The following is a 143,406-nucleotide window of genomic DNA, read 5'->3' on the forward strand; positions in this document are numbered from 1 at the left end:
GCTGATATTATCCAAATTATGTTATCGTGTATAAACTTTGAAGTGAAGTTTGTTAGGAGACAAGTGAATATGATTGCTCATTCACTTGCTCGGGCGGCCAATTCTTGGGCTAGTTTCTGTAGATTTGAGATTATTCTTTTATGTATTGAACATTTACTAGTTAATGGAAGGCGTTAAGTTTGTTTGATTAAAAAATAAAAAAAAAAATTGAAGGAATATTTTTAGTAAAGGGTAATTTTGGTAGAAACTCTCAAATATTGTACAAAAAAAATATTTGAGAGTTTCTACAATATATATATATATATATATATATATATATATATATATATTTGAGAGTTTTCCAAAAAAAAAAGGTACCGTATATATAATATTTGAGAGAGTTTTTTTAAAAATATATAACATTTGAGATATTTGAGAGTTTCTACCAAAATTACCCTTTATTGCAAATATTTCCTCACCTCCCCTTCACTCCATCTACTTCGAAACAAACATATCCTAAATGAAAATGTTACTCCATCCGATCCTATATATAAGAAAAAGTTTATTTTTTAGATTCATTGTAAAATTGATGTATCTAGATAACATTATAGTCTAGATACATCAACTTTACATTGAATTTAAAAATAATCTTTTTCTTATATATAGGATCGGAGGGGGTATTTAGTAAGAATTTTTTGATGCAAGAAAGAGAAGAATGATACCCACAACCTAAAACAAAAAAAAAATCAACTGCCGGAAATTGAAAAACCTCGAAATTGCATATATGAAACAAAAATATGAACTTTACGAGAAATTGAAAGAAATGCTTCAAAACGAGTGGTGCTATAAGTATAAAAAATAATAGAAATTGATGAAAAGCAAAAAAAAAAACACACATATTAAAACCCTATTGTCAATTTCACAAAAAAAAAAAACCCTTTTGTAAAAAAAAAAAACCATTTTGAACTTTTTGTAAATTAAAAATCTCATTTCATCTCTTTTTATTTTATTTTATTTTTACAAAACATCTCTATTTATTTTGACAAAAGGCAATTTAGGAAATTTCTTTAATTTCCATTTTAAAATTTTTGTAAATTAAAAGTGTAATTTAGGAAATTTCTATTTAAAGAAGTCTTGAAATGACATGTTAAATTATTATTACATGTGGACCAATTAAAATTATACACCTTAACAGTGTACCGGTACACGTCCACATAAGATGTGTACCGAAGTGCTCACCTAAAAAAATACTCATTCCGTTTCAAAATATAAACAAAAATTAGTCAATAAAAGTAAATATATTTATGTACCAAAAAAAAGTAAATGTATTTGGTCCAAATTTTAAACCAAATACATCAAATTTTTTGACTCATTTTTGTTTATATTTTAGGATGAATGAATACTCCATATTATAGTTAACAGAGTATTTTAACATGTTAAATGAACGATTTTGAATATTAATAGTTTTAGTTATTTGTTATTAAAAATTATAAACACTTGAAATGTTAAAAATATTCATCCGAAAATATCATCTTATATGACAATATTTATTTTATATATTTGTAGTAAAAAATTATGGTAAGAGTATCACATCATTAATTCATTATAATTCAATTGATAAAAATATTATATTTATATATAAAAATTGAAGTCCAAACTTTGATAGACATCCATTATTATTTTTTTTTTATTTTACAAATGATAGAAATCCATTTACTTATTTGAAAATGTGCAATTCTAATTACTCCACTAAACAACTAGACAAAAATAATTACCGTCAAAACATGTTATGTGATTACTATATATATAATTCTAGTTAGGGTTATGTTAATGTGTGCCCTAAGGGCACATGATAAAGTATCCTAATATAGAAATACTGTATTTAATAATGTAAGAAATTTAATGTATAAAAGTAAAAATACACAAATTCCCAAAAATAATTTCTATATTTGCTTCCTTAACATGTGCCCTTAAGGACACAAGTTAACATTCTCCTTCCAGTTATTAAGCTAGTTGATAAAAAAAATCAATTTGTTAGCCGCCGCTGCTTTCAATTTTTCATACCAAACCGCCTTTAATATGAGTAGCTGTAAATTTCTGCTGGAAGGAATATATTCCTGTCAACGTCCTAAAAAACTGTACTATTAATCTAATTTTCCTTATAGTCAACGTCATCTGAATGAAGAAGGTCAAACATTATACTAACCGAGAGAAACATATTTCCTACTGTTATAGCATGACGGTCAGATGGTGTAATCAATCTCATCTCAGCCATCTGATCTAAAATCAAAGGTTGAGATTATTTTAATAAAAGAATACAATTTTAAATCTTGTCCATCTAGTCTGATATCAACGATCTAAAACTGCGTGTGACTATGTTGATCTATTATTGTTAGGAATCTACATACATCCATAACCGACTTAGGTTGGCTAAGTGGTATAATGTGCTCCTTTTAAGGTCTTAAGTTTGATTCTTTCGGATGTCAATTTCTGTGAACTAGTTCATACAAAATAAAAAACTCTGCCTTTAATTAGGATCCTACAAGTAAACGGTGTGATTAATCTCCTCAGATTAATCGGTCACTAAGCCTGGAAGTCTATTTTAATACTATACTATATTATACAATGACAGAAATTAAAAATTAAAAATAATAATCTAAATGCACATACTAAAAATCCTCGCACCAAACACTCTATATATTTGGCTCCACTTTAGACAAATTCTTAATTATACTACAATGACTTCTCCCCTTATTTCAGCTGTCTCTAATAATATTTTAGAGATTGAAGCAAGTAGCAGAGAGAAGGTATCAAGCAATAAAGGAGGAGAAGAAGAGAATGGAATTAGTTTGACATGGAAGGATCTATGGGTGACTGTTGCTGCTTCTTCTTCAAAAGGAAAGATGAAAGAAAACAAATCAATTCTTGATGGTCTAACTGGTTATGCAAAACCAGGTCAACTTTTGGCCATAATGGGTCCTTCTGGTTGTGGAAAATCTACACTTCTTGATGCTTTAGCAGGTAAACATACATAGTTACATACTACATCATCTTGATTCTTGACCCTTTATTTTTTGTGGAAAATCTACACTCCTTGACTCTTGAGTCTTGATGCTTTTAACTCCAAATAACTAATTCCCAACTACTCACTCCGTCCCTAATTATAAGTACTCTTTCAAACATAAAATTTGTCCCCAAATATAAGTCATTTTCAATTTCATAAATATATTTATTATTACTTTTTCAAACATAACCCTACTTTGTATTGGAATCCGTAAAGTCAACTACAAATACATCTTTTCACCAAAGACAATTTAGTAATTGTAACATCTAAAAAGTTCGCATTAATTACGCTACCGACTTTTCTTTTTACATTTTTGCCAGATATAATCGTTTTTCTTTGATTAACCGGTATGTTTAGGTGAATTCGGAAAATTTAATAAAAACAAATATTTTTTTTTGACTTATTAGCTACATAATATTAAGTAATTTGGTTGAATCAACATATGAAATGAAGGACCAAAAGTCAATATATCAAAACTACTTCCATGATTTTTAATTCTTAATTAAGGAGGTGGCGTGTACGTATGTGTTATTTTATTTCATCTTACTACGTAATTCTACACAATCTACACACATATTATACTCCCTCCGGTCCTTTTTATAAGAAACAATGTGGAAAAAAATTTTGGTCCTTTTTATAAGAAACAATCATTAAATTTATTCTTACAATTCCATTTTTACCCTTATTAAATTGTATCCATTCCAAAGTTATGCATTAATTAGAGTGATATATTCCCTAAGGATAAATTAATACACCAAGGTTAATTTTGGAATAGATTGTAAAATTTTAGAATTTTTATTAAGAAAGATAAGGTTTCTTGGTATGTGTGTTTTTTCCAAATTGTTTCTTATAATAAGGACCAGAGGGAGTATATGCATTAGAAAACAAGTTTAGATATTTATATATCAAAGTCTAAAATGATTTTTTGAAATGGTTAAAGTCTAATATGTTAACAAGGTATGTTATTCCAACACAAATTTGAGACACAAAATTGACACATCTCTCTTTCCACTCACAAAGCACGCAAAACGAGGAATGTAAAAAATATTAAAAAAACAAAAAAAATATATTTGTTGTATTTTTGTCAAATAAATGTGTTTACCTAACATTTTCCTATGTTAACCGTTCATATATAAATTTCCTTGAGTGGGAACTAAGGAAACAGAACACAATTTGCTGTAGCAGCATGGTTTTTCTTTATAATATTGTGATGTGATGTGGTTCAATTCTTCATTATATTCCGTTAAGAAATCTCACACCGGTTGCGAGATGATCTGTGTTTTATAAGTGACGACAATTTTCACCTCTGTCACAAGTCAGTTTTATAGGGTTGAGTTAGACTCAACTCCCAATTTTAAGAGGTTGCAATGCATGCAATCTTTGAACAATTTGACATATATTTCAGGGAGATTAGATTCTAACACAAGACAATCAGGGGAGATTTTGATCAATGGCAACAAACAAGCATTGGCTTATGGAACCTCGGTAAAATTCTTTAACAAAAACAAATAGTAATTAAACTACTCATTATGTAACAAAATATAAGTTAAATGATTTAAAAAGTCCAGTGTTTTTTATCTGAATTTTGGACCGAATACATTTTGACTTTTTAAATCTTGTTTATATTTTGTAGTACTAAGTTAGTCCATTAACCAATATTCTTTCAAATTGATTTGTTTATAGGCATATGTGACACAAGATGATACATTATTAACAACCTTAACCGTTAAAGAAGCAGTATACTACTCAGCTCAACTTCAATTGCCTGACACAATGTCAAAGCAAGAGAAGAAAGAAAGAGCAGACTTTACAATCAAAGAAATGGGTCTACAAGATGCAATTAACACAAGAATTGGAGGGTGGGGTGTTAAAGGAATAAGTGGAGGTCAAAAAAGGAGAGTCAGCATTAGCATTGAGATTCTAACACGTCCTAGACTTCTGTTTCTTGATGAACCAACAAGTGGACTTGATAGTGCTGCTTCTTACTATGTTATGAAAAGAATAGCTTCTTTGGATAAAAAAGATGGAATTCAAAGGACTATTATTGCCTCAATCCATCAACCTAGTACTGAAGTTTTTCAACTTTTCCATAATCTTTGTCTTTTGTCTTCAGGTAAAACTGTTTATTTTGGACCTGCTTCTGCTGCTTCTGAGGTTAGAAACTAAGCCTTTTTTATATCCATTATTATCATAAAGTTTTACTTTTATGTTAGTTTTCAATTTATCATTGTTAACCACTTGATGATTAATTCTGTTTTTGTTTCAATGTAGTTTTTTGCTTTGAATGGATTTCCTTGTCCTCCTCTCCAAAATCCATCTGATCATTTACTTAAAACTATAAACAAGGATTTTGATCAGGTAAGTTGATTAAGCAATACTAACATTGATTCCTTATTTTATAGATGATTTCTTCATCATTAGTATCATAGTAGTTTGCATAACTCAAATAATTTTGAAATATGTTTCTATGTTAGGATATTGAGATGGATTTAGCAGAGATCAACAAAACAATTTCCACAGAGCAAGCAATTGGTATCCTTGTAAGCTCCTATAAATCATCTGAAAGAAACCAAGAAGTTAAAAATGAAGTAGCAGTACTATCTAATAAGGTATCTTCTAAATTTGATCTGAAGTTAATTATTATAAGGGTTAAATAATGTTTACCCCTCCATAATGTTAGCGAATTTTAGTTTACCTCTGTGTTATATTTTTTTTTTCCGATTACTCCATGTAATGTCAAGATTCGGTCATTTTAGTCTCTTATTGAATATGTTGGGTTAATATATGTTGGCATGCTTAGTGAGGGGGTAAACCAAAATTCGTTAACATTACAGAAAGCCAAAAGACAAAATCTTAAGCCAACATATTCCATGAGGGGCTAAAAAGATAGAATCTTGATATTATAGAGGAGTAATCGGAAAAAAAATATTAAAGGGAGTAAACCGTAAACTAAAATTCGCTGACATTACTTGAGATAAACACTATTTTACCCTTATTATAATAAACAAAATATTGACATGAAACTTTGATGGATGTTTTAGGATAACAATTCAACATACAAGATGAAAAAACATGCTGGCTTTCTTAATCAATGCTTAGTTCTTACAAGAAGATCTTTTGTGAACATGTTTCGTGATCTTGGCTATTACTGGTTACGCCTTGGCATATATATAGCATTGTGTATAAGTTCAGCCACTATCTTTAATGGTTTGGATAAAAGTTATGGCTCAATTCAGGTAATTAACAATGTCAAAGTATACTATATGGCTAACCTAATATTGCATTAATTGACCTGAAGTTTTGCTAATATCTTCTAATTTTGCATATTTCTTTTGACTTTTTTATTTTTCAGGATAGAAGTTCATTTCTTATGTTTGTGTTTTCATTCCTTACTTTCATGACCATTGGTGGATTCCCTTCTTATGTGGAGGATATGAAGGTATAATTCAAAGTTTCATTTTTTTTTTTATTTAAAATTTTGCAAATATATATTAAATGAATAGTTACATTTGTCCTGATAAATTTTATAGTTTAAACTGTTTAATTATATGCTATTAATTTGTTTAGGTATTTGAACGTGAAAGACTAAATGGACATTATGGTGTTACTGCATATGTGATTGGGAACACATTTTCATCTATTCCATATTTGTTGATGATTTCACTGATTCCTGGAGCTATAGCATATTTCCCTCCTGGACTTCAAAACGGATTTGAACACTTTCTATATTTTTTTTGTGCTCTATTTTGTTGTCTAATGTTAGTAGAGAGTCTTATGATGATAGTTGCAAGCATTGTTCCTGATTTTCTAATGGGAATCATAACTGGTGCTGGAATTCAAGGAATGATGATGTTGGCTGGTGGATTCTTTAGATTGCCAAATGATCTTCCAAAGCCATTTTGGAGATATCCTATGTACTATATTTCATTCCATAGATATGCTTTTCAAGGATCTTATAAAAATGAGTTTGAAGGCCTAAAATTTAATAGAGGTGATGGAATTGGTGGTTACATTAGTGGTGAAGAGATTTTGAGAAATACATTTCATGTAGATATGAGTTACTCAAAGTGGGTTGATCTTGGAATATTGTTGGGTATGATTGTTTTGTATAGAGTTTTGTTTTTGATTATTATCAAAACTATTGAGAAGCTTAAACCTTTTGTTGTATCACTTATGTCAGTGTCTCCTAGGAAAAAATTACAAGTATTGGAGAAACCTAGTGACACTCCTTTACATGGAGAAATTGTATAATTTAATGGGGTCTTCTTTAGGGGAGAGAGCTTAATGTTTTTTCAAGTTTAATTGATAGCATTATCCTTATCTCTTGATTATAGTTTAGTGGTTGCCTGGTTGGGTGGGGGCAAACATTTTTTTTTCTTCTTCTGATCGGTGTAATACTCTTTGTACATCATTGGTGTAATAATCTTCTTATTTGTTTACACAGCATATAAGATTTTGTTTTAAATCGTAAGGGATTAAATACCCGATACACTCCTTTATAATTTTAATTTCCTGATTAAAAAAAGTTATGTAAAAATTGTATAACTAATTTTAAGCAAATAAATAAAATAGATTCTACTCAACATGCTGCAAAAATAGGTAATTATCCAATAAAGTGGCGCACTCTACTTTTTATGTTATTTTTGATACTAACCATCTACTTCTTGGATAAAGAGAGCCCCTGTAATTTAAAGTTTGGTTGCAAAATAAGTAAAGCTCGACCAAACTCGAGTTCTTTTAAATAATTCGTCCGAGGAGAAGCTCATTAACCACTTGGTGTTTTACGCTATGACTTTTTTTTTACTAAATTGCATTTTTGGTCCCTGACTTTTACAAATTTACAATTTTGACCCCTTAACTTAAAAAATAGCAGTTATAACCCATAACTTTAGTCAATTTTGCAAAAAGACGGTCCCACTAATTTTGACCAAGTCAATATAGCAAGTCATCAGCCACGAATTCACATGCCACATAGCATGAATTACCACTTAATAATGCTTTCTTGATGATTATCTTGGATAGGATTCATTTGTGGTATCATCTAATAATAACTGATCTAAGTTTTTAACTAGTTTTGAGCACAAGATTAGGAGATTAAACACGATGATCATCACAAAACCCAGCAGAACACGATGATGGATTCCTCCTCCTCATCAAAACACTTATTATTTGAAAACACTTATTTCATGACTATGTATATATAGCAACCATTTCATATCTCGTCACGGTTCTGATGATTATCATACATTTATTCTCACAAATCATCTCGAGGATGATAAAGATCATCGTTTTTACCAACCTGAATTCTATTTGCTCGAGAACAGGTACAAATTAAATTTGCCACATCCACTTCAACTATATGGCCAAATTACTTGTATTATGGGCTCCACAAGTGTTAACGGCATTTTTTGTCTTGGGAAAGACTTACGAAATATGCAGAGGGCCCAATATGTAATGTGGAATCCCCTTACCGAGGAATTCAATGTCGTCCCTCCTAGCCCTGCTGAACTTACACCAAAACACCGTCGAGACGGCTACGTTCTGGAACATATGTTACACCAAAACAAGCTCTCTTATATTCATGCAATTTTCTCTTATTTAATGCCTTAAAAATCATCCAATCTTCCTCTAAAATCTCTTGAATTATGTCACTTTTAGTGTGTAATAACGGAGTTATCAATGCTCCATGGCCACCACATAGTTAGTAACCATTTCTTTTACAAAACTGCAAATGAATTGAAGCTGCTGAATTTGTCTGAATTTGTCTGAATTTGATACCCAAGGAGATTGATAATGGATTCTTGTGAATTATTTCTTATAGTAATTGTATATAATGTAAGATAATTGTCAGCTTTTTATCCTTGACATTGCACATTGCTTATTGACTTGTAAAACTAATATTTGAACATCCGACATAATAGTTCAATATATGCATTTTGACAACATGAAAAAACAACAGTTCTCTGATACAACATGTGGTATATATTGTAGTCATTCAATATGTATAGTTTCAATTTCATTTTTGGCAAAATGTAAAGCATCACAGTTAGATCATCATTTCCTTGTAAGCAGAAAAAATCAACACATCAACAACAATTTTGGATTACACAGTATCAAATTCCATTACAACAGACCAAATTCCAACTGAAGACTACATCCTTTTGGGACTATTGTTCATGTTACCATTTTTTGGATCTATTGTTTATGTTACCATTCACAAGTCCCACATTGGTTAGAACATGATACAAATGAGTGTTTATAAACTTCTAACACACCTATCAGTTTGCCGAGTTGGGTAGCGCCAACTTGTGACCCAAGCGGAGGCACCAAGGTGATGGAACACATCTTTGGCTTGTCAGGTTGAGCTGGTGCTGCACCATGCTGGCCTGCCCACTCCAAGTTGAGAGTTGAGATGTGGGACTTAAGTGAAGGCTTGGGTCTCTTGTCTCCTAGACAGGAGGGTACAGCGTGAGGCTGGACTCACAGAGCGGCGAGCACCTCTGGCTCTTGACAGTGGAGGGATCACAGGCTGCCGTACTACCAGCTCATACAAAGCCTGGTGAGCCATTCATGTTGGACCATTATTTTTAGGATCTATTAGTTACCCCCACTATCTCTGCTAAACAGTGTAACACATTTTATATGCCTGGTAAGAAAAAATTTATAGGCCAAATTTCCAAACACCGCCAAAAAAGTGATCTGATCTACTGGAAATAACAATTTTGACACCTTTTGATTCACCGGAGCCATAGAAGGAGTAAATGCAATAGTGACGGGCGACCTTATAAGCCTTTTTTTGTTTTGACAAAACCTTATAAGCCTTTCAAAACAAGAACTTGTATAGATTGTGATACTACTAATATGCTCTTTGGAAATCAATTTCTACATATTTATATTAGAAGTTAAATCAATTCATCATGTTAACGAGAAGTTTTATCGATGGAGGAGTTGTTGGTCTTTTTTTTTTTTTTGGTTTACAATGAGCTGCGGATCGAACCTAGGACCTATAACATATTACCCAAACCTCTCACCACTAGACCAAACCTAGTGACTTTGTTGGTCTTTACTTCACATCAACCTTACGAGAATTCAAGGGGTACGTACGAATATTTACTATTCATTGCATTTGGTTTGGTCCAAACAATTCATTCATTGCACTAGTTTTTATATCTCAATTGTGTAATTTAAGAGAAACTATCGTATGAAGGATAACATAAATCATAAATCAATGTCCTTAGGGACAAAATAGTCCTTTATCTTATTTTTTCCATACCGGTCTTTTATTTTTATAAACGTGCACGAGTTAATCTTTTATCTTTTTAAACGTGCACGAGTTAATCATTTATCTTATTCATTTGTAACATACTCCATCTATCCCAAAATATAAGCAAAAATTGGTCAATAAAAGTGAATGTATTTGGTCCAAATCTTTAACCAAATATATCAACTTTCTTTGACTCATTTTTGCTTATATTTTAGGACGGAGGAGTAATAATTGGTTTGAGACATGGACATACGTGAAGGATTTAAAACATTTATTGTTGGGTCACGAGGGGCAGCTGAAGTATCATCCATCGGTTCTGATATCATTGTTAGGTCATGAGAGGGTCTGAGAATCATCACATTGGATTTTGAACGACTACGTGAGTTTGACACCACATCTTAACCCAAAACGTTAAGACATTAGTTTCATGGGTCCTCTCACTTATAAAGTGTTCAACATCCACTTTTCTTTCCAATGTAAGACTCAACTAACACTTGAAATACCAACTTTTATTATGTCCAACCATAAAAATGTGAAGTTGACACTATTTACCATTTCTTACGCATAGTACTAAAGTACAATAACCAGTAGTTAGAACAATGAGTTTATATATTACACTTACATACCCATAGGTTGATATTTCATTACTTCTTACACCTACCAAACTACAATCAACTATATGACTTCTTGATACGAAGGAGTGGCATTAGGATTTTCCACGACATGTATTGTTGTTTTGGGAGACACAAACGTGCAAGATAATAATGATCCAACAATAGGCTTCATTTTCTCTGTAATCTTGATGATCATAAGAAACAAAACACGATACAAAACAATCATTCCTAGCAAAATTGCAAGATCAACCCATTTTGAGTAACTCATGTTACTTTGCCAAGTATCTCTCAAAATCACTTCACCAGTAATGTAACTATTTGTGCCTTGTGGTCCATTTTTATTAGGAAATTTTAGTCCTTCATACTCATTCTTGAATAATCCTTCAAACACATATGTATGAAATGCAACATAGTGTAATGGATATCTCCAAAATATCTTAGGAAGATCATGTGGCAATTTGAAGAATCCACCAATTAAAATCATGATTCCTTGAATTCCAGCACCAGTTATGATTCCCATTAGATAGTTAGGAACAATGCTTGCAACTATCATCATAAGACTTTCCACTAACATTAGACTAGAAAATAGAACACTAGCAAAGTATAAAAAGTGTTCATATCCTTTTTGAAGACCAGAGAGGTAATAGGTTATAACTGCAGGAATTATTGTAACCAATAAAACAAATGGAATTGATGAAAATGTGTTCCCAATCACATATGCAATCACACCATAATGCCCATTTTGTCTTTCTCTTTGAAATACCTAGAAAACAAATTGTTGAATTCAAATTAGAAAAAAAGGTGTTCCAGTTATCTTGTCAATCAAGATAAAATAGGCGCAAGTGATTTATTCTAATACTTAAAAATTTAAATAAGGGGCCAAAATTCTAGACAGGAGAACATAATCCTTCATTAATTCTATATCGCGGCTTAGACTTAGAGAATAAATTAGAGAGGAATTTTGTATTTTTATCGGATTTAGATTGTTTGTTGTCACCAATCTCGTGCATTCACACAATCAACGTATTGAGATTCGTTAGATCAAGATCAGATTCAGATAGTCCGGATTTCATTATAAATTTTAATTTATTAACAATTCTAAATATAAAATATTGAAATCTGGAATGTCTGATATTGATCCAACAATTACGCTGATGTGCTTACGGCATAAATGTGTGGAGTGTGGGATTATCGACTCTATACAACCAAATTCATTTTCCGCCTCTCTAGAACAGGTTTTGGAGCTACCTTCATATCTTCCACAAAGGAAGGGAATCCACCAATGCTCATGAAAGTTAAGAATCCAGAAACAAATGAAAGAAGTGAACCTCGATCCTGAAATAAATGAAAACCAAAATGAACAATTACACAATAATATATCTAAACTTAATAAAGCCGTATTCATAAGTTCTAGCAAGTTATTATTCACTCTTAGTATCATACCTTAATTGAGCCATAACTTGTACCCAAATCATAGTAAACAGTGCCTAAACTTATAGCCAATGCAACATATATTCCCAGACGTAACCAGTAATAGCCGAGATCACGAAACATGTTCACCGATGACCGTTCGGTAAGAACTAAACATTGATTGAGAAACCCTGCATGCCCTTTCTTCTTATGATCCACTGAGCTTGTGTCCTTGCAAATACACATTGAAAATTTAATTAAGGAAAATGCTAAACGGTGTCCCAAGTGTTTAATCTTAATGTTGGACTAATTAACTATGATCTAGTAAGCCACAATGTGTACCTTTTTAGATAATACTGCTACTTCATTATGAACATCTTGATTTCTTTCAGATGATTTATATGAACTCACAAGGACACAAATTGCTTCTTCTGTGGTCATTGTTCCGGTCTGCGCCTCAATATCCTAAATTGGTTTCAGTATGTATTTTCAAATGATATTTTTAACTATTTTGTATAAGAATGTTGCATTGAGCAGGAATATGAAATCATGAAAAGAAAAAAAAAACACAAATGTGTTTGATTAACAAATTAATTACCTGATCAAAATCCTTGTTTATAGCTTTAAGTAAATGATCAGATGGATTTTGGAGAGGAGGACAAGGAAATCCATTCAAAGCAAAAAACTACATGAAACAAAAGTAAAATCAATCATAAATAATGTAAACTAAATTTCTGTCTGGTTTCATCACCAATCGTTAGGTGGTCCAGTGGTGATTGACGCTAGACTTGGTAGGAGGATTACGGTTCGATCCCCCGTAATGCGATCAGGAGGGGGCTGCAACCACTTGATCCCCGAACCAGATTAGGCTGTCCAGTAGACCGAATACTGATGGTAATCAAAAACAAAAATAAAAATTCTTGTTTCGTCCCTGATGAGTTCCGTAGTCCTTACCTCACATGCAGCTGAGGCAGGTCCAAAGTAAACAGTTCTTCCTGAAGACAGAAGACAAAGATTATGAAAAAGTTGAAAAACTTCATTACTAGGTTGATGGATTGAAGTGATAATAGTCCTCTGAATTCCATCTCTAAGATCCAAAGTAGCAATTCTTTTCATGACATAATAAGAAGCAGCACTATCAAGTCCACTAGTTGGTTCATCAAGAAACAGAAGCCTTGGACGTGTTATGATCTCTATGCAAATGCTCACTCTTCTTTTTTGACCCCCACTTATTCCTTTTACACCCCACCCTCCAATTCTTGTGTTAATTGCATCTTGTAGACCCATTTCTTTGATTGTAAAGTCTGCTCTTTCTTTCTTCTCTTCCTTTGACATTGTGTCAGGCAATTGAAGTTGAGCTGAGTAGTATACTGCTTCTTTAACCGTTAAGGTTGTTAATAATGTATCATCTTGTGTCACATAAGCCTACATAGAATATTAATGAAAGAATTACTAATAGATAGTTCATGTACATAATCCATTTTGTTTTTGGGAGAATTAAAATTAATTAATTTTTTTTGAAGAAACTAAATTAGTCTATCCAAATTGGCATAGAGAATCGAACCTGAGACCTTAAGGAAGAACACACTCCCAAGTCCCAAGCCAATATCACTAGACCAATCAAAATGGGTTTCAAAATTAATTAATTAACTTTGTGTCGAGGTTCCATAAAACAGTCCGTTCTTGTTTAATTAATTATCTTTGTACCGAGGTTCCATAAGACAGTTCTTGTTTGTGACCATTGATTAAAATTTCTCCTGTTTGTCTTGTGTTTGAGCTCAATCTCCCTGAAAAATAAATAAATTTGTATTATCATCATCAACATTTTATTTGTTCAAAACTTCAATTTGATTATGTCTGTCCACTCTTCTAGTTCTCTCATTTCTCTTTTATTGGATAAAGAAGAACAACATTGTAAGCAAAATAACTTGAATAGATGGTAAAATTGAAAGAAAAAAAAAAAAAGTATTACACCAAAAGTTGATATTCCTTCTATATATAGATATTAAAAATATTCAATTATATAATTAAGTAAATATATAGTGACAAAATGATACATAAAATAATTTAAATAATGATGCAATATTTAAAAGGAAAAAGATACCAATTTTTATTATCACCTTAATATTTTCCTTGATCAAGGTTTAATTCTCGGTCTCTTTAAAATTGAATATAAACTTTGTATTTTTTTAAGGTCTCTGAAGATTTTGCTTTAATTAATTTTGTTTATATTAGAAATAGAATCCAAATTATGTAACATCGTCATTTCGAAACTAAATTGTTAAGAAGTCTCACATCGATTGCGAGATAATCTGAATGTATCATCACTTTATAACCGGTTTTGTAAAGATGAATTAGATTAAATATCCTATTCTAAGATAAATGGATAATTCTCAGTTGTCTCAGTATGCATATGTGCATAATGAAACACACGTATTTTTTTATTTATTTTTTCTTTTTGATGAAACACATATATGGTTCCCTATAGTCAATAGAAACATATAGTATCTGTATAAATGTCAAAGGTCAACAAGAATGTGGTTATTTTCGTTGCACTGTTCATTACGTAGTAGAATGTTACGTGTATGTCTAACTTATGTTTTTAATGGTAAGGTAAAAGGAGGATATGGTGGCTGCGATAGATGAGTTAAGAGTATTGGAGTGTTAAAGGGTTCGATTTTTATATATCATCAGCAAAAATTTAAAATACCAGTTACTAATATTGACCGTTTCATAAAAAACCTTATGTTTTTAATTTTCTGATTTGAATTGCTAATCAAGTATTGATTTTCACTTAAAAACGATTGTTCGAAACAGGGACGAATCTATGATTTGTTTTTTGGTGTGGCCAAAATTTATTACTATCAAAAGTTTTAAATGACAATGTTAAATTCAATCATGAAACATATATTCTATATTTGTCTCAAATTTTTGCTCATTTTAGAGTTTTGCACATAGATAAATATTGAAATGTTATGTTATTTTACGACTCTAAATAATTTTTTGACATTAAATATGACTTTTTAAAATGACAACAATTCAAGATAAAAGTAATGAAAATTATGAGCTATAAATCAAATATCTTGTGTTTTTTTTTTCTAGATGAATTTTTTTTAAACATATCTACGAAATATTCGTTCAAAAATACAAATTTTTTTAACAGTAGAGATCAAAATTGAGTGCATGACAATTTTTTAGGTATTAAAAATTTAATAAAAATTAAGTAAAGACTAAACTTAAAATGTCACTATTTTATAGAGACCAAAAACATATTTAACTTTTTTTTGGGTCTATAGTAGCCTAGTGAATAAGTGAAGTGTCCGGAATTCGAACCCAACTCATGCATAATATATGTGATGTCTCAACCAACTAAATATAAACTCCCGAAAACAAAACATATTTAACTCCATATATATCTATATGTATATGTATAAAATAAATTTTGAAAATTTTGGTGTGGCCATGGCCACACTAAAGCCTCTACATGGATCCGTCACCGGTTCAAAAGAACTTATGTCATGTTGAGTTTCAGATTACCATAGTCTCTTCCCAAGACACTAGGGATATTGATCAAGGGTGGATCTTTATTGGGGCGGACATGAACCACAACGCCCCTCAAATATTTTATATATGCTATATATAATATATTAACAATTAACATTATGGAATGGCAAATAAAATATGTTTGAAATATTTGAAAACAGAAAAGAAAAAAAAAGATTAAATTACACTAATAAATAATATATTGAAAAAATTAAAGATCAACCAAATAAAATATTAATACATTTAGCGGCGCAGCTTGTTGCCAATTTACTTTTCAATCATATGTAATTACTCTATATTTATTAATATATAATATTATCCTACAATTAATATAGGGTACAAATAAAAAAATTCTTCAAAACATGTATGTATGCATGCATGCATATGCGGTTTTATTTGGTTTAATTCGTTTTTGAAAGATAAATTCAAAATATGATCCAAATTTACAAATGAACATAAAAATTCGTCAAAAAAAAAACATTTCGTACTATTTTCATTTTTTCATCAGTTTACGATGTTAATTTAGATCAATTTAAATTTGAACACTCTACTGAAAAGAGAGTTAACAAATAAAAAACTGATTTGATTGTTGATAAAAAAAAAAAACTGATTTGATTTGTAGGTTTAACTGAACCAAGTAAGATCCATAAAGAAAAGAATATCAATATATGAAATTTTAAATAAAAATTTCAAAATGATCTATATATATATATATAATAGGAAAATGTTCGATAGCTTGTTTGGTTTGCATATATGCACTCTTATTACAAACTCACGATTAAAGGGCCTTTTGTCGTGAATTTCAGATAAAATTCTAATTAACTTTTGCGTCAATATAAAAAGACATTATTTTTAATCAACGTGACACAAAATTGACAGTACATACCGGCTAAAGTATCGAGTAACGTAGACTTGCCACAGCCGGAAGGACCCATTATGGCCAAGAGTTGGCCAGGCTTAGCATAACCAGTTAATCCTTGAAGAATTGATTTGCTTCCATTCTTTCCATTTGATGAAATTGTATTTACCCATATATCCTTCCATGTTAAGCATATACCATCAACTTCATCTAATGTGGTTGTAGTTTCAATGTCTAGAACACTTTGTTTGAATGATTCTGAACTACTGGCTTTAATTTCACAACTAGATGAGGGAAGAGATAGGGAAGAAGTCATTATGAGAAGTTGTAGTTAAGAAGAGATATGTGAATTTTTGAGAAAATTCATCCCACATATATAGAGCTTTTTATGCGTACTTTAGATTACGATGTAAAATTATGTGTTATATAATAATGATTATATTTTGTTGAAAAAATGTATGAAAATATTTATATTAGTAATTTTAATATTGAATTAACATGAATGATTAGTTCTAAAAATATATCATTTAGTTCATAAAAATAAAAATACCATTTAGTCTCAAATTGTGTATTATTTTAATCCATTTCATTGACCTTAACAATGTTGTGATTGTGGTACGTACTTATCATAATTTGATTAAAATAAGTCATACTTTTAGGTCATTATTATAAGTTAAAAAAAATTAATTTCAGTCCCCGTAACTTAGTTCAATTGGTAGGAATATATCGCACCATATGTGTAGGTGTCGAGGTTCAAATCCCGGATATCCCCACTTATTCACTTTTAAGGTAAAATTTCTGACCGCTAGATTATTTGAAAGAAAAAAATTCATTTCAAGATTATAAGGACAAAGTGCTTTAACACTATTCCTAGACCTATGACTGTCCACTAACCTCTAAGCATAAAGTTTGTAAGGGAGAGGTGATTAAAAAGTTGAGATTTACATTTGTCATCCTATTCGTTAATAGCTAGCGTTAAATGTTTTCCATTTTATTCTTCCGCTATTTAAGTAGCGGACGTTATAAAAATGATTATTTTTTTAAAAAAAAATTCACCTGCACATTATAATGGCATGATGTTTCGCAACCTAAGTAACGGTCGGTGGCATTTTGAAATTTGTAGGACGTGTGAGAAAATGAGTAGGGTGACAAAAATAAATCACTAAAAAGTTATTACTACAGTCTACATCGCCAACAGGTCCTGCCCAACACATGGGAGTAAATGAATTTTGCTACAAATTTACAGCAACTAAAGTTCGTAAAAATATTTTAGTATAGCAACTAAATTTTATTGTTGATCGTGCAGACCAGAAAGATGCGACTTCGCCGGCGTTTGACGGTGGTTGAGAGCGTTTGAGACCCCTGTTGGAGCGGAGGGGGGTTGTGTACCTGCAGGCACTCCGACGCTCAAGTCAGTATGTGTGTAAGGTTTTCTTAGCTATAAAAATGCGTACCTTTGCAAATGAAGTGAGATGCATATATATAGCCCCCAGCGCTGGGCTAAGGCCCTTGATGGCATTAATGGCCATCAAGTGGCTGCCGGAAAACGGCTTGGAGGCCTTGATGTGCAGTAAATGCTCATCATTCCGGTTTACGGCCGTTACAATACGCAAGGGTATTTGACCGTTAGGACGTGCTCGGATGGTATATGTGTTCGACACCTTCTGATGCTCGAGCTATAAGCTCGGCCCAGAATAGGAGCCCCCCAAGTCGTTATGCTCGTAGGCGAGGGTAATGACTTGAAGCTTTATCGATTCATCTCGATTTACCGAACGTACCAAATCCGAGTCGGGCAGCTGAATTTTCGCAGTGTCCCTGTGGTCAAAGTCAAGCTTTGGAAAGGGACAATCGTTTATTCCAAGTGGTCAATCCTAGGTTTCTGCAGCCGCCTCTCGCATTTATGGGATGTCAGGTGTGGTGACTGGTCCTTTGGGTGGCAAGCTTTGCTATAAATACTTGCTTATCCTTTGGCTTCCCATATCTTGAGTTTGAAGGCTAGCGATGGATAATAGGGATTCCAAGAAGGTTGTTGCTGATGGCTCTGAGTCTCGAAGAGGGAAAAAGAGAGCGGAAGTTCCTAAGCCTGCACCGGCTCGTTCTCAAAAGGGGAAAGAAGCTAAGGTGATGTTCCCTTCCTCGGATACTTCTGATACCTCCAGTTCCGACGAATCGGCGGATTTCATTGGGGCAGTCGAGGAGTTCCTGAGGGCTCATCAATCTCCCCACCTCTATCCTCCTGGCCCTGCCTCTGGTGAAGGAGGGTCCCAGGTTGGGAAAGAAGCTAAGATATGGCCAGAGGAGGTGCTGTGGACTGATTCGGATTCCGCGATTAGCTCAGGTTCCGAGCGCGAGGATTAGGTGCTCGGATCCATTTGTAATCCTCTTTCCTTTGTAATGGATTATCATTAATAAAATAATTCTCTTTTGATTTCCCCGAGCACGATTTATTTGCACTTATGCTTTATGTATGCTCTTAATTTAATAATATTGCGGATTTTCCGAATGATTCCGAGCGGACTTTTCGGTCGAAAACTGGACTTCTTTTTCGAGCAAGTTTTCGACTTTACGAATTCGCCGAGGAGCGTGGTGCTCTTATTCGGTTGTTGCGGTCTTCCCCGTATTTTTAGCAAAGAAATAAGGGGAGTGGATTCCGAGGATCTTGCATTTCCTTATTTGTCGCAATTTTCTCGGGATGTGGTGTCTTGGATTTCGCGAGATTTGCGCGAGCAGATGGATGTGACTTGAAAGGACGAGTCGCTTCGTTTCCTTTCGCCACGTGTAAAGACTGTTCACATAGCACTTGAGTGGCTATAGCTGAGATTTGAATCTCGAGGTCGTCTTGAACCGTTGGATTTTCGCGCCTTTTCGTTTCTCCTGAGATCACATCTGGGCCACTTGATCGTGATTGATCCGGACCGTTAGATCGATCCTGTGGTTCAGATGGAAGCGGCGCGAATTTTCCTGTACGGATGCGTTGGCCTATATATAGGAGGGAGGTTTTTCATTTGAAACTTTACAGTTTCTCACTTACTTTCTCTATCATTTTGCCTTTCCGGTCCAAGCTTTCTCTGGTGGTTTTCTACTACAAACTCCTCATTCCTATCTTCATTTGATCAACAAGTAAGTGTTTTATCCTTTTAATCTTTGAAGATTTTGTTCGGATTTTACTTTGGATTGTTGTGGGTAGTTCACGCGGTGTAGGGCTGTAGTATGTTTCCTGTGTAGTCTGGGTAGTCTCTTTGAAGGTTGTAGGTGGTGATTAGCACCCTTTTCCCCCCAAAAGAGGGGTTTTTCGCGGTTTTCCGGCGAGAAATCGCTTGTTTTCACCAACTGACGGTTGGGTTTTAACTTAGAACAGTGTCGAGCACCATATGCATTTCGTGCTCGATTGTTTACATGAATTTCGTGTTCGGAGAGATGATTTGTCACCTTTAGTTTTCGCGTAGTCTTTTTGTTTGAGATCCTCGCCCTTTCGCTTGATTTGGCGGTGGAAGGGTGGATTTGAATGTCGAATTCATTTTTCCTTCCTCTGCTTTTTCAGGTTTTCTAGATGGCTGAGGGATCTCAAGGTGACTTCACGTTCATAGATCAACAGCCTTCCTCATCAATTCGCATCCGAGCCGACGTTTCGTGGGTAGCGGATGAACCCCGAGAGACGGAGTCAGTTTATCAGGATTGCGAGAGTGACATCCCAGAGACGATGTGCACGGATATTCAGACTCCTCCTACCGAGGACTTCGAGGTGCGGATCCCCACTGCTCGCCACCGGATCTGCGGTAATTGGGCTTGGGGAACGATCCCCATGTACGAGATTGCCTTCAAGCATCTGGGAATTCGGCTGCCCTTCACAGATCTGGAGGTGTCCATCTTTCGTCATCTCCGGTTGGCTCCCTCTCAACTTCACCCGAACTCATTGGCCTTTATCAAGGCTTTTGAAAAAACTGCCGAGTATTTGGGTTTGGGCCCCACCTTGCCTTTATTTTTCTACCATTTTGGCCTTCAACGGAGCTGTCCTCGGGGGGAACGGGCGAAAGGGAAGCTCGTTAAGGGAGCCCCGGTACCGGATGCCAAGCATGGATGGGTTTCTTTGAGGCAACGGAAACGCCTCTTTGATATGTTCGACGAGTCGGTACGAGGGTTCAAGTCCGTGTTTTATGGAGTTAGGCCAATCACGACGAAAGGTTGGAACAATTTCGTTCGTAGGGGGCATCGCATTGATGAGCTTGGGCAGGAAGTTCTTGATGAGCAAGGTCTCCCTATAGAGGAGGATTTTGCTAGATTTCCGTTCTATTGGCGCAGGGATCATTATTCCATGTCGACCAAAGAATTTGTTTTTACGCTGGGAGCGTTGTCAGCTGAGGAGAGAGCTGATTATAAAAAATTATTAGAGTTTGTGGAGGGCTTGCCTCCATTCCTTCTGAGTGACTCGAATGGCGAGCCTTTGCTTGGGGAAGATGGTCGAAGATTGACCTGCCCGAAGGTGATCGCTACGAAAGAGCTGCTCGCTTGCGACACCTCGGAGGAATTGACCGTTTTTTGGAGTATGCTCGTAGCTTTCTTTATTTATTTTCTACCAACTGTTTATTGCTTTCTCTATTTGCTCGCCTTCTGTTTTGCTAACTGATGCTCTGATTTGTGTAGGTACAATGACTAGTGGATCTGCTGCTCTCCGCAAAGCTCGTGCCGCCAAGAACAAAAGGGAGGCGAGCAGTGCTGCTACAACTTCTTCTGCCCCTCAGTCTCCCACAGCTTCCAACGTGGATCGCTCGAAGAGGACTCGACTGGAGGAGGAAACCTCTTCTCGACAGGATCATGTGGTCGTGGATCTTTCTGGCCAGGATGATCCTCCTCTTCCCGGTCCCCACAAGTTGACTGCTGGGCTTCCTGCTGACGATTTTGTCCTCCCTCCACTTTACGCTCATGGCGAGCTACTGACCGGAGCTACCAAAGTGAAGATTAATCCCGCGGATGAAGCCATCCTATCGGATATGGGTCCTGAGGTTCTTCGTGCCGAGATAGCTGCCCAATCCATGGCTCTACTCAAATTGGTCGAAATGGCGACTTTTTTGAATGGTCGGGAGTGCAAGTATTTGGAGGAAAGGGATGAAGCTCGGAAGGAGTTGCCTTTGCTGCAGCGGAAGTTGGCAGAATCCGAGGCCTCCTGCATGGTGTTCAGGGAGGAGCGCAAGACCCTCTCGGCCAATCTCAAGGAAGCGGAGGATAGGCTCAAGACAGTGTCCGAGGAGAGGGATAGTGCCGTGCAGAAGGTTGATGAGCAAAAGGGTTTGATTAACGAGCTGGAAGGGAAGTTGGAGAGGCTCCAAGTCACCGGGGTTGTTGAAGATCGGGAGAAGGAGCTCGATCCTCAAGGGGAGTATGCTTCCTCCTCTCGTGCTGATCTGCTCACCAAGATCCAGGAGCTTGAGTCCAACATGGTGGCTGCTGCAGCTTTTAGTTTCAACAACGCAGTGGCTCAGCTTAGGATTCTCAACCCCGGTTTGAACGAGGAGGGTTTGGATGAGGAGAAGGAGGTGAGAGATGGAGCTATCGTCACCCCTCCCGAGGATGAGATGTAATCTTATTTTTCTTTTTTCTTGTAATTAATTTGCTTTCTTTTGGGCGCTTCGTTCGCCCTTTTGATGTATTTGACAGCTATGGCCCCTCGTGGTCTTTATATTTCAGTACTCTTATTTATCCACCTGCTCTTTTACCTTTGTCTCATCTAGATTTAGGCTTTGTATGGCGATGTTTTTAATTTCCTCCGAATGTTGAATCGATCGTTCGCATGCTCAATGCTTTTAGGTTCGCGCTTTTGATTATATTTTCGTTATGACGACCTGTATGCTTGATGCTTTTGTTTGTTTGCGCTCGACCAATCTTGAGGTTTTTGACTTGGTAATTTTCCAAACATTCTATACGCCGAACTATTCGTTTCTTCGCGCTAGTGTGTGTTTGGATGGTGGTCATCGTTGTGGTAGCTGGTACCATTAGATGCCGGGCTTAGAAGGTGCGGGGAACCATTCTAAGTGTTTGGAGATGTTAATCCAAACTAACAACGAGGAGAGGGGCTGTTGTTAAGCTTTCCTCCTCGGGGTGTGAACATCCCATCGCGAGCTGGGGTTCTACCGGGCGTGTACTAAGACGATGGTGCTCCGTGGTCTAGAGCTTTCCTCGTCAACATCATCGAGCTCAAAAACGTCTCGACTTTGTTTTATATTTTAAGATTCATGCCCGTACCTAAGCACTCCTCCGTTGTATAGGCGTGTTTCTCATGGGCGAAGACACAGCCTTCGTTGAGGGATGGTTTTGACCTTCTCTCAACTGTAGTATTGTTTGAGCTTCTCGGCATTCCAAGGTCGGGGAATTTCTTTTCCGTAAAGATCTTCCAAATAATAGGCACCGTTTTCGGTTTTGGCTCAAACATGATAAGGTCCCTCCCAATTTGCCGCGAGTTTACCTTCACGAGAATCTTTTTGGTTGCGTCGGAGTACTAGTGTCCCAACGTCAAATTCTCGCTTGATGACCTTTTTGTCGTGCCGCTTTGCTATTTTTTGTTTCAAAGTAGCTTCTCGGAGGGCTGCGCCGTCTCGGAGTTCTTCCAAGAGGTCGAGCTCCTCTCTGAGCATTTCATGGTTGTCTTCCCCTTCGAGGGGTATTTCTGTTCGGAAGGAGGATGCTCCGGTTTCTACTGGAATTACGGCCTCTGTTCCGTACGTCAGTCGGAAAGGCGTTTCTCCCGTTGTAGAATGTGGAGTGGTTCGGTAAGACCAGAGTACGCTGTGTAGTTCCTCTGTCCATTTTCCTTTTGCTTCATCCAACCTTCTTTTGAGTCCTCGTAGTATAACCCTGTTCGCAGCTTCGGCTTGTCCGTTCGTTTGAGGGTGTTCGACAGAGGTGAAATGTTGGGTTGTACCTATTTTTGCCATAAATTCTCGCACTTTCTTGTCCGTGAATTGAGTCCCGTTATCTGTAATGACAACTTGAGGGATCCCAAATCTCGCAAGTATATTGCGTTTGAAAAATCGCAACACGTTGAATGTTGTGATGTGGGCGAGAGGTTCGGCTTCGATCCACTTCGTGAAGTAGTCGACAGCTACTATTAGGTATTTATTTTGTCCTGCTGCTGTTGGAAACGGTCCTAAGAGGTCCATCCCCCACCAAGAAAACGGCCACGGGGACGATAGCGTTCTTAGCTCGTTTGGAGGGGCCAAGTGCATATCCCCGTGACGTTGGCATTTGTCACATTTTTTGACATGCTCTTTTGCGTCTGCTTGCATGGTAGGCCAATAGAATCCTGCTCGCAAGGCCTTTCTGGCCAAGGAGCGTCCACCGATGTGTTGACCGTTTATTCCTTCGTGGATCTCGCCGAGGATCGAGGCTACCTCGCTTTCCTCGACACACCTTAGCAGAGGGATGGAAAATCCTCGGCGGTACATTTTTCCATTTAGGATTACATATGCGCAGGCTCTCCTTTTTATCTTAGCCGCCTCCTTCTTATCAAGTGGGAGGTTTCCAGTGTTCAGAAATTCGAACACGGGTGTCATCCAGCTGTTGGCGTCGATCTCGCATATCAGGAATACCTCGGTGGGTTTTACTATGCTTGGTTTGGACAGCGTTTCCTGAATAAGTGATTGATTTCCGCCCTTCTTTTTCTTAGTGCTTGCGAGCTTTGATAAGATATCTGCTCTTGCATTGTGTTCGCGAGGAACGTGCTTGATTTCGGTTTGTCTGAATTTGGTTAATTTTTCTTTGATCAAGTTTAAATATTCCGTGAGTCGCTCGTCTTTTGTTTGGTATTCCCCGGTTATTTGTGATGCGACGAGCTGTGAGTCCGTGAATATTTTAATTTCCTCAGCTTCCATATCCTGAGCCAACCTTAATCCTGCCAAGAAAGCTTCGTATTCGGCTTGGTTGTTTGTGGTTGGAAAGGCGAGCTCGAGTGAAACTTCTATGAGCGCTCCTTCACCGCTTTCGAGTATGATACCCGCACCACTCCCTTGTGGATTCGAGGATCCATCTACGAAGATGGTCCATTTGTTTTTGTTCGGGGTAGATGATGTGGTCATCTCGGCTATGAAGTCTGCTAGCACTTGGGCTTTTAAAGCCTTTCTGCTTTCGAAAAAGATTTCGAATTCGGACAACTCGAGCGACCATTTTAGCATTCGTCCTGTCATATCCGGCCTCGCAAGGAGTTGCTTGATCGGTTGATCAGTTCGAACCACGATGGAGTGAGCTAAGAAATAGTGTCTTAGCTTCCTCGCGGCCATGACTACTGCTAAGGCCGTTTTTTCAATCTGTAAGTACCGGAGTTCTGGTCCTTGCAGAGCCTTACTCACGAAATAGACGGGTTTTTGCCCTTGCTCGGTTTCTCTTATGAGAACGGCGCTGATGGCCTCCGATGCTACGGCGAGATAAAGATATAAGGTTTCCCCCTCGTTGGGTCGCGTTAGGACTGGGGGTTCGGATAATGCTCGTTTTAAGTGTTGTAGCGCATCCTCGCATTCCTTTGTCCATTCGAATGCGGATTCTTTTCTAAGTAATTTGAATAAAGGTAGCGCGTGTTGAGCGGATTTTGCGACAAAACGAGATAAGGCTGTGAGCATCCCGTTTAATGATTGGATTGATTTCTTTGAGTCCGGCGTAGGGAATTCAAAGAATGCTCTGCATTTATCGGGGTTAGCTTCGATTCCTCTTTCGGTTAAGTAAAACCCGAGGAACTTCCCAGCTTTTACACCGAACGTGCATTTTTCAGGATTGAATCTCATGTTATACTTTCTCGCTTGGTCGAACACTCTTTTTAGATGGGCTGTATGATCGACTTCCTCTTCGGATTTGACGATCATATCATCCATGTAGACTTCGAGCATGTCACCGATTTCATTATTGAAGACTTTGTTCATCATCCTTTGGTATGTGGCGCCTGCGTTTTTAAGCCCGAAAGGCATTACGTTGTAATAATAATTACCGGATTCGGTCATAAACGCTGTTTTCTTTTTATCGATTTCAGCCATTTTTATTTGATTATAACCCGAGTACGCGTCCATAAACGATAGTAATTTAAATCCTGATGAATTATCTACTAATTTGTCTATGTTAGGTAAAGGGTAAGCGTCTTTAGGGCAAGCCCTATTAAGATCGGTATAGTCAACACATATGCGCCATTTTCCATTCGATTTCTTAACAAGTACAACATTGGATAGCCAGGTGGTATACCTAGCTTCCGAAATGAAATTTGCCTCGAGGAGGTCTTTTACAGCTTTTTCGGCAGCCTCCGCTTTTTCGGGAGACTGCTTCCTACGCCGCTGAACAACGGCACTAGCCCTAGGATCTAAAGTCAGCTGGTGACAAGCGACCTCAGGGTCGATACCAGGCATCTCTGCAGCGCTCCAGGCGAACAGTTCAGCATTGTCCTTAAGGCAGGCGATCAGCTGCTTTTTGACCAAGTCGGGGAGTCCAGTTCCAATCTTGATCCCTTTGAGGGGGTCTTCGCCCAAGGGCACCAGCTCGAAATCTCCGTCCGGGATGGGGCGGTAGATTTTCTTTTCAGCATCGGCGAGGTCCTTCTGTTTTTCTTCTTGATGCTCCTTTTTTGTGAGTCGAGCATCGATGTCGACGGAACCTCCAATAGTGTTTACCCCCGGATTTTTCTTTTCAGTTTTCTTGGGGGTTGCCACGGTGCTCAGATTCTTTGCCGCGGCCTCGAAGCATCTCCTCGCAGCAGCTATGTCGCCGTTGATGGTGGCGACCTGGCCGTCCGGTGTGTAGTATTTCAGCTTCAAGTGAACAGTGGACGATACAGCAAATAGCTCCGCTAAAGTAGTTCTGCCGATGATGCAGTTGTACAGCGAGGGACAGTCGACGACCATGAATTGCGTCCTCACGGATTTCATAGCCTTTTCCTCGCCGAAGGTGACGATGAGGTCCACATATCCCCAAGGCTTGGTAGTCGACCCATTGAACCCCTGAAGGTCGGGTCCTACGTAAGGGACCAAGTTTTTCTCCGACAGCTGTAAAGTTTTGAATAGCCCCGAGTACATCACGTCACACGAGCTTCCCTGATCAACGAGGATGCGGTGGACGTCGAAGTTCGCCATGCGAGCCCTCACCAACAGTGGTATCTGATAGTTTGGCGAGCCCCCAGGGACTTCTGATTTGTAGAAGGCCAGCGGGTCGGAGTCTCCCTCGGGTTTGGTGACGGTGATGGGAGTTACCGAGCACACGTTCTCCAGCTCATCAAACTTTCTTTTCACCGATCCGAGAGTGATTTTGTTCAGCCCTCCACCTGTTATCACCAGTGCTTTTGGGAAATTTTCCCATGAGCCGTTCAGGTGGGCGTTGAAATGCCTTAGGAGCGCTCCCTCGTCTGACCCCGGGGATGGGAGTGGAATTTCAGGTGCTGAGATGGCAAGCGCCTGAGGGACGATGCCTCTGCTTTCCTGCTCGGGAACATCAATGGCCATTGCGACCTCTTGAGGCTCCCGCCTTTGTTGTTGTTGTTGTTGTTGTGCTTGTTCGTCGTTCTGAACATATCTTCGGGCATAACCCTTTTGTATCAGAATCTCGATGGCATCTTTTAAGTGGACACAGTCCTCAGTGACGTGTCCATGGCTTTTATGATAGCGACAAAATTTCGTCCTATCAGTATTTGCCTTCATGGGCTGCTGTCTCGGGAAGTGGATCCCAGCCTTTTTGAAGTCCGCAGCGGAGACTTCGGCGAAAATGCGATCTCTTGACGCATTCAGTGGAGTATATGTTGTGAATTTTCCTCGAGGAGGTTTGGAATCTTTTATCCTTTCCTCCCTTTGCTTTTCGTTACCTCTTCGCGAGGTCCCAGCTTCGTCCTTTTCATGGTTCCTGGTTTTTTCTTGACTTTTCGGCCTTCTTATATCTTTGGCCCTTTGTTTCTCCTCGTAGGTAATGTACTTCTTCGCTTTTTCGAAGAATGCATCTAGCGTTTTCGGCTCTTCGATACCGACGGCTTTAGCAAAGTCGCTGTCTGGATGTAATCCCCTGTCGAGGAGATACAGCTTCATGCTCTCATCGACCTTCACTTCAACGGCTGCCTTGTTGAACCGTTCGAGGTAGGCCCTTAGAGGCTCGTTCTCGCCTTGGATGATGGCCTCGAGGGTTGCTTCAGTTTTTGGGTGACGCCTCGAGGAAGTGAAGTGAGCCCGGAAGCGGGCGCACAGGTCCGACCAAGAGTCTATGGATCCTGGCGCCAAGCTCTTGTACCAAGCCATAGCGCCTTTCCTCAGAGTTGTGGGAAAGAGCTTACACTTGATAGAGCCTCGTACATTTCTGTACTCGAGGAGAGCTTCAAGATTTTCGATGTGCTCGTCAGGGTCTGTCGAGCCATCGTAGGTCTCCATTGCCGGTGGTTTTTCGAGTCCGACCGGTAGGGGGAGTTCTCGGATCCTTCGGGAGAGGGGGCCTTGGTGATTGTCCCTTTCTTCCGGGGATCGGTTCCTTTGGCGGCGAGGAGGATTGTCCCTTCTAGGGGAATGTCTCCTCGGTGGGGTGGAGTTTCGAGATATTGCCTCGTTTCTCCTTGGGCTCGACCTCCTTTCGCTTCTGTGGCGAGGTGGTGAGCGTGACCTGGAGTAGGTTCTGCTCCTCACAGGTGTGGGTGAACGGCGAGCTGGGCGAGCTTGCGCCGTGACCCTTGACTCAGCAATTGTGTCGATGCGACGGCTTTGTTGCTCGAGCCTTTGATTCTGCTGCTCGTATCGCTGGTTCTGCTGCAGCAGTAGGTCCGATTGGCGGTTGATTGCATTGACCAACGCAGCCATCATTTCTTGCATTGGAACGCCCGGAGGGATAGCCACTGCCGGAGTCGCCTGTGGCGGGGTAGCCACAGGGATCTGCGGTTCTTCTGGGTTGTAGGGCTCGTAATGCGCGTCTTGCCCTCCCTGGCCATCTTCCGTTACGGAGGCGAACTGGCCGTCCAGCGGGTGGTACGGTGCGTAGTCCATCGGTTGAACGTTGTTCTCCGCCACGTGCTCCGGGATTTGGTGGTTGTTAACGCCAGCCATTGGTCGTGAAAGGGTGTTTTAAGGAAGTTTTTTAGTTTTTGGTTTGAATAAACAGGGAAACTACTTTCCCACAGACGGCGCCACTGATCGTGCAGACCAGAAAGATGCGACTTCGCCGGCGTTTGACGGTGGTTGAGAGCGTTTGAGACCCCTGTTGGAGCGGAGGGGGGTTGTGTACCTGCAGGCACTCCGACGCTCAAGTCAGTATGTGTGTAAGGTTTTCTTAGCTATAAAAATGCGTACCTTTGCAAATGAAGTGAGATGCATATATATAGCCCCCAGCGCTGGGCTAAGGCCCTTGATGGCATTAATGGCCATCAAGTGGCTGCCGGAAAACGGCTTGGAGGCCTTGATGTGCAGTAAATGCTCATCATTCCGGTTTACGGCCGTTACAATACGCAAGGGTATTTGACCGTTAGGACGTGCTCGGATGGTATATGTGTTCGACACCTTCTGATGCTCGAGCTATAAGCTCGGCCCAGAACAATTGTAAATGTTATTTTGGATACGTTTTAAAATACAAAATTATTTGTTACATTAATATAATGAATTTTGTTCCATATTTTCTTAGTTGATGATAATGAAGTAAATGAATTTTTGTAGAGAGAAAAATAATTCTAATAATATTCTATTAGTAGAACATTAGTTTTTTTTTTATTGCAAAAAAAGATTTACCTTGTAGAACATTAGTTTTGAGAATAGTAATTTTTAAAATATTATTGGAGGTCTGAGGCGATTACCTTGTTCCAACTAAATTATTTTCTTAAAATAATTTGTTGTTTTGATCTATCACCTACATTTTTCATTTATATGAATTTGTCGAGCTCATTTAAGAAATAACATAAAAAAAGTTTGTCCACACCAACATTTTTCATTTATTGATCGTCATATTGAGTTCTCCTTTGAGATAAAAAATATAGGCACATCGATAACAACATATTTTTGGTTTAGTGGTAAGAGGTTTGAATAGCATGTTAGAGGTCCTAAATTCGATGTTCAACAAAAATAATTATGTTAAATGATGTTTTCCGCGGGATAAAATAAATTTATAAGATTATTGAGTGAATTAATAAGATGTTGTGATGATTAATAAGATATTGTGTAGTAATGCATATCTTAAAGGATTTACTGTTTTGAATTTTTTCCACATGATTGATTAAGAGCTACTCGCTCTATCATAATATAAGGAAAAAAAAATATTTACACATTAAGAAAAATAAAATATGATAATTTTAAGAATGAATTTTTATGTTTTTGTTGAAATAAGTTTCATAGGAAGAGTATTTGATATATAGTTCAAATATTTACTTTGGAGAGTGTGGGGTGTATTGAGGTAATGGGGTGGTTGAGAGTGAAGTCTTTGTGTTATAACAATTTTCACATAGTGTTTATTCTCTGGTTGTCGGTTTAGACAACGACTGTGGTTTTTTCTCCGGTTTGGAGTTTCCACGTTATATTCTTGTGTTGTTGATTGCATTCTTTTATTTTCTCTATGCCTATTTTTTCCAACAACTGGTATCGGAGCTCTTGGTTTGATTCAGGAGGAGGAAGTTCCGCTGTGAAGTTTAGGCTAGAGAAAACTGATGGAAGAATCACGTTTGACTTGTGGAAAATCAAGTAAAGGATGTGTTGATGCAATCAGGGTTACCCTAAACTTAAAGTGTTTACAAGTGCTACTGACTGGTGTATTGAAACAAGAAACTTAGGGTCTCTTTTCTAAGCAATGTGAAACTTCTCAAATATAATTTTCTTGACTTTCTTTTCCTTCATTAGTAATGTGGGACTTACATTACAATAAACCCGAATACTCAAAATTATAACATAAACCTTCTCCAAATGAGGTATGCTTTTATTTTTATTTTTCTTCATATTGATCGGAGACTCTTCTTCTAAAGGTGAAAAGTGAAGAGATTAGATCTACAACTATGATATAAATCCAATCATCGTACACTAACACGTGATATAAATCACAACTCCCACGTATTCAATTCAAACACATTCTCACACTGTTTATTCAATTGAGACAAACTGAAACACAAATTAATCCATTCACGTGTACGTTATTTTCTTTTATTTTTCTTTAGGGTTTAGGTAGAGTATACGCATATAATGTGACAAAAAAAAAAGAGTATACGTATATAAAATTTGAACAGTAATCTTGACCAAAAAAATATAATAAAAAATTCTGAACAATGCTATTCTATTTTAAATAATTTTTTATAGTATATTATCTTTTTGTTAAAATTTATATAGATAACACCAATTTTATTTATTTTAATATTTGATTTTTGAAGATTAATTTAAACTATTATTTTAATGTAAAGATAAAATAACTCAAATTTATCTAATACAATATTTATAATTTGTACTATGTTATAACAGTATGAATTATTGTAAACAATAAAAAAATAGCATTGCTATACATAGCGAAAAATGCTTTCGAAGAATTCATAAAGCCACAGAAAGCAAAAAATAAAATTGACTTTGTTGACACTAGCAAGTCTGACATGGAGAGGATCCAAGTTCCTATTTATTGTTAAGTTATAAAGGAGATAGTTAGTTGATGAATCATCATCGGATCTGATATCATTGTTAGGTTATAAGGGAGTCCGAAAATTATTACATTAGGCCTTGAACATATTGCATACGTGAGTTGGACACCACATCTTGAAAAATTTTCATCCCACCCACCCACTTTCTCGCCTACCCACCAAACTTCCGAATTTGCCCCTGCTATGTTGACTTCGAAAACTACGAACCGAACTTTTAATAGTTCGGAAAACGTTTTCCGCTCGCTATTTTTTCGGAAAACGTTTTCCAAATTACTGTGATATATACCAGAACGTTACTCTTTTCTCTCATTCACCTATACACTCAATCTAAAACTCTCCTCCAATGGGAATGAATTCTCTCAAGTGTAATTTACACTTGAGAGAATAAAGTGTGGTTTGTTACCATTGATCAAGAGAGAGAAACATATAAAAATTTAGAGAAAGTGAATTTAGATGGTGTTAGATTACACTTTATTCTCTCAAGTGTAAATTACACTTGAGAGAATCCAATCCCTCCTCCAATAAATATAGTTTTTGCTTGGTTTGTGTTTTCAAAGTCAACACAGCAGGGGCAAATTCGGAAGTTTGGGGGGTAGGCGAGAAAGTGGGTGAGTGAGATGAGAAATTTTCCCACATCTTAACTCAACCTTAAGGTTTGAGGTTCATCAGTCCACTTACTTATAAAGTGTTCAACATCCAATTTTTTATCAAATCTAAAACTCAAATCACGTTTAAAATTCCAACATTTATTATGTCCAACCATAAAATTATGAAGTTGACACTATTTACCATTTCTTATGCATAGTACCAAAGTACAATAACTAGTAGTAAGAACAATCAACACTAGAGTTCATATCTTACACTTGCACACCTATAAAATGTGAAGTTGATATTTCATTACTTCTTACACCTACCAAACTACAATCAACTATATGACTTCTTGATACGAAGGAGTGGCATTAGGATTTTCCACGACATGTATTGTTGTTTTGGGAGACACAAACGTGCAAGATAATAATGATCCAACAATAGGCTTCACTTTCTCTGTAATCTTGATGATCATAAGAAACAAAACACGATACAAAACAATCATTCCTAGCAAAATTGCAAGATCAACCCATTTTGAGTAACTCATGTTACTTTGCCAAATATCTCTCAAAATCACTTCACCAGTAAGGTAACTATTTGTGCCTTGTGGTCCATTTTTATTAGGAAATTTTAGTCCTTCATACTCATTCTTGAATAATCCTTCAAACACATATGTATGAAATGCAACATAGTGTAATGGATATCTCCAAAATATCTTAGGAAGATCATGTGGCAATTTGAAGAATCCACCAATTAAAATCATGATTCCTTGAATTCCAGCACCAGTTATGATTCCCATTAGATAGTTAGGAACAATGCTTGCAACTATCATCATAAGACTTTCCACTAACATTAGACTAGAAAATAGAACACTAGCAAAGTATAAAAAGTGTTCATATCCTTTTTGAAGACCAGAGAGGTAATAGGTTATAACTGCAGGAATTATTGTAACCAATAAAACAAATGGAATTGATGAAAATGTGTTCCCAATCACATATGCAATCACACCATAATGCCCATTTTGTCTTTCTCTTTGAAATACCTAATAAACAAATTGTTGAATTCAAATTAGGAAAAAAAAAAATCTAGTTATCTTGTCAATCAAGATAAAATAGGCGCAAGTGATTTATTCTAATACTTAAAAATTTAAATAAGTGATCAAAATTATAGACAGGAGAACAAAAGCCTTCTATAATTATATCGCCACTTAGAGAATAAATTAGAGAAGAATTTTGTATTTTTTATCGGATTTAGATTGTCTGTTGTCAGCAATCTCGTGAATTCACACAATCAACGTATTGAGATTCATTAGATCAAGATCAGATTTCAGATAGTCCAAATTTCAGATAGTTACCTTCATGTCTTCCACAAACGAAGGGAATCCGCCAATGCTCATGAAAGTTAAGAATCCAGAGACGAATGAAAGAAGTGAACCTCGATCCTGAAATAAATTAAAACCAAGATGCACAATTACACAATCTATAATATTGCTAAACGTAATAGAGCCATATTAATAGGTTCTAGCATGTTACCTTAATTGAGTCATAACTTGTACCCAAATCATAGTAAACAGTGCCTAAACTTATAGCCAATGCAATATATATTCCTAAACGTAACCAGTAATAGCCTAGATCACGAAACATGTTCACTGATGACCTTTTAGTAAGAACTAAGCATTGATTGAGGAACCCTGCATGCCCTTTCTTCTTATGATCCATTGAGCTTGTGTCCTTGCAAATACACATTAAAATTTAATTAATTATGTTTAATCTTAATGTTGGACTAATTAACTATGATCTAGTAAGTCACAATGTGTACCTTTTTAGATAATACTGCTACTTCATTATGAACATCTTGATTTCTTTCGGATGATTTATATGAACTCACAAGGACACAAATTGCTTCTTCTGCGGTCATTGTTCCGGTCTGTGCCTCAATATCCTAAAATTGGTTTCAATATGTATTTTCAGATACTTTTTACTATTTTGTATAAGAATGTTGCAATGAATAAAGAATGAAATCATGATGAAAAAAAAAAAGACAAACGTGTTATTAATGATTGATTAAAAAATTAATTACCTGGTCAAAATCCTTGTTTATAGTTTTAAGTAAATGATCAGATGGATTTTGGAGAGGAGGACAAGGAAAGCCATTTGAAGCAAAAAACTACATTGAAACAAAAGCAAAATCAATCATAAGTAATGAAAACTAAATTTCTGTCTTGTTTCGTCACCAATCGTCAGAGGATCCAGTTGTAATCAACGTTAGACTTGGAAGGGATGACCATGATCCAATAGGCCGGATACTGATGGTGATCGAAAACAAAAATAAAAATAGAAATTCTTGTTTCGTCCCTGATGAGTTTCATAGTCCTTACCTCACATGCAGCCGAGGCAGGTCCAAAGTAAACCGTTCTACCTGAAGATAGAAGACAAAGATTATGAAAAAGTTGAAAAACTTCAGTACTAGGTTGATGGATTGAAGTGATAATAGTTCTCTCAATGCCATCTTTATGATCCAAAGTAGCAATTCTTTTCATGACATAATAAGAAGCAGCACTATCAAGTCCACTAGTTGGTTCATCAAGAAACAGAAGTCTAGGACGTGTTATGATCTCAATGCAAATGCTCACTCTTCTTTTTTGACCTCCACTTATTCCTTTTACACCCCACCCTCCAATTCTTGTGTTAATTGCATCTTGTAGACCCATTTCTTTGATTGTAAAATCAGCTCTTTCTTTCTTCTCTTCTTTAGACATTGTATTAGGTAATTGAAGTTGAGCTGAATAGTACACTGCTTCTCTGACGGTTAAAGTTGTCAATAATGTATCATCTTGTGTGACATAGGCCTACATAGAATATTAATGAAAGAATTAATAGTTGAGCATAATCCCTTTTTTTTAGAGTTAAAAATTAATTAACTTCTTACCGAAGTTCCATAAGATAGTTCTTGTTTGTGACCATTGATCAAAATTTCCCCTGTTTGTCTTGTGTTTGAGCTCAATCTCCCTAAAAAATATATAAATTTGTATCGATATATTATCTATGAAGCATGGACACCGACATTCATACTTGACATGACACAAACATTAACACGTTGATATTGTTAATGTAAAAAACACAGGACACCGATATATATATACATATATGAGCAATTTATTTTATCCATCTATTTTAGCGTCGAAATGTCTGCCGATTCTAACTTGCGCGTCTGAGTTTCTGCAGTAAAGCCCCCTTCTTCATCATTAGCATCAACAAAGTCATTTATGATTTTCAATAATAATAATAATAATAATAATAATAATATAATATAATATAATACTCCCTCCGTTCTTTTAGTGTCGTTTTAGAATAGTAACACCAAATTAAGAAAGTGAATTTTTTCACCTTATCTTCCTATTTTACCCTTATTTTAATATTCCTATTTTTTTGCACACACTTTCACTTTCCAATAAATTTAATATATTATGTAAAAAAAAACAAAAATTTAATACGTTAAGTACGAAAATAAATTAAAAAAAATTGAATTTTTCAAATATATAGCATTAATTATTTTTATTAAAAAATATAAAAGTATTTGATAAAGAATATAATTGACAAATCGTACTCTAAAAATACAAAATCGATAGTTATTTTAAAACGCTAAATATGACAAAAAAAATGACACTTTAAAAAACGGAGGGAGTATAAGGTAAACACTGCATTATTTTAGACTTGCAAGTTTATATAAAATTAGATATTGTGTGAGTATAATTGTTTTTTTTGTATAATATAATAATTAAAATTAATCAAGATATTGAGTTCAAATCGTTAATGAGTTTCACCAAAAGAACAAATTATTTGGAAGAATTCGAGTTCTATTCCTAGGTAGAACAATTTATTGGTCAAACTTTACCTACCTCATGGTCGAACTCTGGATTACTAAGTTTCCTTCTCCTAAAAATCAGATGGTTAACACCAAAAAAACAAATCGATTATAATTATTAACTAAAGTTAATATTTTGAAGGATAATATTTTTTGTAACAATTTTTTTTTGAAATTTTGCATCCCTGATCCAAGATCCTGGCTCCGCCACGGATCAAACACTGATCTAAAGAATCTTGAATCATTTGTTTCCTTTTAAATTTTGTTTTTAATTTTTTATCTTCTTGACTTAAAAGGAACGCTTTTGTACCAAAAAAAATTAAAAATAAATAAATAAAGGAACGCTTTAGAATAAAAGTGAAACAATTGCCAAGTTATTTAAAATAATATTTTTTTTTGTTGAGAAAATAGACTCTTTTTTTTTTTGACGTGCCTCCTCATTTTCTTGTTTTTTTTTGGTCAAGTAGAAAAAAAAAACTTGACAGTTTAAAAAAAATTGGTCAATATGGACAAAAAACTAAACGAAAAATTTTATAGGAGACAAAAATATTCCTAAATCCTAATATAATATGTGCTGGGATGTGACCAAAGAATTACTCACTTTTTTTTTTTATTAAAGAGAATTACTCACTTGTTTTTGTTTTTTTTTTTAAACAAGAATTACTCACTTGTATGTTTGTGAAGGGATTATTTTGTTTGTGTTAACGCTCCTAAATCAAGGGAAAGAGTAAATAATCTGAAATTTGGTCGGAAAAAAATATCAATAATTGTTATTAGGAAAATGCTAAACAGTGCCCCCGGGGCACTGGTTAAGCATCTTAAAATAGAAATTCTGTCTCGAAATGCGTGCATTCAATGCCTCAAAAGTACAAAAAGTTGTTTTTTCAATATAAATTTTATTTTTCATTTCCTTTTTAGGTATGCTTAACAAGTGCCCCGGGGGCACTGTTTAGCATGACCCTTGTTATTATTACAATAAAATTTATGTACACAAATAAAACATGAAAGAAAATCTTGAGTGTTAATTTTTAATCAATAATAACAATTATATATTTTACTTTTTTAAACTTTTCTTCTATAAGAATAAGAACTAAGAAGAATAAAATTTTATTAAAAAAAGAGTAAAAAATCCAAAATTTTATGTTTGTCTTCGCTGCACATGTGGAAGGCCGAGGCCAGATACGAGGTTTACTCTATTTCTATTTTTGTCGGATTTTATTTTATTTTTTACTAAAGTGTCGGCTTGGAATAACGCTAATTTTTGGTATTTAATTTATTATTAATAGCACATTTCCTTTTCAATTTTTATATGTATATGTATGGAAACTTTTGTGATAAAAAACATACTACATATCTCCTTATCTTTAAGGAAATTTTTATTGAGTGAGATTTGTTTGGACCATGTTTTTTTGGAGACGTTTAAGAAAATAAAGACCATTTGTTGAGATCCCACCATACTGTGCTCTGTGTCTTTCTTTATCTCTGAGATTGAGTGCTTTCATTAGTTTGCAACCGCATGTAGTTAATGAGATCAAAATTATTTGATTGAGATCGGACGATTTAAATTTAAAGGTCAAAATATTTATATTTTAAAAAATTAAAAGTGCATTTAAATATGAATGGTCTGATGCACCAACTTCAACTTAATCGATTGCTTAATCTATTTTTCTCGCAAGAGTTTGATATTTTAAATAAAAATATAAAATATCTTTTTGGATTGAAAACGGTTTGAAATTTTCAGTTCATACATTATAATCCATAGGTTTGACACTACTAGCAAAATGAATAATAGCATATTTGGTTACATGTTTTTCACAACAAACTACGTAAAAACCTTTTAGCCGCGATTTTCAGAAGCGGCAAATCCTATAGCTTTCGAGTCAACGTGAAACGACGTTAAATTTTTAATCAACCTGACGTAAAATCAAACAGACGCTAAATATAAACTTAGTTTTTAATCAACATGATGAAAAGACATACCGGCTAAAGTATCGAGTAACGTAGACTTGCCACAGCCGGAAGGACCCATTATGGCCAAGAGTTGGCCAGGTTTAGCATAACCAGTTAATCCTTGAAGAATTGATTTGCTGCCATTCTTTCCATTTGATGAAATTGTATTTACCCATATATCCTTCCATGTTAAGCATATACCATTAGACGAAACTTCATCTAATGTGGTTGTAGTTTCAATGTCTAGAACACTTCGTTGGAGTGATTTTTCTGAACTACTGATTTTAATTTCACAACTAGATGGGAGAGATAGGGAAGAAGCCATTAAGAGTGGTTGTAGTTTAGAGCAGAGAGATATGTGAATTCGTGAGAAAATTCATCACACATATATAGAGCTTTTAATGTTTTAATGCTTGCATATGTTTCACATTTTTTTCATTTATATGGATGTACTTCACTCTCTTTGATAAATGATCGGTGTCAACCGTCAAAATAACTAAGTTAGGAAGGATATTATTATATGAGTAATGTTAAGTAGTGATCACATAGTCTCGTTTGACTCAGTTGATAGAACATTTAAGGTTGAAATATTTAATCACTAGACTACTTGACAAAAAAAAAAATTGTGATCACGGAATATTTGTTACACATATTGAAAAAAGTAATTTTTTTTTTGAGCCTTTAAAGACAAGAAACCAGTATATTAATTAGAAGGTAAAAGAGTTACATAACCCATATCTTTTTGGATATGAGTTAGAATGCACATAGGAAAACAAGTGGTCCAAGACCTATTGGGCTCCACTAAGGCCCATCTAGCCAACTCATGTGTCGTTTCATTTCCTTTTCTATTTACCCAAGTTACAGAAACATCGTTCAATCGAAAAAGAATCCTAGCACCGGTGCGAGCGAACTGACCCCAATCAGTTCTGGGAAAAACGCGTTGATTCAAAGCGTGGACGATATTAGCTGCATCAATCTCATTTATCGTGTTGCTGAGGTGATTTCGATCCACCCAATAGAGTGCTTCAAGTAGCCCTGTTGCTTCCGCCATTGCTGCATCATGAGTACCAAAGCAGATTCGCGTTTCCGCCCCAACGCAGCGGCCATCGTCCCTCCGCAGGATCATTCCAAAAGCCCAATGGCCATCATCCGAAAGATGAGCATCCACGTTGAGCTTGAGGAAGTTTGAGGGAGGGGGACTCCAACAAATGTTGTAAAAAAGTAATTATTTATATTTTAAGGTATTAAATTTAACTTGTAAAAAAAAAGAAAGTATTAAATATACAATGTTTAAAATAAAATTTCTTTATTAATATGGTTAATTAGTATCCGGGAGCACTGTTTAATTTTTTTCCTTATTATATATACTCGTCTTTTTTTTTACTAAAAAAACAACGATATTTGAGTACATCAAACACAAGTACAAATTCAACATCGCTAAAAACAAAAAAGATGAATATGCGAACAAACTCACAACATCCATGTTAATATATAGCATATAACGGAAAAATGTCTACAAATAATATGATAACCTTAAAGTCACCGGAATGTTCATGCTTCCGGATCTGTAACGATGATGCTCAAATCATTGATCGAATCTGCAATTGATAGAAGTTGATATTTCAATATGAACTAAACGAACACCGCAATAAGACGAAAAATCAAACGTCGTACCAAATACCAATGACGACCAACAACACAGCGTCGCACTCAGACGACGAAATCACAATAAAAGAAAGAAACAAAAAGACTTAATCTAGAATAGCAAAAAAAAAAAAAAAAACTTAATTTATGTGAAAAATCAGTTATTTAAATTAAAAACGAAGAAGGAAAGATGCATAGAGAAAATTAATATACTCAATTTTATTAAATTATATATACTCATTTTAAAATACAATATTATTTATTAAATTAATAAAATCAATTTTGTTTCTTATTTTCTTAATTGATAATGAAGTAAATGAAACTTTGTAGAGAGAAAATTTATTATTATTATTTTTTTGAAGAAGAGAGAAAATTTATTTTAGATAATTTTCTATTAATTTAGTTTTGAAAATAGTAGAACATGAGACCTTTTATTAAGTAATTTCTAAAATATTTTTGGAGGCATAAGACGATTGCCTTTTTTATCTTACTCTTAGACTGGCCCAAACTATTTATTATTATTATTATTTTATATATATATATATGGGGAGGGATCAAATTACACCGGTGTAACATTTGAGTAATGTTACACCGCTCAATAACGCTTCAACGAATACAAATTTTACAAAATTCACCGTTGGATTAAAAGTTTATATCACATAGATCATTCATGTTCAATTCTATAAAAATCTAAAATCATTTGATATGTTATTGAGATTGATCAAGCTTAACGGTATTCAATAAAAACACATAAAGCGTTAATCTTGATCGGTCTCAATAACATATATATATATATATATATATATATATAGTGATATCAATAAATTATTATTTTTTAAACAATTAATATTAGTGATTAGTAATTAATAGTATTAATTTTTGTCGTGCATAGGAATTAAATCCTTAACCTTCTTATTATTCCACTCGTTATTTGTTCAAAAAAACTATTCCACTCGTTATCGATACATTTTTTTTTATGTAAAATTAATCTAATTAAATTTGTAGATTACCAATTTTAATTTGTGTTAAAGGTTAAACTTCAATACCATATTCGTCCATAAACCCTTACTCAACTGGCTGAAATACCGAAATTAATAGTGTTGGACGTCATGATCAGGGTTCGAACCCCGATCACTCCACTTTGTGTGCATGAATTATTAATTGCTTTGTCATTTCGTCTATCAAGAAAAAAAATCATATTCAAGTTGATTCTTTATATTTATATTTTGATTCTAATTGGATGCGAAATTAAAGCCATAGAACTTAAAGGGAAATTAAACCATCTCCTGGATCATGTGTTCAGCCATTTTTGTTGTGTTTCATCTTTTTATTTTTGAAGAAACCAATAATGATATATTAATAAATGTTGCCCTCAAGCACAAGGTGCCAAGAGAGAAAGTCAAAATAGAATCCCCAATACAAATGGAAGGGTTATTCCACCAATAATGCAAATTGAAAGAGAAATTAATGGTCTTAAACTTTTAACCACTTGACTTAAATTTTTTATTTTTTTTGTCAGATAGTCTAGTGTATAAAAATTTTACCTTAAGATAAATAAGTGAGATATCCAAAATTCGAACCTTAATTCCTGTATATAAAATGTGATATCCCAGCTCATGGACACACCACTGGACAAAATTTAGTAGCTTAATTTGTATCCAACTTAGAGCAGCCCACATTTGGCACATGATTTCAAATTCAATTTGTTGATAAGATTTGAAAAAAGTGTAGGGTCGATTAATTTATTTTTAATCCAAAATGCGAATATCAAGTTAAAATCAATAAATCATATTAAACTACGGAAATACTTTCTTTTTTTTTTGAAGCAAGAAATACTATGTTTTAATAATATTTATTATAAAAATATTTTGAATTTTAAGAAATTTTAAATATTTTGGTGTTATTATTATTTCATTATTTTTAATTTTAAATAAAGCAATAATATGCCTATAATTTGAATGAATATTGGGAGTACTTATTTGAACTAGTCATCAAGCCCGTGCGAACGGGTCATTAATTATAGATCAATTATATTATAGAAAATGCTAAACACTGCCCCCGGAGCACTGTTTAAGGAACCAAATATAGTAATATCACATTGAAGTTTGTGCAGTCAACGCCTCGAAAGTGTAAACAGTGTTATTTTTAATTTTAAAATTTCCTTTTTTGATTTCCTTAACCAGAGCCCCGGGGGCACCGGTTAGCATGACCCTTATATTATATATCTCTTTTGCCTAATAAACAAAGTAATTCATACTTGTAGAAACCGAAGATATTTATTGTCTAATTTATTTCCACCAACTTACTTAAACATGAAAGTACAAACAATCCTATAAATTACGGAAAATTTCTCTATAAACTACATTTGAAGTGGTATTTGTAAGGTTATCATTATCATCAACGATTAAAATCTTCAAACCATTTTTCGATGTGACTCTTGACACAACAACGTATAATTGACCATGTGAAAATAATGATTGCGAAAGATACATTCCAACATTTTTCAGTGACTGACCCCGACTCCTGTTAATAGCCATGGCAAATGAAACAGCGATAGGAAACTGCCGACGTTGAAATTTGAAAGGGATTCTGACGTCAGATGGTGTTAAGGATAATCTGGGAATAAAAACTTTGTCGCTATATTGCTTCCTGATATTACCTTTCCTTCTATAATAAATTGTCTCATCTTTATAATAATCAATCGAGTTCCATTGCACAATCCATATGAGCTGGATCAATATTTCTCAATAACATAACTGGAACTCCAACTTTCAATATTAACTTGTGATTTGGAAGGCCCGAACAGACAATTGTATTTAAAAACTCAGGAGTGTGTATATCATCCAGCCTGACAACAAATATACTTTCTCATCACCATCTATCAATGACAACATGTACTCATTAATCAAGTCAACAATTGAATTTTTTGGAGTCAATATGACTCTATTCTAAAAAAATGAAGGATCTTTCATATTATTAAATATAGATGGATATATGGCAGTAACAATTTAGGCAATAGGATCATCCGAGCTTGAAATCATAAGATCATCTGGAATACACAACATGATGTCAACATCATCTCTGTCTCCAATACTTCCATCACCAATTCCCAAAACCCAATACTTTCAAGATTTGTGTTTTTTCTTAGTGGCTGATAAAAAAAAAATCTACATAGGTTTAATAAATACGGGTCTGCGAATATTTTCAAATTAATTAAGCACCATCCTACACGATTTTGTTTAATAATCTGACTCTTTCAATTCATTTTTTTAATACTAATAATTTCATGTTAAAAAAAATTATAATAATTCTTTTTCTTTTTATTTTTTACGATAAAACTATAATAAGTCTAATAGCTAAGAATTCACATTTTTTTATTATCATAAGAAAATTGACCCACTTAATATATAACTTCTTTTTCTTTGCACTCTTTGTAACATAATGGAGGTTCTTTAATATATAATTTTGTACGGTGTTTAAAAAAAAAAGAAATAATTTTGTCAAAAAAAAAAAAAGAAAAAGAAATAATAGTAATATATTTTTTTTTTTTTGGATACAAAAGGGGCCTAAACCCAAGGGAAGAAACTAAACAGAGATGACTCTAGGGGTAGTAACCCCCATTACATCCATAAGCAGCAAACTACTCAAACTAGCCGGACATTGTTCATAAATACGTAGTCCAGGTCCATGGTCGCATCCCATGTTGGCAAGAGCATCCGCACATGCATTTGCTTCACGGTATGTGTGACAAATTCTAATCTCCCAATCCAATGCTAACAGCTGACGGATTTCCTGAATAAGCCTCCATCCGGCAATTAGGGGTGGCAAAGTGGGCATGCCCGCCCCGTTTAGGCCCGCCCCGTTTAAGCCCGTCCAAAAGTGGGGCGGGGCGGGGCGGGGCAACTTAGGTGTCCGGGCTCAACAACTCAAGCCCGCCCGTTTATTGGCGAGTTGGCGGGTTGGCGGGCCGGCCCGCCAAATACTTTTTTTTTTTTTTTTTAACTATTTGAATTATAACTTCACAATTCTTACCTCCTAGTTGATGTTAAAAAAAATACTACAAGAAACATTAATTAAGTTAATAAGTAATTTCTTACAATTACCCTTAATTAAACTAATACTTACAATTACCCTTAATTAAACTAATAAAAACATCAACTAAGTTAATAAATAATTCATTACAATATAAGATAAAAGGATAAATACTAGCAAGTGATAATTCCCATTTGAAACAAGCAAACAGCCTGTGATGCATCCAGTTCCACCAAAACATGGCTCAAAAAATTACAACTATGTCAATACCAAAAAGCCAAAGATCACAACATAGTTAAGGAAATCCAGGGACACAAAACATCAAAAAACTAGCAGCAATTAATCAATCTCAAAAAACAAAAGCGGTGGCTTGATGGAATAGAACGACGGTGGAGTGGATTGAGTATCACAGGGGCGAAGTGGAAGAAGGAGCAAATGGCGGATGAAATGAAACCCTAATTTTGGAAGAAGGGAGCAGATGGTGAAGTGAAGGTTTATGAGAGAAAATTGGATTGAGATATTTGGGCTTTCATTCCAAGCCCAATTTTCAATAAAAGAAAAAAAATTATAAAAAAATTAAAAAGCCTGCGGGCTAACCCGCCCCGCCCCACCCCGCCCCGTTTTTTAGGCGGGTTAGGCGGGGGCGGGCCACCTTAAGGTAGCGAGCCGAAAACCTCAGCCCGGCCCGCCAAAAATAGCGGGTCAAACGGGTCGGCCCGGCGGGCCTGACCCGTTTTGCCACCCTACCGGCAATACTACCAGTATTAGCACTGTTTAGCGTCTGGACCACAACTCTAGAATCCACTTGCACCTTCAATTTGGTGATGTCGTATAATAATAAATTGTCCATGTGATCAGCCGCATAATGCTTTAATACGTATGGTTATGTACGTCGGCCTGATTGGTGAAAGATTATTGTCGTGTAATAATAGTAATATATTTTGAGAAGATAATTCATTGCAAATATTGTCGTGTAATAATAAATTGTCCATGTGATCAGCCGCATAATGCTTTAATACGTATGGTTATGTACGTCGGCCTGATTGGTGATCAGCCGCATAATGCTAGAAGCCACAATAATAATATTTTCAAAAAACAATAATATGTGGCTACTGTCTATTAGCATGCATTCCACATGAACAATATGTTTTTGGGGAGAATAAGTCCAAAATTGATTAATACTATTGAAATTATTCAATGAAATGTGACTCAATATTATATCATTAATTTATAAGATGATAATTATATATTCTCCCACACTCTGAATCTTGACCTTATATATTTATGCTATTTTTCAATCGATATATGATTTATTTATTTATAATCTTCAATATAGGATTCTTAACACAACTCTCTTACACTTTAGCTAATGATTAAATTTAGTGCGTGAATTAATATAAATAGTGGATGGTCTTTTTGTAAAAATCTGAGAGTAAATATTGAGGAAGCTATAATCTCATAATTTTGGAATGAGCTAACTCAACTCTAAAAATCTGACTTGTAGGTAAGATAAAAATTGTTTTCATGTATAAACAATAGCTCTCAATCAATAGGAAACTCTTAACACATTCCTTACGCCTTGAATTATTGGGCTTAGTGTGGAAATATACATGGTGGGTGACACGATAGCAGAAACCTGATAGTCAGTGGCGGAACTAGGGGGTGGCTGGGGTGGGCCGCGGCCACCCCCGAAAAAATGAGAAATTACTTTAATACCCTTTGTATTTTTCTACTTTGAAACCTATATATATTTGTTGTTGCACACAAATGTTGATAAGTAACGCGTAGCCTGGTGGTTCTGAAGCGAGATGTCCTTCTTTTGCTCTTGATGGTCACAAGTTCAACCGTCACCTATGCCAGTCTTCATTTTTGTTCTTTTTTCTTTTGAAAATGCACAATGTTCACTACCCAAGATTCTAACCCACACACTTGAACACCAAAACATTTTCTCAAGCCACTTAATCAATAAAACTATTTCTTAAAAAGTTGATTTTTTTTCTATTTTTTTCTTCAAAAAACAAGCCAATTATTTTCAAATAAAAACAATAATTCTTTTTTAAGTACACATGTAATATGATAAAATATATAGTTCTATAAAATTAAACTTGTGCAAGTATTAATTTAAAATAAATCATTGATAATTTCAAGTCATTTGACACACGTAGAATATTATTTACGGTATGCAATTTAAACTTTTTATTACTTAAATTTTTATATGAAATCTAATTTTTTGTTTAATTTATATATTATTAATTTTCTAGCGGCCCCCCCTAATTTTATTTCCTGGTTCCGCCACTGCTGATAGTAGAAGGCTCAACAAATCTTGGTACAAAACAAGCAGGGCCATCTGAAAGAATATAGGAAAAAGAGGCGCAGGATAAAACCAATTACGCCAGTGAAAATTTCCTCCACGTAGCATCTTAGAATTTTATGTTTGGGTCTCAACTTTACAAATCCGGCTTGGTAAAGTGAAAATTGTCCTCACTAATAAACAATATCATCTCTCACCCATTAACACACTTTCACCCGGCTTGGCCATTAACACACTTTCACGTTAGCATTATTAAACTTGGTGCATGAATATAAATGGTGGGTTGTCCTCACTAATAAACAATGTCATTTCTCACCCAATGGAAGACTCTTAACACACACTTTCACGTCTAGCATTATTAAAATTGGTGCATGAATATAAATGGCTCTTAACACAGTTTAACGATTACTTCATGTCTTTCATTTACTTGTGTTTTCATTAATTTCTTAGGTTAGTTTACAATTTTGTAGGAAAAAGATATAGAGGATTTTATTTAAAACGAAGGAAAAATATGTGAAAGAAATCAGACAAAATGTATTCAGAAGTCCTCTAAATTTTGCGTTTGTAATAGATAGGTCATTTAAATTTTTAGGTAACAAATATGACCGTTACGCTCCCGTTCCAAAAATGATGATGTGGCCGTTGACATGACATGTCCAACTCAGAAAAAAATTATTTTAACTAATTTTTATTTAAAAAAACTCCAACAAAAAAAAAATCATTTTTAATGGTGGTTTGTTGTGTTTCATTTTAGCTGCACTGCATTTTGACCACCAAATTGAAGTAAAAAGTGCATTTTTTTAATAAAAAAAAACTGCATCTTAGCTATGACCGAATTCGTAATAAATTGAGAGTTCCTTTAGCTACAATGTAATTGTGAAATCAGACTAGGGTCTTCGTTTACCTTAACCACGAATTAGCCGTGGCTAAAAGAATAATATTGTGGTTAACTAAATGTCACAACGGCTACTTTAACAATGGCAAAATGCTAAAATAGTCGTGGCTATATTTTAGTGACACCCTTCATAGCCACTGCTCTACTTAACGTGGCAAGAGTTGCTGGCCGCGGCTATTATTGTTATTAGCTATGATTTTGACCGTGACTAATCATTGATTTTTTTATAGTGACTCCCCGTTCAATTTTTGCTCTATATTGACATCTTTAATATTGTTAGTGAGTAGTAGGGGTGGAGCCACCGAGAGTATGCACTTGCACACCCTAGATTTTTTTTTATATTTATTCATAATACTCTTATATATTTTGCATTCACACCCCTTGATTATTTTAAGAAAAAAATCAACATGTGCAGCCATTTGTAGTGTATCGTAGTCCGTAGATACTAATTTTATATTACAAATTATATGTTTAATCTTTTTTGAAAATATCTTTAACACGTGTCATAAAAACACATATTAGTATTGGACCGGGTGTGGATAGAAAAATTTTACCAAGGCCCAATAAGAAGTGGCACAATAATGATCCAATCCACAATTTCGAATAATGTAAGGCGGGATAAATTGTTAAGGCGCCAATAGCTGAAAATCGTGGTGCCAAGTTAGGAAAAATATCTCCTCCATGATCTCCCACTCTGATGATCCTTAAGGAAGAAGATAACAACCACCCCCATGATCCACCGGAATAGGTGATAAGGAGGAGAATAACCACCCCTAGCAGCGCCATTCGCGGAAGAAGAAGGAGGTGGCCAAAAAACAGGGTAATGGAGCTTGGAGAAGAAGGAAGGAGACTCTATAAATAGCACCGATCATTCATTGTCGTACATATTCAATTTTTCCTAGAAAAAAAGCATATGGACCTGTTTTGGGTCTAAGCTTACTAAATTTTATTCAATCCAATATCAATAATACAACCCCTTTGAGTGTTCACCAGAACAAGTATATCTATATTTTAATTTGCATTCAGACCTATCGATATCCTTATCTGACATGGTAGGCAGACTAGCCCATTTGAACGCAACTTGCCTTTCTTCTTTTTATTTCTTTTTTGACGGGCTTAATTGCACTTTCTATTTTAAAATCAAACATTCTTGCCCCTATTTTGATTTATTTCAGAATGTTGAAAAGGAAGGTTAGTGATTATGTTGCATTAGGTGTTGGAGCTGTTTTTTATGTTGGTGATTTGAAGTGGATAGTGAATGATGATGTTGGTTTCTCCCCTCTTGCAATGTTTCTTTTCTGGTTTCTTCACTATCAGAGTTAGAACAGATGGCAGCAACACTAACACTAACTAGCGGCAACATCAAGTCGGATCTTAGGTTCCGAAATTACTCAAATTCAGATTTAAATGTGTGAGAGTTTAGCCACTAGACTACTTGACAAAAAAAAAACATTTTTATATATATTTTTTGGAATCACATGCATCTTGTAAATTTCAGATTCATTGAATCAATCACATATGCAATAATACTAGTACTATGCTCAACCCATTAATTGCTGCAAGCCAATCAATTTCAATGCTTCAACTCACTTTTGTGAACCTAAAATTTTTCTTGAGAACAATTAATTCCTGCAACCATAGGCTTCACCTTCTCAAAGCTCTTGATAATAATCAAAAAGAGAATTCTATACACTAAAGCCATTCCAACCAAAATAGTAAAATCCACCCACTTTGAGTAATTCATTTCCATTTGCCACAAGTTTTTCAATATATCTTCACCACTAACTATAACTTGATTGCTAGTAGTGAATGTTAGACCTTGAAACTCATTCTTGAACAATCCTTGATATGCATATTTATGAAATGAAATATAGTGCAAAGGGTATTTCCAAAATGGATTTGGTATATCACTTGGTAGTCTATAGAATCCACCATCTAACATCATCATCCCTAAAATTCCAGTACCAATGATTATTGCAATTAGGAAATTTGAAACCATACTTGCAACAATCATCATGAGACCTTCAACTAAAAAGACTGAAATGAAAAGCATAGATATGAAGTACAGAAATTGTTCATGTCCTAGGTGAAGTCCAACTAGGTAATAAACCAATGTTCCTGGGATCAATGACATCAATAGCAAGAATGGAATTGAAGATAATGTGTTTCCAATGGTAAATGCAGTGACACCATAATGTCCACTTAGTCTTTCTCGTTCAAATACCTAATCAAAACACTAAAATATTAAGCATTGTGATATATATTTGATCAAGCATCTCAATCACAAGAGAGGGGTTTTAATTATCTAAAAAGTTATAAATGTAAATTCATAATGATATACAAAGAATTAATTTGGTATAAGAAATTCATAGAATTGAGAATTGAGTCTAACTCAACCCTACAAATCCGACTTGTAAGGTGAGGATTGCCCTCACTTTATAAACATATATTCAGGCCATGTCGCAACTGATGTGGGACTTCTTAACATGCCCCCTCGCTCCCAGCACTATTGGGCTTGGGACGCGGATATATATGGTGGATAGCCTCATCAGAAACCTGATAGCAGGCGGCTCAGCGGATCATGGAAAAGGTTCTGATACCATTTGAGAATTGAGTTTTGGGCTGAATTCTCAATTCTCAATTCTAAGATGGTATCAAAGCCTCCTCGACGATCCGTTGGGCTGCCTGCTATCAATTTATGATCGGACAATCTACCATCTATATCTGCGCTCAAGCCCAAGAATGTTAGGCGCGAGAGGGTATGTTAAGAAGTCTCACATCGCTTGAGAAATGGCCTAAATATGTGTTTATAATTGAGGGCAATCCACATCTTACAAGTCGGTTTTGTAGGTTGAGTTAGGTTCAACTCTCAATTCTAAGAGAAATCATATTTGTTATCATTTTCAATTATAAAAATTCATTTTCAATTATAAAAATACCACCATGTTTCACTTTGTTTCTTGTTTTTAAAGTTTCATGCCTTAAAAATCAGAAAATCATGATTTTGGAGCATTATACCAATTTACATCGAGGCATGGAGTTTTGCATTCAGGCGTGGCAAGTTTGCGCCCAAGCACCCATATATTGGCTCATGTCAGGGCTGTCATTTTGCACATAGACGTGACCAGTTTGCGCCCAAGCACTACAGATCAGCCTGATGTTATAACATCTGTTTTTTTTTTTTTTTTTTTTTTATTTGAGAAAGATTTGTGAGTGTAAAAAAAAAGGATTTTGCGTCAACATAAAACTAAGATTGTAGAGAGAGCTAGGACAAAAAGATTTTCTCTTGGTCCAACTCTGGAGCTGAGGAAATGATCATTAAATCCACATCCACATTGAGTTCTTAATCATTGAGTTTTTTGGTCACAAATAGAGATTAGGGGAGGGTAGAATTAAGATTGTATGTTAATTCTGGTAATTTCTTTTGGAATCTTCTTTGTAAGAAACTTTTTTAATTTATGGAATGGAAAGCTGCTCTCTTTACCAGACGTAGGTCATCTTTGGACAAAATTTGGGTAAGCAAATCCTACTGAGTTCTTCTCCTCTTATCTTGTTCTTTGTTCGTGATTAATATTGGTTTACTTGATTATTGGGTGCTATTATTCTGCTATCACAAATCAAAGTATTGGTGTGAGTTTATTTGAATTTACAACAATTGGCATCCATTGTGATGAAATTGGAACAAATCATTAAGTGAGCATCACGAGTACCATGTGGGAGATCGAGAAGTTTACCAGTAGCGATTTTGGGTTTGTGTTTGTCGGTGACATGAGTTTAGTTGTTAGGTGATATAACTAAACTGAGAATGTTAAAAACTAACAATTGAACATCAACGTACACGTATTGCCAAGGTGGAAATAGGCCAGATCAATCGACATGGGTCTATGATCGAGCCTATTTTAGGCCCAAACCAGGCCAAAAAAATTTAAATAAAATCATGCTAAAGATTTTTGTTAAAATCTATTTAGCTAAAAGGTCAAGATCTTATGCTCATGTTACAAAAATCTTATGACTATGAAAAATTACTTTACCTTCATATCCTCCACAAAAGAAGGGAATCCAGCAACAGTTACGAATGTCACAAATGTAACAACAAACACAAGGAGTGAAGCTCTAGCCTGAAACAATCAAATTTAGGCATTAAAACTATATTTTCTTAGCACATAGAGTAGTTTATATCCAAGTTTTGTGCATTGTAAGTTGTAAAACTCATACTCTTCTGAACAGAACATATCTTACCTGAATTGATTCATTGCTCGAACCAATGTGAAAGAACATGGTACCAAGACTTAAAGCCAATACACCATAGATAAGTAGGCGTAACCAATAATAGCCTGCTTCGCGATGCATATTAACAAAAGATCTTCTTGTAAGAATGAGACACTGAGTAAGAAAATCAGCATGTCTTTTCTTCTCTATCGTGTGCGAGACCTGCATCCATTTGTTCATCAATTCTTGTGATCTTAGCTTGCAAAATTTTCATTTTTGTATTGCATGCATATTTAATTATTTTGATACTTTGCTCCTTATAGGGTGTAACAATACTTACCCTTTTTTTAATTTCAGAAAGTTCTTTTTGAACTTGGTGACTAATTTCAGATGAATCATATGATTTAACAAGAATGTGAATTGCTTCCTCTGTGCTTAGTCCTCCACCTAGTCCTTTCTCAGGGTCCTGCAAATAATATGCACAAGAAGTGAAATGCAGCTTTGAAGCTAAAAACAAAAACACATGAAGTGAAAGAAGAAGAAAAATCACAAACTGATCAACTTACCTGTTCAAAATCCTTGTTAATTGTGTTCACAAAGTGATCAGAAGGACTCTGTAGACTTGGGCAGGGAGAATTATTTGATGAGAAAAACTGCACCAAAAAGTATAAGTAAATCACACATTGGTTTTCAAGATAAAAATAAATCTGGAAAAATTATAATAGCAAGACCACTCTGTTGTTGGAGAGTCCGAGGAAGCTCGAGAGAAACAATGGGGTCAATGCTCAAGGACCACAAGAGAATGAGACGTCACATCTCCACCCAAAACTTTAAGGCATTATGGGTCACCTCTTTTATACATCCAACATTCTTTCCATACATAGTCGATGTGAGACTTAATCACTCACACTTGAAACTCAACATAACCACCGTTTTGATACCACGGACCACAAGAGAGGGAGACGCCACATCTCCACCCAAAACCTTAATGGTGTGATCGGTTGTGGAGAGAAAGCTAAAAGAGAGAAATAGGTAGATTTATAAGATATTGTTTGGTATGAGAGAAATATGAGAGAAATAAAAGAGAAAGAAGTATATTTTCTATATCTTTCTTGTTTGGTTTGATAGAAAGTGAGAAGAGAGAAATGTAATTACTTTTTTAAAATAAAAAATGCCCCTAACTAAAAAAGTATGTATATATTATTTTAAATAGCGACAAAGGTTAAAAGTGGAAAACTAGAAAAATTGTATTAGTTGGCATTTCTCTTCATTTTCTCCTCTAAAATGGAGAGAAACAAAAAGTGTATGGCCCCATACAATCTTTTCTATTTCTTTGATGTTCCAAAGAGGAGAAATAGTCTATTTTACTTCAACATCTCTCTCTACTTAACCTCTCTCAACTTCTCTTGTTCCAATCAAGCCCTAAGACGTTGAGTTAATGGGTCACCTCTCTTATAAACCCATCATTATTTCCATACATAGATAATGTGAGACTTAATCACTCACACTTGAAATCCAATATCTGTTACATACAATACCAAGACATAATTAAATATATTTGATATATGTATATAATACATAAAAAGTTGTTGAAATATTTATTTTTAGACTTAAATATGCAAAATGTCCCGATGAGTTTCTTACCTCACATGCAGCAGAGACTGGTCCAAAGTAAACTGTTCTACCAGAAGACAGAAGACAAAGATTATGAAAAAGTTGAAAAACTTCATTACTAGGTTGATGGATTGAAGTGATAATAGTCCTCTGAATTCCATCTCTAAGATCCAAAGTAGCAATTCTTTTCATAACATAATAAGAAGCAGCACTATCAAGTCCACTAGTTGGTTCATCAAGAAACAGAAGTCTTGGATGTGTTATGATCTCAATGCATATGCTCACTCTCCTTTTTTGACCCCCACTTATGCCTTTAACACCCCACCCTCCAATTCTTGTGTTAATAGCATCTTGTAGACCCATTTCTTTGATTGTAAGATCAGCTCTCTCTTTCTTTTCCTCCTTTGACATTGTGTCAGGCAATTGAAGTTGAGCTGAATAGTACACTGCTTCTCCAACGGTTAAAGTTGCCAATAATATATCATCTTGTGTGACATAAGCCTACATAGGATATTAATGAAAGAATTAGTAGTTGTGCATAATCCTTTTATTTCTTGGAGAGTTACAAATTAATTAACTTTTTACCGAAGTTCCATAAGACAGTTCTTGTTTGTGACCATTGATCAAAATTTCCCCTGTTTGTCTTGCGCTTGAGCTCAATCTCCCTGGAAAAGAAACCTTTTGTATTGATATATTTCATCTATAAAAGTACGAACTCCGACATAAACATCTGACACGATACAGATACTAACACGTTGACATTATTAATGTAAAAAACACAGAATATCGACATTGCTACACATATATTAATTTACTAAAATTATTGACTTAATATGCCACGTTAGATTTGGGGTTCCAAAGATTTAATCAAAGTTGCATTAAGGAAAAAAATTCCCTCCCGTACATTTCCTTCTGCGGTGCAATCCCATCCTTTGATTTTATTATTCTTGCAATTTTTTGTTGTCTTAGATGAAGTGGTAATCCACAGAAATTAAACTCACATAATTGTGAAATTTCGGGTTCGAACCCGGGTCACGACGTCCGGCCTAACAATTTCAATATTTTTGCCAATTGAGCTAGGACTTATTGGACCTTGCAATTTTCCCGGGTCACGACGTCCGGCCTAACAATTTCAATATTTTTGCCAATTGAGCTAGGACTTATTGGACCTTGCAATTTTACTTTTATTAAAATGAATAGTCAGGATTAAACTGAACCTCCTGCGGTGGATAATCCACATGAGAGAATCCGGACTCCTTAATTAAGGTACTCAAAAATGAGTTAGAGAGAGGGAGAGAATTTGTGAGTTAAGCAATTTAAGTATAGAATGACTCATCAAAGTAAAAAATATAAAGTATCATAAAATTGAGAGAAAATATTGAGTGCTAATTCCTAACCAACAATAACAATTACGTATATATTTTACATTTTTTTTAAAATTTCCTAAATGGAAAAATAAAATTTTATTAAAAAAAGAGTAAAAAAATCCAAAGTTTAATGTTTTTCTTTGCTGCTCATGTGGAGGGCAGAGGCCAGCTGAGCTGATATGAGCTTTATGCTATTTCTATTTTTCGTATAATAATTGTCGGATCGGAATAAAGCTAATTTTAGGTATTCATTAATTATTAATAACATTTTTATTTTTCAATTTTTATATATGGAAAATTTTATCATAAAAAATAGGGTAAATAGGGTTTTACCCCCTGCAAAATAAGCCAATTTTGCATTACCCCCTGCAAAAAAAAAACTTGGGATTACCCCCTGCAATATGAAGATTCTCTCTTTTTACCCCCTGCTTGACAACTTGGCATAGAATCTTTATTTTTTTATGAGGTGGCATGCATATGTGGCATTTATTTCATTTTTATTTTTTTAATTTGCACATGTCATTTTTATTATTAAATAAATTGGTGACAAATATTTAAAAAATTTCACTTAATTAGTTTTTAAAAAAATAAAAAATATTGTGTCAAAAAAAATTATTAAAAATAAAATATGTTAATTCAAAAAGATATGTTAATCCATTGTTTCTAACGCAAAAAAAAAAAAAAAAAACTCACAATCTTTTCTTGTAACATAACACAAATCTTTCTCCTTCTCATTCTTCTTCTCAAAATCCAAAATTATTTTTTCTCCAACACAAACTCAGAATCCCAGAATCCTTTTTCTCTAAAATAAAACCTAGAAATCCGCCGAATCACTCCGCCGAATTCGTCGAAACAAATGATTGATGAAGAACAAAGGCAGGAACTAGGAACCGGATTTCCTATAAAGGCAGAAATTGGGTTTTTGAATTTATGGGTTAGGGATTGAATTGATGGGATGAAGAATTGGGAAGAAGAATTATGTTTTTGAGTTAGGAAGAAATTGGGTTGTTGCAAAGGGATGAAGAATAGAAGAACAAAAGAAATTTATGATTATGTTTCTGGGTTTACCGAGATTGATTTTTGGAAGAAAAAAAATTGGGTTCTTTTTGGATTGTTGTTCTTGGTGGTGTTGATGATTTTGTTGATGTTGTTGTTGTTCTTGGTGGTGTTGATGTTGTTGTTCTTGTTGAATGATGAAAGTTATCGTGGTAGGGATGAAGGGGAAATTAGAAAAGAATTTATTATTATTTTTTAAATTTTTAGTTTATTTAATAATAAAAATGACATGTGCAAATTAAAAAAAATTAAAAAAAAATTAAATGCCACATATGCATGTCACCTCATAAAAAATAAAGATTCTATGCCAAGTTGTCAAGTAGGGGGTAAAAAGAGAGAATCTTAATATTGCAGGGGTAATCCCAAGTTTTTTTTTGTAGGGGGTAATGCAAAATTGGCTTATTTTGCAGGGGGTAAAACCCTATTTACCCTAAAAAATATGCTATATATTTCCTTAGGTTTTTTTTTTTTAATTTGAGGGTATTTACCAATCGACCAATAGGAACAAGCTATATGCATGTGAAATAAAAGTTAGTTAAAAGTTAATTATGGATACGAAATGCAAATTTACTTATGTAGCTTGTTCTTGTTGGTTGTTGGCCCCTCAAATTATCAAGGGGAGTAGGCCTCACCATTTCCTTATCTTTAAGGAATTAAGGAAATGTATATTGAGTGAGACCAAATTTTTTTAGAGACATTTAAGAAAAAAAAAAGATCATTTGTTGAGATTGTCTTTATTTATCTCTCATAAAAGGATTTAGATCGAGTGCAGTCAATATTTTTAACCGCATGCATGTAGTTAGTGAGATCAAAATTAATAGTACATATACCGGCTAAAGTATCGAGTAACGTAGACTTGCCACAGCCGGAAGGACCCATTATGGCCAAGAGTTGGCCAGGCTTAGCATAACCAGTTAATCCTTGAAGAATTGATTTGCTTCCATTCTTTCCATTTGATGAAATTGTATTTACCCATATATCCTTCCATGTTAAGTATATACCATCAACTTCATCTAATGTGGTTGTAGTTTCAATGTCTAGAACACTTTGTTTGAATGATTTTTCTGAACTACTGATTTTAATTTCAGAACAAGATGGGAGAGATAGGGAAGAAGCCATTAGGAATGGTTGTATAGTTTAGAGCAGAGAGATATGTGAATTTGTAAAAAATTTCATCCCACATATATAGAGCTTTTAATGCGTGCATGCATGTTTCACATGGTTGTGAGAAAATATTGTATGGACAATCCTCAACCATTACACCCAGCCACCCACTAAGCATCATCACAGCCCCATCAATTATAATTTTGTTTCCTCATAAAACTAAAAGAACAATGTCGTTTTCTCAATGACCACTATACTTCAATTTGTATCACATCCATAAAATAAATAACCTTCAAAATGGTTATTGGATCAAATAAATAATTATCCCCCCAAATTGATCAGATGAGAATTACATAGAAAAACTCTTTTATTGAAAGTGCAACGCATGAAGATCATATGACAAACACAGACAATAAAGCACAAAAGAGAAGGAAAATTGTGCGTACATATGGAATAGGCAGTGGAGAAAGATGAAGATCATAGTGTGACCCATTCATTTTACTTATATCTATAAGGAACCCGTGAAATGGCTTTTCCCAACATATATATCATTCACCATGCAAAGACACAACTCTTAGAATCGAGAGTTTGACCTAACTCAATTCTATAAAATCGACTTGTAAAGTGAAGATTGTCTCTACTTTAATTTATAAAAATATATTCAGGTCATCTCGCAACCGATGTGAGACTTCTTAATACACACTCTTGCGCCCAGCACGCTATTGGACTTGACTCGTGGATATAAATTGTGGATGGCTAGATCAGAACCCTGATATCAGGCGGCCCAACGGATCATGGAGGAGGCTCTGATACCATCTTAGAATTGAGAGTTGGACTTAACTCAATCTACAACCGACTTGTAAAGTGAATATATATTGCCTCTTACTTTACTTATAAACCCTTGTTCAGGCCAACTCACATCCGATGTACGACTTCTTAACATACTCTCTCATGCCTAGCACTATTGGGCTTAATGCATGGATATAAATGGTGGGTGGCCTACGGGGTGCCCAACGGATCTTGGAGAGGCTCTGATATCATCTTAGAATTAAAAGTTGAGCCTAACTCATCCATACAAAACCGACTTGTAAGACAAGGATTGTCTCTTACTTATAAACTCTTGTCGAAGCTAGCACTATTGGGCTTGATGCGTGGATATAAATGGTGGGTGACCAAATAACAGGTGATCCGACAGATCTTGGACAGACTCTGATATATACCATCTTAGAATTGAAAGTTAGGTCTAACTCAACCCAGCTTGTAAGGTGAGGATTGTCTCTGCTTTATAAACATATATTCCATCTCACAACCGATGTGAGATTTCTCAACAAAAAAATCCCAATTGATAAAAAGGAGGGTTTAGTGAAAATGAAAAATTAGGTAGAATAAAGTGGGTTGGGTAGCTGAATTGGTTTGCAGGGTTAAAAGAGATAACTTTGACCGCTTAAAAAAAGTAGAAGAAAGTGGGGAGCTAAAGAACCTTCAACGATGACTCTGATTTTATTTATTTTAATTTTAGGGAGATGTTAATGTTTTAATTGGTTGTGTGCAAGAGTGAAATATTTAGGGAGTGTCTGTACAAGAATTTTTCCATAGATTTTTCCATAGATGTACTAACAAAACAATTTTTATCAAGGTAAATTTTTTTTTTGTGTCCTTTATAATAATTTTTTGATAAAAAAATCACTCTTATAGAGTTATAAAATTATATTCTAAAAATTTAATTTTATCAAGGTAAGCAACAAAATAGTTTCTACTTTTTGTGTAAAAATTTTAAATTATTGAACGGGAAAATCACTTATTTTTTAATGTAAAATTATATCTAAATTATTAATTTAATAATGATTATATTCTTATGAAAAAATGTAATGAAAATGTTTATATTAGTTTTCAATATTTTTTTTACAAAAATAAAGATATTGTTATTTATTCAAATTGGTAAAGTACATCAGATACCAACACAGATTTAATATCACTAAAAATAAAAAATTATAAATGTATGAACTTAAACTTACAACATCCAACTTAATAACATCCAACTTAATAACATAAATCGTCATACTCATACCTACAAATAATGTCGCAAAATCAAAATGACCAAAATGCTCATTTATCTAGATCTGCATATTGTTGATGACCTAGTTATTAATTGAATAAGTAGTTAATCGAATTTGATCAATTAATTTAAACCAAACAAACACCGCAACAAGACGTACAAAAAATAAAATGAACAATGCACCAAGACAAAAAATCAAACAATGTCGCACTGTGATGACGATATTTAAAAAAAATAAAAACTCGTTTAAAGACCCGTGCATTCGCACGAGCCATTGATTTTTATTCGATATTTGAGTTTATCATTGTATTATGATAGAAAATTTATTTAGAATAAAATATTTAAAATTTGTTATATAATATTGTTAAAATATAAGTGAAACTATTGTGCTATTTTTTGTAAAACTTATTAAATGAATAAATTTGATTATAATTATCAATGATAAATTATCCAATTTTTTATGTATCCGTCACAAATAATAGGTCCGTGTATATTTTTTAATAAAAAATTAGAAATTTGATTAGAAATATTTAGGATAGTTTAGTAAATTTGTTAGCAATTATAACTTTATTGTATTATTATATTATTATTATTAATAGTTAATAGGATACCTTTTTTTTATGAAAAATATTGTTTATGTTTTTATTTCTATATTCCTAACTTTATGCATATTCATCTTATTTTTTCTATAATTTTTTTTTACCGACTATTTTATTCTTTTTTTCTTTTAATAGATTATTGAGTTGACCTTATTAATCTGTTTTGTTGCTATTTTTATGAGTATAGATTGTTATGTTTTGTTTCTATTTTTAAGCATATCATATTTTTTTTAAAAATTTATCTTATATTCTTTCTATATTTTTTTTTAGTGAAATTACAATGAAGGATATAAAACTTGCAACGCGGTTAAAAGTAATAAGCATAAAATAGTAACTTTGGTGGTGGTCGATTTTAATATATTAGTAATAGTAATAGATAAGCATAAAATGTATGTAAAAATTACTTAAAGATTGGAAAAAAAACGAATGAAGAAGAATATAAACTTATCTAAGATGGAGCTAGTAGCTAGCTTATCTATCTGCAAATAGCAGGATCAGGCTATTAACACAATTCAAAGAGTATTAAAGACTCATTTTTTATCCCTCACAATTTTCTGACCGTTGAATAATTTTTGACAAAAATAAAATCTAAATTAATATCTGACATTTACATGATTTGGTTTTAGCAAGTTAGATTTAAACTTTGTTGTTACATCTAAAATTTCATTAATCCATAAATTTCTATTCTTCAAGTAATTTAAGGAAAATGCTAACGAGTGTCTCCGGAACACTCTTTAAGAATTTACAATAGTAAGTTTTTGTGAAATATTTATAGAAATGTGTGAAGTCAACGTACGCATTGGAATTTGAAATGTTTTATATTTCTAAAACAAAAAAATTATTTATTTAAATAGAATGCTTAAAGAGTGTTTTGTGGGCACTCGTTAGCAAGACCCATAATTTAACACCTTGTAGACAACACAACAAAAGATAGAAGAACTAAATGAATGAATAATAAGGAGGTGAAATACAATTAATTTGTTTGAATTTTTTTTGAACAAGGTAAAATGAAATATATATTACGACAACAGTCTTCCCAGAACAAGACGTACCGAAATAGACTACAAAATTTGTTTGAAATTTATTTATCCAAAGATAATAATAGATCAACTAGATTAGAAGTACTAATTAAAATAGACCTAGAATATTAAGGTATATTTTACAACCTCGTTCTTCGGCATGTTACAAGGTTTGTAAAATATAATATTCATCTAATCTATCAAAGATGGATAAAAATAATAAAGAGTATAAGAGAGAGAGAGAGAGAGTATACTCGAAATTGAAGAATAAAAATTAAGTTGCATCTTAATTTTTGTTCGCTCGGTTTCAGATATAAGATATATTAAAAATGAGGAGGGATCTGTTAACTACAAGAGTAAGTCTTCATTGACTTACTCCATTTAATAACTCGATATCGGCATTATATTTCTTCAATCCAACTGTTGAATTCAAATATCTCATTGAGTAGATCAACTTTACAAATTTTTATAAAAATTCAAAACCGTTTAATACTTTTTCTGACAACTTCAAATGAACGTACGAAATACTTTTAAAAAAACCGTTGAATTTCAATGGTCTAAATACATAACTACATTTTTTGAATTTTTATAAAAATTTATGGAGTTGATCTACTCAATAAGATCTTTGAATTCAACGGTTGGATTCAAGAAATATAATGCCGATATCGAGTTATTAAGCGGAGTAAATCAATGAAGACTTACTCCTGGAGTCAACGGATCCCTCCTCATAAAAAATAAAAAATAGTAAAAAATGAAACTTTCACCCGTCTATATACAATTGTTTATGACCGATTTTCACATATATCGGCCGAGACTCGATCTGCACCCGACCGATACTAACTTCCATATATTTGCAGTTATATCAATTTTACATTGGGTCGCATGGCATTGCTCAACCCTCCACAGTGGACTACACTACTACTAGATGTGGGATAAACAATTACTACGTAAATGAGAAAAAGAGAATTAATGCGTGGATCACTTATTTTGAAAGATTATTATGCTGTCATTATAAAAAAAAAAAAAAAACATATATTATGCTGTCACAATTTTGAAATTATTACAATCTACCAACTCCCAACCACGATCATTAATTCATTCCAACATGCGAATGCTAATTTTAGTAAAAGGAAATTGAAAGGGAAAGGCTAACAAACAATTGCTGATTTTAGTCTAAAATAAAAAAACATTGCGGATGATAAAATAAAGAAAATATATGAAAATATACAGATTTTGGTTTTATTAATTTAATATGTAGGGTTGCTCTTTGCTTCCCTATATATTATCCACAAAAAAAATTGAAATAATAATAATAATGGTCATGTTAGGGAGGACCGGGTTAGTCGAGTGAAAGAGTTTAATCTAGCATATCTCTTCTCTATTATATACATAGGAAGATTTCCACGAAGCTCTCTTGTGCATTCTCATAGAAATTGCTTATGTGTCATTTAATTAGAGAGTTTTATTACGTGACATTCAATTGAATCTTCTATAATCCATTATTTAAAAAAAAAATCAAAAAAAAATTTAAAACAAAAAAAAAAGGAATGAAAAAAAGATCTTCTCAAAAAAGATTTAAAAAAAAAACGATTAAAAAAAATTAAAGTTTTTTTTCTTTTTGTAAAACAATTGAATCTTCTCTCTTATAAAAAAAAAATTGAATCTTCTCTAACTCATTATTAAAAAAAAAAAATTCTCTAACCCACTTTGTTGACATTCAATTAGGCTTGCTTACTTGCCATTCAATTGAATCTTCTTTTATAGTCTATGAATTTTTTTAATTAAAATTTAAGTAGAAGATAGTGATAACTGAACACGAGAATTTTATTGATATTCATTAAAAAAATATAGAATTAACAATTGTTTTCTATAGATGGAGTCTCTATAGAGTCCTGTAATGGAGACGAGAAAGAGATAAAAATAAAGAGAGAGAGAGAGAGAGAGAGAGAGAGAGAGAGAGAGTCTCTTAGTGGTCAAGATTCGAAATGACGGTTGAATGGTAGTCCAACAGTATATAATTGGAAATGAGAAAACACTTCCCACTCCACTATTATAAATACACATTGACTAATTAAAATTTGAATTCCGACTACGGGAATTTCCCATGTTTTGTGTCCATCGCACTTTTACTAGCTAGATTACATCCGACTGATGAAATTCATGGGAAACCTAAAATAAATTAATATAATTTTAATTTTTTATAGTCTATGAATTTTTTTCATAATTCTAATTTCAAGTTTTCCATAAACCTTCGTTCAAACCATTTTTGGAATGCTAATTTATCAATGTAAGTGGAGATTCATAGATAGATTTTTTCATTTGATCAAAGTATGTTAATATTCATTCAAAAAATACTATAAAATTTACAATTATTTTTTATTGATAGAGTCCCTATAGAGTCCTAAGAGATAGAGATGTGAGAGAGGGAGGGAGAGAGAATCTCTTAGTTTTTTTGAATGGGGAACAAGGAATGGGGGAGTACCCACCCCACTATGCCTCTAACATCCTTAAACATATATCGTATTTTCATATTCAAGTAAATTAAACAAAATCAATCTCATAAACAATTGAAAGAAAAATATATATACAACATTCAAAATAATATAAAATGAAAAATGAAATAGACAACCTTCAAAAGAAAAAAATACATAAAAATAAATATTATTAAAAAAATGAAAATTATCATTTGAGGGAGATATAGAAATAGAGAGAGAGTGAGAGTGAGAGAGAGAGAGAGAGAGAGAGAGGGAATTTGTAACTGGTGTAGAATGAGAAATGCAGAACACTTTCTACTCCACTATTATAAATGATCATTGACTAATTAAATTTTCATTTGAGAATCGAGTTTATAATTATTTTATATTTATAGGGTCACTATATAGTTCCGGGAATGAAGATAAGAGAAATAACCTATCTCCTAATAGTGTAGAACGAGAAGAGAAATAATAGTTTTCATTTTGCTATATCATGTAACATCGTTAAACCTATATCATGCAAAACCTATCTTAATTTTGTCGTGAAATTTTAAATCAAATTACTCCAATAACATATCAAAATAAACACATAAATAATATTAAAAAAGAAAGTAATCATGTGGATGGCACGAGCTAACATACTAGTTAATTAGGTAAATAGTATTAGCTAGAGGTTTTTGCACGAAACTTTGATTAAGGTGTTAGCAATTAAATATGGGATCATGGATGGTCAGGTGGATAATGGAGGTAGTAGAGCGATTAGTTGGTGGAAAATTATACATAGTATTAGGTCTGAGAGTGAGGCGTGTGAGGGGAGGTGGTTTGGTGAAAACATTGTTTGAAGGGTAGGCGATGGTGAGCGAACTCTATTTTGGAAGGATAACTATGGGATTCCGCTGAAGTTTCATTTTAATTTAGTAGACTTTTTGATTTATGTCTTGACAAGGATAGTCGGTGGCGGTTATGTGCAGGTTAGGGTGGGGCTTACGTGGAAATGGAAGAGTTGTGGGGAGAGTGTTGTGCTGCTTTGGTTAATGTTTTATTGTAGATTGATACTTTTGATGAGTGGGAGTGGCTGTCAGATCCTGATGCAAGTTATTCAGTCAGTGGGGCACATCAGGTTCTAACTCATCTAACTTCGACATAGTTGTATTCTCATTGTGAGATTGTTTGGAATAAGCTTGTTCCGTTAAAGGTTTCTACTTTTGCGTGTAGTTTTATGTACGATAGGTTACCTACAAAGTATAACTTATTTGAACACGAGTGCCTCGTAATGATTCTATTTTGCAGACCGCAATGGAGGATGTTCACCACTTATTATTGAAATGTCTTTTTTTTTTTTTTTGCGGTCTGGAATGGTATTATATCTTGGTTAGGGGTTTCATGTGTTCTTACAAATAATGTCATGACTTTGGCATCTCAGTTTTGTGGGGCGCATGATTTTTGCAAATCTACTTGGAGTATTTTCATGCGATATGATTAGCGACTGTTTGGTCTATTTGGAAGGAGCGTAATAGTAGAGTTTTTAACCATAAGGAAATGTTTACTGAAAGGTTGATTTACAATATTAAAATCAATGTTTGGTGGTGATTGAGGCTCGGGAAAAGATTTTTATTTTGATTTAAATCACTGGTTTATAAATCCTAAATCCTTAAGTCGGGTTGATCTTCTTTTCTTATTTTATTCGGTACTATGTTTTAACTCCTTTTTTAAGCATTTCTTATGCCTAAAATGTTTATTATATTTATTTCGTTGACTTCTTCAATAAACAGAAAACAAAAAATGTAAATTTTATATTAAAATAATATTTTTTAACATTTTCTAATATAATTTATTATACGTGATTTCTTAACTATAATTTTACTTTTTGGAATACTCTCCCTTTTGCTTTGTGCAGCAGCTTAATAGAAAATTAGAAATAAGCTTGAGTTGTCAAGCTACATGTTTATTTCCTATTGAGAGGGTTTGGTTTAAGCCCCCTACTCCCTTGTATCTCTTATCTTTTTAATATATTTGTTTTGGTGATGGTAACCTCCTTGTTATGATTTTAACTGTTTTATATTTTGATCTAATATAGTGTTATTTTAATCCTAATCCTAATAATAATAAACATTTTGCACATCTTCGTTATAACTCTGAGATTGTTACAGTTTGAATTATTTAGAAGGTGTGTAACAATTTTGTTTTTAACTCAAAGATTTTTTTTTTAACAATAAAAGAATAATATTTATTGGAAGGGTAAATAAGTGTTGGGGTTGATTGCAATGTAAGTCCCACATTGTTAATGAAGGAAAAAAGGTCAAGGCAATTTAAGAAGTCTCACATTACTTAGAAAAGTGAAGAGTGGAGGAACTCAATGTTATATATAGAGACCTCAAGTTTCTTGTTTCAACACACCAGTCAGTAGCACTTTAAGCTTATATTGACTTTTTGTTTTTTATTATCTTTTATATTTATGGTGGAATAATCGATTAAGATATCTTGGATTTGTGGAGATAGTTGAGAAATTTTGTTGTTTTCGCTATTGTGTGGTTTCGTTTTTTACTTTCTGACTTCTTTTCGTAATTCTTACTCTCTTTTTTTTTTTATAAAGATGAGGGATTAAACCTAAAACAAAAGAAACAATTATAAAGAAATCACCTTTGGTGTATCATCAGCAATGACTAACTCAGTAAGGAATGAATGAGACATCTCAAATATTTTTGAGATCAAAATCAAAATTACGACCAACATCTTATATAATTCTTTAGCTATTTTTAAAAAAATGAAAAAAAATATTTCATTGCAAAATATTGACGGGGAATAATTAATTGTCCATGTGATCAGCCTGGGTAGTGCTTTAATACGAGTCTGGTTATATATATGCGTCGGCCTGACGGTGAAGGATGATTTGAAGCCACAATAATAATATTTTTTTAAAAAAAAAGAAAAAATTATTTTTCAAAATTCAATAATAATAAGAATGTTTTTTTTAATAAGAAATAATAATAAGAATGTGTGTTCCGGTGAGTTTAGCTCAGTTAATAGGGATATTACATTTCATATGCAGTGGTCTGGATTCAAATTCTGGACATCCCACTTTGAAAAATACTTAAGCTACGTGTCTAATGTGGGTCAATCTGGGGTTTTGTAAAACCCCCACTAAAAAACTGCCACTAAAAGGCCAATTTTTTTAAGTTTTATCTACTTTAAGGATTGAATTTCAAATCATTAGACTATTTAAAAAATAAAATAAAATGTGTGTCTACTGGCTATTACTCTATTAGCGTAAGAAAAATGAGGGACACTCCAGTACATATATTATGTGGATTGTACCTGTATATTTGTTTAGATGGATGATTGTAATTAGTTCACAAATACTTATTAAATAGTATTTGTGAATCAATCACAATCATTCATCTCAATCTCAACCGTGTACCGGTATATATTCACATAATATGTGTATTAAAGAATTCTCCTAAGAAAAATGCTTTTCCGAAGAAATTAAATAGTTCATAAATGTTGTAATGGCCTATGGCATTTAGTACAAAAGAATGTGTGTGGCTACTGGAATTTCAAATATAAAATATTTTTTAAAAATTAATATTAAACTAATAACATTTATTGTAAGAAGTTGAGTTTAATTTGATGACATTTTAAGGAGTCAAATTTATCAATAATTAAATTTATATTAAAGTTTTTTTTTTTTAAAATAAAGGAGGACGAAAGCCATGAAAGCTAACCTCTAAAAATAGAATATAAAATGAGAAGTAGATACAAAGGAGAGGAAACAATCAAACCTTCCCCAAGGTTAAGCAAACCAATAATAAGGCAAATCTTAAATAAAACCATAAACTATTATTAATGGCAAAGCCTAAATTAGTTAGTTTGTCTGCAACATGATTTCCTTCAATATAGATGTGAGAGACATTAAAATACATACTTCTCACCAAATGCAAGCAATTGTTCCAACAGTTTCTTAACTTCCAAGAAATGGCTAGCTGAGACTTGAAAGGTAGAGTCACGAGCTTGGAATCACACTCCAGCCAAAGATAATTCCAACTCTCCAATAAGCAATTTCAATAGCAGTAATTACACCAACAAGCTGATTAGAAGAGAAAGCATCACTTACACGCATATTGGAAGCAAAACAGCCTAGATCATATTAGTTTGATTGTCTCTAAAGATACTACCTCCACAAGCAGAAGGGTCAGGGTTACCCTTTGAAGCACCATCTGAATTACACTTAACCCAACTAAGAGGTGGATGCTGCCAAATAATTTCAGTAATTATAGGGGCTTTAGGAAGATGGTTTTGCACATTTAAAGCTTTGCAAATACAAAAATCAGTCATTGCAGAACCTGAATACATTAAAGTGAGATTACGAGACAGAGAGGCATTGTAAATGATCATAAAGATAGTAGTTTTGCAATCAATAATTTTGTTTTTGAATCTCTTTTGATTTCTACAAAATCAGATCAAATTAAAGCAATTAATGATGGTTGTCAGGATCAAAATTTTGCACTAAGATGACCATCCTCTATTACAAACATCACTCATATCTTGAAGATTATTAATGTTAACAGCAAATGAGCACCTAAGGAACAAATGCAAAGATGTTTCCACTTCATTCAAGCAAATAGAGCACATAGAAGCCGAATTGATTCCCCTAGTAGATAGGAGATCGTTAGTGGGAAGCTTAGTGAAAAAGTCTCCAAACTAGAAGAGGTGTTGATCGGGAGGAATGACTTTACTCCCGATGGATTTGGCCCAGTGAATTTTCTGGCCAATTGGCATCTGGAATAAGAAAGAATATTTATTCCAGAGGTTAAAGATTTCGTGTTTTTAACTTCTAACTCATTCCATAAAATTGGGTCAGCTGACCCATCCTAAATGTCTTAAATATATTGGTCCACTAAAATATCATTTATAATATTACTAAAGTAATGTTAAATTTCAATTATCACAACACAACTTTTAATAATTGTAAATACACCCATATTCCAATTCTCTTCATTTTTATTTTTTTTACGGATTATTCATTTCATCCATTATCTTCCATCTTCTTCCTCTTGACATGCACTTTTAGTATTCTCAAAAATCTCTTTTGACTTCTTCTTCTCTAAATGCACATCTTTCTTTTTACCCGAAATATGGGTAACATGGTATAGATATTAAATCTGGGTATTTTCTTCAACAAGCCTGAGTAGTTCTTTAGCAAATTTAGGTATTTGTTCTTCATATTTTGTCCAATTTTGAGTTTAGTATTTGATTTAACAAAATTTTAATCGAAATTAAAATCAGAAATAAATTAGAAATTAATTGTATGATGTTTCTGAGTTATTAATTGTGGTTTTTTATGTTAAAATTGGCCGGCAACGTTCAAGATTCAGATCTGAGGCGGATCTGAATTCGGGTCAAAGTGACCCAGAGGTTGAAGATGAAGTTGTTTTGTTCTGTTGTTGCTTATCACGTATTTATATATTATGAAACTGAACAAAATCACAACAACATTTCCTGGCTCAGTGGTTACGCATGTGCAAATTCTACCCAAGTGTTGCGTGTTCTAGCCTTTGTGAAGGCAAGTTTTTTATAGTAACTTATTTTTTTTAAACTATTGTTTGTGAGTTCAATGCTTTGGTTAAAGTGTTAAACCATTTTTTTTTTTTCAATTTTATTAGTTCCTATTTTAAAAACTAATTAGGTTTGTTCCTTCTTTTTTTTTTTTTACAAAAAAAGTTAATTTGGACTAATAATTATTTATAAATTAAATATGAATATTAAATTAACGAGATTGAAGTGTCTGATTGTCGAAATTTAAATATTTATTTGATCGTTAGTCCGTTTAGGTAACATATTATTAAACGAATAAAAAATATTTAAAAGTAAAGTAAATTACACTCCCCTCTTATGTTAAAATATACATTTTAGTCCATTTTAACATAAATAAATATTTTTGTGATAACAATTAACTTTATAATTAGAGATCGACGTACAACGTTAGAGCTGTCAAAACGGGCGGCCCGACCAAATTCGGGTCAGCCCGGTCGGGCTTCGGGCTTCATCGGGCCGGGCTAAAAAGCTCGGATAAAAAACGGGCTACCAAAATTAGTGCCCGAGCCCGGCCCGGTACGGGTTGTCGGGCTTTCGGACCGCCCAATTTATTTTTTTATTTTTTATTTTATATTTAGTGCTCAAACTCGACATTATAAATATGATCGATAATTTTCGCGCGTCCTATTTTTACTCATCCGCTACTTATATTATATATATAATAATTCTCGCGCGCCCTATTTTTACTCATCCGCTACTTATGAGTTTCTCGCGCCCTATTTTTACTCATCCGCTACTTACGAGTTTCTTGCGCGTCATATTTTTACTCATCCGCTATACCTACGACTTTCTCGCGCGCCCTATTTTTAGTCATCCGCTACTTACGAGTTTCTCGGGCGACCTATTTTAACTTAAAAATAAATGCATAAATTAAATGACTGAAAAGTAAATGTTGTGTGTATGACCACACGGGGTGGTTAAGTGTGGTCGGATCCCTCCCTTACTCCTGCTTGGTTGCTCAATTATTTCTCTCTCCTAGGATTTAGACTATTGAAAATAGGTGCGATGTATTTATTATGTGTGTCTATTTCTATTACAAACTTCTACATAGCTTAGTTAAAGGTTACCCTACTTTATTTAGACACCCTAATCCAGAACTCCACTTTTTCGTTAAAACTTTGGTCTCATCGCCCTAGGGACCCCTAAATTATAAGTTGTCACATTTGCCTAAAACTAGTCACCTACCCACAGACATACTCTGCAAGGTAGAATTTAACGTTTTATTCAAATCTTATACTAAGACCGCATATAGTGAATTTAATGCTCTCATGTAAGCCTTAGCACGCTGTCCTTCGGTCGGGATTACTAACTTCGTTTCCTATGCGATATCCACTAGGTCCTTAGATTTTATTATAATGTGATCAATATTAAAATAACTAAAACCAGACAATAAAAAAAGTTTAAAGTAGAAATAATTGAATTTATATAACCAAGCATTCGTAAGGGAGTTTTTCGCTAGTGAAAACTTATAAATTAACATAAAATTTTATTTATTTGCACAAAGTATTTTTCATAAGCTCAAAAATAAATCAAAATAAACTAAAGGCAATAAAAATAAGTTAATGCTCATTTTTTTGAAGAAAATAGTTAATCCTCGTGAACTTATAAGCTACTATAAGTTATAAATTACTATAAGCTCAAAGTTATCAAAGACTCCATTTATTTTTTATAATTAAATTATATTTTATTAGTTCTAAACACAATAAACAGACTAATAATTTATTTCAATATATTTTAATTACATATAGAAATATAAAAAATGAAACTTTAATTAGTATGTTTTTCAAAGAACAAATATGGCGTTTGTAAAAAAAAAAGAAAATGGTGGGTTACTTTGAGAAGATGAACAGCACACTTAATTGATCATAGGAATTGGTAAAAGTTGCAATTAATGTATTTAGGTTGAATATGTAATTATACATAATATCACATACTAATCTACTATAAACAATAGTGGTGGCTCAAATTTCTAGTTTGACAACTTGGATGGGTAGTAGCATGGGTAAGGATATCAATGGGTAGATAAGAATTTGTCATGTTAGTATATCCCCGTACATTTTGATAAAATGACATGTCTATTTGTCTTTTTATTTATTTATTTATTTATTTACTTACTTACTTTCAAGTTCCACCAAATTAGGAAGTTTTTGTGTTAATTTAGATCATCATGTTAGAATCTTGTTGGTGAGTAGTGTATAAGTACTTTGATGAGCGTCTCTAAATCTCAGGATTGTCTCTAGTCCTAGTAAATTATGGTATCCAACTCACCTAAATATTTTTAGATTGAAAATAATGCAGTGTCATATATAATGAAATTTTAGCAAAGCTAATTATTATAATATATGACACTGCATTATTTTCAATCTAAAAATATTTAGGTGAGTTGGATACCATAATTTAGTAACTCAGTGAGTGTGACGAACACCGGCGGCGCTGAACAAATAGCAGCAACATGATTTCGGAAGTTACAATCCGAAAACGCTCCGGTTCAGAACGTAACTTCCGAAGTGTGTTCTTATATTATTCTTTAACTTTCAGACTCATAACGTTCAGATTCATAAATCTGTATCAACGACAAGAAAACAAACAGCATGTCATGAATCAAAATGACATGGGCCTAGATGAAGAAATACAAGAGAATTGGGCTCAAGAGAATGAGGAAGAAGTGTTGGGCCATCAGCCTAAAGTCAAGAGGAAGATTGTTAGGCCCAAACACTTGGATGACTTTGTGATTCCAACACTCAAGAAGGGGGGTAGAAAGTAATTAATAGCCTAGAAGGTTCTCTACTAGTGAGTCAGCTTATTCTGTTAGAATAGGTGATGTAAGAAATGCCTGAAATTGTGGAACGAACTTGGTGTATTGCGTTGGTAATCACACTATATATGTATCAATTGGCATATGAAATAAAGCAGAGAAGAATTTGGAGAAAGTTAGTTTCCTTTTATTACTAGTTTGTTGTTATCTTTCTTATTCACCACTTTATTCATTACAATTTGGTGCTTTCATTGAGAACTGAGTTGGTGCTTTCTTCCTATCAGTGGAGCTGAGTTGGTTTTGGGTGTTCAATGGCTTAAGACATTGGGCCCTGTTATTACTGATTATGAGAAGTTAACTATGAGTTTTTACAAGGAGGGACAACAAATCCAATTGACTGGGGTACCAAAAGCAAGTCCTGCTGAAGCCAACATTCACCAATTGCAGCGTCTCCTAGCCACAGACGCCATTGACACTTTTCTCCACCTTCAACTTATACAACCTGAACCACCACATAATCCACCATCCCACTCTGACCCTCGTGTGGAGCAATTGCTTCAACAATTTGCTTCTCTCTTCAACTCACCTACCCACCTTCCACCACAAAGACCAGTAGACCACAAAATACCTCTTCTCCCCAATACAAACCCTATCAATGTTCGTCCGTATCGTTACCCTCATTTCCAGAAGCGTGAAATTGAATCCCAGATCAAGGACATGCTTGCTAATGGTCTCATACAACCTAGTTCTAGTGCCTTCTCTTCCCCTGTGTTGTTGGTGCGCAAGAAGGACGGTACCTGGCGCTTCTGTGTGGATTATCGTGCTTTGAATACTCTTACTAGTAAGGACCGATTCCCTATTCCTGCAATTGATGAGCTTCTTGATGAATTGTATGGTACGCAGTGGTTTTCGAAGCTTGACTTACGCTCGGGGTACCATCAGATTCGAATGGCACAAGAGGATATTCACAAGACTGCTTTTCGCACACACCACGGGCACTATGAGTTTCTGGTAATGCCGTTCGGCTTATGCAACGCTCCCTCTACTTTTCAGTCTACTATGAATTTGATATTTGAGCCATATTTGCGTCGTTTTGTGATCGTCTTCTTTGACGATATCCTCGTTTACAGCCCTACCTTGGATAGTCATTTAGAACACTTAAAGGTTGTGTTCCAATGCTTGCTTACTCATGACTTTTGCTTAAAACAATCCAAGTGTTCATTCGCTCAATCATCTATTGATTATTTGGGTCACATAGTCTCGGCTGAAGGTGTAGGTCCAGATCCTACCAAAATTGAAGCCATGGTTAGCTGGCCAGTTCCATCCAACGTGAAGCAACTCCGTGGGTTTCTAGGTCTCACAGGATTTTATCGCAAGTTTATCTGCAAGTATGCTTCCATTGCTGCCCCTCTTACTGCTCTTTTAAAACGTGATGCTTTTATATGGACCGATGCCGCTCAACAAGCATTTGATATGCTTAAAAGGGCAATGTCTGAAGCTCCTGTTTTAAGCCTTCCCAACTTTGAGGACCAATTTATCTTAGAGACTGATGCATCCGGCATGGGAATGGGTGCGGTGTTGATCCAAAAAGGTCACCCCATATGCTATTTTAGTAAACAATTCTGCCCAAGAATGTTGGTGGCTTCTACTTATGTCAGAGAGTTGTGTGCTATTACTACAGCTGTGAAGAAATGGCGCACTTACTTGCTGGGCAATACTTTTATTATATACACGGATCAAAGAAGTTTGAGGGAACTAATGACACAAGTGATCCAAACACCAGAGCAGCAGTTTTATCTTGCTAAATTGTTGGGCTATTCTTATGAAATCATGTACAAACCTGGTCCTCAAAATCGCGTTGCAGACGCTCTTTCACGTGTCCACTGTTTAGCTATAACAGTACCACATTTGGATTTTCTGCACACACTCAAAGAACAATTGGTCCAAGATGATGAATTTCAGCAGCTCTTGACCAATGTGAAGGAAAATCCGGATGCACACATGGGCTTTGAGATTTTAGATGACTTGTTGTTCTTCAAAGGGAAACTGTTTATTCCATCTAATTCTCCTCTCAAAGTTACACTATTGGAAGAATTTCACTCTTCTACCATAGGGGGACATAGTGGAATCCATCGCACCTTTGGACGTCTACAAGAAAATGTGTTTTGGCATGGAATGCGTAATGATGTTACACAGTTTGTCAAGTCTTGTGCTATTTGTCAACAAACTAAGCCACCTACACATTCACCCTATGGGTTGCTGCAACCATTACCAATACCAGACAAAGTGTGGGAGGATATATCCCTTGATTTCGTGGTAGGGCTCCCTTCTTTCCAAACACACACAGTGGTCTTGGTGGTAGTAGACAGATTGTCGAAAGCTGCTCATTTTGGCCTTTTACCAACCCATTTCACTGCAGCTAAAGTAGCTGATCTGTTTGCAAAAATGGTGTGCAAGCTACATGGCATGCCTAGGAGCATTGTCTCGGACCGGGATCCTATTTTTCTGAGTCACTTTTGGCAAGAGTTGTTCCGCTTAAGTGGTACAAAGCTTCGTATGTCTACTGCTTACCATCCTCAAAGTGATGGACAAACGGAGAATGTCAATAAGGTGTTGCAGCAATATCTCAGATGCTTTGTTCATGACAAACCAAAGCAATGGGGTCATTACTTACACTGGGCAGAATGGCACTACAACACAGCGATACATACTTCTACAGGAATTTCACCTTATGAAGTAGTGTATGGTAGACCACCACCTACCCTTGCTGATTACGTTCCAGGTTCATCTAAGTTGCAAGCTGTGGATGCAACGCTGACAGAACGCGACATAGTAATTGAAGTATTGAAGAACAAGCTGTTGAAAGCCCAAAATACCATGAAGGAGTATGCAGATTTGAAGCGAATTCCTCATCAATTCAAAGTTGGAGACTGGGTATTTGTTAAGCTTAGGCCTTATCGCCAGAATTCGGTTTTGGGGCGCAGGTTTCACAAACTTTCAAAACGCTTTTATGGTCCTTTTAAACTAGTGCGTGCTATCGGGGAGGTAGCCTTTGAGCTGGAGTTACCCGACACTAGTAGGATCCATCCAGTGTTTCACGTCTCACGGCTGAAACCTTGCTTTGACAACACGGTGGTTCCGTTAGCATTACCACCAGAAACCGTAGATAATCAGCCTTGCATCACTCCCATTGCTATACTTGATTGGAGGACCAATGAGGAAAATGGCCAGCAGGAAGCACTTGTTCAATGGGAGGGACTTTTTCCAGAAGATGCAACTTGGGAGAACTATCAAGACCTGAAAAATTCATATCCAACATTTGACCATGAGGACATGGTCAGTCTTGATGAGCAGAGGGATGTCATGAATCAAAATGACATGGGCCTAGATGAAGAAATACAAGAGAATTGGGCTCAAGAGAATGAGGAAGAAGTGTTGGGCCATCAGCCTAAAGTCAAGAGGAAGATTGTTAGGCCCAAACACTTGGATGACTTTGTGATTCCAACACTCAAGAAGGGGGGTAGAAAGTAATTAATAGCCTAGAAGGTTCTCTACTAGTGAGTCAGCTTATTCTGTTAGAATAGGTGATGTAAGAAATGCCTGAAATTGTGGAACGAACTTGGTGTATTGCGTTGGTAATCACACTATATATGTATCAATTGGCATATGAAATAAAGCAGAGAAGAATTTGGAGAAAGTTAGTTTCCTTTTATTACTAGTTTGTTGTTATCTTTCTTATTCACCACTTTATTCATTACACAGCAGCAGCAAAAGCATCATGGTAGGAATCGATCTTGATTCATCGATTGTCAAACTTTCTTTGAAGAATATCTGAATAAGGGAATCGAATCATCCCAGAAAGCCATTTATACACTTGTTTTAATCCAACCGATGAAGTTTTATGGGTTTGTAACCGTAAATGTCGGAATCTATGAAACGAAACTAAGCGATTTTGGTATCTACAAAACGAAACTAAGCGATTTCGTCAACTATGTTCCGAAACTATGGTCATTTTTCACGCAATAGTCTCGCAAAAACATAGCTCATGTTTGCAACACCTAAGGTCAACTTTTCACCGGATCGTCAAAATAAGATCTGAGGATGGAGAAATCAAGCTCGCATTGCATCAGGTTTTTGGGGGATTTTTTCAGCTTCTTGTTCTTGTTTTGTAAACTTTTGTGCTTTATTGTTTGGTTGGTTGGTAGCACTTATTTGTGCATCACTTTGAGACTCTCTTGTACCCTTATTTGATTATAGTGGAGCTATTTATTTGGTCTAGTCGACAACCCACGATTTTTTACTCTCATGTCGAGGATTTACCATGCTAAAATTTCGGTATCTTTATTTTGTTCAATTGACTGCCTTTTATTTGTTGTTGATCCTCATAAGTTGTTACAAATTTGGTGAACTTTATTTCTATTGCATATTGCTCTATTGTTATTATTGTGTTAATTCCCCCATCAAAACAAATACATCTATATACAATTTAATTTTGTTTTATTTTGAGTTAACTTCTTAAAATTACAGATACACTGAATCATATGCAGTACTATTCATCAACACATTATTATCACTCTGTCGTTTGGTAAGCAAAGCAAGCTAATCAATCTCAATGCTTCAAGTCACTTTAGTGAACCTCAAATTTTCCTGAGAACAATTAATTGCTGCAACCATAGGCTTCACCTTTTCAAAGCTCTTGATGATAATCAAAAAAAGAATTCTATAAAATAAAGCCATTCCAACCAAAATAGTAAAATCAACCCACTTTGAGTAATTCATTTCCATTTGCCACAAGTTTTTCAATATATCTTCACCACTAACTATAACTTGATTGCTAGTAGTGAATGTTAGACCTTGAAACTCATTCTTGAACAATCCTTGATATGCATATTTATGAAATGAAATATAGTGCAAAGGGTATTTCCAAAATGGATTTGGTATATCACTTGGTAGTCTATAGAATCCACCATCTAACATCATCATCCCTAAAATTCCAGAACCAACTATTATTCCCATTAGGAAATTTGGAACCATACTTGCAACAATCATCATGAGACCTTCAACTAAAAAGACTGAAATGAAAAGCATAGATATGAAGTACACAAATTGTTCATGTCCTTGGTGAAGTCCAACTAGGTAATAAACCAATGGTCCTGGTATCAATGACATCAATAGCAAGAATGGAATAGAAGATAATGTGTTTCCAATGGTAAATGCAGTGACACCATAATGTCCATTTAGTCTTTCTCGTTCAAACACCTAATCAAAATACTAAAGGTTTAGGATTGTGACATATAGTTGCTCAAGCATCTCAATCATAAATATATAAATTATAATGACACAAAGAATTTGGTTTAAGAAATCATTTTTGATAGGTCACATTACACACAATCTGAATATGAATACTGAACCAGTGGCGGGGGTGCAAACTTAAATAAATAAGGATAACCAGTTCAATTATTAAAATTTGCGGGTGTGCAGGTCCAATGTGGGCCAGCCACTGCTGACGTACACATCGATACCAATAATAATAAGAGAAATAATTGAATACAAACACATGTATAGCCGGAGTAAAAATAGGCCAGACAGACCAACATAACTATACAACCGAGCCTACAACAGGCACAAGAAAGGTTGAATTTTTTTAAACAGAGCAGACTAAGGTTTTTAAAAAAATCTATTTAGCTAAAAATGAAGGTCAGGTCTTACGGTCTAAAGAATATGACTATGAAAAATTACTTTACCTTCATATCCTCCACAAAAGAAGGGAATCCACCAACAGTTATGAATGTCAAAAATGTAACAACAAACACAAGGAGTGAAGCTCTAGCCTGAAACAATCAAATTTAGGCATTAAAACTAGATTTTCTTAGCACATAGAATAGTTTCTATCCAAGTTGTAATTTGTAAAACTCATACTCTTCTGAACAGAACATATCTTACCTGAATTGATTCGTTGCTCGAACCAATGTGAAAGAACATGGTACCAAGACTTAAAGCCAATACACCAAAGATAAGTAGGCGTAACCAATAATAGCCTGCTTCGCGATACATATTCACAAAAGATCTTCTTGTAAGAATCAGACACTGTGTTAAGAAATCAGCATGGTTTTTCTTCTCCATCGTGTCTGTGACCTACATCCATTTATTCATCAATTCTTCTGTGATCTTAGCTTGCAAAATTTTCATTTTTGTATTGCATATGCATATATAGGCTTTGTCTATTATGATAATATCTTGTGAACTACTTTGCTCCTTATAGGGTGTAACAAAACTCACCATTTTTTTAATTTGAGAAAGTTCATTTTGAACTTGGTGGCTAATTTGAGATGAATCATATGATTTAACAAGAATATTAATAGCTTCTTCTGTGCTTAGCCCTCCACCTAATCCTTTCTCAGGGTCCTGCAAATAATAGGCAAACCAATTTATTTCTATTTAATTGCACCTTTCAAGCTAAAAACAAAAACTATTTGTTAATTGTGAAGAATATTTAATTGCACCTAATCCTTTCTCAGGGTCCTGCGAATAAGAGTGAAGAACAAAAAAAACGCAAAATCAACTTACCTGTTCAAAATCCTTGTTAATTGTGTTCACAAAGTGATCAGAAGGACTCTGGAGACTTGGGCAGCGAAAACCATTTGATGAGAAAAACTGCACCAAAGAGTATAATATGACAAATCGAAGCGACAAAGACCGAATCTAATAAGTGGATCGTGGCAGCAAGACCACTCTGTCGCATACAATATCAAGGCGTATTTATAAATATCTGATATATGTATATAATACACAAAAAGTGGTTGAAGTATCTATTTCCAACCTTATTTGCAGCAGAGACAGGTCCAAAGTAAACTGTTTTCCCAGAAGACAGAAGACAAAGGTTATGAAAAAGTCGAAAAATTTCGTTACTTGGCTGATGAATAGATGCAATAATAGTCATTTGCCTACCATCCTTTTTGTTAAAATCAGAAATTCTACTCATAACATGATAAGAAGCTGCACTATCAAGTCCACTTGTTGGTTCATCAAGAAAGAGAAGTCTAGGATGTGTTAATATCTCAATGCAAATGCTAACTCTTCTCTTTTGTCCACCACTAATGCCTTTGGATTTCCACCCTCCAATTCTTGTGTTGATTGCATCTTGTAGCCCCATTTCTTTGATTGTAAAATCAGCTCTTTCTTGTTTCTCTGATTTGGACATTGAATCTGGTAACTGAAGCTGAGCTGAATAGTACACAGCTTCTCTAACAGTTAGAGTATTCAAAATTGTATCATCATCTGTTACATAAGCCTGTTTTTCAGTTGAGAGATAAACAAGAGTGATGAATAGATTGATCATGTTTAAATAAGAAAAATGCTAAATTGCACTTTTGGCCCTCAAATTTTTTAAACTTGCGATTTTGGCCCACTAACTTTCATAATAGCACTTTTGGCCCTATAATTTTAGCCCCTTTGCAAAAGAATGGACCCCTCGCTGATTTTGACCAAGTCAACGCACATGAGGACAGTGACTCGCATGCCACGTCAGCATGTCATGTGAGTCACTGTCCACGTGTGCATTGACTTGTTGACTTGGAATGTGTGTCAGTGCCAACGTGTATGTTGGCTTGGTCAAAATCAGTGGGGGTCAGTCTTTTGTAAAAGGGGCAAAAAGTGCCATTATAAAAATTAGGAGGCCAAAAACACAAGTTTTTGGTTAAAAGTGCAATTTAGCCTAAGAAAAAAAATGACACTTTATTGGCTAAGACAAAATATTCTTACAGATGTTCCATAAGCTAGTGCTTGTTTGCAGCCATTGATTAGGATCTTCCCAGTTTGTTTTGTCTTAGATCCTAATCTTCCTGAAAATTAATATATAAGTATAAGATATTATTCCCGTTTTATTACATTTTGATTTTGTAATAGACAAGACCTTAGACAAGTGAAATAAAATGTGAAGTTTCAAAGGTTATCATTAAATGATCTAAGTTGTGTACAGTTACAACCCTGTGACACGCAATCAGTCACATCTTGATTGTTCGATCAAGATCATATTATTGATATATATTTTCATCTTGGTATTTTAGATTTAAAAAAAAAAAAATATATATATATATATATATATATATATATATATATATATATTGAAATTTGGATTGTCTGATCTTGATTGATTGGACAATCCATATATGGCAGACTACATGCATTCACACTACATTAGGTGACAATTATACAGTACATGTTTAGTCCCTCTAAGACATTCAAAAAATAGGAACTAAAATTGAAAACATAAAATTTAAATGGACTAAAATTCGAAGTAAATTATACTGTATAGTACAATTGATATAGGAATTTCTACAAATTTGAGGCCTATCAATTAATACATAGATATATACCATGACTATTACCTGCTAAAGCATCAAGAAGAGTGGACTTGCCACAACCAGAAGGACCCATTATAGCTAAGAGTTGTCCTGGTTTAGCATAGCCTTTAAGACCTTCAAGTATTGGTTTCTTTCCATTGTTTCCATTTGAAACAGTCACCCAAAGATCTTCCCATGTCAAGAAAATTCCATCCACCTTATAATTTTCTACTGATTTGGTGGCTTCCACCTCAAATGTGGACTCAAATTCCACATTAGTTGGCAAAATTTTGGAGATATTGTCTTGCTCACAATCAATAGCTTGAGATTGAAGAAGGAAACTCATGGTAATATTCTATGTTGTGTTTGTGTTTGGTCTATGCTTGAATTAATCGAGGGAAACCATGCATTAGGGAGGTATAAGAATATGGTCTGATGAAGCTTCCAAAGCCTATTTACTATATAAAGTATAAACTTTTTCGGATTTTATAGTGTTGGAATGTTTGAAAATATCTTTAGTATTTTCATTAAAAAATATCCAACTAGAACGGATGTGACCGATGGTGCTCCTCTTCGATACAATTGTGTGAAGGAGGTTGTACCGGCAGACACTTTAACGTTCAAGTCAACATTTGCGTAAAGTGAGATTTTAGAGTGGGAATGAATAATACCCAATCCTTCTCCATGAGAGAAGGATATATATAGTATAGTCCCCTGTGCGGAGCCAAGGCTATAAATGTTTGCACAAATCCGATATTTTCACCTTTAATAGTTGTCTGAATAACGGCTGAAAAGTCGTTATTAGCTATAAATGTCAATAATCCGACATCGACGTAACATTACAAAAGTGTTAGCTTCTATGACTGTTAAGCGGAGTTGCGTGGCTTTCGGCCGAGCTCGACGCTAACTCAACATTGAATTGGACTTAGCCCCAATCCATAACAAAATCTTTAGTATATCTTTTATTATATTAGAGTATCTCTTAAGATTGAATTTTATAGTTTTTTTTTTAATTATGATATTGTTCTTCACATACCTGATTAATGCTTATAATCTTTGTGTATCTTTTATTATATTATAGTTCTCTTAAGATTGAATTTTATAGCTTTTTTTATTATTTTTCTTCAGGTATATGCCTAATTAATGCGGCCTTTTGGCTAAGATCAAGTGTAGTATCTGTTCTTATCAGTTTAATATCTGATATGTTGACCAATGGTCCACACGATATTAAATTTATTTCTTGAGGGGGTGAGTCCGCCACAATAGCTTGCTATTGGGTCTCTCAAGCGTCGTTTTTGCGTTGCACTATTGCAATTGCTTGGCGCACCCCACCAAGAAGAAAAAAAAAATTAATGCCTATAGATAAGAATTGGTATTTAGTCTTTTGTATTTTATTGAAAGGGAAAGAGTGATAAAAAAAATATATATTTTATTATAATTCATATATCTAATTCATTTTTGAAACTCAATCACTATTATACAAAATTTAACGGAATGTTTCTATTTTTGAATTCTTAAAATGTGTCCTTAGAGCACATATTTTATCATATATATATTAAAACTTTTTTAGGAGCGCACTCGTTTTATCATATATTAAAACTTTTTTTAAAAACCCTTTAACTGATAATCTTTAGGGATAGTATGCAATATATTGAATATAATATATAAAAGAATTTAAAAGCAAACCTAGAATCAAAGTCGTTTATGTGATTTTAGTGGCCTATGGACTGACATACAATTTGGTTTATAATTAATAAATAGTATAAATAAATTTAATATCCAAATACTCATATAAAATAATTTCGACAAATATTTCTCGATGCAGAGTCACTACACTACTTACAACAACAAAAAAAATCACTATATAATAATTCATATTTCAATACATAAAATGAGCAAAGACATTTCTTTTAACTTCCAAAATTTTTCTTAACGATCTCAATTAGTTTTTCATTAATTTTAACTTCAAAAAATTTATTTTTACAAATGCAGCAGTCATGGGCATAATTAAGAGAGTTCAATAAGCAATTGAAATATTTAGATAACAATTTGTTGTTTTGGCAACCTCAAGAATTTCAAACATATTTGGCAAAGACATTTACAACACTTTCAATTCAAAAAATCGTACACTTGAAGAAGAATGAAAAAGATTGAAAATTGCATACAAAAGGAAAAAAATAAGAGAAAAATATGAGATTGCAAGAAGAAGAGAAGCGCAAACGTGCAACTATGAGGGAGTAGTACGAAGGCAGTTTAGCTAGGAATTTGATATTTGATACGAGTGAAGGATACATACGCAAAAGAGAGAACTTTGATTTTTTTTTTAATTTGTTGGACTTAATAGATTCCTAAAAAAATTATTTGAAGCCTACATCTAGAATCTAGAATAGATACCAAACATGAGATATCCACTTAGCAAACTTTCTCATTGATAATATGAAAAAGTGAAGAAAACAAATACTAATATAGTTTCAAATTATCATAACCGGTGGTCGAGTATCCTTCTTGTTTGGACGTTTGATTAACATTGTTCTCATGTTGCTTTTCAATTGTTCTATTTATAAATTGTTATAGTCTTTTTTGCACATCTTGTACTGAACAGACTATTTGATTGATTAATATATCTAATTTTTGCGTGTTCAAAAATAAAAACATGAAAAAGTGACTCTTGAAGTGAAAATTGTGATCTTGACACTATAAAGTATGATGTATTTTAGGACGAATGAAATGCAATACAATTAGTTTACTCTAAGAGTTTTTTTTTTATCTTCATTTTTAATCAGAAAAACTAACACAAATTAATCTTTTAAAAAAAAAAAAAGCATTCACAAATTAGTAAATTGATCCTTACTAAATTAGCGTGATTGTTTCTACAATAAAGACAAGGTTATTTTGCCAGAACCGACCCCCGAACCAGATTCAACTGGTGATGAAAGCAAAAAAAAAAAAAAAGACAAGGATATTTTTTTTATTTTTATTTTTTTTACTTAATAAAGATAAGGTTATTGTGAAATGAGAATTTTATTATTATTATTTTTTATATAGGTTTGAAGTTTTGACCGTGGAAATTAATCTTTATTAAGGAATATATATGTGAGACACAAAATAATTTTTCTCTTTTTAATTAAATTTTCTTCATATACAAGAAGCTGAGATTTATGACATGTTTGGATTAGCTTATTTTTTAACTTATGCAAATAACTTATACAATTTTTATATATTATTATAAGTTTGTCAAAGTAGTTTATGATAAAATAGCTTATAAAAATATAATTTTCACTAGTGTGAACTTATAAAATAGCATAAAACCTAATTTATATTACATAAAACTCAAAAATAAGCAAATCCAAACGGACCCTTAACCCCTAACTATTTATTTAAAAAAATCTGCTCCACAACCCATTCTTGTACCGAACTACAAATTATATTTTATAAAAGGAAATATTATCTATTCTATTTTTGTTGCTGCGGATGACAAAAAAAAGAAATCTCAGGCAAAAAAAAAGACCGTAAGACAACCAAACAATTATTAGAATGAAAGATTTGTCAACAAAAAAAAATATTAGAATGAAAGAGTTGAAGAATACTATTTTTTTTTTAAGAAAATGTTAAACAGTGTCCTTGAAGTATAAGTTAATAAACATATTAATAAGAAAATTTTATCTTAAAATTTATACCTTAAAATTATAGAAAATTATCATTCTATTATTAATTTTATCATTAATCTTTACTTTTAGTATAATATACAAGTATTCCAAAATACTGTTTAGTATGATATTTTTTTATACTGGTAAGGTGTAGGTTTCTCGTTTTTATTTAATAATAATGATGATACCCACTATTAAAGTGTGTTGCACGTTCAGCAAAAATGGAGAACTTAACACTGAACTTTCACATCATCAAGAGCACAATGGAAAAATTCAATTTTGAGTACTTAAGTGGGTTTCACGCATATACATCACTTATTTATAATTTTTTAATAATAGTACCTAATAAGTAATTAAAATTGTGTTGAATTAAAAATGACAATTTTCTACCGATTAATTTAAGATGATATTAAACGACAATTTTTTACGTGATTGTTTCATTAAAAACGACAATTTTTTCTACAATAAAGATGATATTAGAATTTTTGTTAACAAGCAAAATTCGAATATATTAATATCGACAAAGAGTTCTACCTAGCATAAAGTGTGCCAGAGAAAACCTCAAAAATTTACAGTTCACAAGGAAACGAGTACTCCGAAAGCACGAGGCTCAATTGATACCCAGACAAACAAAAGGGTTCGACCACCACATATTAGGGCCCGTTTGGATTGACTTATTTTTGAGCTTATGCAAACAGTTTATGTAATTTTTATATATTATTATAACTTTTGTCAATATAATTTATGATAAAATAACTTATAAATAGCATATACCTAATTTATACTCCCTCCATTTTCTTAAAAGTGTTTAATTCTATCATATTTAGCGTTTCTAATAAACTGTTCAGTTTGTGTTTTAAGGATATGATTTGTTAATTATTGTTATCTTTTTCAATATATTTTTTTATATATATTTGAAAAACTAAAGCTTTTTTTTTTTTTTAAAAAGTTTGTTCTTTTTTTTTTACGATAGGAAAGTTTGTTGCTTCCTTGTTATATTCAGATTTAAACAGAATTTGTTACCTATAATAATGGTTCATTGAAGATTTAAATAAGATGAGTACTAGGTGAAAAAAAAAAGGAATTTATTGGTGAATTAAGATGAGGGTATAATAGGAAGATAGGATGCAAAAATCCATGAATTTATTGGGAAATTAAGATGAGGGTATAATAGGAAGATAGGGTGCAAAAATCCATTTTCTTAATTTGATGTTATCATTCTAACCGGACACTTTTAAGAAAACGGATGGAGTATTGCATAAGCCGTTTGCATAAGCTCAAAAATAAGTTAATCCAAACGGACCCTTAGAATTTAAGATTTATATTTCAATTTAGAATATTTAATAGAATATTTAGGATTTGTTTAGAATTTATAGGATTAATTTATTTTTTAAAAGATATATTTTTTAGAAGTTTGTTATTTTTGTAGCTCTATATATAGAGTTAACTATGAATATTAGTGAAAATAAGAACTTGAGAATATTTCTCATATAACAATATATTTCAGAATAATTTTTTCTATAAAATTAAAATATATCCCACCAAATTCTGCAATACAAAAACACAAAAAATATATCATTCATTCAGTCTACTAGTTTTTTCTTATAAAAAAGTCAAACCTAATTTAACTTAAAATAATGCACATGTTTTATTTTTGTAACATAAAATAATAATTTAACTTAAAATAATGTACATGTGGTTAAGGCATTAATTAGAGATAATCCAAAACAAGCAAATACATTAAATGGGAAGAGTTTAATTGTTGTGCACCGTCGGTGTAAATTTTTTTTACACATACATCCAATAACACGTTGCCACATCACTTAATGAATGTGACACTTCATGTATTTTTAATTACCATACATGATGTGTCGTTATATTATTGGACGAATGTGCAAAATAAATTTACACCGACGGTGCATATAAATTAAATTCAAATGGGAAATAGAAAAGACATTTAAGTATCTACCAAAAAAAAAAGACATTTAAGTATTGTTTTTTTGAAAGTAAGACATTAAGTATTGTTGTTTTCAACTATAATTTAAAATGAAATTTAAGTATTGTTGTTTGTTGATTTGAAAATTATGCAAGTGTGTAATTATTAGATCGAATTGCGGACGGTCGTTTTCTTTAAGATATTTTGTGGCATTGTCTAAAAATTGTGCAAGGAAGGCATAGTGATTAACCATGACGTCCCCAAGATAAAAACAACCAAGTTCAAAATTGATACGACTAACTATTGCACTATAGAAAATCGGTCGAGAATTACAACCTCTATGGCACTACGACCACTCAAAAATGGCACAAAAGCAACTCTTAATCAAAACACCGTAAAAGAAAGAAAAATATTTAGATGAAGAGAGAATAGTGAGATTTTTACGAAAATTTGGAATAAAAAGAGAGGCGGACTCCTTTATTTATCGAGAAGGCCCGAAATTGACGCGGAGATTTTGGAGTGGGGTGGGGTGTGGAACGGATAAGACTGAACGCTGATCGATCCAATTGGAACGGATAGCAAATGCACACAAAAAAGGTGTGCATTTTTAATGGGTGAGCACACACTAATTATTTAAAAAAATAATTAAATAAATTATTTTTCAATTATGAAAACTAAAAAATTAATACATTACTCCACCAGAAGAACTAGACCAGCTCTATGTGCTTTTCACCAAGGAAGACTAATAAATATGGTCATATGTTGGCTCGTTGTGGTTTTTCTTCTTCTTCTTTTAGTATTAATGTTTTGGAGAATGTTACTCCTTTGTTGAACTCTCTTTTAATGTATGATGCTGCCAGCTTTCTTTCTAGTTAATGAAAAGCCTCCATTATCAAAAAAAAAAAAACAAATTAATACATTACCCAAACTCGGCTCATGTCAGTCAGACAGCGGCGCGTGTAGAGCTGTAAAAAGGGCCTTAAGGGGCCGGCCCTTTAAGGGGCGGACCCACTTATTCCTGATTATTAATTTTATTTAAATTTTAAACAATTTTTCTAGTGTCGTGAACTTATTCTCGTTTTCTTCAATCAGCACTGTCCACGATCGGCACCCTAAAAAAACTGTGTTTAAAATTTAAATAAAATTAATAATCAGGAATAAGTGGGTCCGCCCCTTAAAGGGCCGGCCCCTTAAGGCCCTTTTTACAGCTCTAGGCGCGTGCATGATGGTCAAAAGTGGTGGGTTGTCTCCTGTTTACAAAACTAGATAACCTTTGGGGAGAGCCGTCCCTAGGTTGTGACCAGAAGTGCCACGGCCTAAGGCCATGATTTTAAGTACCCAGTTTTTTAAAATATTCATATATAGTATCTTTTACTAGTAAAAGGAAGGTTGAATTGCTCATAGGCCTTCATTGTGATGATGTGGCACCTCTAAAAAAACTCCATATTTTTATTGAAAATTTACCAACTTCTCTTAATTATTATTAAAAATATCTAAAATAAAATTTATCCTCTACAAATTAAATTTCATGTCTAATGATTAATACATGAATAGAAAAAGAAACCCCCATAATTCCAAAAGACTATATTTTGGCATATATAAAATGATAAATATGGATTAATAGAAAACGTAAATTACTAAATAATTAAGAGTAACCTAAATATCCATATACTTGCCCAAATAAAAAACTTAATTCGTATATATGGATCAATAAAACATTCATACGTAAAAACCAAAAAAATATATCCATATGTCACTAAAATATGTACATATAAATTATATGTATATATATAATTTTTAGTATTGTTATTAAATATATATAATCTAATTTTCTAAAAAAACCAAGATAAATCATATTAATATATTATTACACATTGCAAGAGGTTAAATCAACAATCAAACGATTAGCTTATCAAAAAAAAAAAACAATCAAACGATTAATTACAAGGGATAAAAACAATTATGATTGACCCTTAGGTATTCATATGATGCAACTATAACTGCAAAATTATTATTATTATATTATACAATTAACCCTCATGATTGTTGGAGTTCCTTTCAATAATTATATATATAAAAAAAAAACTGTATGTTTTACCACAATGGTTTTTATAAATATTGATACTCACACATCACTACTTGCCCATGGTCTCATATTTTGTAATCTTATTTTTTTCTTTTTTGTGTTTTCTAACCTTCTTTGTAGTAATTTCATCAAGTCATGTCTACTCTTGAGTAAATCAACTACACTATCTTATTGTTTAAAGGAAAAATATAATTCTATTTTCAAATGTATTTTCCTCATTGTTTTTGGGATAGGTTCTTTTTTTTCTTTCAAATATAGCAATGAAATGTATATTCAAGAATAACATTGCGACAATGAAAAATATATATAACTGCAATTTCTTAACTTTTTTTAGTGGTACTTGGTTTTAATAGAGAAGATTTGGAAATGTAATACAAGTTGGTCGTATGAAGCAAATTTGGAAGAATTTAATCTCTACTTGGTTAGAGGTGTTTTCATATGCTTAATCATCTTGGTTAGGATTCAAATAAGTGGATTGGGCTGGTACGAAGGTTTTCAAGTTTGCAATTGAGCTAAGTTGTATTTTAATTTCTTTATTACTTTTAGAATAAACTCATTTAAGTCACTAAGAAAAATCGTAAGATTCCATTTAGTTTCTAAGACAAATATTTTGTTTGATTGATGAAGGAAAAGTGGCGTAGCAATTTAGTCACTACTTTACAATTTATACTTTTTTATTACACCAACATTTTAACTACTAATTTTGATATTCCATTGCTTAAAAAGACACATAAAATTAAAGATGCAAACAAATTAAAGAGAGGATAGTGGCATAAACCTCACTAAGAAAAATAAAATTAAACCAAAATAGAAAAGAAAAAGAATTAAGCATATGGTGAAAATGATAAACGAAAGCACTAGCTAAATAATTCTGACAAATAAAAGGCAAAGAAATCTTAATAAGTAATATAAAATGTTATATTATATTTATCTATTTTATTATTTAAATTACTCTCTAAGCATAATAGTATTTAGGAGATAAGATATTATAGTTATGAGTGAGTACATAGTGAGATAGTCTTAAGAATAAGATGACATGTTGAATGTTAAATTCTTTTTGTACTTTCGAACAGGTGGAGGGTGTTGAAGCCCTAGATTTAGACCCCCAAAAATAATTTTTTTGGTAAAGGATTTAGGCCCCAAATTTTTTTTATCACCTTTATACTATAAGAAAAGTTTACAATCTCTATTAAAAAACCTTTTCATCATCTCTTTTAATTAAATTAAATCATTTTAATTTTAATTATCTTTAATTAAATCATTTTAATTTTAATTATCAATATATCAAATTATCACTATATAACTTCTTACACAAGGGACCAACTAACTAAAATGAAAAATTAAATTAAAAGGGACCAACTAATATATAAGATTTATATAATCACAAAATATTCATGACTATTGAAATTCTTTCAATACTAATAAAAAAAAAACGTGTGTCTCTCTTCATTGCATAGTTAATTGGTTCCTAAATAAAAAATTTAATTAAAAGGGACCAATATAACCACAAAATATATTCTTTCAATACTAAGAAAGAAAAAAAAGTGTCTAAGACTATTGGAATTCTCTTCATTTCATAGTTAATTGGTCCCTAAATGACAAATGAAAAATTTAATTAAAAGGGACCAACTATCGATATCGATTTATACATATCCATTAGAATTATCAAAAATTGGATGGATTTTCAAAAGAAATTGGATGTGGCACTCTATAAAAAAAGTTTACAATCTCTATTAAAACCTTTTCATATTTCATATAATAGAGTTACTCTAATAATAAATAATAAACAATAATAATATATTAAAAAAAAACTAACACAATTTATTGTTGTTGAATTGAGACAAAAATGAATTGCAAGCAATGAAAGGTGGAACGATGCATCATGTTATTGTTTTATTAATTGCATTGCAATATATTATTAAAATATATATTATATGTTACAATTCCCTATTAATGCAATTGAAAACAAAGAATTCTTGGAGACACTAATATTGAATATGTAAATTTAGCTAATTATCAAACACAAGCTCTATATAAAGTTAACCCAAAAGCTAATTATCACCACCATATTGAATATGTAAATTTACATTGAAGTCTAGCTTCTATGTTTTAACAAAATTTTAATTTATCTATCTCATGGCAAAAACTCTATGGTTTCTTTGTCTGACATCTCCATGAGAAAAAGTTATGCATCTTCACCTTCCATATGTTAAAGTTACACATTATAGTCTCTTGAATTGATTTAAAAGCTATCGTGTGCATATATATATAGTTACATCATAAGTATATTGGTTTTTGTCCTTGGTAGGTGATGGTGTCTAACCTCTTAGAATATCAGGTATATCTACATGTGATTGATTAAGAAATTGATATATATATATGTGATAGTTGCCTATTAATATGTTTGTAAATTGGAATTTTTCTACTACTCTGAGTTTAGAACATCTCTAATAATTTTTTATATTTCTTTTTTAGGTTGGATATTTTTTTAAATATCAACCGGTGTTTTGTTCGATGATTAATTAAACTTTGAGTTGAATCGATTAATATGAATATGAGTATTTTTTCATGTGAAGGAGGAGAACAGGATAAAACATACTTCTATTTTTGCTTACGTTGCATCCTTGCTCCTCATAAAGCCTATGAAATGACACCTCATGTAAGGATGTGTATTTAACTCTAATGGGAGTTTGTAAACCATCATTTTTTTTATTGATATAATGTTTGTAATTAGACAACTTTTCTTTTTCATTTATTATTTTATTAGTCTAATGTTTTAGCTTATTTGTTTCTTATTTTCTTTTTCATTTATTATTTTATATAAGGTAGAAGATTTGTATAAAAAATTGTTGATTAATAGGAATATAATTATTTTTTTTCATGTGAATAAGTTGAAGAGGATAAAAGAGACTTCTATTTATTGATTTTGAAGTGCCTTAAAATTTATATCGATCGAGGGTATATTGATGTTGGAGGCATTCAATTAAAAGAGGACAATCCAAATAATTTAGAAATATAAATATGTGTCTCATTTTTAAATATTATATTGTCTACAATGTGTAGGTGATCTACTTGATCTCGATCAAGAGAAATATATAAACAAAAACAAAGTAGAAATTAAAATAAGTTTTTTTTTTGTAGTTGACACTCAAGTCATGCGGTTCTTATAATTGTAATACATGCAAGAAGTATATTGATTCAACTTGACTTAGAGGTTGTCCAAATATATAATCTTCATGCATTTATCGTATAACATTTGCCTAATCCTGGATGGTTCAATATGAATATATATGAATTTTAATAGACGGTCCTATTTTAATCTACGCATGTCATCTTATTCTTACAACCATAAAATGAATCGATGAAAAGAATTGTGCTAAATACTTTTTCCTCCCACTTAGAATTGTACTAAAAGCTTTCTAAATTAAAATAAAAAAAGACAAAAATTATTAAATAAAAATTGTTGATGCTCATTTGTCAAAATAAATTTTAGAAATTATTAAAACCGTAGATGTTAAAATATATTTACATATATTTAGAAAATATAATCACACATATATTTAAACATATTTACACACAACTAAAATTCACCAATAATTCAAAAATTATTAATTTAATTTACATTGGATAAATTAAGTACATATTCTAAAAGATTGTTTACGTTACGGCTGAAAATAAAATAGTGGAATATTTATAAGAATAAGATGACATTTCTTTAAGCAAATAAGAAGATGACACATGTTAAATCTTAAATTCATCTATAAGACTTTATTTACCTTAACCAAATAACTAAACCTAAATTCAAATATATAAAATCTTCGTCCAAACTTATATATTAACAACAACAAATATTTGAGTTTATATAATATAATAAGAAAAATAAAATAAATGTTCAAGAAAATATTAAATAAGAGGGACAAAAACTAACAATAATTTTGAAGAGACACAAACCTCGCCAAGAAAAAGAAAAACAAACCAAAAACAAAAGGACCAAGCAAAAAAAAATGTGAACCAAACAATAGACTAAAAAATTGGGACTAATAAAGTTGGAATAAAATTTCACCAAGTGAATAGTGAGAATAAACTCCAAGAGAACGAGAGATGAGTAAGTAGATAAACTATTTGGAACCTTAAATTGCATAGAACGTAGTAAGCAAATACACTATTTGATACATAATTTTCAAAAAATGAGATCACGCGGAACAAATAGGCAAAACCACCATATATGAATCATATTCTATAATCAAAACTTATTTTAACATTTCTCATGAGCAATATTGTCTACAAGTATAATTAGGTATGCCTCCAACTCTTATTGAAAATAATAAAATAAGGAATACATCAAAAATAAAAAACAAAGTGACATTTGACTATAAAATTGCAACTCATATAAAGAAAACTAAAATCTTATATGATTACACTAATAAAATAAAAAATGATACATCCTTTCAAACTTATGAAATATTATAAGAGATCTATTACATTAAACTATAAACAAACTACGATATAATAAAAAATCTAATATTTCTAAACAACCTTTTTTTTACTCATATACTAATATTAAACATAAGGCTTAATTACTTAATTGGTCCCTTAAAGACATTTATGGTTTCAAATTGGTCCCTTAAAGAAAAAAAGGGCCAAATTGGTCCCTTAAAGACCTTGCCGTTAAACATTTTGGTCCTTTCCGTCCAGAAACTGTTAATTTTTACAGGTGGCGAACTGGATGCTTACGTGGCTGCTCACATGGGTGCTTACATGGCTGCTTACTAGGTAAATCATTTAATTTTAAAATAAAAACTTAAAGTTAAAATTTAAAATAAAAAAGATTATAACTTCTCTCTCTTGTTCTTCATCTTCATCATCAACTTCATCAAACAAACCCCAAAAAAGAAACCAAATCCTCAAATTAGAAACAGAAATCCCTAAAAACACCCAAAAAAACCCCAAATTCACTCAAACCACTTTCTAACCATAAATCAAACCCCAAAACCTGCAAAATAAAAAAATAAAAACAAAACAATTTCAAAATAAAAAGCTTAGATCCATTCTGATTTCTTATTCTTTGCCACAAATCCAACTCAAAACCAAACCAAAATCAATATAAACATATGCACAACTTTGCCACAAATCCATTCTGATTTTTTTTTTTGTCTCTGTTTCTCTTATTGTTTATGTTTTTTCGTTTGATTTGTGATGGATGTGGAAGATGGTTGTTGTGATTGTTGAAAGTGGAAGATGATTGTGAGTGAATAGGTGAAAATGGAGGTGTTTATGGTTACTGGTTTTTGTTCTCAGTTTCCTTTCTTTTTACTCTTTCAATTTCTCTGCCTGTGAATTTGTTTTTGAGTTTTTTTTTTTTGTTTTTAAGTGTTTCAAAATCTGGATTTGTGTTGATGAAGTTTATGAAGAAGACGGAAGGAAGGAGATGAAGAAAGGAAAATAAAACAAGGTGTTGGTAGTACATTATTAGATATAATAGATATTCAAGATCCAATGGTTTTTCTTTTGATAAGGAAATCCAATGGTTAATATTAAAAAATTATTGAAGTCTATGGTGGAGCACCTGAAGTGTTGGTCCACCTTATACTTTTGGGGTTAAAAGTTAACGGAAGAGACTAAAATGTTTAACGGCAAGGTCTTTAAGGGACCAATTTGACCCTTTTTTTCTTTAAGGGACCAATTTGAAACCATAAATTTCTTTAAGGGACCAATTAAGTAATTAAGCCTAAACATAATCATATTTTAAAATAATATATATTATTTAACTATATGTGATTATAGTTATCACAATCATTATTTTTTTATTTATAAAAATATTTTAATTATATATTTTAATCGAACCCGTGCAACGCACGGGTTTATTCCTAGTTATAAAAATAAAATAAAAATAAAAAGACCAGCCTTACTGCTTCAGACTCTCAAGAACACGTTGCTTGTCTGATTCCCCAACTGAATACTACTCCAAAAAATTCAATTTATTTATTTTTGGTTACAACCAAAGAATTCAATTCTATTCTCCAATGTTAAAATGTTTAACTTTTTGAATAAATAATTTCTATAAATTGAATGTTTAAAGAGTGTCCCGGACAAATAAATTGATCAAGGTTTATCTCAAGTAAATTAATATCCATCCATACAATACACTGAACGTCATTATATATTTTTTGGAAGCATGTGCATCACAAACAAATATTTATACAATTTTCATATAATTTTATTATACACAAGTTAACTTCTTGAAATTACATATTCACCGCGGCCGAACTCCAAATTATTAGAATTACATATTCATTGAAGCATATGCAACACTTGTATGCATCAACATTATCACTCTGTCCCTGGTCACAAGCCAAGCAAGCTAATCAATCTCACTGCTCCTAGTCACTTTAGTGAACCTAAAAATTTCTTGAGGACAATTAATAGCTGCAACAATAGGCTTCAACTTCTCAAAGCTCTTGATAATAATCAAAAACATAATTCTATACACTAGAGCCATTCCAACCAAAATAGTAAAATCCACCCACTTTGAGTAATTCATTTCCATTTGCCAAAAGTTTTTCAATATCTCTTCACCACTAACTATCACTTGATTACTACTAGTGAATATTAGACCTTGAAACTCATTCTTGAACAATCCTTGATATGCATATTTGTGAAGTGAAATATAGTGCAAAGGGTATTTCCAAAATGGCTTTGGTATATCACTTGGTAGCCTATAGAATCCACCATCTAACATCATTACTCCCAATATTCCAGTACCAATGATTATTCCCATTAGGAAATTTGGAACCATACTTGCAACAATCATCATGAGACCTTCAACTAAGAAGACAGATATAAAAAGCATAGATATAAAGTACACAAATTGTTCATGTCCTTGGTGAAGTCCAACTAGGTAATAAACCAATGTTCCTGGGATTAATGACATCAATAGCAAGAATGGAATTGCAGATAATGTGTTGCCAATGGTAAATGCAGTCACACCATAATGTCCATTAAGTCTCTCTCGTTCAAATACCTAATCAGAACACTAAAATATTAAGGATTGTGGCATATATTTACTAACGACAACTAGGCTAAATTGCATTTCTGGCTCTCTAATTTTCACAAACTTGCGATTTTGGCCCCTTAACATTCACAAATTTGCGATTTTGGCCCCTGACCAAGTCAACGCAAATGTGGCAACTTGCAAGTGACTTACATGTCGCGTCATCATGACTTGCCATGCAGACAATGACTCACATACCACGTCAGCATATGTGGCAAGCCATACTGATGGATGTGGCATTTGAGTCATTTTCCTCGTGGCAATACATGCGGAAATGACATGTGAGTGACGTGCCACATGTGTGTTGGCTTGGTCAAAATTAGTGGGGGACTAACCTTTTGCAAAATGGGCTAAAGTTAGGGGGACAAAATCTCAAGTTTGTGAAAGTTAGGGGGTCAATAGTGCTATTTTGTAAATTAAGAGGCCAAAATTGCAAGTTTGTAAAAAATTACTTAATTTACCTTCATATCTTCCACAAAAGAAGGGAATCCACAAACAGTTATGAATGTCAAGAATGTAACAACAAACACAAGCAATGAACCTCTAGCCTGAAACCATCAAATTTAATTTAAAATTAGCTTTTCACAAGATTATGATATAAAGTACTAGTTTATATTTATATACAAGTTTTGTGAATGGTAAGTTGTAAAACTCACTCTTAACACAACATGTCTTACCTGAATTGATTCACTGCTTGAACCAATGTGAAAGAACATTGTACCAAGACTTAAAGCCAATGCACCATAGATAAGTAGGCGTAACCAATAATAGCCTGCTTCGCGATACATATTCACGAAAGATCTTCTTGTTAGAATGAGACACTGAGTTAAAAAATCAGCATGTCTTTTCTTCTCCATTGTGTCCAAGACCTGCATCGATTTGTTCATCAATTTTTTTTGTGATCTTAGTTCACATGATTTCCATATTAAATTATGTTCTTTAATGATCACAACTCGATTGTTATCGGCTTACTCACCCTTTTTTTAATTTGATAAAGTTCTTTTTGAACTTGGTGACTAATTTGAGATGAATCATATGATTTAACAAGAATGTGAATTGCTTCCTCTGTGCTTAGCCCTCCACCTAGTCCTTTCTCAGGGTCCTGCAAATAATAAGTGATTATTATTTATTAGTATTTAGCTAACTGAAACCTGAAGCCAATTCCACTTTTTGCAGTTAATACAAGAACAATAAAAACTCTAATTACCTCTTCAAAATCATTGTTAATTGTTTTTACAAAGTGATCAGAAGGACTCTGGAGACTTGGGCAGGGAAAACCATTTGATGAAAAAAACTGCAGCAAAAAGTAAAAGTAAATTATTCATTGGTTTTCAATGGTAAAATTAAAAATTAATGTGTGGATAAGTTTTGTCAATCACGAATTGCGTAAATTAGTAGCTTGTTCAAAAAAATTTGGTCAACTAGGCAAGTAGCCTAGTGACTAGAATTTCACTTTTTAAAGTGAATAAGTCGGAGTACCAGGGTTCGAACCCCGGTCCCTGCATATTTCATGCAATGTCCCTATCAAATGAGCTACGCTCACGGAAACAATAGTGATTTGTTCAAATTTTTCTATGTTATAGCGGCTATTTGACAACACTGATGTGTTAAGTGGCTTGAAGAATCCATTTCCAACCTTATTTGCAGCAGAGACAGGTCCAAAGTAAACTGTTTTCCCAGAAGACAGAAGACAAAGGTTATGAAAAAGTCGAAAAATTACGTTACTTGGTTGATGAATAGATGCAATAATAGTCATTTGAATACCATCCTTTTTATTTAAACCAGAAATTCTACTCATAACATGATAAGATGCAGCACTATCAAGTCCACTAGTTGGTTCATCAAGAAAGAGAAGTCTAGGATGTGTTAATATCTCAATGCAAATGCTAACTCTCCTCTTTTGTCCACCACTTATGCCTTTAGATTTCCACCCTCCAATTCTTGTGTTGATTGAATCTTGTAGCCCCATTTCTTTGATTATGAAATCTGCTCTCTCTTGTTTCTCTAATTTGGACATTGAATCTGGTAATTGAAGTTGAGCTGAATAGTACACAGCTTCTCTAACTGTTAGAGTATTCAAAATTGTATCATCTTCTGTTACATATGCCTGATTTCAGTTAAGAGAGAAGCAAAAGTGATTATTAATGAAAAATGTACTATTTTGAGAAGAGTTTGTTGAGAAGCTAAGACAAAAAATTCTTACAGATGTTCCATAAGCTAGTGCTTGTTTGCGGCCATTTATTAGTATCTTCCCTGTTTGTTTTGTCTTAGAGCCTAATCTTCCTGAAAATTCATATCAAGTATAAGATATAATTATTGTGTTTCAAAAGATATGAACTAGTGAAATTGAGTTAAGCATGAACTTGCTTCTATGCAAAGTTAATTTGGCACACAGAAGTTTATTTAGAACTAGTGGGATATCCCTATAGCTATTTACATTTTGTAAATGAAAACAACTTATTACACAAGTCAAATAAATTGTGATGTTTTGAAGGTCGTCGTAGGATCTAGGTTTTCTGCAGTCATAACTTTCTGACTATACGTAGTTAGCCACATTTTGACCGTACAATTAAGATCGGATTTCTAAATTTCAATCTGCATATTATATATTATTAAAAAAAAAACTGCAATGTGATCTCATCGGACGGTCCATATGTGGCTAAGTGAGTGCAGTCACACTACACGCAATTCAAATCCATAAACTATTAGGCAAGAATTTTAGTATACACGTACAAAATATCTTTTGAGTGGCATTATTAGGTGACAATTATATAGTACAATTCATATATGAATTTCTACAAATTTGAGGCCAATGATACCATGAATTAGAATACCTGCTAAAGCATCAAGAAGAGTGGATTTGCCACAACCAGAAGGGCCCATTATAGCTAAGAGTTGTCCTGGTTTAGCATAGCCTTTTAGACCTTCAAGTATTGGTTTCCTTCCATTGTTTCCATTTGAAACAGTCACCCAAAGATCCTCCCATGTCAAGAAAATTCCTTCCACCTTATCATTTTCTACTGATTTGGTTGCTTCCACCTCAAATGTGGACTCAAATTCCACATTGGTTGGCAAAATTTTGGAGCTATTGTCTTGCTCATAATCATTAGCTTGAAGTTGAAGAAAAGAACTCATGGTAATAGTTATGTTGTGTGTGTGTGTGTGTTTGGCGTTTGGCCTATGCTATTAAAAGTGAGAAATATCATGCATTAAGGTGGTATAATAATAATAATAATATGGTCTCAATAATGTTCCAAAAGCTACTTAGGACTTACTGTATTAATATTTTGTATGTTATATAGCAACTGTTAAAAGAATTTAACACAAAGGTAGAATGCCAAACAGAAAATATGCCACTTGAGGAAATTTTATGATCGACAACATGATAAAGTAATTGGACAGAAATTACTGAGTCATTGTGATTGTCTGCTGCACTACTGACAATAAAAGTTACTGTGATGTGGGGAAATTCTACTGCACCTCATCTTTGTACCTACCTCCCAGTTATTATATTTCAATGGAAAAAATGTTATTTATTTCTACTTGGACAGTCTGTTTTACTGTAAGAACATTGAATAAAAATTACTTATACTGTTGACAGTTTTGCATTGAATAAAATATTGTCTCACAATGTGTTTATAGGTGCTGGACTCAAATTCAATTTCAGCATAAGACATGCTGACGGGTCACGTGAGTCGATATCCACGTTTGAAAGACATGTTGATCTGTCATGTGAGTCACTGTCCACGTATGTGTTAACTTGGTCAAAATCAATGATGTGCGGTATTATGCCAAGTGAATATCTAGCTAAAAAGTGTAGAAATGTAAGGTACTCAAAAAGGTTCTAGAGTTTAGACATTCATTCAAAGCACAGGAAATGTCCTCATCAGTCCAGAGAGCATACACATAATGTACAGCTTCTTCTTGTCAGTTCCAAAGAATTTTCAACCAAAAGAGCCACCGAATTGCATTATTTTTTACTGGTCCCAGTATATAATATTTTTAAAAGGTATATATGATTTTTAAGGAAAGATAAGTATAGTAAATGTGTTGAAGAAACAAAATGCCCAAACACATAGGGCACTTAAATGTTATATGTGAACAGTTGTTGAAGTTAGTTGAGTTCTCAGTTAATGGATATATGGATCCAAAGTCCAGACTGACATGTTTGATAATTGCTTTTGTCCTTCAAATTCCTCCAAATTCGCCAAAAATATATTTTTCGATCGTGTATATTTTACCTAGAGATATTTTTCAGTAATATTTTTTCTATTGAAAAATATCTTTAAATTGTGTATTTTATTTATCTGAGCAATTCGACTAGAAAAGAGCAGTTTCCAGCTCAACTCATATTTTTCAGTAGTCTTTTAATAGAGAAGAGCAATTCATGACATTTTTTGGACCTTGAACTTGAACCAACCCAAAAAAGTGTGTACTATAGGTACTGTAGCAATAGTTATTTTACTGATCGAACACTTTCGCTTGGAAGCTTGCTAATGAGATTCATAGTATTCGGAGGATGCTAGAAAATGACTGGGAGGTGGTTATTACTCACTCGCTGCGTGAGGGAAATGCTTGTGCGGATGTTTTGGCAAAAATGGGTGCTATCTCGAACTTGCCTTTGGTGAAGATCTCTACTCCGCCTAGTGATCTGTTGAGACCTCTTTTGGAGGATGCTTGGGGTGTAGAGTTTATTAGGGAGTAATCCCATTGTTGTCTTCTTTTCTTTTCTTCTCTTATGTAACAAAAAAAAAAAGACTCTCCTCAAATTAATACTAGTGTTTTTTTTTTTTCAAAAGATAACTATATTAAGCTCAAATTCATTAAAAATGTGGGGATAACTATATTCAGGTTCTGATTCTGCATATTACATACATTGTTCTTACCAACTTTAGAATCACATGAAAATCGACCTTAGTAAATCCTCAAGCACAACACAACTCCAAACAGTCCAACACCCCCCACAATTCCGTTAAATAAGCACTATTTATTTATTTATTTATACTTGTAAATAAACTACTTTTTTCTTTTCTTTCTATAACACTACTATTTACCCTCCAATATTCTTTTTTCCCCCTATCATGTAGAAGGATGTTTTATCTCTAGGCCTCCCATGTATCTTTTATAACCCCAAATTTTCTAATTTTGCCGTTGCTAATTTTCTAATTTTGCCCTTGCTAAAAACTTCGGTTCGCAGAAACCGAAGTTTTTTCTAGTTCAAATTCAGGGAAAATCCGGTTAACAGAAACCGATTTTTTTTTCAAGGCAAAAAAAATTCAGTTCGTAGCAACCGAAGTTTTTATTGAAGGGCAAAAAAGTAAAATCCGCGGGGGGGGGGGGGGGGGGGGGGGGGAGAACAAGGGGGCCTAAATAAAAAACATCATGTAGAAGTCTATAACATTAATTCTCGAATAATTTTGGTGGGCTGTCCAGCCAAGGCCCAAGTGAAGTATAAGGGATGGGGGTGCAATTAGAATAGATGATCTGGGAGAGAAAAATAGAGATTTTTATATTAACCCACTCATTCTCTCCTCTGTTGCATGCGCGCAAAAAATAGCATTTCCACCATTGCATCGTGAAGCTTTTCTCACTTTTTTTGCATACATGTGAGTTCTTCTCTACTTTTTGTGCTCCATCAATACTATTGGTGAATGATAAACTCGAAATTTGAACTAGTTATTGTGTCAATTTCTATTAACCTGTTGACATTTGAATATGTAATATTGTTTTCTATGAACCCTAAGTTATGATGATTAGAGATAATTTTTCATGAATCCGTAACGGATAAATAGATTCTAGGGACGAAACCGATAGAATCGAGTCTCAAAGTAGGAATTCTAATGAATTGAGTAGAATTCGGTACAAATGAGATTATGTAAACATAAATGAGAGAGTTTTGATTTTTGAGAGAAGAAGATAATTAATTGTTCATTCATGGATTGATTATCAAATGAGACTCAAGGCCTTTAAATACAACTCTCAGGGCTAAAAGAGTAAATAACATAAAATAAACTATTTATTTAAAATAAACTATTAAACTATACTTAATTCCTGTCACAATACCCTCCCCTTCAAACATCCTTGTCCTCAAGGATGAAAATTTTCAAGTTCCATGCTTAGGAGGTGAAGTCTTCCATTTCAGCAGAATTAAAGGAACATTAACACTTCCCCTTTCAATCATTTTCCTATGTAGAATAGCCACAACAAGATCATCATTGGCAGCAAATTTCCAAGTGTCATGCTTAAGTGGTAAATCCCTCCATTTTAGCAAAATCTTAGTGACAATAACACTTCCTCTGTTGACATAAATTGTTGAGAGTAGCAATTGTCCTCTAGGGATCATTTTCCTATGCAAAATAGTCAACTTTACAGCAAGGTTGACAACATCAAAGTGTGACTTTTGACATAGCTTCAACAGAAGCAGTTGGAGCAACCTAAGAAAATTAGAATTAGGAGAAGATGCAATAGAATTTATCATTGAGTCCCCTTGGATTTGAAATGGTTCCTTCCAAACTGTACTAATGAAGTATTGATTAAAATCACTAGTAACTCTTCAATGATATGTTTAATTCCACCAGCTTTAAAAACAAAATGTAATATTCTGCCCCTTGCACAGTCATTAAAATAGGAGTGAATATTTCCCAAAGAATATAGACAAACATCATGAAAAAAATCACTCAAGTAGCTCCAAGTGTGAACAAATTGTAATTCATGTGTCAACTCTTGGGAATGCTGCAGAAGAATTTTAATTAATCCATTAAAATAATCAACACTACCATTACTTTCACTTATAGCAGCCAGGTCTTGTAAATAACATTGCAATCGCCAGCTTGAACGCAAGAAATCTACAAATGCCTTGTGACTATCACCTTTTGGCATTTGATCAAACACTTGGAGGACAATAAGTAGAATTGGAAACAAATGCATATCTAAATGTTGTGTAATTGTGATACCTTCGGTAGTAACGCATAGAGGAAATTGGAGTGATGATTCTTGAACGGCAACCCAATCAGGTGGTTCTGGAGGTATTGGCAATGACACTCTTGATGGAAATTGGAACGAAATAAAAACAGAAGAAGTTGGAAGAAACAAAAGAGGAATCATTCCACCGGGATCAAAACATTTGAGATTGTCAAAGCTTAGAAGGACTTTTAGTTGTCGAACCATAACTGGAACCGATGCTGTCATGGTTGCTAGTTGGCTTAAAGATATGGTTTTCATCTTCTTCATGGACATTTCATCAAACACTTGAAGGGCAGGTTGCAGCAAACTATAGGCATCAATATTTGGGTTTGCAGTGAAACCCTCCTTGATTGACGGTGTCGAAACTACATTACAATGAGTTAAGAAAGAAGAGTCTCTGGCAATATTCTTCATCTCTGAATTTGAATCTGCGACTACTTTCAGTACTTTGGCTTCAACATGTGTCTTCTTTGTGTCCTCATTGCCGGACAACAATGAATCAGAGAATTCTGGTGTTGAATTTGTGACGGATGGAGATTTTGGTGGAATTGTGGTGGTTGAACTAGGGGTTTTCTGAATTTGCTCGTCTGTTTCTGGTTCATGAACATTTGTGTTGTGGTTGAATGTGTCTATACCTTGTGATTTAGGAGGAACTGTGGTGGTTTCGGTGGTGAGGGAATAAGCTTCTGCAGATTTAGAACCATGTCCCTCATTCATCTTCTGCTCTATAGGACCTTCATTGTCCAGTTCAGTTTTTTCTTCATTTTGCTTCATTATCATTTGAATATTTGTGTGATGAAGCAATTGATGTTCCACACTAAAAGGTTTATCGCATATGAAACATATACCCATTTCCATCTTTTCTTCCACTTCCTCAACATTCAAAATTTTCACCAATTTGTATTTCGCAGCCATTAACGCGCCAAATCGAAGGCTCTAGATACCAATTGTAACGGATAAATAGATTCTAGGGACGAAACCGATAGAATCGAGTCTCAAAGTAGAAATTCTAATGAATTGAGTAGAATTCGGTACAAATGAGATTATGTAAACATAAATGAGAGAGTTTTGATTTTTGAGAGAAGAAGATAATTAATTGTTCATTCATGGATTGATTATCAAATGAGGCTCAAGGCCTTTAAATACAACTCTCAGGGCTAAAAGAGTAAATAACATAAAATAAACTATTTATTTAAAATAAACTATTAAACTATACTTAATTCCTGTCACAGAATCTCCTGTGTTTGATGTCAAACCATTTAGGTATACTATTTTTAAGTCAATAGCATGGAATATTTTGGTGTATGTAGTTGCCAGGAAATTATGCATAACTTGAGAATTTAAGCTTTCTGATTTGTGAATTGATGAACACTTTGAATCAATTCACCTGCTGTGGATCACTTTGTGAATTGATTCAAGTAAACGCTAATTGGCTCTAGTTCCAGGGTTATTCCTTCTATATGAATTGATTCTCATATTTTATGAATAGATTTATTACTTTGAAAAATTATATTTAGCTTTCACTACAATCTCAATTGATTAATGTATGTGCTTTAATGGAAGGCCTCCGATGAATTGGGGAACTAGAGGCTGAGGGCATGGAAGGCCTCCGATGAATTGGGAAGACCCTATTCCTGCGGGGAAATGTGGATCCAGCTTGGGCAGCTGTGCGTATAGTAATTGGCAGGTTGGCAAAAGTTTTCTTATGTCTGATACATGTCACGATGATAATGAAACATGTTAATCTCTCAATATACATTATTATCTCTTTATATAGATACTTCCAACAAATATTGATCTGAATTTTTCCTTCATTATTGTAGAATTTTGGAAATTGTTGCTTTGAGTCATTACAATTTTAACATAGCACTCTTTATTACTTGAGCTAAACAACCCACACCCAAAGTACAAGTATAATATTTTAAGATGCATTTTTCATAATATTGTCATATATATCCCATATGATCTATGTGGAACATTATTTAGGGTTCATCCATATTGGTTCTAGAGAAAGTTTTTGCTCTGGGTCCATTGATGGTAGGAGTGGGTTTTGACTTCTCCTTGACCTTATTAATGACCAAGAATAGAACTCGATAAACAACAATCATTCCAAACATGATAACAAGATCAACCCACTTAGAGTGACCCATTTGCACATGCCATGTCCCAGTTAGTATATCTTTACCACTAACAGTTGTGGTACCTCCATCTTGATACCCAGCAAATGTTAAGCCTTCAAATTCATTCTTGAATGATCCTTGTATAGCATATGTGAGAAAGGAAATGTAGTAGCAAGGGTACTTCCATAATGGCTTTGGAAGATCGTTAGGATGTCGATAAAATCCACCTGTTAAAATTGCAAGTCCTTCAACTCCTCCAGCAATGATCACACCCATCACAAAATTTGGGAAGATACTCCCCACAACCATCATAAGACTCTCAACCCACATCATAATGGCAAATAGGATAGAAGCAAAGTATAAATAGTGCTCTAGTCCTTTGTGCAGTCCAGAAAGGTAACAAATTATTACTCCGGAAATGAGAGAGATCATTAGCATGTAAGGAATAGCAGATAATATGTTGCCAATTAGAAAAGCAGAAATACCATAGTGCCCATTCAATCTCTCTCGTTCAAACACCTAATGATATGGTGGAACGAACATTTTTAGTTAGAAATGAAATCAATATTGCAGATGCATTTGTATCCAAAATTATATAAATTGATATAACTCAATCAATATTGCCCATAGTTAGTTTTATTTTTCTTGTCTTCATAAATTGATATAACTCAATCATGTACCAAAAAAATTGATATGACTCAATAAAAAAAATTAAACAATTTTTTTAAAAAATAAACCTCGGAGTTCAATGCACTGAAGCTTCAATTTATGAAAGACAAGAAATTTACCTTCATTTCCTCAATCAAGGGAGAGAATCCACCAACAAGTGTCATGAAAGACACGAGTGATATAAAAAATGAAATTAGCGACCCTCTGACCTGAAACATACCATGAAGCATATACCATGTAAGAGGATAAAATTACAGTTCAAGTTTATAAATCACCAGAGTGTTAACAACATATTCTCTAACACATTTTTTGTAACACATTTTTTTCTGGTTGAAATTGACAGAGTCCAACTGAATTATGGTTCCATATAAGTATATGAATTTCAAATAATAAGGAATAATGTGTTAAGAGATTGTCTTACTAGCATATTTAGTACATCATTAACTAACACAGAGAAAGACTTTAAACATCATAAACATGAGAGTAAACTATATTTCATTACTTTGATACACATAAAAATAGTAAAGAAATATTTGTAAGGCCTTGTTCAACTAGCCTCATAAACACGAGAGTAAACTATATTTCATTACAACTAAAGACGTTTTATATTACGAGTGATATAAGATGTTTATTTCTCTTTTAAAGCATGCTTCATTATCATATCGTATATTACCTGAATAGATGGATTACTTGTACCGACGTGATAGAAGATAGAGCCCAGGCTTATAGCCGAAGCAATAAAGACAGCAAGACGTAACCAGTAATTGCTTATGTCACGATACAATTGCAGAGAAGATCTTTTTATAAGAACCATGCACTGAGTTTGAAATGGAGCATGGATCCTCCTATTCCTTATTGCACCCAAATCCTAGCACATACAATTTCATGAAACAGATAGTTAAATCATGCAGTTCACACTGTTTCTGTGGTTGACCATCTTGATATGTGGTCTTTGGTGGATTAATACTTAAAATTCACTCTAAACTCTAGCGACGACCCTTGGAAGTAGAAATTCATGGTCTTCCACATTCTTACTACTAAGATATAACCTAATATGCGCCCGTTCTACAAAAATAAGGAAAAGTTAATATGAATTGAGCTTTGAGACATATTTGTTTTCACTTATTTTTGTAAAACTGACATTGATAAAGTCACCACCTCAGCCATGAAGATGAGGAGGGCGGGAACTTCTACTTTCAGAAGGCAACATTTATCCTCGTTGAAGTTTCAAACGATTTTCAAGTATTGATCTATGCTTAACCATCTATCAAAGTGATCTCTAGCAGAATTTGCCTATAGAGCTTGATGTTGGCTTTGAAAAGTGTGCTATATTCTGTGTTTTTTTAGTCCAAGTCTAATTGAGTAATTTACTATGATACTTACACTTTCACTTATTTTTGTCACTTCGATCTGAACTTGGCTTTTAATTTCTGACGCCTTATAAGAATTTACAAGGATACCAATTGCTTCTTCAGTAATTACTCCTTTACCAAATCCTTCTTCAGTGTCCTGAAAACAAATTAGACGAATCAATTATGTTTCAGTTATTCAACTGTTTTTTCCTTCTAATCTAGAAGATTTTGTATATATTTAACTGTAAAATGTCACAATAAACAAACCAAATTAGCAACAAAAGTTTAGAAAGGAAAAACCTCTAATTCTACTGTTTGGTGACAAAGAAATTAGAAGTAAAACATAAATTATTATACTGTAGTATATGATACATCTAAAGTTCCCAGAGCTTTCAAATAAACACTATTTAAACTCAGGGTTTGCAGATATACATACCTGTTCAAAATCTTTGTTTATGATCCTTAAGTAGTGATCAGAAGGATTATAGAGAGTTGGGCAAGGGAAACCATTTGAAGCATAAAACTGCACGAATCAATGTCACTATGCATGTATTTAGTTAACTTAAAATCAATATGTGCTACAAGGATTTTATTCCTAACCTGATTTGCTTCAGATGCTGGACCAAAATATACCGTCTCCCCAGACGAAAGAAGGCAGAGGTCATGGAAAAGCTCAAAAACTTCACTACTAGGCTGATGAATGGAGGCAACTATTGTCCTTTGAATACCATCCCTTAGGCTCAAACTTGCAATTCTACTCATAACATAGTAGGAAGCCGCACTATCAAGTCCACTGGTTGGTTCGTCAAGGAAAAGGAGTCTGGGGTGTGTTAGGATCTCAATGCAAATGCTAAGTCTTCTCTTTTGCCCCCCACTTAGGCCCTTAGAACCGTACCCTCCAACCCTTGTGTTAATAGCATCTTGCAGGCCCATTTCTCTGAGTGTGATATCTGCTTGTTTCTTCTTCTCTGCTATGGACATTGAGTTTGGAAATTGAAGTTGAGCTGAGTAGTATAAAGTTTCACCAGCTGTTAAAGTTGACGGCATAGCATCATCTTGTGTTACATAACCCTGATAAATTTACATGGTGCATGGTATCAGAAAGGTCAGTAACAGTAACTACTATTTCTGCTTTCTAAAACAATTATTTTTCTCTACCAAAAGATTGTTGATTTTTTAGGACTTTGTGTAGTTTTCAAGAATTGTGTCTTACCGATGTTCCATACGCCAGTGTTTGTTTTTTGCCATTGATTAGAATGTTCCCTGATTGTTGTATGTTTGATTTCAATCTTCCTGCAACATTGCTCAAATCATATTACAATTGTCATATAATTAGCTTCCGATTACAGCTGAATTATGCTATACTTCCTTTTTCTGTCACATATAAACTGATTCTAGACTAATTTTACTTCTGAATTATGCTATACTTCCTTTTTCTGTCACATATAAACTGATTCTAGACTAATTTTACTTGGGGTATGTTTGGATGGAGGATTTTAGAGGGAAGGAGGGGACATTATAAATTTTTATTTTTTTTTAAATCAGTTAAGTGTGATTGAAGTTATATGATCATTTATCACATTCCTTGAACCTCCAAAACTCTCCCTTCCAAAACCCTTAAAAAACAACCTCCCAAACAGTCCCTTATGTCCAAAGTCCAAACATCAATGGAATTGGTCTTTCAACAAGCAATTCTAAATTTTTATTTTTTTTTAAATCAGTTAAGTGTGATTGAAGTTATATGATCATTTATCACATTCCTTGAACCTCCAAAACTCTCCCTTCCAAAACCCTTAAAAAACAACCTCCCAAACAGTCCCTTATGTCCAAAGTCCAAACATCAATGGAATTGGTCTTTCAACAAGCAATTCAAGGTTTAAAAAAACTAACATAATATTAACGCATAAAAGAAAAGTTATGACTGATAATAATAATATGCTATGAGACTCATACTTATTGGTCACACAGGCATGTAAATTGCAGTAGACTACTAGTACTAATCACCTGCTAAAGCATCAAGGAATGTGGATTTGCCACAGCCTGAAGGTCCCATTACAGCCAAAAGCTTCCCTGGCTGGGCATAACCTGTAAGTCCATGCAGAATTATTTTTCTATTCTTTCCATTTGTAACAATTGCCTCCAAATTCTCCCATGTCACAGTAATGCCACCCTTTTCTCCATCATGACCACCCATGTCAATTACACTAATTTCTGCACGACTAGCATATACTACAGATGGTTATTTATGGATAAATTTCTAGTCAGAAAATGATAAATTTTTGTAGTGTGAAGGAAGTTTTTCAACTATTATAGATCATGCAGCAGCATCCGGTAATTAATTGTGTCTGATTGAAGGGACATCACAGTTTATATGTAGGGATCGGGATTCGAACCCTAGACACCTCACTTCTTTACCTTAAAGGTGAAATTTCTAACTGATGGGTTACCTGACCCAAAAAAAAAAAGAAAAAAAAAACAAAAAAAATGTAAGGGTTCTTGTACGTTGATGTGAGTGATTCCCATATTTTGAATCGGAACACTGAATTCAATTTTTTGATTAAATTAGGACCAACAATGTCAACTTCAATCCATAAGTATTTTTGTAGTGTTCCCATATATTTGGGTCCTTATAAATATGAAAACTTACATTTTTATGGTCTAAATTGACAAGTAAACCTCCTCAATTTTGTGAGGAAAAAAAATACAGAAGGGTGTCTGTCATTTTAACGGATATTAAGGTGAGTGTAATTTCTCTAAAAATTAAGAGTGGTGCGGTTAGTATTTGTTTAAAAAGTAAGAGGATATGTGTGTCAATTAAACATATCTTATGGGAGATGATGGTAATTTTCTTTTAAAAGAATCTAGTATCATTCTATAGATTTTGTTCTGCAAATATTAATTAGCATTCGTACCATTTTTAAGGAAAGTAGTTAGTAGTTGGCCTATTGCATGTGTTATTAATTAAAAAATACAGAAGGGTGTCTGTCATTTTAACGGATATTAGATTTCAACACCAAAAAATATTCAACACCCACTTTTTCACTCCACATCATTTTCTCTTTCTTCCACCTAATCATTCAACACACATTCAACTTTTACCTTCTCCAATGGTTTTTATATTCAACACCATACCCCACCACTTTTTCTACCCCACCACTTTCTATTTCATATTCTTATTTAAATTTTAATTTTTGTTTTTATGATTAAATAACATTATAATTATCGATTAAAATTAAATTAAAATAATACACTTAACAAAATTTATTTAAATTTTTTTTTTATTTTCTTAATTTAAAATGCAATACATCATACAAATAACGTAATTAATACGATACAAATTAACTTAAAATGCAATACAACACACAAGTTACATAATTAATACGATGCAAACTAACTTAAAATACGAAACAACACACAAATACGAAACTCATCTTTAATCCTGAAACATTCCAAATTTTGTCCATATGTGCTTCACTAGATCTGCTTGCAATTCGTGATGAGCTTTTTTATCACGGAACTCAGATCTAGCACGCACATGATTTGCAAAAGCGGGTAATACCTCGGTTGAATATGGTCGCGGTGCACTAGATCCATTTTACTAAAAAAAGATTAAAACTTCAAAAGAAAGACTAATTAGAAAGTTAATAATAGATTAAGATAGCGAAAAATTTGGTTTTTTTTCTGTGTCCAAATGAAATGAACCAAGTCTCTATTTGTAGAGAAAAAAAAATCACGAATTTTGGTATAAAAATTAAAAATTAAAAAATTAATTTTCAATGAAATAATTGAGTTCAAAGAATAAAAATCATAAAAATCGCCCGCCCCAATGAGAAGCAGCCACGTGGCCTGCTTTATCCACAAGATGTTCTCTCTCCGCGTGAAACATTTAACCAGATGCATCTTCCGCGCGTGTTGCGCACGCGCCAGACAGGCCAAATAAAAACGCGCCACGTGGCTGCTGAAGCAGGTTTCAACTGTGTTGAAAATTTTCATCATCTCTCTCTGCCATATCAGATTCAACACTTGCTTGCAATGGTTTCAACAGACTTTTGCATATTCAACACAATGGATTCAACACCATTGTGGGTAGTCTTAAGGTGAGTGTAATTTCTCTAAAAATTAAGAGTGGTGCGGTTAGTATTTGTTTAAAAAGTAAGAGGATATGTGCGTCAATTAAACATATCTTATGGGAGATGATGGTAATTTTCTTTTAAAAGAATCTAGTATCATTCTATAGATTTTGTTCTGCAAATATTAATTAGCATTCGTACCATTTTTAAGGAAAGTAGTTAGTAGTTGGCCTATTGCATGTGTTATTAATTAAAGAACCTCCAAATATGGATTTAGTTAATTGTCCCGGATCAGTTTGTGTGTTAAGATAATCACCACCAAGACTTCTAGTACCATGTGTCGTATTGTTTAGGCCAATAGTTAGGTTAGCTCAATGGATGTCAGGCATGTATAGTACAGGTATATGACAAATATGTTCTTGAAAAAGTGGTCCAATAGTATGGATTAAGATATCAAAAGTTATATATAGGACGATCGGTGTTAGATCCTTGCAACTAGGACTGTTCATGGTTCAGTTTTTACCGAACCATAATAACAGTTCAATATAACCAAACTGAAGTGCAATGTTCTCTCTTAAATTGAACCGAACCAGATAAATGGTTCAGTTAACCGATTCTTAGTTTCAAACAGAACTGAACCGTTTATATGCAAATTCAGAACTGAGATTTAGGAAAAATGACAGATTTGTTGAACATGAAAATCAACTATTTCCTTGCTTAGAATCAAATTAAATATTCATACTTTTTTTTTACTCAAAAACAACAATGTTCATTCATTCATTCAAATATATAGAAAATACATCAATCACAATCATTACATATTCAATTTCGCTAAAAACTAATAAGGATGAATCTGCAAACAGGCTCACAGCATCCGAGTTAATAGCATAAAACGGCCTAATGTCTATGACAAAGGCTACAGTTGATATGACAAAATTCAAATGTCCGGAATAGTCATGCATTCGGATCTGCAACGTTGACGACGCTAAAGTTATACTGAATTTGGATTGAAGCAAACCTGCAAATCTGAATAAAAACAAAACACCATACTAAGACGGGATAAATAAAACACCATACTAAGACGGGATAAAACAAAACACCGCACAAAGACGGATTAAAACAAAACCAGATGAAAAAATCTTGAAGAAACTCGAATGAAACTTAAAAATATGTGAATATTATCACTTATTTAAATAAAAAGAAATAAAAAAATCAAGAAATTGATTCTAAATCACCCCCTCTAATTGATCAACCAAAATAAAAAGAAATATGAAGGTGTGAGTGTCGGCCGAGAGGAGGAGAAGGAAAGAATTAGCACAGATTGCTAAATTAAATATTCATACTTCAATAAACTAGAAAGGAATGAAAATTAAAAGGGGGAATATGAATGAATTTATGAATCTGGATGGGATTCAATTTTTCATATATATATATATAGGGTCAGGATCAAATGATACAAATTAATTTGACACTAAATGTTACACTTTTTAATAATGTTTTAACTGATATAAATTTTATAAAATTCACCGTTGAATTGAAAGTTTATATCATATAGATCATTTGTGTAAAATTTTAGACAAAATAATTTGATATGCTATTGCGACACATAAAGATTAACGACATATAAAAAAAGACGTAAACCGTTAATTTTAATGCATCTCAATAACATATCAAATAATTTTGGATTTGTCTGAATTTTTACATAAATGATCTATATGATATAAAATTTCAATTCAACGGTGAATTTTATAAAATTCATTGTAAATAGTTTATTTGATCAAACTAGGTCATTTAAAAAACGACGTTGTTTCATCAAATGTATCAAAAGCATTCAATGTTTTTATTTTCGGATTGACATCTATACTATATATAAAGATGATACATAAGTTTTGGTGTGGACTTTTCATAATACCAACAATATCTTGAATTTTTTTTAGTAGCAACAAAAATCTTTTATTAACAAACTCATCATAACATAAGACATGTCTTTTTTTTAGCAGCAAAAATATTTTATTAACAAACTGACCATAACAAAAGGCATATCTTTTTTTTTGGACATAAGTTAGATACAGGCTGGCGCGGAACACACCTGCCTGACCCGCTAGCTGGCTAATAAAAAACTTATATTTTTCGATCTATAATTTCTCACTATTGGATTAGTGATTCGTGAAATTTGATAGGACTTCTTGTAATTGAACCAAAGTCAAAACCCAAGGGAACTAGATAGCTCAGGAGAAGATGACTCTAAAACAACCTTAGGAGAGTTCGAGGAAGTTCCTAATTTGGCCAAAATATCTGCACACTCGTTCCCCTCCCGGAGAATGTGGTCAATAACAACATTCCAATCTCTACGAAGCAATTGACGGATGTTATGAATCTCGTTAGCAAAAGTATGAAAATGCGAAACTCCATCTTTGATCAACGAAACCGCTTTCAACGAGTCAGGGTAGCAAACTATACTCCTGTAACCGTTATTCCAACACAACTGGAGTCCATGCAAAATAGCCATGATCTCGGCATATAACACTAGGCAGCGATGGCGCACCATAAAAGCTTTTCAGAAAAGCCTCGGAACGGTTACGAATAAGCCCTCCAAAACCAGCTGTTTGTAACGACCCAACATGCTCCCATCAACATTAAAACAAACTGGGCTTTAAGAAGAGAGAAATTATCCAAAATTGAAATAATATTTATATATTTTTATGTTTTTGTATTGATTAAGTAATATTTTTAATTCGTCAAAAAAAAAAGCAATATTTTTAAATATTTAATTATCCATGAGTGCATTTCTGTTAACTTTGTTAGTCGTGTGAACATTATTAACCGAGTTATCCTCACAAGGGAAAGGACTAATTTATTACAATGATAGTAATCTTTTTAAATATAAGATACAAATTTAAAATCTAAAATAAATGTAAGAATCAAACATGCAATTAAATATAGATAATAATTTTAGGGTTTCTTTTCATTAAAAACTGTTGATGTTTTATTGTCAATTATTATGCCCTTGGTTAGAAAATATATATGGATCATATTATGTAATTCATGATAAAAAAAAAAAATAACATGGAAATAAATAAGAGTATTTTGAAAGATAAAATACACTAAAAAAAATTGAAAATTAAAAATGTTGGTCATAGTATTTTCACTTTCAGCATTAAATATGGAGGATAACTGTTGCATACCTTGTTACATACTCCCTCGTCCCAAAATATAAGCAAATATGAGTCAAAGGAACTTGATGTATTTGGTTAAAGATTTGAACCAAATACATTCATTTTTGTTGATCAATTTTTGCTTATATTTTGGGACGGAGGGAGTACCTATATAATATCATTTTCTTTTACACCTGTCTCAATTATGAATTTATTACATCCTTTATTATGTTAGCTCTTAAAACATATCTACAAATATTTACACAATTAGATGTGATTGAATATATGTTTAAAAAAATTACATTGACAATATATATATATATACAACTTAAATCATCAAGTATTTTAAAACTTTAATTAAAAAAAAATAGATTAGAGGAGATATACACACACACACCTATCAATATGACAAACATCTATTATTTTAAAAATTAAGATTAAACTTAACATTTGTCAGAATTCTGAAAGTAATTTGAGTATCCTTAGTTGATTGATCATGTACAAGTGAAACTTTATTCTTAAGGACCATTTATGACTGCAACAAAATTCTTAAACTTCTCCTTGCACTTAGTGATTACCAAGAATAGAACTCTATATAATAAAATCATACCAAACATGATAGCAAGATCAACCCACTTAGAGTGACCCATTTCAACATGCCATGTCTCAACCAATATTTCCCTACCACTTACAGTTTTGGTCCCTATCAAAATTGTTAACCCTTCAAATTCATTCTTGAATGATCCTTGAAATGCATACTTAAGGAAAGATATATGGTATAAAGGGTATTTCCATAGTGGTTTAGGTAGTTCATTTGGTAATCTATAGAATCCACCAGTTAAAATCATTAGTCCTTCAATTCCACCAGTAATGAACATTCCTATTACATAATTTGGAGATATGCTTCCAACAACTAACATAAGACTCTCAACCCACATCACAATTGCTAATAGTAATGAAGTGAAGTATATAAAGTTTGCTAGTCCTTTGTGCATTCCACAAAGATAGTATGCTATTCCACCAGGAATTAGAGAGATCATTAGCATGTAAGGAATAGCAGAGAATATATTGCCAATTAGAAAAGCGGTAACACCATAGTGTCCGTTCAATCTCTCTCGTTCAAATACCTGAGATGTGAAAAAACATTTTCATTTAGAAAAGGGCCGGTGCAACACTTATTGAGGTCTAAAGCAGAATTTAAAGCAAAAACTTGACAAAAATTATAGGTCTTTCTACTTGTGAGACATCTTGTTTGTTGTATTTTTGTTTCAGCTTAAACGTGCATGATAAAAGACAAATTTTTGGGAGGCCTGAAGTCTTTGCTTTATCAGCTTGAGCTTTAGGCTGACAATGATTTAGATATTGCTAAACAAATTACCTATTGCTCTTTCATTGCTCAATCAAGCCGGCCAACTATATGGCGGTTCAAACCCTTACTTTTAGACTGACCGACGAAATCACTACTTAGAAAACTTGCGTCATTAGACTTGCAACGATAAGGCAGTTCAAACCCTTACTTTAGGCCGACCGACAAAATCATTACTTTAGAAAACCTGCATCATTAGGTTTCCTAGCATGATCTTTATGCAAATGCAACATTTATTTTTGTAAGGTCCTTAATCATTCAGTTGTCTGTCTCACTTTAAATAGACCTCATATTAAAGATTACTTTCGGCCTTAAACGGGACATGTGCTCAAGTGCAATGTAGCAAAAGTATAAAACTAAGCTTAAATTCATCTAAAATAAAAGCACATATATAATGACAGAAATTTTACCTTCATTTCCTCCAAAAGTGGAGAGAATCCACCAACAAGGGTCATGAAAGTAAGAACTGAAATAAGAAATGTGAGCAGAGAACCTCTCCCCTGAATACATGCATGAAGAAACTTTAGTTACTAGTTATGTGTTATTATTATCAACATCAGATACATTAGTTATTGAATGTACCTAAAAAGTGAAAATATATGACACCGGAGAGAGTACCAAATTTGTTTAATAAGAATAATCTTTATCTTACCTGAGTAGATACTGATCCACTACTTGAACCAATGTCATGGAAGATAGAACCAATGCTTATAGCAATTAAAATGAAGACAACTAAACGGAGCCAATAATTTCCAATGTCGCGAAACAATTGCAAAGAAGATCTTCTTATAAGAACAAGGCATTGAGTGATAAATGCAGCATGGATCCTCTTCTTCCCTATTGCACCAGAGTCCTAAACTCATGCAGAAAATGTTAGTCTTTCATGTTATATTCTTTTTAGTGATGTTATATGCTTAGTGTGAGGAAGAGGAATGTAACATGAAACTTACACTTTCACTTATTTTTGCCACTTCTTTTTTAACTTTGGATCTAATTCGAGACAATTTATAAGTCTTTACAAGGATATCAATTGCTTCTTCTGTTGTTACTCCCTTACCAAAGCCTTCTTCAACATCCTGTATAAACAACAAAATGAATCATAAGTTTCAATTTTTCCACTGCAATTTCTTAATTAGAAAGGTAACCTTTGAAATAAACACTAGCCAAACTAGAGTTTGCTTACCATTTCAAAATCTTTGTTTATGACCCTTAAGTAGTGATCTGAAGGATTATGGAGTGTTGGACAAGGAAAACCATTTGCAGTAAAAAACTGCACTGAATCAAGTGTCACTATATATGCTGTCAATTAAAAAGTATAGACACAATAATACAACACATACTTAAACATAATATAATTTTCAAAATTTATAAGATACAATAATATTTAGAGTAAAAAACAATGTTAAAATGTAACACATATAGTTGGTAGAAAATTAATATGATAAACAGAACTATTTTTTTTTTTTTTATTGAGGGTCGGCTTGGCGAGCCAACCCTATAATTTCACAAAAATAATGTCAGCCATATGTCTTGATGGCCATACAGCACTCACCAACAAGGATGAGCGTGGCATAATTAGCCAACTGACCCTTTTTTTTATAAACAGAACTAATCAATTCAAGAGAATCAAAATTTTGAAATTAATATGTACATTTTATACGGATTTTAGTTCCTAACCTGGTTTGCATCATAGGCTGGACCAAAATATACAGTTTCACCTGAAGACAGAAGACAAAGGTCATGAAAAAGTTCAAAAACTTCACTGCTAGGTTGATGGATGGATACAACAATAGTCCTTCGAATGCCGTCGCTTAAATTCAAACGTGCAATCCTGCTCATAACATAATAAGAAGCTGCACTGTCAAGTCCGCTCGTTGGTTCATCAAGGAAGAGAAGTCTCGGGCGAGTTAGAATCTCGATGCAAATGCTAAGTCTCCTCTTTTGTCCACCACTTAGGCCTTTAGAACTCCATCCTCCAACCCTTGTGTTAACGGCATCTATTAGACCCATTTCTCTGAGTATAATATCTGCTTGTTCTCTCTTCTCTGTTATGGACATGGAATCTGGAAATTGAAGTTGAGCCGAGTAGTATAAAGTTTCTCCGGCCGTTAATGTTGACAGCATAGCGTCGTCTTGTGTTACATACCCCTAATTTCAAATGGAGATCTTAATGAATATTCTAACATAAAACAGTTATATTTTTTTTGGGTAATAGTTTGTATGTTCTTGGGAATTTCTCTTACTGATATTCCATAAGCCAGTGCTTGTTTGTGACCATTGATTAGAATATTTCCTGTGTGCTTTAGGTTTGAGCTTAATCTTCCTGCAACATTGATAATATCAAGTGAAAGTTATTTGTTTCTACATTGATTATATCAAGTGAAAGTTATTTATTTCTATAATATAACACACATATCATATACATGGAAAATGCTAAACAGTGAATTTAATTTTTATACACTGTTGTAATAAGTTTACACTGTCATCAAATTTCAACCAATGTGTGACTTCAGAAGTAGTTATGATTAAAATCAAACATTTTTAACTATCTAATGATTGTGATTGATTAACAAGGTAAAATATCTTTACACAGATAATTCTAAGGTAGTTTCATATGACTATAGATATGTGAGATTGCTTCTTTAACAAGTAATTCCCAAAACAAATTTATAAAAGTATCGAAAACTTCAAACATTTGTCTAAAATGATTTAACTTCTCCTCAAAAGCAATGGCAAGCAATGGCTTGAAGATTAGTTAGTACATCAAGATATCATAATCAGGATTTTTAAAAGTTCTACAATTAGGTCGCAATTTGCAGCCGCTTTTTATGAACACAGCAACTACCTAGTACCTACTGTGATTTAAAACATTTACTATCTAATAATAAGCACATGCAAATGGCATTATCAGAATTGCAATAGATTTAAAACATTTACTATCTATAGTGACCTGCTAAAGCATCAAGAAGTGTGGATTTTCCAGAGCCAGAAGGACCCATAACAGCCAAAAGTCTTCCAGGTTGAGCATAACCATTAAGATCCTGCAGAATTGCTTTCCTTTTTTTGTTTCCATTTGGAACAGTGACCCTTAATTTCTCCCATGTCACTGTTATATTTCCCTCCTCATTCCCTCCCTCAACATCATTTCCACTCATTTCTTTTGACTTAAGTAACTCTCCAAATGTGGTCAAATGAACCATTGGTTGAATAAGCTATTTATGAATACTTATTATGATCATGGAACTGAAAAAGAAGATATGAAAGTCATGTTAATTTTCTGCTAAGTTATGATAATTATTCAGTCCAATATAGTGTATGATAAAAATGAATGGCGATTTAAACAATTAATCCTTTCCTAGAGTTCATAGGAAAAAACGACAAGAAGATTGAGCTTGAACTTAGAATGGTACAAACTACATTCATTGGATGCACAACAGCAATTGGACAACTGTTGCCGTACATGTTTATTCTCTTTGTCTTCTCTCACCATGCATGCATTTATCTATCTATATATAATTAAGTTCTTTCTTACACGATTAGCTACAAATTAAATTGGAGGGCTATAACTATAACTTTGTATAATGACCTCCACACATGTCACAGCTTACGTACCTGATTATTTGAAAAATATTTTAATTTAGAATCATCAACCCTACACAATCTTAAACATCATATTTCTTTTATTTATAAATGTATTTTAAAATGCGAGAGTCTTAGCATGGATGTCCCTCATCCTAGAGACAAGACATCTTGAATGTGACGGGAATTGTCTCCTAGTTTGGGGTCAGTTCTGGCATCGACTGATTTCAACCTTTTTTTCTATTGCAGTTGCGGGAGTATTGTTTATTTGTTTAAGTGAGTCTCACCACTTTAAAAAAATATTAAATGCATTTCTTCAATAATTCTATAACATTACTAATTCATTTAAAATAAATTAAGTGAGACTTTACAAAAATTGAAGAGACAGTACTTCCAATAAACAACCTTTTAAGAGCATGTTTGTTACAATATTTTTTAGGAAAAAAAATCACTTTATAAATATAATTACTTTTAAAAATATTGCATCTGTTTATTACAGATTTTTTTAAAAAAAAAATCTAAATCTAAATATAATCATAAAACAACTTCAAATGATAAGCTATTAAGAGTAGCTTATCATATAATAGAATTGTTTTAGAGAAATTTCTTAGCTATAATATATATGGTACAAGAAAAAGTTAAAGTCAAAGATAGAAACTTTATATTAAAAAAAACAAAATTTAAACTTCAAAAAGTTAAATATATTTCCTTAACCAATTACGTCAAAATTCATTAGCATTTTCTAAAAAAATTTTACTTTTGTAATCGGATACAAGTTGATTCTTCTTTTCATGAAAATCTAAAAATTACTCTATAAAAAAAATATTCAAAAAATCTCATTTCAATTATTTCATATTTTAATTATTACCAATCATCAAAGGAATGAAAATCCTAAAAATTCAAACACCTCTAATTTTATGAAACAAGCTTATAAACTACTATAATAAGTCATAAACTAGCTTATTTGTGTTATCAAACACACCCTTATTAGTAGTTAGCTAATAAAAATAGTTTTTGGTGATTAGATAACTAATATATCTAATTTATAATTAAAAACAGATACATTAATTATTCAATCAATCTAAAAAATGAAATTTGCTTATATTTAAAATCAAGTGTGTATTTTTATGTGATCGGACTTTTATGGTATGTTTGTTAGAGAAGAAAAAGAAGAGAGAGATAGCTAAGAGGTGAGACAATTTCTCTTGTTTGGTATACATAGAAATTGAGAAGACATATTAATTTGTTGTCGGACCCATCACTATTCCTTTTCTTCTCTCATGTGCGAAGAAATGTGAGAAAGCTTTCTTTTTTTACTAATTTTCAACTTTGCCCCTGCATTCACGACAATATACTAATAACATTGCATCTTGGCCAAAACAAATTTACTCTGTTTCATGTCATTATTTTTAAAAAAAGTTTTGGTCAATTAATTAAGTTGATTTAATTTATATATCTAATTGAAATCAACTCAGGTATTTAGTTAATTGAATTAAAATAAATCAATCAATTTTAGAGAAGGTGTTTTTAGTTAAGGACATTTTTGTAATTTTCATAATAATTAACACTTTTTTCTCTTCAATTTCTCTTTTTTTTTTTTCTCTTAATACATCAAATCTAATCTATTTCTCAAGGTTATCAAAACCGGACCGGACCGGCCGGTCGGACCGGTCGGGCCGTGAACCGGTCATGAAAATGGTTCGGTTTTGAGCAAAAAACGGATAGGAAACCGACCGGCAAAAAACGCGTGAACCGGGGTCGGACCGAGTCGAACCGGCGAACCGACCGGGCGGTTCAAGCAGTTTTGCAGATTTTATTTTATTTTTATAAAAAAATAAGGCAAAATGACGTCGTTTTAATTTTTTTCTAAAAAAAAAAAAATCTGAAACAAAACAACGACGTCATAGGAATAGGAAAGGTTTTTGTTTTTCATCTATTTTTCATTTGGTTTGAATTATAAATTTTATGTTATGTTGACTTGTGATATTTTATCTTTTTAATGTGTGAAATTATGAAATATTGAGCAATTATTCATATATATTTATTTATATATTAATTAAAATATATATTTAATTAAAAACGGTTCGACTCCGATTAAACCCGGTCCGACCAATTGAACCTTGAACCGGTGAGCTCTCTGGTTCGATGACCTCTGACAACCTTGCTATTTCTCACTTCTTTATTTATTCTCTTACTCTCTATCACTTTTTTCTCTCTTATCGATTTCTCTTCGCAATCAAACATACCATTAGTGGCCAAATTACAATTATTGTGAGGGGAGTAAAAACAGTGACCGTAGTAACCTTAGGTGGCAGTATCCTAATGGTCCATGGAAGGATTGGTATTGATAGGATACGATATGATTATGATGATGATATCTCCATTTATACAACAACTTCAAAAAACTTAGTTTTCTTTGTTTGTTCTTTCCACTTTCACTCAGTTATCTACTTCATCTGTCAAACTCAACTCACTCATAATAATCACACTCTTCACTTATCCTCGATATGAAAAAACGTGAAGCAATGAAATAGCTTGTGTTTGTGTTGTTGTGACTATTATTATTAAAGGATAACAACATTAAATGGCTGCTACATGTTGTAACCTCACACATTCTTCTCTTTTCCTTAATCACCACTTATTCAAAAGGCAAGTCCCCTATTTTTATCTTTCTATATTCAATTCAATCAATCATATCATAGAATAGAAATATACATACAAATGGAATTAATGGAAATATACATTTAACATGTCATGTTACATGGCTTTGGCATGGTGGTCAAAGGTCTGGACCTTGTAGTGTGCTCCTTTCAATGTCCGAGATTAGAGTCCTATATGTGTCACTTTCTCTGTCTGGTCAGTCCAGGCAGAGCTGACTTTAATTGGGCCCTACTCGGATTAGTCGGTTCTTGAGTCGGATAATGATCGTTGAGTTTTTTTAAAAAAATATGACATGTCATTAATGTTGGTTAATTTTCATTTTCAGGTGTCATTTAGTTTCCAAAGGGTCAAAATGTAGTAGTATTAGTAGTGTGGAAAAATTCTTCCATAGGAGATTTCAAGTTGAAAGAAGGCATCACTACCTAAATGTAGAATTATCCTCCTCTTCTTCTAGTTCCAGCTTTGAAGATGTTGGAGAGGAAATTCAAGAGGATGTTTCAATGGAAACGTTGATTTGGAGGGCTATCAAATTGCCTATTTACTCTGTTGCGTTGGTCCCTCTCACGGTGAGCATCTCAACTAGACTTACTTTTTTTTGGTAGATAGACAAAATGACAATCCATTGGAAACTCACACACACATAACCTCGGTCATGGCATCTGATTTAGCAATTTCAGCGTTTCTGCCAGTTGAGCTAGGACTTGTGGACTCAACTATACTTACTTTACTTTATTCTTACTATTTAATTATTAAATTCAGCAAAGTCCTTCATATTGTAGAAAAATATGAACATATATGTTTGCGCAACCGCAATAGCGGTTGTAAACTGGCTCCGAAACCCTTATGTTGCAACCTCTATTGTGGTTACAGACCGCACACCGCAATTAAAACTATCATCATTCTGACTGCAACACAAATTTTCCATTTTTTTTATTGCATTGTGAATTCATGTCATTTTAAGCAATGCACATGCACCAGTGTTACAGTTTTGTTTTATATCATTCCACAAATAGGTAGGAAGTGCAGCAGCTTATTTACAAACAGGCATATTCTCAGCTAAATGCTATGTTGTTCTACTGGTTTCTTCAGTTCTTGTTATTACCTGGCTCAACTTAAGGTAAATTCCAATGCTGTTTGAGGGATTGATAGATTGAATAAGAAATAGAATTGAATGATTTTTCAAAGATTCACATTGGAGTTTCTTTATTGATTTTTCTTAAGTAGTTTCTTATATATGGTTATGGCAGCAATGATGTTTATGATTTTGACACTGGAGTTGACAAGAACAAAAAGGAATCAGTTGTAAACCTTGTTGGAAGGTTAGTTTCTCTAAAACTTGCATTTGGTGTTTGCCTATTTTCTTTTCCTTCTGTCTTTGAAATGAAAAATAAAATAAATATATAACTTGGCTTGTTTTTCTCCTCATGTTGAATTCGGAAAGCCGCACAGGAATCTTTGTTGTTGCATACTTATGCCTTGCTCTTGGCTTCGCTGGGTTGACTTGGGCTGCTATTGAGGCAGGAAACGTGCGTTCAGTGTTGTTTCTTACGTGTGCAATTATTTGTGGCTATATATATCAGGTAAAATTTTCTGGTGATATCATAATCTTGTTGTAGGGAAACTTTTCAGTCATAAGCTAACATTTACCCGTCACTGTTGTAGTGTCCACCATTTCGGTTAAGCTATCAGGGGCTGGGAGAGCCTTTGTGTTTTGCAGCATTTGGTCCTTTTGCTACTACTGCTTTTTATTTAGTACACGGCAGTGCAAGGTTATCTCAGTTACCTGACTTCAGAGTTATAACATCTATTTTCCATCGCTTGACTGTTGTTTTTGAATGATTTTAGTGGTGTGACAAACCATTTCCCCTTGAGTGGAACAGTACTTTCAGCATCAATCCTTGTCGGCTTCACAACATCTCTTATCCTTTTTTGCAGTCATTTCCATCAGGTACTGTTATTTCTGAATTCCAATTATTAGAGTACCTTCAAATAGTTGACATTTTTTTTTGTTGGTGTATAACACAGGTGGATGGAGACAAAGAAGTTGGAAAATTATCGCCTTTGGTAGATGCACTTTGTTATATTGAACTTTTTCCTTTATCTATGTTGTTAATGTGGATATAACTGTTATTTATTTCACATTTTTCAGGTTAGACTTGGCACTGAAAAAGGTGCAGAGGTAGTGAAAGTAACAGTCTTGATGCTCTATGCTCTTTTGGTTGCTTTTGGTCTAAGCAAGACACTTCCTCTCACTTGTATTGTGAGTACTTTTAGTTTCGACATCTTTATGCATCTCATATTTCGGTTTTCTACCTTTCTTTGCGTGTATAGTTTCTATTCTCGACCAGTCACTTATGATTTAATCTTGTGGTTATGAATATTGAATATGGTTGTACTAGTTTGTTTGTGCATTGACATTACCGGTCGGAAACCTGGTAGTTAGATTTGTCGAAGAGAATCACAGGGTAAGCAAAAGACTATTGTTTTAGTCTTTGTTATTCTAGTATAATTTCTAGTATTTTTTAATATTAAAACTAGGTTGTGTTGTTTCAGGACAAAAACAAGATTTTCATGGCCAAGTACTTTTGTGTGAGGTTGCATGCTTTGTTTGGTGCTGCATTGGCTTTAGGGTTGATATTGGCTAGAATGGTTAATACTAGGCTATTGCTCAGATGAGGATACTTTTTCTTTTTTTTTTTTGGTAAAAAGATATATTATTTGAAGTAAGGATTTTCTTCAAGAGGATCAAGGATGCAACCCTAGTCCCTATGTGGTGCAAGAGCTACATCTTTTGGTATATGAACACTTCATCTGGCTAAACAAGCTCGAAGAAACTGTTGGATTGTAACAAATCTAGAGTGGTTTGCTGCATGCCTGCATCAGCAAGCCTGCGGCTTACCGCGTCAATCAGAAGAGGTCAGGGGATGGTTACGCTACCTAGAGCCTAGGCTCCCCACTTTAATTTTTCAATTGATAGTGCATAGTTGATTAAATGATTAGTATCATGGCAACATTTGCTGATAGGAAATTTTTATAAGTCCTATTCCTAATGATAAGACATGAACTAAATTTGTGCTGTACTTTTATATTTTCCAAGAAACATTACAAACTTGAATTGAATTGGATTTACCATTTTGGTGAATGGACTACAACAAAGGTGCCTCTATAATATGATATTGTAATTACAGTAACAATTGCAGACTACCATATGAAACCTTATTGTTGGTATTGAGCTCAGTGTGCAAATAGTGCCCTTAAAAACCTCCTCATTCAAGTGCATTGGATATTATGGTCACTTTGTTTTACTTGCAATTTAGGCTAATGGATATTTGGAAATAAAATAGGTTAATAATATAGGTTAATACTAATTGTATAAAAATTATGGTTCTAGATTTTATAATTTTGGTAAAGTTGAAATTTAGGGTGAAGGGACGGTCCTCGGTACAAGGTAGGGAAGACCTTAACTCTCAGAGAATATTTATAAAAATATTTACATTTAACTCATTCTCATCCAAAGACACTAGCAGGACTCGAACTCAGAATATCTTGAACTAAGACCTATTTTCACCACTAGACCAAACTTTGGAGATAAAATTCTAGTTTTGTATATTAATTTGTGGTTTGTTAAAAATTTGTATTATTAGTTCTGCAAGACAAAACGGTATTTATTTATTTATTTATTTATGAGTTACATAGGAGTATATGATGTTATGATTATGAGGTGGGGTTACACATGTTATTAAAAGAGAACAAGTATGTGTAGAGCAAAAATAGGGTCATTTTGACCGGTTCTTCATACTTAAAAAAAATTCACCTCTCAGTTTATCAGATATTCACATCATCACCAGAGAGTCTCTCTGGTTTCCCTTTTCTGTGTCTCTTTCTTCTAATGTAATGTTCTTCAGACAAAGGGAAAAGATCCAAGGGGTACGCAAATTGCATTACATTACATACATATATGTATATTAAACAAAAAAAGTAACATATGTAATAATAATTGAAAGAAAATACAAAAACATTCATTAAAATGAGGGTGTTCTATATGTTTTCATTGCCAATGACTATTGGCATGGTTATTTTCACATTGAAATATTTCTCTGGACCTGATGTGCCCAAATATGTGTTCTTCACCGTCGCTTATGCTTGGTTCTGCTCCCTCTCCATCATCATCCTTGTCCCTGCCGATATATGGACGGTATTTTCCATTTATATATCTTGTTTTTCATAAAGTTATATACCTTATTGCTTTAATTTTTTGATTCATGTCTATTTGATTGAGAAATTTTCCTTCATTGATTGTTAGACGCTAAATAATAATTATAATGGAGCAATTTCCTTCTTATGGAGTTTATCATATTGGAGTACCTTCTTACTTACATGGTAAGCTTCTTCCTTTTAATACAACCCTTACAATTAGAATATGTCTTGTACCCCTTTGATCAATTCCTATGAAATTTAATAGATATGTGTAGTGTTTGATATATGTTAAGAGTCTCATATCTGTTGCGAGATGACCTGAATATATGTTTATAAGTGAGGGAAATCTTCATCTTATATGCCGGTTTTGTAGGGTGTAGTTAGGTTCAACTCCTAATTCTAAGATAGTATCAGAGCTTCCTCCACGATCTGTCGGGTCGCTTGCTATCAGGTTTCTGATTGGGTCATCCACTATTTATATTCGCGCACCAAGTCCAATAGTGCTGGACGCGAGGGGGTCTGTTAAGAGCCATACATCAGTTACGAAATGGCCTGAATATATGTTTATAAGTAAGGACAATCCTCACCAACTCCCAATTCTAAGAGTATATATGCATTAAGCATGGAATCCCGGGTTCAAACCCAGGCCACTGCACATCAGCGTCCCCTTAAGCTACCAATTGAGTTGCACTTATGGGACGATATTTCCACTACTATTATTCACTGTCTTTCAGTTTTTTTATAAGTTGACCTAATTGACATGAAGTTGTGTACCTTATTCATGTGATCTTTTAGGGTATTTATGGCAGCTAGGTTAATAGGGAAAAAACACTCATAGTTTTGTATTAAATTATTTTTCTAAACAGGGCTGTGGTTCCCCTTCTTCAGGGTTACGAAGATGCTGGAGACTTTACGGTGAAAACAAGATTAAGGACAAGCTTACACCATAACCTTGTTTTCTATCTCTCCCTTGGTTCTGTGGGACTTTTTGGATTGATATTACTAATAGCTCTTAACAAATTTTGGTTTGCTTCTCTTTCTTTTCGCCTTTTTTTTTTGTTCTTCGTTTATTATTTACTTGAATCATCAAATGTGATCACTTCATTTGTTATGTGTGCTGATTGGTTTCACAATTGATTTTTAAATTGCGGTTACAGTTACACTGTGAAACCTTTATATTGTGGCAAAATATTGCCATGCAGTCAAAATTGAAGTTGCCGCAATGCCATTGCGAAGATCTCAAAATCTTTTATATTGTGTCCTCCATTGTGGTTGCAAACCACAATTTAAAACCATGCAAGTTCTTATTTTACTCTATGCTTGATAATTTGCAGGAGTGGTAGTGTTTTGGGTTTTGCCATGGCTTGCTCTAACACCTTTGGACTTGTTACCGGTGCATTTCTACTTGGATTTGGTATGAGTGAAATTCCAAAGGGAATTTGGTTAAGTGCTGATTGGACCATTCAGCAAAAAGTTCTTTCCCATAAAGTTGCGAAAATGGCTGTCAAATTAGACGACGCTCATCAAGATTTTTCAAATGCTATTGTTGTAAGTTAGCCATACTATCATAACAATTTACTGCTTAAATTAGCATATTGTTAGTGTATTGAATCTTGCATCTAAAATTTGGTGTATGTATAGTAGATCATTTAAAATCTGCATTTTATTTATTGTTAAAAAGAAATACTTTCTTTTTATCCTTTATTCTTTGCAGATATGATTTTGATGGTGTGCCATTGTCAGATCACACAGGCAACATCAAAGCAAATGTCCAAGCGGGATTCGTTGAGACCCTACATGAATATAATTGACAAAATGCTCGTTCATATGGTAAAGTCTACGAGTTCATAATATTTTCAAGCATTTATAGATTCTAAATGTTCGATTGCTAGGTGTTGATGTAACATCGGTTTTTTCTAGTTAGAAGAAGACCCTTCCTTCAAGCCACAGGGTGGAAGACTAGGAGAAAGTGACATGGATTATGATACAGATCAGAAATCAATGGCATCACTAAGACGTCGTCTTAGAAGAGCTCGTGAGCAGTACTATCGATATAGAAGGTAGATACTGATCTATTTGCTATAAAATTCGGTTTCTGAATTCTATCAAAGTCGAGGATTCTTGTGATGATGGTTAGCCTTTCTCTTCAAGTACTAATTACATTTTGTTAACTATTACGATTAATATTAGTACTGTTATTATTTGCAGCGAATATACAAAATTTGTCCTACAAGCCCTTGAGCTAGAGGATACGATAAAGAACTACGACCGTCGTGATGCTACAAGATGGTTCGCTCCTAACCTACACCTCTTTTTCTCATTATTTATCCTCTCATCTTTAAATATATATTATTCCACTCTTGCAGGAGATATATTTCATGCTTGAGGCCTGAACGAATAGGCAAAGTAGGTGCAGTTCTGGATACAATTGGTACTCACCATATATTATTAAATTTTATGAGCTTTTCAGTCATTTTTTTCTCAATGGAAAATAATTTTTTTTAAAATCATAGTACTTGTTGAACTACTGCACATAGTGTTTGATCATAATTGAATTGCGGCATTGCGCTGAGTATTGTCACAACAGCAATCAGGAATATATATTTGTTCACACAATACTCTCGCACTACACTTTTTTATATACCGAAGAGAACAATTTTATATGGCTGAAATATGTTGATTTATCACAGAGTTTCTATGGCGATGTATATTAAGGAAACAGCTTGAGAAATCATTGGCCGTTATATTAGGCTTCATGTCGTTCGCTATTCTATTAGCAGAGGCTACCATACTACTTGGCGTTGATCTATCTCTTTTCTCTATCCTGGTACATGCTGCCGGACAGAGAGAAGTGCTTGTGCAGGTGATATTTGTAGACATGTTCCAATTTAGTCATTCTCTTCGAAAATAATATTATTTTGACTTTTTTCTTAAATATCTTCGTCTTTCTGATTGTTCGATTCTTTTCACAGTTAGCTGCTTTCGTCCCTTTGATGTATATGTGTGTTTGTACATATTATTCCTTGTTTAAAATGGGAATGTTGATGTTTTACTCACTGACACCAAGACAAACAAGCTCCGTAAGCTTGCTTATGATATGCTCGTAAGTTTTCGACGTTTTCATATTATATATTCTTAGTCTTTGGTGTGTATTATAGTTATTCTAAATTTCTTCCCTGTGCATTGCACATCTTCTTGCAGACAGGTGGCAAGATATGCTGCACCTATTTCATACAACTTTCTCAATCTCATAAATATTGGTGGGAATAGAAAAACCATTTTCGAAAAAGTATTTAACTGTTGCCTCCATCTTTATTCACATGTCACAATGTTTAGATGAGGTTCGTTTTAACTTTTAAATGCTTAAAACGAACCTCATCTAAGCATTGTGAATTTTGCTTCATTACTTTTTCGCAAAGATTGATATTTACACCGGAGTGTGAAACAAAATTTGTGCAGAAAATGGGAAACATTGACGATGCTGTTCCTTTTTTTGGGAAAGGATTCAACAAAATTTATCCTGTTATCATGGTTATATACACTTTACTAATAGCGGGAAATTTCTTTAACCGAGTAATTGACTATTGTGGGAATTGGAAAATATTCAAGTTCAGTGATGATGCAGAAGATATGGACGGATTTGATCCGTCCGGAGTAATAATCTTACAGAAAGGTAAGTTTCAAGCATTTTAGTTACTATATTTTATGTGCCATTTTTTCAACACAAAACAATCTACATTTTATTATGTGCAGCCACAATTTCGTAGTCTTGTAAAAAAAAAAACGTCATTTTCTAAGTCGTGTGAAAATAGATCATTTTCTTAGACGCGTTACCGTAACTTAATTTTTTTTTATCTTCAATTTTTCTCCTCAGAACGTTCTCTTCTTCAGCAAGGGCACAATGTCGGCGAACTTGTTTTCCCTTTAGCTAGGAGTTTCAGCGTAATTATGGATGTTGAGTCTGCCAACAAGACCAAGGTACAAATTCAAAACCTGTTTTGATAATTTTTCATTTTCCAATTCTTCGAAAGCTAACAAAATTTAATAACTATTTGATCAAAAGTCTCAATGCTAGTTTTATGATACTTTCACAGGCTATGGATGAGAGTGGCGCCGGTGAAGATAAAACTATCATCATGGTAGAGCCGAAAAGTGAAGAAACTCAGAATGACAGCAGAAAAATTGGTGGAAGAAAGTATTCAGCCTTAAGGACAAACCTGAATGAAGAAGGTTCAAGTAAAGATTTCAGCGTTGAAAGAGATTCTTCCTCTACGACAAATGATTCTCGTCGGGACATTAGTTTAGGGCCAGCGTCTCCGTCTGTGTTAGCCTCAAAATGGGAATCAATGATGCATGGATTTAAAAGTTTGAAATCTAACATTGACTCGAATAGATTCCTCCCTCTTAGTAGTAGTACTCATACATCCTCTATAAACTCAACATCTTCATTTGAATCTCTTGATGATATATTTGATAGATTGCGACGTCCACCTTCAGAACACAGAGATTTGGGTGCCGAATAATATGATCATAGAGAAGATTCAAGGAAATTGAGTTTGCAAGATAAACTGAAATGTACTATAGGAATATTTCAAACATGACTTAATCTGCTTCAAAATTTTGTTTATTATGAACAAGAGTTGCCTGTACAACTTATGGAGATTATGTCCATGTTGCACAGATTTGTTTATATTTATAGTCATAAGATTTTGTATGACATAAGTTTATTGAAAAGTATTGTATATTCTCAAAGATAAAAGTCATAATTAAGATGTGCATTATGCCATATTTTTGCACTTTTTGAATTGTATACTTGCAAGTCAGAAAAGATATTGGAACAACAAATTTAGACAAAAATAAGACAATACATTTTTCTCACATGTGTCGGGCTGCGTGCACAGACTCGGGAGATATACGGTGTCTATACGTTGTTTGAAAAAAAGTTGTTCAATAGCAGCTCTCATAACAAATAAACTCCTGAAAATGTCTTAGGGGCTGAAATTTAGGATATACCAAAAATGACATAATACATAGCTCTCCTGAATATTAGGATACTCAAAAATGACATAATACAAAAATATCAAAGAGAAAATAAAATTGAAGTGGATATACCACTAACATCCATCATCCAATATTCATTAAACTTGTTATGAAGTGTAGATGAACCTCAGCCACACTAGATTCAAGTTGAACAACTTTATGATGTCAGCAACATCTAGAATCTGGTCCACTAAAAAATCAATTCTTTCTTCACCAAAAAACAAAAGATCAATTTTTTTATTCCTTAAAATTTCACTAGTTTGTTCATATGAATGTTAAGTCACTTGATATCATAGAAACTATTTTGTACAAAAATAAAAAATTGTGCACATAAAAGTAAAATTGAAAGTGTAACAAAAAAAAAGTTTAAATGAAAGTGATAATCACTTAAACGTTTCTTATACATTTTTCTTTTAGAAAAATATAAATAAAACTTCTTAACAGAATAATTTTTATGGTGTGAGAATGACATTTGAAGGAATGACTTAACAAAAATAAATACCTAAAGTTATCTTATTTATTATTTAGTTATGGATTTAATTGATATGCACCGACGGTGTAAAATAATTTTACACTATCAACCAATATCAATACCATATTTTCCGCCACATCACCCCACTTCACTCAATTTTTTTGATATGGCATGACAAAATAATGATTATTTATTGCATGATGGTGTAAAACTATTTTACACCGTCGGTACATATCAATTATACTCATATGTTATTTTGGATTATGACCGCAGTATCATGATCTTTTTTTTGACGGAAGTGTCATGATCTTTGTGAATTGAACCTTCCAGTCATCTAATCTAATATCTAATCCAACACAACGCAGAACGCAGCAACCAAACCCAATAAAATCCATATTTGGGGCTGAAACCCTAAACACCAACCCCATAACTATGGCTTCTTCTCTCCATCTCTCCACTCCATCTCTCTCACGCCCAAGGTCAGTCAATTTCCCTTTCTCTATTTTCATTATCGTTTCTCGAACCAACCATTTTCACACAATTATAAAAACAGCTTATCACATTTTTCATAAGCTTTTTTCAGATTATTTTATAACTTCTCCAAGAAAGCTTATAGCATATACAGAAACAATTTTATTTTATTTATCTGATGCCATAAAAATAGCATATGTAAGCTTATACATAAGTGTTTGTGCAATAAGTTATTTATCCAAACGGGGCCTTAATTGTACCTCTGTGTCAAAAAGAAAATTCAAGACCAACACTTTGTTCCTTAATCTTATCTGTTTCAATCACCCAAAAAAAAAAAAAAGGATGTTTAGCGCTTTCATTTCTTGCTAAGCTTTAGCTAAACATTCCTTCCTTATCAACTTTGTTGGACGGTTTGGCTTTTATTGAGATGGGTTGTAACTATGAAGCACGAACAACTCTAAGATTAGGCGTGTGCGTCGATGTCCAACACTTGTATGACACTCATACGACACGTATCGGAAGACTCAAACAAGTGTTCCAAAACAATTTATTTTTTATTTGCTTCATCACTCCTTAGACACCATTGGACACATTTCAGACACATAAAAAATGTATTAGAAAAATGTTGGTCAATGATGTTTTTTGAAATGCATCAATGAGGGGTTAACGACATTAGATTTGATTACTATTATATCTCAATTTAGAACTATTTAATATAATAATTTTTTTTGAAAACTTGGTATCCGGCCCTAGGACCGACTAATCCAAGGGACCAATCCCACCGCCCACTTGCAGGGGCCCCATTTAAAGCCAGAGTTTTTTTGCTCTGTATGGACTTAGCCCACCGAAATTGGCACCAAGGGAATCGAACCTGAGACCTTGAGAGGAGCATATTCCAAGGACTCAAGCCAACACCACTAGACCAACCCCAAGTGGGTTATAATAAATTGATCAATTTAGATCTTTTATAAATAATATTACTATTTTATTTAATTATAATAAATAAATTAATAGGCGTCGGTGTCCGATGTTTTTTAAATCATCAGTCTTTGTGTAGTGTCGGATGTCCCGTGCTTCATAGGGTTGTAGCCAAATAGCTGCACATTGTGTTTGGATATCACAGTTATTAATTGTAGCTTTTGTCTCCTCTTCTGTTCAATATAGGGTATGCAAAAATTTCAAATTGCTCAATGGGATGGGCAGTATAAATTCATCTATGATACATGTGCGTGGCTCAGATTTGCCGTTTGTTCGGCTGAGCTCTAAATTCCCTTCATGTCTCAATGCTGTAAGTAGAATTAAAGCTGCATTGGCCTCTGGAGGGGGAGACCTAAAAAACGAAGATCTGGTTGGTGTTGAATCGGCACAACCTAATGCAGTGGCGCTTGGAACATTGGGAGCAGACACGGCTTTAACAGGAAGTAGTTTTGCTGATGATAATGATGACTTTGATTCGGACAGTCCAACAAAAGGTTTTGCTTCCATACCAGAGGCCATTGAAGACATTCGGAACGGAAAGGTTGTTACTCGCTCTCTGTGTGGGTATTCTATTAACAGTTAGTGCAGGGAATGCTTGTATTGTTAAAAGTTTTGGTTTTGTATTGACGCCACTTAGCTTTACATTATTAACTAACATAAGTACTTCAGATGGTAGTGGTTGTAGATGATGAGGACAGAGAAAATGAAGGGGACTTAATCATGGCAGCACAGTTGGCAACACCTGAGGCTATGGCTTTTATTGTGAAGCATGGAACTGGCATTGTTTGTATAAGTATGAAAGAGGAAGATCTGGAGAGATTAGAGCTTCCTTTGATGGTCAACAGTCGGGATAATGATGAGAAACTCCGTACAGCATTCACTGTGACAGTGGTATGTACAATTTGGTGCGTGGATCTTTTTATCTGGAGTTAGTCTGTATCTATCTTGTTACAACAGCTAAAACACTATGTTTACTCACCTTATAATATGGCCAACTTTAGGGAATAATTTATCTCATCTTAACTGCACTTTTGTAGGCATTAAGTTTGACAAAAATTCAGCCCAGCTTCACATTGTTGCATTTTATATCTATTATCTCCCAGTATTTAATGGCCATTAACTTATTTTATTCTATAATAGCATCATGGCATAAAAAATGGTTGAACTTTAATAAACTATTATTTTGTGGTAGAAAGGTTTTTCATATGTAGTTCAGTGATTTATCAATGCAATTTGCTTTATTTAAAATTTTTACATGACATTTGTAGGATGCCAAACATGGTACCACCACAGGGGTGTCAGCTCAGGATAGGGCAACAACAGTTTTGGCTCTTGCATCCAAAGATTCAAAACCAAGGGATTTCAACCGCCCAGGCCATATTTTCCCATTAAAATACAGGGAAGGTGGTATCTTGAAGAGAGCTGGACATACAGAAGCTTCAGTTGATCTGGCAGTACTTGCTGGTTTGGATCCTGTGGCAGTTCTGTGTGAGGTTGTGGATGACGATGGTTCCATGGCAAGATTACCTAAGCTTCGCCAGTTTGCAGAGCGTGAAAATTTGAAAATTATATCTATTGCTGACTTGATAAGGTACTCTATGTGGGAGCATTTTGCGGAAGATGCAGTAAAATACTGTTAGAATACTAATATATCTTATAATATCTTATATAAGATATCATTACTTATAAGAGTATTTCTTAAGAGTAGATATTATATTACTTATTATTATTTTGATTTGTTCATGATTTAGGATTTAATTTGTGTATCCCTATAAATAGGGATTAGTGTTGAGCCTTTTGTATCACCCTACTTACTATTCAGTGATTATCAATAATATTCAGAGCTCTTATTGTTCTCTCTTCCATTTCCCTAACATCTCACAAATTCAACAAATACATTTTATGTGGTTAGTTCTTTTTTCTAATCTATGCATTTCACTGAATATATTTTTCATATACCATTACAAAAATTGAAATCCTATTTTGCCTATCTTCCATTTGTTAAATTCCTTGCATTGCAGTTATTAAACAAAAAATCTCCTTTAAGCACCGTTTAAATTTTTCCGTGGTTATTTTGTCTTTTTATACATCTATTTTTTGTTCCTTACTTGATTCTCCTTTATCCATTTGTTTCCTTCCTGGATACTTTTTTTTGCCATTTTGGTTTCTCATCAAAGGGAGTAACACCTATTAGCCTTGCAGGTATAGAAGGAAGAGAGATAAACTAGTGGAACGTGCTGGTGCTGCACTAATACCAACAATGTGGGGGCCATTCACAGCTAACTGTTACAGGTCACTTTTAGACGGGATGGAGCATATTGCGATGGTAAAGGTGAGAAATCTTGTGTTTATATTGAACAATATATATATATATATATGGATGGCAATATGCATGAAATTTCTTGATAGTTTAACTTTTAATTTGTAACCAAATAGGCAAGAAAAAAATCTAAGTATGGGAGGGATGCCAATATGTAGAGCAATATGATTTAGCTCAATCAGCACTTATTCTATGTTAAGCATACAGCACTGCTTTGGTGCATTATTTTCTATTCTTCAATCCCGCCATTTTTTACGAAACATATACTGATAAATGACCTACTGTTATATTTTTTTTGTGGTTGTTAAAATTAAAAAACTAAAGATAATAAAGGTAGAATGTTTATTTTTTGAAAGAAAAAATAATTGAGTCACATTGATGCTGCTGTTTTTTATTTTCTTCCTGCCGAGGGGATAATGATACTAGAAAGCCCATTCATTTTAATCCAGAGAGAGTTTCAAACTCACAGCATTCCATTAAATTCCTTGTTTGATAAAATCACTACCTTAGGAATAGAAGGTAAGGTATATTTTTTTAATTAGTAGAAGCTAAGCTATCGGCATAAAGCAAAATGACTTCCCTAAGAGTGTAGAAAGCATCGATGGAATTGGCACCTTAAGTTATCAAACTATTACAAATTGTCTGTCAACTGCTAAGGCTACAGGTCCCAAAAAACCTCAGATAGATGCTTTCCTCTTTTGCCAGTGAGATAGCTTGGAATTCTGCAGAGTGGTCCTGATGACTTTGTAGAATTCTGATCCAGAAATTCTTCAGCTTCAACTAAACAAATACGATATAGAATGCCTCTGAGCAGGAAGATGAATGTCCATGGAGTTTTCAAAATGGAAAGCAAAAAAAAGTAAAGAATAGGTCCTTGGTCCACAAATAGGATACACTGAGAGGTAAACTTTGAGTTTCGGCCTCTCTACTGCACGCGCAAGATTGAGTGAATTTTTTAGTAGTCTCAGGGATCTAGTTATCTTTTCAGATTTGAATGCGTTCCCCAGCAATTGCATTCTCATTCTGACTTAAATTGAGATGCCAGTCTATTTATTACATATAACGGACACTATTAGTGTGTCGTTTTTCCTTTAGTGATGAATTGATGTATACCCCCTTTTGTAACATTTTGCATTCAAGGTGTCATCTAGTAAGTGTACAAGCCTGAAGGATCTGCAAATTGGCAAACTCTTCCAATTATCTTGAACTTTTCCATTCTAAATCATTATATTGCTTGATTCAATGCTCGACATTTAGCTGGTGTTGTTGGACTTTTCTTGTTTAACAGGGTGACATTGGGGATGGTTGTGATGTTCTTGTGAGGGTACACTCAGAGTGTCTCACAGGAGACATATTTGGATCTGCCAGGTGTGACTGCGGAAATCAGCTTGCTCTTGCAATGCAACAGATTGAGGCTGCTGGTAGAGGTGTGTTAGTATATCTTCGTGGTCATGAAGGAAGGGGTATTGGATTGGGCCACAAGCTTCGTGCTTATAACCTACAGGATGAGGGAAGGGATACTGTAGAAGCAAATGAGGAGTTGGGATTACCTGTTGACTCAAGAGAGTATGGAATTGGTGCACAGGTAATTATAATATAACTAATTAGTGACTTGAATATTGAACATCTTAATTATTTTACTGTATTCAATTAATGGTGATTTACATGATTATTATGGAACTTAGAACTAGATATTTTACTTAGTTGCATTCACTCAAAAAGGTTCGAATTTCAAATTGTAATTGCAGATATTGAGGGACTTGGGTGTTCGTTCTATGAAGCTGATGACAAACAATCCGGCAAAATATGTTGGGCTCAAAGGTTATGGTTTGTCAATTTCCGGTAGGATCCCATTGTTATCACTTATCACAAACGAAAACAGGAGATACTTGGAAACCAAACGTGTGAAAATGGGACACATGTATGGCTTGGAATTTAACAGCAAATTGAATGGTAATGCTAGTAGTGTCGATGATTCCAATGCTGCTCCTGACACATAAACCTGCATTTTTTCTATAAGTTACACAAATTGTGCCACACGCAACAGAAGAGGAAGCAAAGTGTAAATTTCTATACTGCTGAAGATGGATCTAAGAAGATAAAAGAAACCTGATTCTACTTGTGACTTATTATTCTTTTTCTAATTCATTTGCATGATTTTTCTTCTGTCTTGGCACTATAAGTCATTTGAAACTTTATATAGTGTCATTTAATGTGTAATAGATAACACAATAGGTGAGGGCATTGTCTAAGACAAATTTGAGGTTAACTTTTCTTGCTTTCTTTGGTGGCTTTTTGTAGAAAACTAGATGTTCTGCTTTTTGTATAGTTTCATTATACAAGAGTGGGTGTTTTTTGTGGAGGTACCTTGTACAAGCGATTAAGGTGTATTTTTGTGACAATAAAGGTGCTCTTTGTTGAAAGATAATTTGTGGATTGTAATTTTATTTATTAAACTAATTACTCTAGTTAATAATAATTTTAGAAAGATAATTTTTGAATCAATATCATTTGGAACAAGATGGTTCTATTAAAGGTTTCATTATTTTTCTGATGCTTGATGCATAACTGGTTGCCTGCAAAAGATAATTTTGTGAAAAAAAAGGCGTTCCTTTATCCATCGGTATTTTGTGTTTGGGTGAATGTGGGGTGGAAGAAAATGTTTCTCATTTCTTTTTTAATTGTCTGATTTTTAGTAAACTTTGGTGTTCCATTTTGAGTTGGTTGAGTATTCGCTATGTGTTTCCTAATTACGCTTGAATCATGCTCGCCAATTTTGTGGTTTGTGCTCGGTTGGAAGGAAACTATGTGAGAAGTTTTATTTAATCTGGTTAGCAAGTATTTGGTCCTTTTAGAAGGTGAAGAATATAATCTTTTAACAAAAATAGTTTAATTCTAATCAAATGATGAAAATGTAAAGCTACTCTCTTGATTTTGGTTCAAATATGCTGATAAATTTTTTGGTTATGATTAAAAGTTAAAAGGGTAAATGATCATTTACCCCCCTGCAAAATAAGCAAATTTTCGTTTACCCCCCTGTGCATATTTTTTTTCTGTTTACCCCCCTGCAAAAAATAAATTCTCTCATTTTGCCCCCTGGCTGTACAGCAGAACATGTGACTGTGCAAATCTGCTGACGTGGCTTGTACACATGGAAAAAATCATTTATATTTTTTAAAAAAATTCCACGTCAGATATTTTTTTTTTATAAAAAATAAATTTTTTTTCCTACAAAATAAAAAAACCAATTTTCTTATTTTCTTTTCCCAAAATTAAAAAAAAATTCCTACAAATAATTTTTTTTCCTACAAAATTTTAAAAATTATATTTGTTTTCCTACAAACGAATTTAAAAAAAAAAATTCCTCCCAAAATAAAAAAACGAATTTTCTTATTTTACTCCCAAAATAAAGATTTACTCCGAAATAAAGTTTATTTCCAAATTAAATATTTTAAAGATTTATTTTCAAATCTCTTTAAATTAAAAAAAAAACATAATCTTTAATTTTTAAAAACAAAACTTTATTTTTTTTGTTAATCTCTTTGAATTAAAAAAAAAAAAATAGAAGAGGAAGTTTTATTTGTGTTTTCCTCTTCTACCAAAATTATATGTGATATTAAATTATAGAGCAAAAAAAATTAAGCAAAATTATGCTTCAATTCTTATGTGATATTAAATTGTGCAGCAACCTTAGCTTGTACTATATCTGCAGCACTAAATTACACAGACAAAAATGAAGATTCTATTTTTTTTAATTAAAAGATATTTGAAAATAAATCGTTAAATTCTTTATTTTGGGGACAAAATAAGAAAATTTAATTTTTTATTTATGCAAAAAAAGTTATTTTTGTACGAAATCTTTTATTTTTTTTTTATTTTGTAGGAAAAAAATTATTTGTAGGAAATTTTATTTTAAATTTTGGGAAAAAAAATCGTTTTTTTTTTTTTGTAGGATTTTTTTTTAAAAAAAAAATTTATGTGACATGGAATTTAAAAAATAAATATAAATGATTTTTTCCACGTGTACAAGCCACGTCAGCAGATTTGCACAGTCACATGTCCTGCTGTACACCTAGGGAGCAAAATGAGGGAATCTATTTTTTGCAGGGGGGGTAAACAGAAAAAAAATCTGCATAGGGGGGTAAACGAAAATTTGCTTATTTTGCAGGGGGTAAATGATCATTTACCCAAGTTAAAACAATGCTGATAACTTGATTTTTGGTGTACCAAATATAATTCACAATATTGAGTAAAGCAACTATGACAAGTTTACACTGAGCACTATAGCCTCTATCATAAATCTCTCGAATCTCATTAAAATGAGTAAAATTAGGAGGTTAATTGATGATACTGCTAGCTAAACCAATTCCAAATGTGGGAAGTAAATGGGCAATCTAACGCACAAGTTGGCATCTTCCTCCTCCATGATAGAGGTTGTAGTCTTCGCGCCTCCATCTTCCTCCTCCATGATTGAGGGAAGACATCGTCATCTTCCCTCAATTAGTACGGTTAAGGCACAAGTTAAAGATCGAGGGAAAACTACAACATTTCTCCATGAGCTTATCATTAGAACTTTATTGTGAACGATTCTCCACATGGCATGAATGATTGCGATCATGTGACACTTTGTTAGTTTTATATTTTTTCTTAACAGTAGACTAACAATAGGGACTCAAAGCAAATTTTTTAAAAGTGTTGGACTCAAAATATTTAAAGATAGAAGATCACGTGGCACTTCGTTAGTTTTATTTTCAAAATTTCAACCGTAGTATTTTTTGCAACAAATATTTAGATATAAGAATTTTTCAACTTTCGTTACCATTAATATCTTTCATACACAAGAAAAATTTAAATTAATCTCAAGTTTGAAGAGTTTTCTGTGATTTATTTTATTCTTAAAATTTTCATTTGTATTTTTTAGAGTAGACACTTATTCCACCGTGATGATGGCCACCTCCACGTGGTACATATCCATTTTTTTTTCTATTTTTTTGCTAATAAAGAGCATATTTAGAGTAGAGCATTTTTTTTAATTTTTTTGCCACAAGCATTTTTTTAAATTGAAACGCATGAAATTTTAACTTTTGGTGGAGGTGTGTCTAGAACCATTTTTGTTGTGGAAACAAAGATAGTAAAAATAAAAATCCTTTTATTTAATTTTTTCTCTAAATATCCATACATTAAACTACAAATGTAGTATATCATAAAAATAAACCCTACAAATATAGTAAAAATGTCCAAATATGCCATGATCAAGATGAATGTAGTTTTATTTCTTTTATTTGTCAAACCACATTCATTTTATTTCAAAAGAAAAATCTACATTAGATTATAACATTTTCATAACTAAAAAATTATAAATTTAGTTTTGAGTTGCGCGTGTGAAACACCTCCCAAAGTGAGCGTGTAGGAGACCATAGTATCCAGCCAGCATGACTTACAAACAACACAGTTACACCCAACCTCGTCAACTACTGCTCTTTCAATTCCTAAACCCACAAAAAAAAAAAAAAAATACCATTTTTTGTTTTTTCTTCTTCATCATCATCATAAAAAAGTTTTAATCTTTTTCATAATCACAATTATTATTTTTTATTATAACAAGGTTGGTTTCATTTGGTGGAAGATAACCTTGCTGTTGAAGCCAATTTTGTGTTTTTGTTTTTGTTTTCAAGTCGTTGGTCTTTCACTGTCTTTCTATCTTCATCAAATAAACCTCTTCTGACTCGTTGTTGTAACTCACTGATTCACTCGTTTGACTCCTTTTGAAGCAACCCTTTTGTTTTCTTAAGCTATTTCCCTTTATGGGTTTTCAATTTTATTGTTGGATTCACTGCAATCAGCTACTTGAATTGGGAATTTGGTTGTTTACATAACATTCTTTTCAATAATGGTTTGTTTGGGGTTTGATATGGTTGAAGTTGAAGCTCAAAGATTGGAACTTTGTTTTGTTAAGAAGAAGGAAGTGGGAAGAGTTTTGTTTGGGTGGTTGGTGTTTCTGTTGTTTCTTAGTCCTGTGGTTGGTCTTAGACCCTTAAGGGATAAAACTGGTTCATGGGGTGATGAGGTTTGTTTATCAAATTTATGATTCATTTTAGTGATATTTGATGTAGTTGCTTAGTTATTTTTTTACTTGATTTTTATGGATTGTGGTAATTTTTTATGCATATTATGATTAAACATAATTATTGTTTGTCAAGTAATGTTATTTTGGCCTTAATATTAATGATTTCTCATGATGATCAATTATCGCCGATATCTCGTTGAAACAATATTGATGTCACTGTGATTTTAGGAGCATGATATTTGGTGTTTAAGATCAGATTAGAATAAAACAAAAATTCTGGTTTAACCCTAGAGAAATTTCATGAGATTCCTATGATGACCAATTATCGCCGCTATCTTGTTGTGATATGTAGTGTTATCGTGCTCTTTTGATTGGAATTTCAAACAATTAACAATCAGAATTGGCACTTGTAAACAGCATTGCCTTGTTTTCAAAATGCAAACAATTAGTTGAGCGCAATTTATGTAGTTGCGCACATTTGTATCACTTGCATTTATAAATAGCGGATACACTTTTGAATCCAAAATCAAAAACACATCAGATCAGTTAGGAAAATTCCTTCTAGGATTTTGTTTCACCATAAGACATATCTTTTAGTGCTGCTGATAGTTGACTTTCCTTACCTGGTATTTTAATGTTTGTGGCAAATTACGTCAACTTTCTTGTATTGTCATTGCTTTTTTCAGTGGATATTTTCGGGAAAAGACGAAAGCGACATAGGTCCATTTTCGCAATGGAATATAACTGGAACTTACAGAGGTCGGTATTCTTACAGATGTGTAGATTTAGAATTTTAGATTGACTGTTTTGAAATATGTTTTCAGTCTGGCACACAATTATAGCCACGAAATAACTATAAACTTACGGCACTTGGATTGGCCATTTAACATTAAAAGGAATTTGTGCAACTAGCTAAAATATGCTTCATTTTTAAGTGACTGTCATCTTGTAGTTGTAGTAAACTTTGTTCATTAATTTATTTTGGAATGAGTTTGTAAGTTTGTCAATTTGATGATGCATATTGATAATACCCTCCTTAAATGCAGGGACTTGGAAATTTCTAGATACCGCAAATGGCTCTTATAGATTTCCAGATATCAGAAAAATAAATGGAAATTCTGTAATTGAATTAGTTAGTACGCCCACAAAGATAACTGGTGTTCATTATGTTCAGGTGAGACGTTGAGCTAAATTACTAGTTTCAGAAAGAAGTCGGCTTTTTTGTATGCGACACAACTTCTTTATTCGTTTTATTACCTTTTTTTTAAAAATGTAGGTCTTACCTTAGTAGAGAGGTTTGTTTATTTATCTGCTTATTCATAGGAAATTTCAATAGATTCAATGTTTCCTTTATGTTAGTGAAGTTTCATTGAAACCTGTACTCTTGATACACTGAAGAATTAGGCTATGTCTCTAAGTAGATCAGAGTGTGTTTTATTGGTATATTAAGCTTTTATTCATGTTTGGATGAGTATCTTATTGTTATTTAAGGGTTTATAAATGATATAATCTGTACAGATTCTAGAGCTGTACAGTTTTTGTCGCTGTTGCTGAATCAAGTGTATTTTAAATATCATTTTTGTATGTGTATTTTTATGCGTTTATCATAATTCAATCTAGGGGTTAAAACCAAACTCTGGAGATCATAGAATGAAATGCATTGCCCTTTGACTACTTAAACAATAACATATAATTGAATTAGTGAGTGTTTGTAGACTTTCAGTCATGCTAAATCCTTATAGAAGGGTCCATTTGTTTTAGATTTTGGCGAAATTGATTTTATCGGAATGGATATTAAAAGAAATGATTTTGAAAACAATAGTCAAGCTTAAAAAATTATTTGTGTTTGGGAATGGAATGATATTTTAAAAGTAAATTTACACTTTGGAAGTGTAAATGAGAAAAAAATTGTCGGTCCACCCACACTTCTACTCAACCAAATAGTTTACAAAAATCTACTTTCTAAGCAATTGATTCTAGTAAGAGCAAAAACATCTTTTTTTACACTTTTTTTCCTTTCTATTATATATTTAAACCAAACAAATACATAGTTCTCTAAATCAAAAGTAAATGAAAGTTTAGACTGCGTAAGATTTCAACTAAACATATTGTTACGCTTCTAAAGTTTTCTTGTTTCATTTTTTTATCAGGGGGTAGTTATATTCCATGATGTGTTTGACAACGAATACAATGTTGGCGGCGCTCAAATCAAAATAGAAGGTGTATATATATGGCCTTTCAGACAACTTCGAATGGTAGCCAACAGGTGAACAATGCTACAATGTGCTTCTCAGCTTAGATATCTTGCTGCATTGGGAGACTGAACTAATTTGTTTTTCATCCTATTTTGGCATTGCATCTGTTGTTTGTTGAATTTATACTTTATATTATCTAATGTACTGGGGATTTTTTTTCTCCTCCTATTGCAGTGGAAAAGAGGGAGGGTTGAATCAAGATGGAGATTATATTTTATCCAATCCGTATCATCTGGTATTGAGTCTTTCTTGATATATCATTCATTGTTCACATTTGTTAAACTTATATCATACAATAATAAGAAACATGTCTGATTTTAAGGATCGTTCTATTATAAATAATACGATCTATGTTACTTTTGGGAGTACAATGAGCATTCAAAATACTTAGTTGATATATTTGATTTGGTTTATACAGCTTGGAGTTTTCTCATCTCAAGTATTCCAAGAATCTTCGCGACATACTATGTGGAAAAGAAAGCATTGTAATTTTCCGTTTTTACTAGTATATTTTGAAGAATTTTTTTCTCCCTTTTTGGTGGGTTCACGCTGTACTACTAACTTGTTCTATTTTTGTTTTTTGTCCTCTCTGCAGCTCCATTACATGGCATGGAGAAAAATTGTAATGTTGAAATTTCAGCTCGGGTTTCACGCTTGTCATCTTCAAAACATGGTATACCTGAGTTCTCTGGCGTTAAGACGGATGTATATTTAAATGGTTTGTCATTTTAATCTCATCATTAACCAAGTTTTATACACTTTCTTATAGAAGGGGAGCATGATTCTTTTCAGCTGGAAGGATTAATGGAAAGCCCATCCGTGGATGACGATGGAGATTGCATCTCGCCATTACAGTTAAATGCGACATCTATTAATATTGGAGTCTACTATAATAAAGCAGTGAACTATACCTTGATGGTTACTTTTGTATCCTTCCATAATCAATATTATTTTTTACTTTAAGCCACCACTATTTTTTGTTGCGGTGTGAGCTCCTTAATTTATATATTAGGTCTCATTTTTACAAGTTCTTCTATTGATTCGGCAAATGGAGCATAGCAACACCCAATCTGTAAGAATTTTTTCCCAGATTTTATTTTAAATGATTCAATATTTGAATGAATATGCTCGATAATGTTCATTTAATTAGTTAATAAGTATATGACTATAAAAAAATGAATATGATTCTTATATACCTTGCAGGGGGCTGCTAAGGTTTCAATAATAATGATCGGTCAGCAAGCTATAGTGGATGCTTATCTTTGCCTTGTACATCTGACTGCGGGAATACTAGTCGGTAAGTTTTGACACAAGTGTTTGAGATTTTCATATAATCACTTAAAAGTTAAAATTGTTCAACATACTTAGTTGTTACTTTGTGCCATGCAGAGTCATTGTTCAATGCCTTTGCAACTGCTGCATTCTTCAAGTTTGTAGTTTTCTCAATATTTGAGATGAGATATCTCCTTGCCATTTGGAAGGCAAGCCGTCCTTTGAGTAACGGTGAAGGTTGGGAGATAATGAGGCGAGAGCTTTCGGTTTTATACAGCCGTTTCTGTAAGTACTAGTTTAGAATCAAAGTTTCTGTTAGCAATCTATCTATTTTTGTGATCTCATTGTTACTCTAACTTATTTTCACAGATGGGATCCTGTTGGGGGGCATTCTATTCATGTACGAGTTCCATAATTATTTGAGACCTATTCTGCTTCTTGTATACTCCTTCTGGATACCTCAGATAATCACCAACATTGTTCGTGATTCACGCAAACCACTACATCCTCATTATATATTAGGCATAACCGTTACTCGGCTAGCAATCCCGTTATACGTTTTTGGTTGTCCTAACAACTTCTTACGCATAGAACCAGATCAAAGCTGGTGTGTTTGTTTGATTTTATTTACTGGATTTCAAGCCGCAATTCTCCTTCTTCAGCATTATCTCGGCTCCCGTTGGTTCATTCCTCATCAGGTTGGGTCTAATTCCTGTTGTAAATCACAATACTTTTTTTTACCTATAGTCTGAATTCATCCAACAATCTAACTTTGTCTTTCATGCATTACAGATTCTACCTGAGAAATACAGCTATTATAGGAGGTCTTCTCAGGATACAAATCATGCTACAGACTGTGTTATTTGCATGACAGCCATTGATCTCACCCCA

At 33.3% G+C, this 143,406-nt stretch overlaps 11 protein-coding genes, 2 long non-coding RNA genes and 2 other non-coding genes across 18 annotated transcripts in view; 8 read left to right on the forward strand and 7 right to left on the reverse strand.

The window, feature by feature from the left end:
• The first annotated feature begins 2,644 nt into the window (after positions 1 to 2,644).
• On the forward strand, positions 2,645 to 7,625 carry LOC123912731 (ABC transporter G family member 1-like). Its single transcript, XM_045963289.1, has 8 exons — positions 2,645 to 3,000; positions 4,449 to 4,528; positions 4,727 to 5,197; positions 5,315 to 5,401; positions 5,518 to 5,652; positions 6,085 to 6,279; positions 6,396 to 6,482; positions 6,611 to 7,625. Exons 1-8 carry the CDS (start codon positions 2,718 to 2,720, stop codon positions 7,292 to 7,294), a joined length of 2,022 nt encoding a protein of 673 aa, XP_045819245.1. The 5' UTR covers positions 2,645 to 2,717; the 3' UTR covers positions 7,295 to 7,625.
• A 3,176-nt stretch (positions 7,626 to 10,801) lies between these two features.
• On the reverse strand, positions 10,802 to 38,208 carry LOC123912734 (ABC transporter G family member 1-like). 2 transcript variants are annotated; one of them, XM_045963292.1, is made up of 9 exons: positions 37,908 to 38,193; positions 16,761 to 16,918; positions 14,039 to 14,118; positions 13,286 to 13,756; positions 12,930 to 13,016; positions 12,674 to 12,796; positions 12,365 to 12,562; positions 12,170 to 12,256; positions 10,802 to 11,684 (listed from the first exon to the last, which is right to left on the reverse strand). In XM_045963292.1, the coding sequence occupies exons 1-9, from the start codon at positions 38,042 to 38,044 to the stop codon at positions 10,983 to 10,985; spliced, it is 2,043 nt and encodes a 680-aa protein (XP_045819248.1). In that variant the 5' UTR covers positions 38,045 to 38,193; the 3' UTR covers positions 10,802 to 10,982. The 2 variants fall into 2 exon arrangements, with proteins under 2 accessions (XP_045819248.1, XP_045819247.1); XM_045963291.1 differs by lacking the exons at positions 10,802 to 11,684; positions 12,170 to 12,256; positions 12,365 to 12,562; ... (3 more) ...; positions 14,039 to 14,118; positions 16,761 to 16,918 and adding exons at positions 32,043 to 32,947; positions 33,260 to 33,346; positions 33,438 to 33,635; ... (2 more) ...; positions 34,283 to 34,753; positions 34,834 to 34,913 and having other exon boundaries at positions 37,750 to 38,208.
• A 9,827-nt stretch (positions 38,209 to 48,035) lies between these two features.
• Positions 48,036 to 56,003, reverse strand: LOC123912735 (ABC transporter G family member 1-like). Its single transcript, XM_045963293.1, has 8 exons — positions 55,678 to 56,003; positions 53,010 to 53,089; positions 52,455 to 52,925; positions 51,377 to 51,463; positions 51,151 to 51,276; positions 50,841 to 51,032; positions 50,633 to 50,719; positions 48,036 to 48,825 (listed from the first exon to the last, which is right to left on the reverse strand). Exons 1-8 carry the CDS (start codon positions 55,964 to 55,966, stop codon positions 48,202 to 48,204), a joined length of 1,956 nt encoding a protein of 651 aa, XP_045819249.1. The 5' UTR covers positions 55,967 to 56,003; the 3' UTR covers positions 48,036 to 48,201.
• Positions 56,004 to 74,889: 18,886 nt separating this feature from the next.
• LOC123914625 (ABC transporter G family member 1-like) lies at positions 74,890 to 79,134 on the reverse strand. The gene is made up of 8 exons (XM_045965819.1): positions 78,834 to 79,134; positions 78,208 to 78,287; positions 77,267 to 77,737; positions 77,014 to 77,100; positions 76,726 to 76,851; positions 76,390 to 76,581; positions 76,191 to 76,277; positions 74,890 to 75,705 (listed from the first exon to the last, which is right to left on the reverse strand). The coding sequence occupies exons 1-8, from the start codon at positions 79,132 to 79,134 to the stop codon at positions 75,064 to 75,066; spliced, it is 1,986 nt and encodes a 661-aa protein (XP_045821775.1). The 3' UTR covers positions 74,890 to 75,063.
• Positions 79,135 to 79,927: 793 nt separating this feature from the next.
• LOC123919127 lies at positions 79,928 to 80,120 on the forward strand. Its single transcript, XR_006813056.1, has one exon. It is a non-coding gene; the product is annotated as a U2 spliceosomal RNA (small nuclear RNA).
• A 10,959-nt stretch (positions 80,121 to 91,079) lies between these two features.
• On the forward strand, positions 91,080 to 92,190 carry LOC123912741. The gene is made up of 2 exons (XR_006811457.1): positions 91,080 to 91,230; positions 91,829 to 92,190. It is a non-coding gene; the product is annotated as an uncharacterized LOC123912741 (long non-coding RNA).
• Positions 92,191 to 92,545: 355 nt separating this feature from the next.
• Positions 92,546 to 96,702, reverse strand: LOC123912736 (ABC transporter G family member 1-like). Its single transcript, XM_045963294.1, has 8 exons — positions 96,343 to 96,702; positions 95,712 to 95,791; positions 95,145 to 95,615; positions 94,716 to 94,802; positions 94,485 to 94,610; positions 94,186 to 94,377; positions 93,970 to 94,056; positions 92,546 to 93,478 (listed from the first exon to the last, which is right to left on the reverse strand). Exons 1-8 carry the CDS (start codon positions 96,641 to 96,643, stop codon positions 92,819 to 92,821), a joined length of 2,004 nt encoding a protein of 667 aa, XP_045819250.1. The 5' UTR covers positions 96,644 to 96,702; the 3' UTR covers positions 92,546 to 92,818.
• A 2,363-nt stretch (positions 96,703 to 99,065) lies between these two features.
• Positions 99,066 to 106,708, forward strand: LOC123912739. The gene is made up of 3 exons (XR_006811456.1): positions 99,066 to 99,114; positions 102,035 to 105,717; positions 106,581 to 106,708. It is a non-coding gene; the product is annotated as an uncharacterized LOC123912739 (long non-coding RNA).
• On the reverse strand, positions 99,480 to 101,581 carry LOC123912737. Its single transcript, XM_045963295.1, has 2 exons — positions 100,462 to 101,581; positions 99,480 to 100,353 (listed from the first exon to the last, which is right to left on the reverse strand). Exons 1-2 carry the CDS (start codon positions 101,384 to 101,386, stop codon positions 99,983 to 99,985), a joined length of 1,296 nt encoding a protein of 431 aa, XP_045819251.1. The 5' UTR covers positions 101,387 to 101,581; the 3' UTR covers positions 99,480 to 99,982.
• LOC123912738 (ABC transporter G family member 2-like) lies at positions 102,454 to 116,699 on the reverse strand. Its single transcript, XM_045963296.1, has 17 exons — positions 116,154 to 116,699; positions 115,447 to 115,526; positions 114,881 to 115,351; positions 114,387 to 114,473; positions 114,154 to 114,279; positions 113,856 to 114,056; positions 113,614 to 113,703; positions 112,380 to 112,964; positions 110,937 to 110,959; positions 106,617 to 106,816; positions 105,826 to 105,905; positions 105,213 to 105,683; positions 105,049 to 105,135; positions 104,644 to 104,769; positions 103,934 to 104,128; positions 103,380 to 103,469; positions 102,454 to 103,110 (listed from the first exon to the last, which is right to left on the reverse strand). Exons 1-17 carry the CDS (start codon positions 116,401 to 116,403, stop codon positions 102,454 to 102,456), a joined length of 3,819 nt encoding a protein of 1,272 aa, XP_045819252.1. The 5' UTR covers positions 116,404 to 116,699.
• On the reverse strand, positions 114,673 to 114,798 carry LOC123919223. The gene has a single exon (XR_006813133.1). It is a non-coding gene; the product is annotated as a U11 spliceosomal RNA (small nuclear RNA).
• Positions 116,700 to 119,029: 2,330 nt separating the features above from the next.
• LOC123912742 (2-carboxy-1,4-naphthoquinone phytyltransferase, chloroplastic) lies at positions 119,030 to 122,575 on the forward strand. 3 transcript variants are annotated; one of them, XM_045963298.1, is made up of 11 exons: positions 119,030 to 119,431; positions 119,769 to 120,009; positions 120,457 to 120,560; positions 120,691 to 120,762; positions 120,885 to 121,023; positions 121,106 to 121,212; positions 121,289 to 121,391; positions 121,469 to 121,507; positions 121,593 to 121,703; positions 121,843 to 121,908; positions 121,997 to 122,575. In XM_045963298.1, the coding sequence occupies exons 1-11, from the start codon at positions 119,367 to 119,369 to the stop codon at positions 122,117 to 122,119; spliced, it is 1,170 nt and encodes a 389-aa protein (XP_045819254.1). In that variant the 5' UTR covers positions 119,030 to 119,366; the 3' UTR covers positions 122,120 to 122,575. The 3 variants fall into 3 exon arrangements, with proteins under 3 accessions (XP_045819254.1, XP_045819255.1, XP_045819256.1); XM_045963299.1 differs by having other exon boundaries at positions 119,156 to 119,431; positions 121,292 to 121,391; XM_045963300.1 differs by lacking the exon at positions 121,843 to 121,908 and having other exon boundaries at positions 119,156 to 119,431.
• A 293-nt stretch (positions 122,576 to 122,868) lies between these two features.
• Positions 122,869 to 128,397, forward strand: LOC123912743 (LMBR1 domain-containing protein 2 homolog A-like). The gene is made up of 14 exons (XM_045963302.1): positions 122,869 to 123,638; positions 123,747 to 123,823; positions 124,507 to 124,665; positions 124,975 to 125,188; positions 125,384 to 125,470; positions 125,561 to 125,700; positions 125,849 to 125,929; positions 126,007 to 126,071; positions 126,331 to 126,503; positions 126,613 to 126,743; positions 126,842 to 126,929; positions 127,100 to 127,313; positions 127,515 to 127,618; positions 127,735 to 128,397. The coding sequence occupies exons 1-14, from the start codon at positions 123,471 to 123,473 to the stop codon at positions 128,161 to 128,163; spliced, it is 2,130 nt and encodes a 709-aa protein (XP_045819258.1). The 5' UTR covers positions 122,869 to 123,470; the 3' UTR covers positions 128,164 to 128,397.
• A 1,026-nt stretch (positions 128,398 to 129,423) lies between these two features.
• LOC123912744 (bifunctional riboflavin biosynthesis protein RIBA 1, chloroplastic-like) lies at positions 129,424 to 135,349 on the forward strand. Its single transcript, XM_045963303.1, has 7 exons — positions 129,424 to 129,631; positions 130,788 to 131,142; positions 131,271 to 131,492; positions 131,870 to 132,192; positions 132,804 to 132,933; positions 134,210 to 134,506; positions 134,670 to 135,349. The coding sequence occupies exons 1-7, from the start codon at positions 129,585 to 129,587 to the stop codon at positions 134,919 to 134,921; spliced, it is 1,626 nt and encodes a 541-aa protein (XP_045819259.1). The 5' UTR covers positions 129,424 to 129,584; the 3' UTR covers positions 134,922 to 135,349.
• A 3,002-nt stretch (positions 135,350 to 138,351) lies between these two features.
• LOC123912745 (transmembrane E3 ubiquitin-protein ligase FLY2-like) overlaps positions 138,352 to 143,406 on the forward strand; it is a 5,689-nt gene continuing 634 nt past the window's right edge. Inside the window, exons 1-13 of the mRNA XM_045963304.1 lie at positions 138,352 to 138,988; positions 139,675 to 139,747; positions 140,035 to 140,162; positions 141,139 to 141,254; positions 141,418 to 141,478; positions 141,662 to 141,728; positions 141,839 to 141,916; positions 142,013 to 142,170; positions 142,256 to 142,315; positions 142,447 to 142,540; positions 142,633 to 142,800; positions 142,885 to 143,213; positions 143,308 to 143,406. The exon at positions 143,308 to 143,406 is cut by the window's right edge and continues 18 nt beyond it. Coding sequence (XP_045819260.1) covers positions 138,812 to 138,988; positions 139,675 to 139,747; positions 140,035 to 140,162; positions 141,139 to 141,254; positions 141,418 to 141,478; positions 141,662 to 141,728; positions 141,839 to 141,916; positions 142,013 to 142,170; positions 142,256 to 142,315; positions 142,447 to 142,540; positions 142,633 to 142,800; positions 142,885 to 143,213; positions 143,308 to 143,406 — 1,608 coding nt within the window. The 5' untranslated portion in view covers positions 138,352 to 138,811. The remainder of the gene's footprint in view (positions 138,989 to 139,674; positions 139,748 to 140,034; positions 140,163 to 141,138; positions 141,255 to 141,417; positions 141,479 to 141,661; positions 141,729 to 141,838; positions 141,917 to 142,012; positions 142,171 to 142,255; positions 142,316 to 142,446; positions 142,541 to 142,632; positions 142,801 to 142,884; positions 143,214 to 143,307) is intronic.

The sequence above is a fragment of the Trifolium pratense genome, linkage group LG3 (assembly GCF_020283565.1).
Source record: "Trifolium pratense cultivar HEN17-A07 linkage group LG3, ARS_RC_1.1, whole genome shotgun sequence".
In the NCBI taxonomy this organism is placed as follows: domain Eukaryota; kingdom Viridiplantae; phylum Streptophyta; class Magnoliopsida; order Fabales; family Fabaceae; genus Trifolium; species Trifolium pratense.

Coding starts and splice junctions, on each gene's coding strand:
- LOC123912731 (XM_045963289.1), top strand. CDS start 2,718: ATGACTTCTCCCCTTATTTCAGCTGTCTCTAATAATATTTTAGAGATT. Junction 5,653..6,084: donor TAGCAGTACTATCTAATAAG/GTATCTTCTAAA, acceptor TGGATGTTTTAG/GATAACAATTCAACATACAA. Junction 6,483..6,610: donor CTTATGTGGAGGATATGAAG/GTATAATTCAAA, acceptor TAATTTGTTTAG/GTATTTGAACGTGAAAGACT.
- LOC123912734 (XM_045963292.1), bottom strand. CDS start 38,044: ATGGCTTCTTCCCTATCTCTCCCATCTAGTTGTGAAATTAAAATCAGT. Junction 14,119..16,760: donor GTTACTCGATACTTTAGCCG/GTATGTACTGTC, acceptor TTTATTTTTCAG/GGAGATTGAGCTCAAACACA. Junction 13,017..13,285: donor CTGCCTCAGCTGCATGTGAG/GTAAGGACTACG, acceptor TGTTTCATGTAG/TTTTTTGCTTTGAATGGATT.
- LOC123912735 (XM_045963293.1), bottom strand. CDS start 55,966: ATGGCTTCTTCCCTATCTCTCCCATCTTGTTCTGAAATTAAAATCAGT. Junction 51,033..51,150: donor TTTCTGAAATTAAAAAAAGG/GTAAGTATTGTT, acceptor AAATGGATGCAG/GTCTCGCACACGATAGAGAA. Junction 50,720..50,840: donor CGAGCAATGAATCAATTCAG/GTAAGATATGTT, acceptor TGATTGTTTCAG/GCTAGAGCTTCACTCCTTGT.
- LOC123914625 (XM_045965819.1), bottom strand. CDS start 79,134: ATGAGTTTCCTTCTTCAATCTCAAGCTATTGATTGTGAGCAAGACAAT. Junction 78,288..78,833: donor TCTTCTTGATGCTTTAGCAG/GTAATAGTCATG, acceptor ATTAATTTTCAG/GAAGATTAGGATCTAAGACA. Junction 77,738..78,207: donor CACTAGCTTATGGAACATCT/GTAAGAATATTT, acceptor ACTGAAAAACAG/GCTTATGTAACAGATGATGA.
- LOC123912736 (XM_045963294.1), bottom strand. CDS start 96,643: ATGAGTTCTTTTCTTCAACTTCAAGCTAATGATTATGAGCAAGACAAT. Junction 95,792..96,342: donor TCTTCTTGATGCTTTAGCAG/GTATTCTAATTC, acceptor ATGAATTTTCAG/GAAGATTAGGCTCTAAGACA. Junction 93,479..93,969: donor CTTTTGTGGAAGATATGAAG/GTAAATTAAGTA, acceptor TGTTCTGATTAG/GTATTTGAACGAGAGAGACT.
- LOC123912737 (XM_045963295.1), bottom strand. CDS start 101,386: ATGGCTGCGAAATACAAATTGGTGAAAATTTTGAATGTTGAGGAAGTG. Junction 100,354..100,461: donor TCTATGCGTTACTACCGAAG/GTATCACAATTA, acceptor AGGCATTTGTAG/ATTTCTTGCGTTCAAGCTGG.
- LOC123912738 (XM_045963296.1), bottom strand. CDS start 116,403: ATGGTTCATTTGACCACATTTGGAGAGTTACTTAAGTCAAAAGAAATG. Junction 115,527..116,153: donor ACTTCTTGATGCTTTAGCAG/GTCACTATAGAT, acceptor TCAATGTTGCAG/GAAGATTAAGCTCAAACCTA. Junction 114,057..114,153: donor TGGCAAAAATAAGTGAAAGT/GTAAGTTTCATG, acceptor GCATGAGTTTAG/GACTCTGGTGCAATAGGGAA.
- LOC123912742 (XM_045963298.1), top strand. CDS start 119,367: ATGGCTGCTACATGTTGTAACCTCACACATTCTTCTCTTTTCCTTAAT. Junction 120,010..120,456: donor TTGCGTTGGTCCCTCTCACG/GTGAGCATCTCA, acceptor TTCCACAAATAG/GTAGGAAGTGCAGCAGCTTA. Junction 121,213..121,288: donor TTAGTACACGGCAGTGCAAG/GTTATCTCAGTT, acceptor GAATGATTTTAG/TGGTGTGACAAACCATTTCC.
- LOC123912743 (XM_045963302.1), top strand. CDS start 123,471: ATGAGGGTGTTCTATATGTTTTCATTGCCAATGACTATTGGCATGGTT. Junction 124,666..124,974: donor ATAGCTCTTAACAAATTTTG/GTTTGCTTCTCT, acceptor GATAATTTGCAG/GAGTGGTAGTGTTTTGGGTT. Junction 125,701..125,848: donor CAGTACTATCGATATAGAAG/GTAGATACTGAT, acceptor TATTATTTGCAG/CGAATATACAAAATTTGTCC.
- LOC123912744 (XM_045963303.1), top strand. CDS start 129,585: ATGGCTTCTTCTCTCCATCTCTCCACTCCATCTCTCTCACGCCCAAG. Junction 132,193..132,803: donor TCTATTGCTGACTTGATAAG/GTACTCTATGTG, acceptor TTAGCCTTGCAG/GTATAGAAGGAAGAGAGATA. Junction 132,934..134,209: donor AGCATATTGCGATGGTAAAG/GTGAGAAATCTT, acceptor CTTGTTTAACAG/GGTGACATTGGGGATGGTTG.